This window comes from Protomyctophum bolini (genome assembly GCF_963924005.1).
Source record: "Protomyctophum bolini genome assembly, chromosome: 23".
NCBI lineage: Eukaryota > Metazoa > Chordata > Actinopteri > Myctophiformes > Myctophidae > Protomyctophum > Protomyctophum bolini.
In genome coordinates, this window is record NC_137884.1 from 29,520,445 (window position 1) to 29,663,703 (window position 143,259).

At 43.8% G+C, this 143,259-nt stretch overlaps 11 protein-coding genes across 17 annotated transcripts in view; 5 read left to right on the top strand and 6 right to left on the bottom strand.

Moving 5' to 3' along the window:
• upf2 (UPF2 regulator of nonsense mediated mRNA decay) overlaps positions 1-17,381 on the bottom strand; it is a 65,816-nt gene extending 48,435 nt beyond the window's left edge. The window contains 7 exon segments of the mRNA XM_080757856.1: positions 2,484-2,642; positions 4,573-4,613; positions 4,615-4,813; positions 7,510-7,670; positions 8,877-9,656; positions 13,425-13,892; positions 17,323-17,381. Of these exon segments, the coding sequence (XP_080613982.1) occupies positions 2,484-2,642; positions 4,573-4,613; positions 4,615-4,813; positions 7,510-7,670; positions 8,877-9,656; positions 13,425-13,891 (1,807 nt within the window). The 5' untranslated portion in view covers position 13,892; positions 17,323-17,381.
• A 3,682-nt stretch (positions 17,382-21,063) lies between these two features.
• On the top strand, positions 21,064-28,674 carry LOC308310811 (calumenin-A-like). The gene is made up of 7 exons (XM_080757248.1): positions 21,064-21,214; positions 22,679-22,900; positions 23,512-23,705; positions 25,873-26,039; positions 26,557-26,617; positions 27,075-27,277; positions 28,380-28,674. Exons 2-7 carry the CDS (start codon positions 22,680-22,682, stop codon positions 28,482-28,484), a joined length of 951 nt encoding a protein of 316 aa, XP_080613374.1. The 5' UTR covers positions 21,064-21,214; position 22,679; the 3' UTR covers positions 28,485-28,674.
• Positions 28,675-32,406: 3,732 nt separating this feature from the next.
• Positions 32,407-56,803, bottom strand: LOC308311167 (leukotriene A-4 hydrolase-like; the record flags this gene model as incomplete). 3 transcript variants are annotated; one of them, XM_080757741.1, is made up of 19 exons in its annotated part: positions 32,407-32,628; positions 33,291-33,395; positions 34,368-34,450; positions 35,240-35,335; positions 35,814-35,868; positions 38,959-39,029; positions 39,199-39,302; positions 40,821-40,965; positions 42,684-42,795; positions 44,503-44,573; positions 46,127-46,150; positions 47,624-47,764; positions 48,503-48,575; positions 49,417-49,469; positions 49,858-49,962; positions 50,692-50,760; positions 52,567-52,687; positions 54,583-54,713; positions 56,569-56,803. In XM_080757741.1, 19 exons carry the CDS (start codon positions 56,722-56,724, stop codon positions 32,490-32,492), a joined length of 1,854 nt encoding a protein of 617 aa, XP_080613867.1. In that variant the 3' UTR covers positions 32,407-32,489. The 3 variants fall into 3 exon arrangements, with proteins under 3 accessions (XP_080613867.1, XP_080613868.1, XP_080613869.1); XM_080757742.1 differs by lacking the exons at positions 54,583-54,713; positions 56,569-56,803 and adding an exon at positions 54,523-54,542; XM_080757743.1 differs by lacking the exons at positions 52,567-52,687; positions 54,583-54,713; positions 56,569-56,803 and adding an exon at positions 52,462-52,488.
• Positions 56,804-57,635: 832 nt separating this feature from the next.
• Positions 57,636-69,123, top strand: dennd6b (DENN/MADD domain containing 6B). Of its 2 annotated transcripts, XM_080757230.1 has the most exons (20): positions 57,636-57,890; positions 58,635-58,673; positions 58,783-58,825; positions 59,286-59,395; positions 59,536-59,616; positions 59,935-60,040; positions 60,138-60,217; positions 60,451-60,513; positions 61,021-61,076; positions 61,543-61,665; positions 61,790-61,885; positions 62,708-62,802; positions 62,919-62,984; positions 63,082-63,146; positions 63,332-63,421; positions 64,294-64,347; positions 64,863-64,972; positions 65,196-65,298; positions 67,158-67,232; positions 67,885-69,123. In XM_080757230.1, exons 1-20 carry the CDS (start codon positions 57,744-57,746, stop codon positions 68,005-68,007), a joined length of 1,725 nt encoding a protein of 574 aa, XP_080613356.1. In that variant the 5' UTR covers positions 57,636-57,743; the 3' UTR covers positions 68,008-69,123. The 2 variants fall into 2 exon arrangements, with proteins under 2 accessions (XP_080613356.1, XP_080613357.1); XM_080757231.1 differs by lacking the exon at positions 61,543-61,665.
• A 105-nt stretch (positions 69,124-69,228) lies between these two features.
• On the bottom strand, positions 69,229-75,970 carry gcc1 (GRIP and coiled-coil domain containing 1). Of its 2 annotated transcripts, XR_013963621.1 has the most exons (4): positions 75,815-75,970; positions 74,082-75,233; positions 69,520-72,637; positions 69,229-69,467 (listed from the first exon to the last, which is right to left on the bottom strand). XR_013963621.1 is itself a non-coding variant. In XM_080757940.1 (3 exons), the coding sequence occupies exons 2-3, from the start codon at positions 75,219-75,221 to the stop codon at positions 71,285-71,287; spliced, it is 2,493 nt and encodes an 830-aa protein (XP_080614066.1). In that variant the 5' UTR covers positions 75,222-75,233; positions 75,815-75,970; the 3' UTR covers positions 69,508-71,284. The 2 variants fall into 2 exon arrangements, 1 of the variants encoding a protein (XP_080614066.1); XM_080757940.1 differs by lacking the exon at positions 69,229-69,467 and having other exon boundaries at positions 69,508-72,637.
• A 695-nt stretch (positions 75,971-76,665) lies between these two features.
• LOC308311169 (ADP-ribosylation factor 4-like) lies at positions 76,666-82,360 on the top strand. Its single transcript, XM_080757746.1, has 6 exons — positions 76,666-76,903; positions 77,975-78,055; positions 79,500-79,609; positions 80,584-80,655; positions 80,981-81,106; positions 81,463-82,360. The coding sequence occupies exons 1-6, from the start codon at positions 76,837-76,839 to the stop codon at positions 81,547-81,549; spliced, it is 543 nt and encodes a 180-aa protein (XP_080613872.1). The 5' UTR covers positions 76,666-76,836; the 3' UTR covers positions 81,550-82,360.
• Positions 82,361-83,266: 906 nt separating this feature from the next.
• On the bottom strand, positions 83,267-90,366 carry lamtor4 (late endosomal/lysosomal adaptor, MAPK and MTOR activator 4). Of its 3 annotated transcripts, none has more exons than XR_013963595.1 (5): positions 90,272-90,366; positions 88,363-88,446; positions 86,013-86,130; positions 83,789-84,377; positions 83,267-83,729 (listed from the first exon to the last, which is right to left on the bottom strand). XR_013963595.1 is itself a non-coding variant. In XM_080757748.1 (5 exons), exons 1-4 carry the CDS (start codon positions 90,272-90,274, stop codon positions 84,277-84,279), a joined length of 306 nt encoding a protein of 101 aa, XP_080613874.1. In that variant the 5' UTR covers positions 90,275-90,366; the 3' UTR covers positions 83,267-84,190; positions 84,249-84,276. The 3 variants fall into 3 exon arrangements, 2 of the variants coding, with proteins under 2 accessions (XP_080613874.1, XP_080613873.1); XM_080757748.1 differs by having other exon boundaries at positions 83,267-84,190; positions 84,249-84,377; XM_080757747.1 differs by having other exon boundaries at positions 83,267-84,377.
• A 294-nt stretch (positions 90,367-90,660) lies between these two features.
• Positions 90,661-94,430, top strand: atp6v1f (ATPase H+ transporting V1 subunit F). The gene is made up of 2 exons (XM_080757390.1): positions 90,661-90,960; positions 93,491-94,430. Exons 1-2 carry the CDS (start codon positions 90,803-90,805, stop codon positions 93,690-93,692), a joined length of 360 nt encoding a protein of 119 aa, XP_080613516.1. The 5' UTR covers positions 90,661-90,802; the 3' UTR covers positions 93,693-94,430.
• Positions 94,431-107,220: 12,790 nt separating this feature from the next.
• On the bottom strand, positions 107,221-109,056 carry LOC308311034 (microsomal glutathione S-transferase 1-like; the record flags this gene model as incomplete). Its single annotated transcript, XM_080757531.1, has 4 exons — positions 107,221-107,334; positions 107,653-107,785; positions 108,390-108,481; positions 108,931-109,056. 4 exons carry the CDS (start codon positions 109,054-109,056, stop codon positions 107,221-107,223), a joined length of 465 nt encoding a protein of 154 aa, XP_080613657.1.
• A 2,759-nt stretch (positions 109,057-111,815) lies between these two features.
• Positions 111,816-122,682, bottom strand: LOC308310932 (uncharacterized protein). Its single transcript, XM_080757393.1, has 11 exons — positions 122,441-122,682; positions 121,224-121,345; positions 121,033-121,125; positions 116,561-118,590; positions 116,337-116,428; positions 115,864-115,927; positions 115,465-115,690; positions 114,690-115,070; positions 114,411-114,507; positions 113,886-113,972; positions 111,816-112,715 (listed from the first exon to the last, which is right to left on the bottom strand). Exons 8-11 carry the CDS (start codon positions 114,943-114,945, stop codon positions 112,649-112,651), a joined length of 507 nt encoding a protein of 168 aa, XP_080613519.1. The 5' UTR covers positions 114,946-115,070; positions 115,465-115,690; positions 115,864-115,927; positions 116,337-116,428; positions 116,561-118,590; positions 121,033-121,125; positions 121,224-121,345; positions 122,441-122,682; the 3' UTR covers positions 111,816-112,648.
• A 259-nt stretch (positions 122,683-122,941) lies between these two features.
• The window catches only part of gnptab (N-acetylglucosamine-1-phosphate transferase subunits alpha and beta), a 41,158-nt gene continuing 20,840 nt past the window's right edge, over positions 122,942-143,259 (top strand). Inside the window, exons 1-8 of the mRNA XM_080757344.1 lie at positions 122,942-123,225; positions 127,347-127,432; positions 128,193-128,312; positions 129,885-129,935; positions 133,282-133,484; positions 135,938-136,002; positions 136,340-136,474; positions 142,319-142,480. Coding sequence (XP_080613470.1) covers positions 123,049-123,225; positions 127,347-127,432; positions 128,193-128,312; positions 129,885-129,935; positions 133,282-133,484; positions 135,938-136,002; positions 136,340-136,474; positions 142,319-142,480 — 999 coding nt within the window. The 5' untranslated portion in view covers positions 122,942-123,048. The remainder of the gene's footprint in view (positions 123,226-127,346; positions 127,433-128,192; positions 128,313-129,884; positions 129,936-133,281; positions 133,485-135,937; positions 136,003-136,339; positions 136,475-142,318; positions 142,481-143,259) is intronic.

Genomic DNA, 143,259 nt, shown 5'->3' on the forward strand with positions numbered 1-143,259 from the left:
TGCAGGCCATAGACTGTATGCAGGCCAGGCTACATACATGATCACCTCTGAGTAGTGCTGTGTGCAGGCCATAGACTGTATGCAGGCCAGGCTACATATACATGATCGCCTCTGAGTAGCGCTGTGTGCAGGCCATAGACTGTATGCAGGCCAGGCTACATACATGATCGCCTCTGAGTAGCGCTGTGTGCAGGCCATAGACTGTATGCAGGCCAGGCTACATACATGATCGCCTCGAACAAAATACATCTCCCACGTGAAACCTGGTATATTCTTCGTCGTACGACGTGGTGTTGCATGCTGAAAATAGCAGATTTACAAGCTCACAACGCGTCGCGTCCACCACACGTTGTGAGCTTGTAGATCAGCACATGGAAATATGCAGGCGGAGACGTTTAGAAACTTTCCCCTTCACAATAAAAGCTTTCACATGTTCATTCCATATAAAGAAAAGACAGGAGGAAAGTGGGCAAAGATTATGAATTCGGTGGATTAAATATCCTTATTGGCCATTAGGTTGAACATGCCCATGCAGAAGGTAAGGGGTGTGTCTCATTTCTGTTTCATATACAGTAGCCAAATGATAATAACGATATGGAAAAATGCACTATAGGTTTATTCATTATAATATTGTCCTATAGAATGTGTGAGTGAGAAATATAACATGTTATCTGCTTAATTTAAGGCATTTATGCTTCAGCCAAGAAAGCCTTTGCTAGCCTTGGTGATAAGGTCATGTGTTAATACAGCGCTGAGGCGCTATACAAAAAAAGTTGGTGCTACCTAATTTGTGGTGGCGCTACCAACTGAAAAGGTAGGTGGCGCCAGAGTTAGTCTGGAGCCCTGACTCTACTATATGCAGTTTATTTTCCAACCTTCACATTATCAACATGGGAGGTTACTGGGTGAGTGCAGTCTGCAGTCAAACCACCAGAGGGAGCTCTACAACCTTCACATTATCAACATGGAATGGAAGGTTGATAATGAGTCTACAAGCTCACAACGCATCGCTCTATTTCCAGCGTGCAACCAAGTGTAAAATGACTTACACTGGATATCTTGTCCACTAGTCCCTTCCTAACATTATAGTCTAGTTTTCATTTGTTGATGAGATTGTCAGTATATTTAGTCTTTGTTTTAGTCATCGTAGCTTAGTTTTCATTTAGTTTCCATGTAGTTTTCGTCTGTGAGAAAAAAGGTAGTCGACCAACATGTGGGGTTTAGCAACTCCATACCTGAGAGGAGATGTCTGTGATCCTCCATTATCTTTAACTGTATGGTTCATCTCTACCTTTCTCATCCAGTAGTTCATCTACCTAGCTCATCCAACAGTTCATCTACCTTGCTCATCCAACAGTTCATCTACCTAGCTCATCCAACAGTTCATCTACCTTGCTCATCCAACAGTTCATCTCTACCTTGCTCATCCAACAGTTCATCTACCTTCCTCATCCAACAGTTCATCTACCTAGCTCATCCAGTAGTTCATCTACCTAGCTCATCCAACAGTTCATCTACCTAGCTCATCCAGTTGTAACAATCGCCCCCTTATATCTTAAGGCAAATTGTCACTAAGGAAAAATTAAACGGGATCGTATAGGATTATGTTCAGAATCATTTATATAGACAGCCAGACCTTAATGACAGCATCTATAGCAGACGGTACAATTCAAAGATCCCTGTCTCTTTCCCTATATTAAACAAAATACACAGGCTTAAAAACTTACACACTCAAACAATAATTCTTCTCAAACCCCCCCAAAGTCAGCAAATAATACTGTCCGCGTTCCCCTCAAGATGAGGCGCGCGCACGCGAGCGTCTATATAACATTGTCCCAAAACCGACGCAACACAAAGTTCCTCTTCTCCAACAAAACGATCCAAAGTAAATAAGAACGTGTTCGGGGTACCCCTATATTTGTAATCCAATAATCCAACTAGAACCACCTTGGAACGACCTCACCGGTATAGCTGTTGTAGCTCTGGAATAGCCTCCAAACACCGGCTGGTTATTCTCCTTTCCGATCTCCGATCCCCGTCGGCAGCGGCACAACGATGCCCAGCCCGCCGGGCTCGACTGTTCTATATATTCCCTAAGGCTGCAGATCAGTTAATTTACACGCTAAATTGCGGTCATAGCGTAAAATCCGTCTGGCGCCTGAAGCTCCTCCGTGCAGGCCTGCACTCTGTGTGTTTGTCGATCCCTGGCCCCGTGTGTCACTCCCTCTATTTGCACCCTTGGGTGGTGACAATCAACGAATCACTGAACGCTGTCACTCACCCCTGTACAAGGCCCATTACCATAATTGTGAACAGAAGCTAATACTTAAATAATCAGCGTCACATGTATCATTTCATAAATAATAACATGCATAAAGAAAACAAAGTAGAAAAACATTAGAAATGTGCTACGTCACACAGTAGTTCATCTACCTTGCTCATCCAACAGTTCATCTACCTTGCTCATCCAACAGTTCATCTACCTTGCTCATCCAGTAGTTTCTTGGCCATCTCCTCCGTCTCGGCCTCGTCGGCTCCGTCCAGACCCTCCAGAGGGTCGTCAGCGATGTCCAGAGCCTCCAGCTCCAGCTCCAGTTCCTCCGTGGTCGCCAGACTGACCGCGTCCTTCGCCTCTTTGGTGTCTGAGGTCAGAGCAAACAGGATTATTACAGCCTCTTTGGTGTCAGAGGTCAGAGCAAACAGAGCCCATTTGGTCCGCGAGACGGCCCATTTGGTCCGCGAGCAGCACCAGCGTGCCTCGCAGCACCTCCTCTTTCCCCCGTGTTAACAACAAGGAAGTCAACTTAACAAGTGCAGCTGCAGTCCTGCAGCTGCAGTATGCGCTCCTCTCTATCTTCTGCAGCTATATCGCTGTTTTATTTTAAGCCTAATTCATTGTGCGTCAGGCCGTCAGCGTCACTGTTCGTCGCGCACCCCCCCACCCAGTTTATAAGATGCCCCACTACTTTTGTAAAAAGCCTTACAAACCCCCCCCCCCCCCCCCCCCCGTCGAAGCGTCGACGATCGAAACAAATTTATTTAGAAGCGTCGATCATCAAAAGCGTGATCGAAGGTCAGCCCTAGTGCATTAGCCACTTTTCAACTTATCTTCATATAATAGGTCCAGTTTTTTTTTTCTACTCGGTCTGTGTCTCATAGGACGGCTGTGGGCAGTTCAGAAACCGTCTTCCAAGCTAATAGAAACTGCAGGCTTTCTAGTCCTGATAAGTTGCAATGCGAAAATGGAAGCCATCGTTCTCACGATAATGAAAATCTAAACATTATTGTAAAAAAGATCTATGAGACACAGACTGACTAGAAAAAAATCATGCAATTTTTTTTCATGATTATTAGTGAGGAACTATTATATGAAGATAGGTTGAAAAGTGGTGAAGAAGTCCTTTAAACATTTAGACCTGAGGACGATTCTACAAATGTCTTCTAAATCAGTTTTCTGAAAAACCCCATGTTTCAACGACAGTGGTTCTAAAACATTTTCATGTCAAGGACCCCCAAGATTATTATGTATTTGGCCACCGACCCCCCCCCCCCCCCCCCCCCCCCCCCCATCTGAAAATATGTTGTTCCAGGGACCCCCCCCTACCCCCCCCTGAACATATGTAGTTCCAGGGACCCCCAACAGAAGCAAAGATTTGAGTTAAAATCGTTCGCTCTGAAAGAATATATATTCAAAGATTTGCGCCACATTTTCAGGATAAAAGAAAATATGGACAATATATTTTGTCCATTGCTAAAGTGTTTTGGTGCTTTAAAACAGCAAACAGGATTACGGCTGTGTGCATTAGATACATGTATGCAGATGCATGTCAATCTGGCACAAAGAACGTTAGGGTAACAGGTACGGTCGCCCCTTTTCCACCTCGCCCCACTACTCCACCTAGCTGTAAATAACAGGTACGGTCGCCCCTTTTCCACCTCGCCCCACTACTCTACCTAGCTGTAAATAACAGGTACGGTCACCCCTTTTCCACCTCGCCCCACTACTCTACCTAGCTGTAAATAACAGGTACGGTCGCCCCTTTTCCACCTCGCCCCACTACTCTACCTAGCTGTAAATAACAGGTACGGTCGCCCCTTTTCCACCTCGCCCCACTACTCCACCTAGCTGTAAATAACAGGTACGGTCGCCCCTTTTCCACCTCGCCCCACTACTCCACCTAGCTGTAAATAACAGGTACGGTCGCCCCTTTTCCACCTCGCCCCACTACTCTACCTAGCTGTAAATAACAGGTACGGTCGCCCCTTTTCCACCTCGCCCCACTACTCCACCTAGCTGTAAATAACAGGTACGGTCGCCCCTTTTCCACCTCGCCCCACTACTCTACCTAGCTGTAAATAACAGGTACGGTCGCCCCTTTTCCACCTCGCCCCACTACTCTACCTAGCTGTAAATAACAGGTACGGTCGCCCCTTTTCCACCTCGCCCCACTACTCCACCTAGCTGTAAATAACAGGTACGGTCGCCCCTTTTCCATCTCGCCTCACTACTCTACCCGGGCCTCCTCTCTACCTTTGGCCTCGTCCTAGTCCGGTCCTCCCCCTGGTCAGTACCTTTGGCCTCGTCCTTGTCTTTCCCCGGTCCTCCCCTGGTCAGTACCTTTGGCCTCGTCCTTGTCTTTCCCCGGTCCTCCTCCCTTGTCGTTGTCCTTGAAGAGGATGGCGGGGACGAAGGCCTTCAGGTCCACCATGTTCTCGTAGAAGTTACGAGCGTCCTCGTCCTCCCAGATGCCTCCGTCCAGGTCGTACTCTCCAGGCTTCCCAGGGGTGAAGATGTCAATCCCAGGACCGTGCTCTGTAGAAGGCGCCATAAACACATTAGAGAGGGTCCCAGGACCGTGCTCTGTGAGACATAAATACATTAGAGCAGGGGTGCCCATTACGTCGATCGCGGTCGACCAGTCGATCGCAAGCGCTGCGCAGGTAGACCGCTTGGCCCTGACATGAAAAAAAAAAAACAATCCTCGAGTCGCCTCGGGCAGGCGGCGGCGGCTTTAAAACCCCCCACAATGCAGTGCCTGGTTTTCAAGTGTGGGGAACGTCGGGTCTGTTCTGTTGTTAAACAAACACATTAAAAGGATATCTATCCATCATTGTTCATATAGCAAGATGCGTGCGGCAAAGAAGCCTAAAACATATCACTTCCATGCAGAGTGGGAAGAAGATTATTTTTTCACGATGTCACATTCCAAGTCCAACTGCGTTTGCCTTACTCGAGCCCATCGCTACATTCATGTGCTTCCCATTCAGAAGCTGATGTTGATTCCATTGCCTCGAAAATAGCAACACTTTTTAACATGTACTCTTCTGCGTTGGAGAATGAGATCATGGCGCTGCAGGCTGACATAGTTAAAGTTGCGCGCCCGCGATGGAGAGTTTTGGAACTTACTCGTGAAGGAAGAGTATCCAAACATCAGGACTTGTGCAGCCTCGCTCACAGCGTTATTTGGCTCCACATATTTATGTGAATCAGCGTTTTCCCACATGAAGATAATTAAGTCCAAATATCGTTCCACGTTGACGGACGATTATTTGGAGGCCTGTTTAAGACTAGCTGTCAGCAGTGACTGTCCGGATTACGCAGCGCTGACGGACTCCATTCAGTGCAAGGCTGAAAGCAGTCATCTGATTAAAGGGATGGTTCAGATTTTTTTAATTTAAATTGTATGAAATACTTTCCATTAATATAGTGGTTGCAACTGTAGGCCTATTCATTGATTGCCAGAGACCTGTGGTAGGAGTTCTGCTCTGGTTGAGTTGAGTGCATTATTCCTTCATGTGATTGTGATACTTTTAATATTTGTAACATTTTATGAGCAATATGTTATTACAAATTGAAATTGATTGACGTTATTACAAAGAGTAACTTTAACAAAATAAAGGTGGTAAATAAATAGAATTGATTGATTGAAACAGTCCTAATGCCTTAATGTTATTTATTTTGAGTATTTTAAGCTTGAGCTGGCAATTTTAAAAGTAGACCTCAAGTCAAAAAAGTGTGGGCACCCCTGCATTAGAGGGTCCTAGGACCGTGCTCTGAGAGACATAAAGACATTAGAGGGTCCTAGGACCGTGCTCTGAGAGACATAAAGACATTAGAGGGTCCTAGGACCGTGCTCTGAGAGACATAAAGACATTAGAGGGTCCTAGGACCGTGCTCTGAGAGACATAAAGACATTAGAGGGTCCTAGGACCGTGCTCTGAGAGACATAAAGACATTAGAGGGTCCTATGACCGTGCTCTGAGAGACATAAAGACATTAGAGGGTCCTAGGACCGTGCTCTGAGAGACATAGACATTAGAGGGTCCTAGGACCGTGCTCTGAGAGACATAAAGACATTAGAGGGTCCTAGGACCGTGCTCTGAGAGACATAAAGACATTAGAGGGTCCTAGGACCGTGCTCTGAGAGACATAAAGACATTAGAGGGTCCTAGGACCGTGCTCTGAGAGACATAAAGACATTAGAGGGTCCTAGGACCGTGCTCTGAGACACATAAAGACATTAGAGGGTCCTAGGACCGTGCTCTGAGAGACATAGACATTAGAGGGTCCTAGGACCGTGCTCTGAGAGACATAAAGACATTAGAGGGTCCTAGGACCGTGCTCTGAGAGACATAAAGACATTAGAGGGTCCTAGGACCGTGCTCTGAGAGACATAAAGACATTAGAGGGTCCTAGGACCGTGCTCTGAGACACATAAAGACATTAGAGGGTCCTAGGACCGTGCTCTGAGAGACATAAAGACATTAGAGGGTCCTAGGACCGTGCTCTGAGAGACTCCATAGAGACATTAGAGGGTCCTAGGGCCGTGCTCTGTGAGACTCCATAAAGACATTAGAGGGTCCTAGGACCGTGCTCTGAGAGACATAAAGACATTAGAGGGTCCTAGGACCGTGCTCTGAGGGACTCCATAAAGAGAGTCTGCTTAATCAATGACCTCTTCCATACAGGAAAATAAGCTGCCTTCTTCCTTTCCCTGCAGTGTTTTAGCTTTTGTCTATTTTTGAGGAACAGCAATGTCCGTGTTAACTTATGAGCAGTCCAGCATGACTATGAGTACCAGTAGGGGCGCTGTTGTGCCAGAAACAGAAAGAGAGAGAGAGATAGTGCTGCACTGAGAGAGAGAGAGAGAGAGAGAGAGAGAGAGAATGAGAGAGAGAGGGGGGGGGGGGGGGAGTTGCACCACTCAGTTCACACGGGTGTGATTTTGTTTAACCCATTCTGACCCGAGATCAGATTCTAAAAATGTCTGTTTGAAAATACACAGTTTTCTGTTTCTAAGTCAGTCGTTCTTCGATTTTTCAAAAAAATAGCAGACCTACAAGCTCGTAGCGCGCCACTCGGTGGCGCGCTACGAGCTTGTAGATCTGCTATTTTTCAATAGCTAAAGCACAACGTAATGCAATAACACCAAAAAGGGGTTCCCGTCCCCCAACAAAATGGGTCAACGATAATGTGCTATAATGAATAAAGCGATAAAGCAAAGCCACCTTCCTGCACCGTCTTGTCCTGAGGTAGCTCTGGCATGTTCTCGTCCAGCAGGTCGGCCAGAGACTGGGTGTTGGCCAGCAGCTTCTGGTAGGACGTGGCGAACTCCTCGTACTGTTTGTGGCGGTCCTCGCTGAGCTCCCCTTTGGAGTGGAGGATACGTCTGATGGAGGGAGACGTTAGTGGGAAAGAACCCAACATATTAGTCAATAATTGGGCATGCACTCACTGAGATATTAGACAGACTGACTGACTGACTAAAGGCTCATACACATAGTCTGGATCTCCGGTGGTTACAGTAGGTGACCACCGAACTACAACTATGACGTCACTGAGTTGACCACCGAACTACAACTATGACGTCACTGAGCCGCGTTGAAGAGCAAACCGCCGCCACCGCTCAAGCCCTTCTCTCTGTTTTTACTCACCACCGCTCAACGTTCACCTCACGGAGCGGTGGTCAGCTCACCACCGGAGCGGTGGTCACCTCACCACCGGAGCGGTGGTCACCTCACCACCGGAGCGGTGGTCACCTCACCACCGGAGCGGTGGTCAGCTCACCACCGGAGCGGTGGTCAGCTCACCACCGGAGCGGTGGTCACCTCACCACCGGAGCGGTGGTCACCTCACCACCGGAGCGGTGGTCAGCTCACCACCGGAGCGGTGGTCAGCTCACCACCGGAGCGGTGGTCAGCTCACCACCGGAGCGGTGGTCACCTCACCACCGGAGCGGTGGTCACCTCACCACCGGAGCGGTGGTCAGCTCACCACCGGAGCGGTGGTCAGCTCACCACCGGAGCGGTGGTCACCTCACCACCGGAGCGGTGGTGAGGTGACCACCGGAGCGGTGGTCAGCTCACCACCGGAGCGGTGGTCATTTCGACGGCATCAGTGACCACCAAAACACATTTTAGTCGACTAAATCAACTGTAGATTTAGTCGACTAAAACTAGACTAACACTAAAACATTCCGGGTGACTAAAATTAAAACTATTAAGACTAAAACTAAAATAAAAATCTGCTGCCAAAAACAAGTGTGCTCAGTGTTTGAAAACATTGTACTAACTGTTACATTATTTAGCCGTATATCACAGCTAACCACGGACTGAATGAAATCTAAATTATTATTAACCCATTCTGACCTGAGATCAGATTCTAAAAATCTCTTCTACATCCCGACAGTTTTCTGAAAAAGCCATGTTTCTGTGTCAGTCGTTCTTCGGATTTTTCAAAAATAGCAGACCTACAAAGCTCGTAGCGCGCCACTCGCTGGCGCGCTACGAGCTTTGTAGATCTGCTATTTTTAAATAGCTAAAAGCATAACATAATGCTAGAACACCAAAAAAGGGGGAGATCCAAACAACCAAACCTGTTCTGCCGCTCGATGTTCTGCAGCTCGCGGTGGTCCTTCTTCAGGTGCTTGGTGAGCGAGGTGAAGTATTCCCTCAGGAGGTTCTGGAAGGGCGTCTGCTTCTCGGCGGTGATGATCTCGCTGGGCGGGAAGGCCAGGCCCAGGCGCTCCGAGGCGTGCTTCACGCGGCGCGGCACCAGGCCGGCCACGTCGTCTCCACAGTGCCGGCAGAAGCTGATGACCACGGAGACGTGCGTGTGCGTGTCGCGGTCCGCCAGGATGATGCTCTTCAGCTGCTCGTAGATGAGCGACAGGCCCTCCTTGTCGGTGAACAGGCCCACCACGGTCAGCTCGGCGATGAAGCGCAGGTCGGTGCGCAGCTTGCTCACGTTGGGCGTCTTCTCCTCGCGGCGCGCCTCGAAGTGCCTCTTCCAGGCCTGCAGCAGCAGCGGGGCGAACTCCACGTAGCGCCGGTGGAACAGCGAGCAGAGGTGCACGGCGCAGCCCACGTCGGAGATCTTCAGCTTGGCCTCCACCACCGCGCCCACCGCCTCGCCGATGTACTTGCTGAGGTTGAGCGAGCCGAAGTCGTGCGAGAGCGCGTCGCGCTGCTGCTCGGTGAGCGTGCGCAGCTTCTTGACGAAGGCCGTGTTCTTCTTGAGGCTGGAGTCCAGGCGGCTGAAGAAGGCCTCCTCGGGACGGCCCTCGTGGGCGCTCTGGTTCTTCACGCGGAGCTCCTTCCGGCACTGGTGGCGTTCCCAGGCCTCCTGGTGCAGCTGGTGCCCCTCCTCCTTCTCCCTGTGGGGGGGGGGGGGGGGGGGGGTGAGACCAGATGGGTGGGAGGGTGAGACCAGATGGGAGGGTGAGACCAGATGGGTGGGAGGGTGAGACCAGATGGGTGGGAGGGTGAGACCAGATGGGAGGGTGAGGGACAACAGAGACAAGGACAGACCAGATGGGGGGGGTGAGACCAGATGGAGGGTGAGACCAGATGGGAGGGTGAGACCAGATGGGAGGGTGAGACCAGATGGGAGGGTGAGACCAGATGGGAGGGTGAGACCAGATGGGAGGGTGAGACCAGATGGGAGGGTGAGGGACAACAGAGACAAGGACAGACCAGATGGGGGGGTGAGGGACAACAGAGACAAGGACAGACCAGATGGGGGGGTGAGGGACAACAGAGACAAGGACAGACCAGATGGGAGGGTGAGGGACAACAGAGACAAGGACAGACCAGATGGGGGGGTGAGGGACAACAGAGACAAGGACAGACCAGATGGGAGGGTGAGGGACAACAGAGACAAGGACAGACCAGATGGGGGGGTGAGGGACAACAGAGACAAGGACAGACCAGATGGGAGGGTGAGGGACAACAGAGACAAGGACAGACCAGATGGGGGGGTGAGGGACAACAGAGACAAGGACAGACCAGATGGGAGGGTGAGACCAGATGGGAGGGTGAGGGACAACAGAGACAAGGACAGACCAGATGGGGGGGGTGAGACCAGATGGAGGGTGAGACCAGATGGGAGGGTGAGACCAGATGGAGGGTGAGACCAGATGGGAGGGTGAGACCAGATGGGAGGGTGAGACCAGATGGGGGGGTGAGGGACAACAGAGACAAGGCCAGACCAGATGGGGGGGTGAGGGACAAACAGGCAGCAAAAGAACCACAGAATGAGAACGGCTCAAAGAGCCAAATTCCAATATTCAAAGAATCTCAGCCACTCGGCTCACTTGTGACCACCGTGCTCTGACTGTAGGTGGGTTACCCGTTACCAGGGCTCGACAGTGCGACTAGGTACTCGCATTTGCGACTAAAATTATCACCGTGCGAGTTGTAAAATCCAATTTGTAGCACAGGTGCGACTACAGGATTTGACCATTCAATCGTGATAAAGACAAGTCTCTGTCTACAGCAAGTGCACATTCTATAGTCGTGGTTCTATACCTACATTTATATTTCTGAACGGCGGTGTCGTTTGCCAAAAAGAGCAGAGCTACAAGCTAACAACGTGTCGAGGCTCAATGCGGTGTTCATTTGAAGATCTGTCCCCTTTGCTCCCACCGCCCCTCCCCTCCCTGTGTTGCTGCTCCGTGCTCTTCCCCGTCATATCACTGCTTGCTGACTGTCAGCAGCGGCAGACAGAAAAGAAGATAGCATTAGCATGATAGCACAGATTCAGAAGGAGTTGCTTGGACGTTATTTGCAAAGTTTGTTTGTAATGTTTAGTTCAAACGTAACTTACTTTTAACCAAACGCGGGTGAAACAGCGTGCAGCCGTGCACGCACGCGCGCGCACACACACACACATGGAGTGGACGGATTGATGTTTATCAAAAACAACCCTTGCTTAGCGTTTGCTTACAAAAGCGTGTGCCCAGCATAAATGATAATGCGAATGACCGAACTGGCTGGATTACCATTAATATCAGGTCAGTCAGTCAGTCAAAGCCAAGGAGAATGTTACAATACTAATTCACCATCGAGCAGCCTCTGCACTGTCTGAATGTCACACTAACATGATGGAACAGCAGGATAAAAACGGATAGCCTGTCTATCCATCCATGAGCAACATATTATCTATCTAGCTCTGGTCCATATAGCTCTAATGTGTTGCACGTATTAGAGGTATGGAACAGAGCTACTATCGATCTATCTACAAAGTATTATCATAAAACAAATTGATTATATATAGATTATATGAAAACAAACATAACAATGATATCATGATGAATATCACTATTTTGTGATAATTTATTTTGCTGAAAAGATAGTGATATAATATTTTGACATTATTTCCCGCCCCTATACCTCATATCACTTAATTAAAGAAAAATCACACCCATGTGAAGTGAGGGGCGCTCTTGTCATCATACATCATCAGATATCATCTCATACTGGCCAATCAGAATGCCTGTGATTGGTTAGCTGATTTGCTCGTTTACATGACATACATTTTCCCTTCAATGTCAATGGCGTTTAATTTATGTCATATTTAGCAGAATTTTGACGTAATTTCTCTGTTGATTGTCAATGGCTCATTTTGAGATGTGTGGGGACAAAGGCTGTATATTGGAGGGGCTAGCGCCCCTTAAAAATACATCATTTTCATCGTGCTCCTAAAATAATTTGTGTGCTACTAGATTTTTCAACTTAGGCGCACACGTGCTACTTGGAAAAATGCTAAGCGTCGATCGGCTCTAGACTGTTTTGACTACATCTAGTTTCTAGCTTCTTCCTCTGCTGCCCTCCCCCCCCTCCTCCCAAACATGACCTGCATTAATTACTTCAGTCTATATTAGTAGCTGAATGACTAGTATTAGAATTTCATTGTATTTTTTATGTCCAATGTATTTGCATTTAAATTCATAAAGTTAACTGCATTTGAAATAAAATACAATTTTTACTTTTCCGGATTCCAATTCAAAAATAGCAAAAAGATTATTCAGGATTTCAATTCAAATATAGCAAAAATAGCCAAATAGTTCTATAGTTCAAAACGCGTCGCACTTTTGAACTTGTAGATCGGCTATTTTTGCTACCACAGTATGCAAAGTGGCCCTCTGAAGTGAGTGTGGAAATAATAGTTGCCCTCTCCATCGTCAAAGTTGCCCACCCCTGACATAGACAATAAAGAAACAGTGCCAACAGAAGGCCACCAGTCATAGTTCCAAGAGGCGTCACATCACACTTTATGCACGGAACTGAGATGGTGGATAAGGGTGGAGAAGGTTCTTGGTCACAAGAGCGGGAAAGTGCTGACCAGCTGGTATAGTCCGAAGTTAGGTCTTGGCGATATCTTTAGTTTTAGGTGCCAAGTTAAGAATGCTTAAAATTGCAAGGCTTAGTTTTAGATTCTCATACAGACTAGATTGAAGATTTATGATCCGACAGAGAACGTTCTGGCAAGATGCCTTATGTAAGGAGGGGATGACGTCACAACTAGGTAGTTTGTTCCCATAAGTCCTATACTTATGGGAACAAACGATCTTGAGGCCCTCTAGCCTGCAGGGAAGGTACCATGTACCGTCGCCCTGATGTTAACAGATGGTATTGGCTGTGTAACGGGTGTGTGTTGTCCCTAGTAATGGCTTTCCCCTTCCTGAGTACCCGGGTCTCATACATTGAGGTCATACTCTCAAATCGTACCCCAGCTATTTTGCTGGACACGCTGATGATTTTATGGAGTTTGTTCTTATTGACCAATGATAATAATACCAACTAAATGTCAATGCACTCTCCACAAAGGATCGATGGAAAAGTGCCATGATATTTTTTTCAACGTTATACTGTCTCAGTCTGCGCATAAAATGCAGCCTCTGCTGACCTTTCTTCTAGAATGGAATGAGTGTTGGAATTCCATGTCAGCTTGGAATCAATCGTTGTACCCAAGTACTTATATTCCTCCACAATCACTACCCGCTCAGTCAGGAATGACTCCACCCACCTGATGATATTGGTGTTAACACCCACATCCTCCTCCTCCTCCTCCTCCCCCCTCCTCCTCCTCCTCCTCCTCCCCTCCCCCTCCCCCCCCCCCCCCTCCTCCTCCTCCTCCTTACTTCAGCTGTGCTGCCTCCTCCTCTCTCAGCCTCTTGGCCTCCTCCTCCTGCAGCCTCCTCTCCGTCTCCTCCTGCTGAACCCTCTCCTCCTCCTCCTTCCTCCTCTGCTCCTCCTCCGCCTTCTGCTTCTCCTCGTCCTTCTTCTTCCTGTCCTTCTCCTCCCTCTTCCTCTTGTCCTCCTCCAGGCGCTTCCTCTTCTCCTCCGAAGCCTTCCCGTCCTTCTTCCCGCTCACTTTGGCCTCGTCTTTGGACGACTTGGCTCTGCTCCTCTCCCGAGTCTCCCCGCCGTCTCTGCTCCTCTCCCGAGTCTCCCCGCCGTCACGCGCTCCGTCCTTCTCCTTGTCTTTGCTGCTGGTGAAGGAGGAGGACGAGGCGTCCTTCTCCTTGTCTTTGCTGCTGCTGAAGGAGGACGACGAGGCCTCCTTCGCCTCGTCCATGTTCACTGATCGCTTGCGTTCAGCAGGCATGCTGTGGAGACGAGAGAAATAAGAATGAATTGACCCATTCTGACCTGAGATCAGATTCTAAAACTGTCTTCTAAATGTCTGACTGTTTTCTTGAAAAAAAGCAGTTTTTCCTATGTCAGTCGTTCTCAAACACTTTCATGTCACTTTTCACGATTCTTAAAAAATAGCAGATCTACAAGCTCGTAGCGCGCCACTCGGTGGCGCGCTACGAGCTTTGTAGATCTGCTATTTTTCAATATAAAGCACAACATGATGCTAACACCAAAAGGGGTTCCCACCCCAAAATGGGTTAATAAGTGTACAGATCTGGATCTAGAACACATGCAGTACATTATTATTATTATTAATTATTATTTCAGACCGGCGGCCACGTTACTCTCCCCTTAACAGTCTTTGCATTGACTTGTGCTTGAAATGTACTGTAATTCTGCAAACTGTTAATACATACTTCAATCAATCAATCAATCAATCAATCTTTACCCCTAGAGCCAACTGTAGTGGCTAATCAACACAATGAACAATAAAAACTTAAAAGCCACTAAAAGCTCCGGGCAGCGCATCTTACGCAGGAATAAGACCATTGTCCAGTCAAGGCAGCTTGGTATAAGGAATAAGACCATTGTCCAGTCAAGGCAGCTTGGTATAAGGAATAAGACCATTGTCCAGTCAGGGCAGCTTGGTATAAGGAATAAGACCATTGTCCAGTCAAGGCAGCTTGGTATAAGAATAAGACCATTGTCCAGTCAAGGCAGCTTGGTATAAGGAATAAGACCATTGTCCAGTCAAGGCAGCTTGGTATAAGGAATAAGACCATTGTCCAGTCAAGGCAGCTTGGTATAAGGAACAGGAATAAGACCATTGTCCAGTCAAGGCAGCTTGGTATAAGGAATAAGACCATTGTCCAGTCAAGGCAGCTTGGTATAAGGAACAGGAATAAGACCATTGTCCAGTCAAGGCAGCTTGGTATAAGGAATAAGACCATTGTCCAGTCAAGGCAGCTTGGTATAAGGAACAGGAATAAGACCATTGTCCAGTCAAGGCAGCTTGGTATAAGGAATAAGACCATTGTCCAGTCAAGGCAGCTTGGTATAAGGAACAGGAATAAGACCATTGTCCAGTCAAGGCAGCTTGGTATAAGGAATAAGACCATTGTCCAGTCAAGGCAGCTTGGTATAAGGAATAAGACCATTGTCCAGTCAAGGCAGCTTGGTATAAGGAAGCATCTTACGCAGGAATAAGACCATTGTCCAGTCAAGGCAGCTTGGTATAAGGAAGCATCTTACGCAGGAATAAGACCATTGTCCAGTCAAGGCAGCTTGGTATAAGGAAGCATCTTACGCAGGAATAAGACCATTGTCCAGTCAAGGCAGCTTGGTATAAGGAAGCATCTTACGCAGGAATAAGACCATTGTCCAGTCAAGGCAGCTTGGTATAAGGAAGCATCTTACGCAGGAATAAGACCATTGTCCAGTCAAGGCAGCTTGGTATAAGGAAGCATCTTACGCAGGAATAAGACCATTGTCCAGTCAAGGCAGCTTGGTATAAGGAATAAGACCATTGTCCAGTCAAGGCAGCTTGGTATAAGGAATAAGACCATTGTCCAGTCAAGGCAGCTTGGTATAAGGAAGCTCGGTGCTCTCTGACTACCCGTGTGCTCACTTCATTAAATAGCCTCAGCTGTGCCCATCACCTTCACAATAAAAGCATTAGCTGTAACAGAAATAATGGCTGTAAACAAACTAACTAAGCAAAACAAACTAAATAATACATGCATTACATTATATAGAAATGCTGAAATAGCAAATTACTGAATATAGCTCCCACACCAACTATGCTAACTGCTCCCACGGCCCTAAGTTTGGACTGGTAAAAATGCAGAGGTCATTAAATTCCAGGTACCCCAGATAACAACACGACAACGGGCTGTTTAAATGGTAGCCACCAAATTATTACTACGTTCAAAGTCACATAAGTGTGATTACATCTTTGTACCTTAAGGTGTTTCTGTAAACGTGTCTGTGAAAGACATTTATATCGTGATGCAATCATGCACAGGTAAATGGTAAATGGTAAATGGTGCATTTATATAGCGCCTTTATCCAAGGCGCTTTACATAGATTGTGCATTACATTCACCCATTCATACACCGATGGCAGCGGAAACCATGCAAGGCACCAACTAGCACTCCGGGAGCAATTAGGGGTTCAGTGTCTTGCTCAAGGACACTTCCACAGTAACTCTGGGGGAGCCCGGGTTCGAACTGGCAACCTTGCGGTTCCCATCCAGGCACTCTACCCCTGAGCCACCGCCGCCCCACAGGGATTGATTGATTCATCGATTGATTCATTGAAGTATTTATTACCAGTTTGCAGAATTACAGTAACATTTCAAGCACAAACTCAATGCAAAGACTGTTGACTGTGAGTGGACGACGCCATAAACTAGCATTACACTTGTTTACAAGAGGGTCGGTCCACCATGTTCAATTCATCAAAACATTTAGAGATGTACAAATAACACACTTCTATATAGCCAAAAACAGGGCTAATAAGTTACACCAGTGGTCCGGGGACCCCCTGGGGTCCTTGAGGGAGTTCCAGGGGGTCCCCAGCTAAATGATAGTTTGGAAGCAAATGGACCATTATGGGTCTGTAACTCTGAGAGTGTACAAATGGTTCCATTTTCTACACTCTCAGAGTTAAATTAACATTGCTTTTACAATATAAATTGGGGGTCCCAGAGATAGAAATGCCATTAAATGGGGGTCCGTCCGTAGCTTAAATGCATGCAAAACTGGGAGGTCCTTGAAATTAAACGGGTTGAGAATCACTGCTATAGAAACGTAAAGATCTTCTCTTATGGGGGTCCCTGGCATGTCTTTTCAAATGGGGGGGTCCGTCCGTGGTGGGATAATTAGTGTAAATGTTGGGGGTCCTTGACATGAAAAAGTTTGGGAACCACTGCTTCCACGCCCACAGATTGGGCGGCACGGCCTGTTCCAACGGTATCAGCTAAGAGAAGCTAACAGGCTCCACACACACACACACACACTTATAATTCATTGTTGCTGTGCCAAAGTTGGCACAGCAACAGCATTAAGATTATTAATATTATATAGTAATATTATAACTAGCATCCACGTGTTGTCACGTTATTATTCACATAAACGTGTCCTAGCAAACGTAGTTCTGTTTTTAATCAGTATTATTATAAAATAATGTGCAATAACACAAGTAGCCGTTATGCTAGCTAACGTTAGCAGTGAAGCTAACTAGCTTGAATGGATGTAAACAAACTCCTTGACAGCAGCTCTGTGTTACTACGTTGTCCGTTTAATGTGTGCCCCGTGCTCTGGTGAACCTACACACTGTAATGTGGAGGTTTATTAAATACCACTTCACTATAGAATGTTAAAAATGTGAACAATTTACCTTGAATTTGTTGGAAAATAAACATTGAACGCTGTTTCCGTGTGAAGAGCAGTAGGACCCCTGGCTGTTTGGCTGTGGCTCAGAGACTGCCTGACTAAAAAACAACTGTTTAGGTTTAGTGACTTGAAATGAATGCCATTATAGTCCTGGCTGTGATACTTTTAATTTCTGCTATCCAATGTAAAAATATAATTAATAGTGGTAATTGCATTTATTATTTTAATTAATTTCAATGATTTCACCGTGCAGATAATAATGAAAGCATGACAGCAGACTTTTTTCTTCTTAGAAATAGGCCTACATTTACATTTTATTTCAGTGATATGATATTTAAAACAATGTGTAGTGTGTAGTCTCTCTGGAGCCAGTTCATCAGAGAGGACATCCAATCATTTGGATGTTCTGGATTTGGATTTTTTTTCCCCTGATTTGTTTTAATCAAATATATTTACATGTTAATACAATAGGCCTAGGCTATAGGCTATAGAACCCATTGTTGGTTGGAAGTCTTAAGGCTATGGACCAGAGCTAGTCTTAGGGCTATGGACCAGAGCTAGTCATATTACATTATGATGCGTCACTGAAGGTCACATTTATTTACTATGATATCCTGCGTCTCTCGCCTCCGTCACACCACCATATGGTTGCCAATCCATCGTGCCCGTTGCGTTCACACAGGGCAGATTAAACCATACAGTCTACCATTCATTGTCAATGGAAGCCATAGACAGACAGACAGACGCATCAACTCACAATACATTATAATCATTATTCATTATCATGACTATTAAAACAAAACCCAGAACAGTTCTGACTGAATGAATTAAACATATTTATTTTTTCAAGTCCGGTCTGCCAAGATCAGACAACACTTAGAAGGGATTGTGGTTAATAGTGACTGCAATTTGGTCACATTATCACTCTCTCTTATACGCCTTAAAAATGGACTTGTTCAAGTTAATCAGTTTACCCCCCCCCCACCACCACCACCACCCTTCCCACACACACATACACACGCGCCGCACACACACACACACACACACACACACACACACACACACACACACACACACACACACACACACACTATTTGAAAAAGACAAAAACATCTTGAAACCGGTAGAAATAGCTTGAAGATATTTAACATAACAAACAGTCCAAATATTGCAAATATTTACCTTAGTGTCTCTGGAAAGCCACTGAACCTGGAACACGTGTAATATGTAAAGTGGTTCATTCAATTGGTTTTGATGTTACTTTAGTTTATACTGATACTACAGCAGTAAAACTATATGAGACTTTATACTGATACTACAGCAGTAAAACTATATATGCTGGTCTAATATGAGTCTTTATACTGATGTACTGCAGCATGTCCTGTCCTACACGTGCACGGAATGAAGGAGTATGACTTGATGCATTTCTCTGACACAGAAATGCAACAAATACGAATAAAAGAGAGAGAAATGGATGTAGGCCAACTAACTGCCAGCGTGACGATGCTGAAGCAGGTTGTGGTGGAGGAGGTGATTACAGACTCTATGATGTTGTAAATGGTATTTCAATATCTCCACAGTCACCATGTGGGCAGTTTGATTTAGCTGATTGTTCGTCTATCTGTAACACACACACACACACACACACACACACACACACACACACACACACACACACACACACACACACACACGCACACGCACACGCACACGCACACATACACACACACACACACACACACACACACACACACACACACACACACACACACACACACACACACACACACACACACACAATTACATGACATGACATCAGCTTGTGACTGCAACTTGTTCCTGTTCGCAGATGACTCAGCACTGCTAGTCTCAGACAGGAACAAACTGCAGGTTGAAAAGGCCCTCAGCTCTGAACTCGGTAGAATCTGCACCTGGCTCGCTGATAACAAACTATCTTTACACCTGGGGAAAAACTAAATCCATTCTCTTTGGATCTAATAGTAATCTCAGCAAGGCAGATGGCTTCTTGGTTAGAGTGGGTGACAATATTATCACACGAAAAGATGAAACCTATAGGTTCCATCCTGGAGGCCAATCTTTCCGGTGATAAAATGGCCACCAACATAATCAAAAAAGTCAATCAAAGTACAAGATTCCTTTACAGGATCTCCTCACTGGTCAACAAAAACACCTTGAAGACCTTAACAGGAGCTCTCGTACAAGGTTTCTTTGACTATGCATGCACCTCCTGGTACCACAGCACCTCAAAGGCCCTTAAAACTAGGCTCCAGACTTCCCAAAACAAACTGGTCAGGCTCCTGCTTGGCCTCACTCCCCGAATCCAACTCACCCCTGCCCATTTTGACAGACTGGAATGGCTTAGGTTGTCTGGTCCACAAGATTCAATACACCACCAAGATACCATGTACCCGTTAAAATACTTGCTTAATGTCAACGAAGTCCACACCCACAACACCAGAGGGAGCTCAACTAACCATGTACAACCCAGATTCGGCACAAACAAGGGACTAAATTAATTTCGCTCCTATGCCACCAAAATGTGGAACGCCCTACCAACAGCCATTAAGACATGCAAATCCCTTGACTCCTTCAAAACTGCTCTCAAAGGGCACCTATACGGACGGCTGCAATGTTCTGTTCTTTGGCTATAGAAGTGTCTTATATTTGTATGTCTCGTTTTGATGAATTGAACAAGGTGGACCCTCTTGTAAACAAGTGTAATGCTTTATGGTGTCGTCCACAGTTAAGTTAAGTTTTGTTTTGAGTTGTGCTTAAAATGTACTGTAATTCTTCAATCTGTTAATAATTCAACAATCAAACACACACACACACACACACACACACACACACACACACACACACACACACACACACACACACACACACACACACACACAAAATCATACAGTTCAAATTGACTGAATTATTGTAATAAACTCCCATAATTTAACAGTCCTGAAAATAAAAGGCCGACTCGTCCCTAATCCCTATAGTACCCATTTCAGTAACACAGTGATTTTTAAGAACATTAATTGTTCTTAACCTGATAGGAATTTGAGTACAGTTACAGTAGGCATGCCTACAGTGTTGCATAGAGTTGTGTAGATGGAACTGAGGGGGAACCCCTGTTTCTTTTCCCCTTTTACCTCCTATGATGATTTCCTTTTGACTAATTATAGTTGTGTATATTCGTACGTCTCTAAATGTTTTGATGAATTGAAAATGGTGGGCCCTATTGTAAACAAAGTGTAATGCTTTATGCTTTATGGTGTCGTCCACTCACAGTTAACAGTTTTTGTATTGAGTTGTAGCCTACTTGAAATGTGCTGTAATTCTGCAAACTGTTAATAAATCAATCAATCAAATCAAAAGGAGAGATGAATTATTCATTGTGTCCGTCAGGTAGCCTAGTGTATAGAGGCCTATATATCATATTTCTTATGATGAAATAGATTCCACCAAATGGAGTTTACCTTAATTTAAATAATTTAAAGTGCTAATTTGTGGACGTGGCAAAGAACGCAGTGGAACTTTTACTTTTCTCTGCGCGGATTGGCTCTCTCAGTCGCGAGAGCCAATGGGAAGGCAGTGCGGTGAGTGAGCGCTACATCGGATGCAAGACGTCATCATCCCTCTGCTGAAGTGGTCCAATGGGGCGCGGAGTAGTGTTTTCTGGTGTCATTTCATTGGTTCTCTGTGTGTGTGTGAGGAAATGGACCGGGGGTGTGATCTAACATAAAAGAAAAAGAAGAAGCTGTGTGTTTATTTATCATCATCATCATATTGTGCATCGTTCTGTGGGTGTGTGCGTGCGTCACAGTGCGTGTGTTTTATTATTCTTCTTTCTCTTCCAATTGCAGCATCACATCAAACAGGTTGGTTAATTAATTCACTCGTGATAAGGAACGTCTATAGCTATAGCTTCTGACATTAAGTAGTTGAATTATTAATAGATCATGATTCCTATATATTGATCAGTCTCAGACAGTAGCCTGGATAATGTGACCATAAATGGTTGTTTAAGATGTCGCTGTTGTTTTGTTTTTGATGAATTGAACATGGTGGACCCTCTTGTAAACAAGTGTAATGCTTTATAATTGGGTCGCCCACTCACAGTTGACAGTCTTTGTATTGAGTTGTGCTTGAAATGTTACTGTAATTCTGCAAACTGTTAATACATATTTCAATCAATCAATCAATCAATGAGAATGAAGTGTTTAACTGACAAATCACTGCAGAGACCCATTATATTATTAGTTCAGTATTTTAAAAAAAAGTCAATCACTGGACAATGTTTTATAATAGCCATAATTAACCAGATCATCAGTATCAATTAGGCTATAGTTAGTTAATTATTCAGCAGCACCACTGTCTCTCAGTAGCATTACAGTAGTCTAGGCTACAATTTGATATATAACGATGCACTTAATTGCTGCACGATGTATGCAAAGAAGAAGTTTACATTCACAACATTTCTCTGGCACATACAATAAATCAGAATGTTAAAGCAAAATGGAGTAGGAGCAACTTTAATATCGATTTCTTAATGCTTTTGCACGAGTTCAAGTTAATTAGTTGTGGAGACATAACCATATGCATAAACAGATTGTATTATGTTGTAGACAACTCACACATGCAGGCAAACCCATTTAGGCCTGACGTCGACATTTAAACAATGTTAAACATTATAGACCATGAACAGTTCATTCAGTGCAGCCACAGATCAGTCAGTACTTTCTGACATGAAACAATAAACTAGAGTAAAGTGCCTCCTGGTGGCCAATGTGAAAAGGGTGCCATTTCTTCTTATTCATTGGATGGCAATTGGATGATTCGAGGCATTTGGTTCCAAAAATGTGTTTTGCAAAAATCCACCTATAACAGGCCAGTGTGAAAAGGGTGGGATATATTCCTCAGCCTAGTAAAACAAACCATACTCTCTCTCCCCATGCCTTCGGCCTGGCGGAGACAATAAAACATACTCTCTCCCCATGCCTTCGGCCTGGTGGAGACAATAAAACATACTCTCTCTCCCCGTGCCTTCGACCTGGTGGAGACAATAAAACATACTCTCTCCCCATGCCTTCAGCCTGGTGGAGACAATAAAACATACTCTCTCTCCCCGTGCCTTCGACCTGGTGGAGACAATAAAACATACTCTCTCTCCCCGTGCCTTCGGCCTGGTGGAGACAATAAATACATCAATATCAGGGGGAAAAATTGATTCTGAACATGGCGATTCGATATTGACAATGATCGATATATCACTGAATCAATAAGTATTAAGTATTACAGGAAGTTGTGAACGTATCGTTTTCCTCTGGCCTTTCCTCCTCCAGAATGAAGCTGTCCAGACCGGTGCTGATGTGCTGCTACGCCCTCTGTGTGGTTTACGCCACCAGTAAACCCACCAAGGGCAGTCGCATTCACCACGAGAAGGCTCTGAGCAGCCACGAGCACAACGACGAAGACCACGAATACGACCACGATGCCTTCCTGGGCGAAGAGGAGGCCAAGACCTTCGACCAGCTCCCGCCAGATGAGAGCCAGCGCAGGCTGGGGTGAGTTGAGCTCATTAGTCCTTCTCTTTTGTAATTCAAGGATAAATCCACTTTCTGTAATGAAGGCAGACAGACACGAGAGAGAGAGAGAGAGAGAGAGAGAGAGAGAAAGGAACTCTTTATACCTTCCGGGGTTCCCTTATCATCACAACGATCAAAAACAGGTCATGTGATATTTTAGGCTATGCAACGTTAGCTTTGGTTTAGCCGTAATTTGCAACTCTAGATTGTTTTAAATAATGGGATGAATCTAGAGTTGCAATACCCTCCATTGCTCTAGGCCAAGCTTGAATTATCCTCTTTCAATCTGCCCTGCGTCATCATCGTAGACAATAGAAACATATCTTCATCTATGTTCCTTCTCTTCACAGCATCATCGTAGACAATAGAAACACGCTCATATCTTCATCTATGTTCCTTCTCTTCACAGCATCATCGTAGACAATAGAAACACGCTCATATCTTCATCTATGTTCCTTCTCTTCACAGCATCATCGTAGACAGAATAGAAACATGCTCATATCTTCATCTATGTTCCTTCTCTTCACAGCATCATCGTAGACAGAATAGAAACATGCTCATATCTTCATCCATGTTCCTTCTCTTCACAGCATCATCGTAGACAGAATCGATGAAGACAAGGACGGCTTGGTGACGGAGGCCGAGCTCAACGAGTGGATCAAGAAAGCCCAGAAGAAATACATCTACGACAACGTGGACCGCCAGTGGAAGGACTACGACGCCAACGGAGACGACATCATCTCCTGGGACGAGTACAAGAACGTCACCTACGGCACCTATTTAGGTAAGAGTAAAGAACGGCACCTACGGCACCTATTTAGGTAAGAGTAAAGAACGTCACCTACGGCACCTATTTAGGTAAGAAGAAGGCTACGAGGGGCACGGTGGCACAGTTGGTAGTGCTGTCGCCTCACAGCTAGAAGGTCCTGGGTTCGATTCCCGCTCGGGACGCTGTGGGCGCTGGCGGCGTGTTTCCTCCTCCGCGTCATCAGGGCCCATACCCGAAGGCGGGGTTGGCGAAAGGGCCTTTCTGTGTGGAGTTTGCATGTTCTCCCCGTGTCCCCTAGGGTAGGTACCCTCACATGTTCTCCCCGTGTCCCCTAGGTACCCTCACATGTTCTCCCCGTGTCCCCTAGGGTAGGTACCCTCACAAAAACATGCAGTAATCCTGGTCTCTAAACTGCCTCCCCCTGGCCAGCTGGGGCGCCTGATGGAGGGGAAAGGAACTGGTTGGAATAACGTGTTCCTTCCACGCGCTACGCTACGTCCAACCAGGGAAACTCCCCCCTGTCAGGTGTAAAGGAGCAACTTGGACACTCAGGCATGAAGGAAGCATGAGTTCAAGTCCGTTGCTCTCCCCAGGTTGGCGGAGGGTGTGTAGAGCCCAGGATCACAGTAGATGATTGGCATAGGGGTGAAAAATGGGTTACAAAATCGTGGGATAAAAAATATATTAAAAAAAAAAGAAGAAGGCTACGAGTATAAGAAGCAGATCTAAACTAATATCCCTTCCCTTCCCTTCCCAGAGAACCCAACAGAAGAGGAAGGCTACGACTATAAGAAGCAGATCTAAACTAATATCCCTTCCCTTCCCAGAGAACCCAACAGAAGAGGAAGGCTACGACTATAAGAAGCAGATCTAAACTAATATCCCTTCCCTTCCCAGAGAACCCAACAGAAGAGGAAGGCTACGACTATAAGAAGCAGATCTAAACTAATATCCCTTCCCTTCCCAGAGAACCCAACAGAAGAGGAAGGCTACGACTATAAGAAGCAGATCTAAACTAATATCCCTTCCCTTCCCAGAGAACCCAACAGAAGAGGAAGGCTACGACTATAAGAAGCAGATCTAAACTAATATCCCTTCCCTTCCCAGAGAACCCAACAGAAGAGGAAGGCTACGACTATAAGAAGCAGATCTAAACTAATATCCCTTCCCTTCCCAGAGAACCCAACAGAAGAGGAAGGCTACGACTATAAGAAGCAGATCTAAACTAATATCCCTTCCCTTCCCAGAGAACCCAACAGAAGAGGAAGGCTACGACTATAAGAAGCAGATCTAAACTAATATCCCTTCCCTTCCCTTCCCAGAGAACCCAACAGAAGAGGAAGGCTACGACTATAAGAAGCAGATCTAAACTAATATCCCTTCCCTTCCCTTCCCAGAGAACCCAACAGAAGAGGAAGGCTACGACTATAAGAAGCAGATCTAAACTAATATCCCTTCCCTTCCCAGAGAACCCAACAGAAGAGGAAGGCTACGACTATAAGAAGCAGATCTAAACTAATATCCCTTCCCTTCCCAGAGAACCCAACAGAAGAGGAAGGCTACGACTATAAGAAGCAGATCTAAACTAATATCCCTTCCCTTCCCAGAGAACCCAACAGAAGAGGAAGGCTACGACTATAAGAAGCAGATCTAAACTAATATCCCTTCCCTTCCCTTCCCAGAGAACCCAACAGAAGAGGAAGGCTACGACTATAAGAAGCAGATCTAAACTAATATCCCTTCCCTTCCCTTCCCAGAGAACCCAACAGAAGAGGAAGGCTACGACTATAAGAAGCAGATCTAAACTAATATCCCTTCCCTTCCCAGAGAACCCAACAGAAGAGGAAGGCTACGACTATAAGAAGCAGATCTAAACTAATATCCCTTCCCTTCCCAGAGAACCCAACAGAAGAGGAAGGCTACGACTATAAGAAGCAGATCTAAACTAATATCCCTTCCCTTCCCAGAGAACCCAACAGAAGAGGAAGGCTACGACTATAAGAAGCAGATCTAAACTAATATCCCTTCCCTTCCCAGAGAACCCAACAGAAGAGGAAGGCTACGACTATAAGAAGCAGATCTAAACTAATATCCCTTCCCTTCCCTTCCCAGAGAACCCAACAGAAGAGGAAGGCTACGACTATAAGAAGCAGATCTAAACTAATATCCCTTCCCTTCCCAGAGAACCCAACAGAAGAGGAAGGCTACGACTATAAGAAGCAGATGGCGCGCGACGAGAACCGCTTCAAAGCAGCCGACAAGAACGCCGACAACGACGCCGACCGCGAGGAATTCACCGCCTTCCTCCACCCCGAAGACTTCGACCACATGAAGCACACCGTGGTGCAGGTATTGTGTCCTTAGTCTTTAGTCTTCAGTCTTTAGTCTTCAGTCTTTTTAATAGTTTTCATTTAATTTTAGTCACCCGGAATGTTAGTCTAGTTTTAGTCGACTAAATATCATAAGAATTTAGTCGACTAAATCTAGTTGATTTAGTTTTGGCGGGCCTTGATGCCATCGTAATGACTGTTTTTTTTTTTTCACTTGCTGAAAATAGCCGATCTACAAGCTCACGAAAAATGTTCGTTGACTACCTTTTTTCACTGACAAACTAAATGGAAAAACTAAATAGAAACAACGCGTTGCAGTGCGACGCGTTGTTTCTATTTAGTTTTTCCATTTAGTTTGTCAGTGAAAAAAGGTAGTCAACGAACATTTTTCGTCTTAGTTTTAGTCGACCAAAACAACACTGTCACAATGAAGTACACCTCAAAGACTTAAATAAACTTTAGACGAGGATCACAAAGTTATTTTTTAACTTCATTTGTTATACTTCTTATTCTTAATGCTGTTTTTATTCAAATAGGAAACCATGGAAGAACTTGACAAGAACCTGGACGGTTTCATTGACCTGGAAGAGTACATCGGTGAGTCAATTATTTAATGAAGAGTACATCGGTGAGTAAATTATTCAATGAAGAGTACATCAGTGAGTAAATTTATGTAGTGATATTTCTGTCCTGTAGGAGACATGTAATAATATTTATTTAACATGTAGTGATATTTCTGTCCTTTAGGAGACATGTAATAATATTTATTTAACCCATTCTAAACGTCAACCCATGTTGGTGTTAGCATCATGTTATGCTTTAGCTGTTGAAAAAATAGCAGATCTACAAGCTCGTCGCACGCCACCGAGTGGCACGCTACGAGCTTGCAGGTCTGCTATTTTTGAAAAATCGAAGAACGACTGACATTTTTAGAATCTGATCTCAGGTCAGAATGGGTCAATCAGACCAGTGTGTGTCCAGTGGAAACCTCGTATGAATCTGATCTGGGGTCAGAATGGGTTAACATGTAGTAATATTTCTTTCTGTCCTGTAGGAGACATGTACAAGGGTGAGGAGGAGGACGGCGGTGAGCCAGCGTGGGTGACGGCGGAGCGCGATCAGTTCAACGAGTTCCGGGACAAAGATAAGGACGGGAAGATGGACCTGGACGAGACCAAGGACTGGATCCTGCCCAACAACTACGACCACGCCCTGTCGGAGGCCAAGCACCTGGTCAGCGAGTCAGACGCCGACAAGGTAGGACCGTCGTCCTTACGGAGGAAAGGGAGCGTCGCACCTCCACTCTAGCCCAGTTGCTGGACAAGGGGAAAACATAAGGGGCACGGTGGCACAGTTGGTATAGTGCTGTCGCCTCACAGCTAGAAGGTCCTGGGTTCGATGTCCGCTAGGGACGCTGGCGGCGTGTTTCCTCCTCCGCGTCATCAGTGCCCATACCCGTAGGCGGGGGTTGGCGAAAGGGCCTTTCTGTGTGGAGTTTGCATGTTCTCCCCGTGTCCCCTAGGGTAGGTACCCTCACAAAAAACATGCACTAAACTGCCTCCCCCTGGCCAGCCGGGGCGCCTGATGGAGGGGAAAGGAACTGGTCGGAATAACGTGTTCCTTCCACGCGCTATACGTCCAACCAGGGAAACTCCCCCCCTGTCAGGTGTAAAGGAGCAACTTGGACACTCAGGCATGAAGGGAGCATGAGTTCAAGTCCGTTGCTCTCCCCTTGTCCCCCATATATGGGGACTAGGTTGGTCTCCCTTTGTCCCCCATATATGGGGACTAGGTTGGCGGATCACATTAGATGATTGACACAGGGGTGAAAAATGGGTTACAAAATCGTGGGATAAAAAAATATTAGGGCAAGAGGAAAAAATAGTTATTCCTGAAGAAGATCCTAAACTAAGGGATGGAAACGTTGAGTCAAATAAACCAGTGGAGCTGAGTTTTTCATACCAGTGTTTCCTCATGAATGTCATCCTTTACATCCAGTGTTGTAATGTATTTCGGCGGGCCTTGATGCCGTCGCAATGACTGTCTTTTTCACTTGGCTGAAATTAGCAACTATAAATGACTTATACTGGATCTGTTGTCCACTAGTCCCTTCCTAACATTTTAGTCTAGTTTTTATTTGTTGACGAAATCGTCAGTATATTTAGTCTTAGTTTTAGTCGTCATAGCTTTAGTTTCCATGTAGTTTTCCTCAGTGAAAAAAAGGTAGTCGACGGACATTTTTCGTCTTAGTTTTAGTCGACTAAATCAACGCTGCTTACGTCTCGCTGTCATGTCACCTTGAGGGCACTTTGTGAGCAAACTGTGACTTCTTGTAAAACAACCCAATTGCTTTTCTCAGGATGGGAAGCTCAGCAAAGAGGAAATCCTGAACAAGTTCGACCTGTTCGTCGGGAGCCAGGCCACAGACTACGGCGAAGCGCTGAACAAGCACGACGAGTTCTGAACAGGAAAACCATTCCATACGTGAAGTAATTTATTTTGTACGATAAGACGACGCAGCGTGTTGGGATCAGGTTGTCCATCTTTTGGATTTGGAATTTGATCGTCTGCTGTGTTTACATTCGAGTCCATTACTGTACCTTACATTACTGTACCTCCATTACTGTATTTACTCCATTACTCCATTTACCTGCCTTCGAGCTTCTGCTACGTCCGTTAAGGCCGTTCTCTTGTGGAGTTGCTCTCACTCACAAGCACTGAAAATTACACACACTGTTGTCACTCTTTTTATAAACCATCCTAATTAAATTAACCCATTCCTGATGGACGGGAACTCCTGGTGTTATTGTTGCCATGTACAGTATGTAGCAACATCACATTTTTGTAATTTCTGAATAAATATTTGAAGTTTTTCCAGAAAACGTATGTCAGGATTTAGAAGCCTTTTTTTTGGGTTGTAGAATCTGCCTCAGTTCTAGCGGTGAATGGGTTAAGGTATTTAGTGGTTACTGAGCCTGGTATTTCATACTTTGTCTATTTTGCTTCTCCTTTATCCTTGTGTGTGCCTTCGTAATTGGGGTGGTTTCACTTAAAGGAGAATTCCACGCTAGAAGGCTTTCTTACCTTATTTGTAGTTGTTACGTCCCCACCAAAGAGGTCCAGGTGTTATTTGTAGTCGTTACGTCCCCACCAAAGAGGTCCAGGTGTTATTTGTAGTTGTTACGTCCCCACCAAAGAGGTCCAGGTGTTATTTGTAGTCGTTACGTCCCCACCAATCAATGATCTATATTCTTTTACCAGGTTAGTAGCATTGAGATCAATGATCTCTTTTACAAAGGGTCCAAAAGCCACAAAAGAGACGACATTAAAAGCATACAAATCATTTAAATCTTTACTTTAAAATGGTTTGAAGGCTATTTCCAAGTGATTCTTGATATTCCTGATAATCTGGCCATGAGGTCAATGTGTACTACTGTACTGTTTATTTGAGAAAATAAACTAAGGAGAGAATAATGTGTCTTAATAAATGTTGAGATCATTCAAAACGTCTGGATAATCAGGTGGAACAACTGTCGGCTTATATTATTTTGAGAATTTATTTTCTGAACAATGTTTTATTTAAAAAAAAAAAAAAAAGCAATGAAAAGTTTTACATTTACATATTAAAGTATTTATCTGCAGAATGTACCATTTAAAGGTTTCAAATAAAAGAAAGTATTTTGAAAATAGCCAATCTACAAGCTCAGAATGCGTCGCAAACTAACTAGTAAGGTTTTCAAAGTAACTAGTAAGGTTTTCAAACTAACTAGTAAGGTTTTAAAATAATTGTAGTGGAGTAAAAGTACAATATTCGGATCTGAGATGTAGTAGAATAGACTTAAGTAAAGAAATACTCCACTGAGTACATGTAAATGTACGTAGTTACTTTACACGGGGACCCCCAGGGGTACCTGAGGGAGTTCCAGGGGGTCCCCAGCTGAATGATAATTAGGAAGCAAATGGACCCTTATGGGTCTGTAACTCAGTGTACCAATTTGTACACTCAAGTTTAATTATAACATTGATTTTACAATATAAATTGGGGGTCCCAGATATAAATTACATTAAATGGGGGTCCGTAGACTAATGCATGTCAATCTGGGGGTCCGTAGACTAATGCATGTCAATCTGGGGGTCGCCGAGGTTGAAAAAGATTGGGATCCACTGCTGTCAAAGATCATTGTAGCTCTCTTCCAGGCTGACTGAAGTGATTTCAGTAATATATTTGGTCACTAGATGGCAGTGTAAGACCAGACATGACCTGATGAAGATCAAAACAGATCGAAACGTTGTCAGCATTTAAATAAAGAACGTCTTACCTTTACCTGTGGTGAAGTGTAAGACCAGTCAACATAGTTCAACACCAAGTTCTCAGTCTGACAACGATTTCAGTGATTTTGATCAAACTCGTGTTTCTAATAGAAATAAACGTTCAGAAACACCTCCTATAAAAGGTCTGGGATATGTCATCTGGTTGGCAGTACAGTATGTAGAACAGTTTATTATAACGATCCTAAGACCTGAACATCATAGGTTTGTGTTCATTGATTAGTAGAGCTCTCTTCTCTCCGTTTCACTGCTCATTATATTAAGACTTTATGGATGAATAAAAGAGATCTGATCCAGTCATGTCTGAGATCCAGTCGTGATATTTGTTTTAGATTTTGAATGAGTCGTTTTTCTTTTTTTAGGTCCTTTGTCATCCATGATTACGTGATGATACTAACCTCAACGTCCTTGAGCAAGGCACTAGCATCTGGATGACAACCTCTCCTGCAACATGCATCACAAACATAATTAACCCATTCTGACCTGAGATCAGATTCATACGAGGTTTCCACTGGACACACACTGGTCTGATTAATCCATTCTGACCTGAGATCAGATTCTAGAAAAATGTCAGTCGTTCTTCGATTTTTCAAAAATAGCAGACCTACAAGCTCGTATCGCGCCACTCGGTGGCGCGATATGAGCTTGTAGATCTGCTATTTTTCAATAGCTAAAGCATAACATGATGCCAACACCAAAATGGGTGCCCGGTCAGAATGGGTTAAGCAGACAGATATACTATTACTATTAATATATTACAATCAGGAGTGAGACTTCTGCTTCTAGTGACTTCTTTCTTTGTCGACTGAAACTCTGGTGAAAAACGTTCATCCACCATTTTTTCCACGGACGAAAATTAAAAACTAAACTATGATGATTAAAACTATGACGAAATATATTGACAATTTCCTCAACAAATGAGTAATATTTGACAAAAATAAAGAATCTAAATAAAGTATGTAAAAACGAAATAAAAACTAAGCTATGATGAACAAAACTATGACTAAATATATTGACAATTTCCTCAAAGAAAATATAAATGAAAAAATAAATAACACTTTTTCCACACTTTTTTCTAGTTGGAAGTGTTTTTATTAATAGATTTGGGTCAAAGGTTATCAGCACCATAGTAATAAAAAAGTGTCTTCTATGCCCTGAAATGCATTCTTGCATACACCATGTGTCATTTCACCAGGGACCTGCAGCTAGGGGGCGCCATCACCAGGGACGTGCAGTGTTAGAGAGAGGCAGGGGCTGAAATCCCCTAAGAGGAGTACTTTTGGACGAAAATAGCAGATCTATAAACTCACAACGTGTTGCACTGTGATGCGTTGAGAGCTTGTAGATCAGCTATTTTCAGGTGCGCAACACAGCACTCTTTAGCTAGTGGAGATGCAGGTTTGTAACGACATGGATTTATAAACATATTTGTTAAACGCAAAATACTGTGTTCAAGTTCAGGAGACTTTGGAAGTGAACGCCTTCCTTCTGGCATGGAAAGGAGAGGAGAGGAGAGGAGGGCATTTTGCATCTCTTCCACCATGTAGTAAATGGTGTATTCGTGTTCTGGAGAGGGCAGTTGTTTTACAGACGGGTAAAAGGGCAGTTGTTTTACAGACGGGTAAAAGGGCAGTTGTTTTACAGACGGGTAAAAGGGCAGTTGTTTTACAGACGGGTAAAAGGGCAGGGGCTTGCAAAGCCAAGAAGGGTTAGTTAGACTGTAGAGAGGGTTGGTTAGGTTAGGTAGGAAGGGTTAGTTAGACTGTAGAGAGGGTTGGTTAGGTTAGGTAGGAAGGGTTAGTTAGACTGTAGAGAGTGAGAAACGACTGCCGTTAATTAAGTGCCTTTTTGCCGAGACAGAGGTGTAATCAATCAGCATTAATACTGGTCAGAGTACAGAGGTGTAATCAATCAGCATTAATACTGGTCAGAGTACAGAGGTGTAATCAATCAGCATTAATACTGGTCAGAGTACAGAGGTGTAATCAATCAGCATTAATACTGGTCAGAGTACAGAGGTGTAATCAATCAGCAGTAATACTGGTCAGAGTACAGAGGTGTAATCAATCAGCAGTAATACTGGTCAGAGTACAGAGGTGTAATCAATCAGCATTAATACTGGTCAGAGTACGACGCTGGTCTACGAAGCGGCGCTGGCGTTGGAATCCACCTTCAGGTCTTTGGCCACCAGACCGGCGGTCACGTAGTGCATGGCCGCGCGATGGGCGAGGAACACGCGCACGGCCTCCGCGCGGTACTTGTCAAAGTTATACACCTCCCTGTGGAAGAACCAACAATGAAAGAGTCAAAGTTATACACCTCCCTGTGGAAGAACAAACAAACAATGAAAGAGTCAGAGGATAGAATGCACCATTTAACATCTGCAGGTTGTTTACGATATAGAGCGCCGAAGTCCTGACGTCACTCGCTCATCCCCTCCATTCCCCTGGTTCTAAAGTCCTGACGTCACTCGCTCATCCCCTCCATTCCCCTGGTTCTAAAGTCCTGACGTCACTCGCTCATCCCTTCCATTCCCCTGGTTCTAAAGTCCTGACGTCACTCGCTCATCCCCTCCATTCCCCTGGTTCTAAAGTCCTGATGTAACTCGCTCATCCCTTCCATTCCCCTGGTTCTAAAGTCCTGACGTCACTCGCTCATCCCCTCCATTCCCCTGGTTCACGAAGTCATTTCTCTAACATGGCGTGATCTTGTATCGTTACATTGTCGGGGAGGTGTCTCTGTATCGTTTAAAGACAGTCAGTCACTCATATATGATACAGTCTGCTTCTAGTGAAAATGTAACTAATTCAGCAGCAGTTAACAATAGCGTTTTCTCTCAGTCAGTTGATTCTTCATTCTTCATACATATGAGTGAAACGGCTATATGGACTATTACGTCTATGGACTAGACCACGGCAGATGTAGAATAATGGTAGTAAACCTGAAGAGAGGTCGTGTGAACTTCATCCGGCCCTGATCCGTCGCCATCTGCAGGGCCGTCGGAACCATATCCTCCCATTTGGACTTCACACACAGTCTGAGCCACCTAGTGGAGGGAGGCAGGAGTTACATCAGAACACACCGACAACAGAAGTGAGTTTGAACTCGCCAGTCGCCACAAACTGCCCCCAAAACAAGAATAGCCCGATTGAAATGCATTAACACCATTTTACCAATGTTGTTTTTCCTTATTTTACTGTATTTAGCTCTAATGTGTGTCAGTTATGGAGAACAGTATTTAGCTCTAATGTGTGTCAGTTATGGAGAACAGTATTTAGCTCTAATGTGTGTCAGTTATGGAGAACAGTATTTAGCTCTAATGTGTGTCAGTTATGGACAACAGTATTTAGCTCTAATGTGTGTCAGTTATGGACAACAGTATTTAGCTCTAATGTGTGTCAGTTATAGACAACAGTATTTAGCTCTAATGTGTGTCAGTTATGGACAACAGTATTTAGCTCTAATGTGTGTCAGTTATAGACAACAGTATTTAGCTCTAATGTGTGTCAGTTATAGACAACAGTATTTAGCTCTAATGTGTGTCAGTTATAGACAACAGTATTTAGCTCTAATGTGTGTCAGTTATAGACAACAGTATTTAGCTCTAATGTGTGTCAGTTATAGAGAACAGTATTTAGCTCTAATGTGTGTCAGTTATAGACAACAGTATTTAGCTCTAATGTGTGTCAGTTATAGAGAACAGTATTTAGCTCTAATGTGTGTCAGTTATAGACAACAGTATTTAGCTCTAATGTGTGTCAGTTATAGACAACAGTATTTAGCTCTAATGTGTGTCAGTTATAGAGAACAGTATTTAGCTCTAATGTGTGTCAGTTATAGAGAACAGTATTTAGCTCTGTGTGTCAGTTATAGAGAACAGTATTTAGCTCTAATGTGTGTCAGTTATAGACAACAGTATTTAGCTCTAATGTGTGTCAGTTATAGAGAACAGTATTTAGCTCTAATGTGTGTCAGTTATGCAGAGACAATAACACAGATGTTGAGGTTCTGTTCTCACCTGAAACGAATCTCTGCGTTCATGTAGGTGTTGAGGTTGTAAACCTCCTGCATCTTCTGCACGTGGCCGAGTGGGAGAGGCTCCTGGAGAAACAGCCAGAATCAGGAGAATCAGCCAGAATCGGGAGAAACAGGCAGAATCAGGAGAAACAGCCAGAATCGGGAGAAACAGGCAGAATCAGGAGAAACAGCCAGAATCAGATTTCCCCAACAACTTATTTCACCCATTCTGGGCGGGAACCCCTTTTGGTGTTGAAAAATAGCAGATCTACACGCTCATAGCGCGGCACTCGGTGCCACGCTATGAGCTTGTAGATCCCTGGTCCCTGGAACAACGTATTTTCAGATGGGCGTTGCTGGCCACATACATATAATTCTGACTTCCTGTCAAGAAATTCCTTGCAGATGATGTTTTTTGTTAGAGTTTGGAAGCGCTCGTTGAGTATCACTCAACGGCCCAGGCGTACCACCTGTTTAGAATGCACATAATGCAGGAGGCAGCAGGAGGTTCCTTTACTGATAACGAGCGCTTCCAAACTCCGATACTTAAGAAGTTCCTTGCAGATGATTATTTTCTGACAGGAAGTAGCTCATAAAATGTCTACGGTGGATTTTTATGAAACTAAAACTTTACAGATTGAAAGAGGATAATTCAAGCTTTCCCTACAGCTGCAATGTTGGTGATTTTGACGTTGTTTAATATAATTAGAGAGGACTTTTCTGTTTGGATGAATGGGCTGTCTGTGGGAAGTAGAACCTAGGTATCACCTTGCTGGCAAGATGGCTGCGGTCTGAATATGGAGAATTGAGTTGTGCTTGAAATGTACTGTAATTCTGCTAACTGTTAATAAATACTTAAATCAATCAACTTACCTCTTGGAGGAGGAGGGACAGGAATTCAATGAGCTGGTGTGAAGAGAAGGTCTTCAGGTCTGCTTCTTTGAAACCCCCAAGGTTTCCCTCTGTGGCCTGAAGGGAGAGGAGAGGAATGCATTTAGAAGGGAGAGGAGAGGAGAGGAGAGGAGAGGAGAGGAGATACTATTTAGGAGGACAACGTTTGATACCATTTACATTTTAATAGCCCACAGACCCCCATTTGAAAATATATGCCAGAGACCCCTATAAGAGAAGATTTTAGCAGTGATTCTCACCCCGTTTACGGTCATTTCAAGGACCCCCAGTTTGACATGCATATTAGTCTACAGTACAGACCCCCATTTAATGGCATTTCTACCTCTGGGACCCCCGATTTATATTGTAAAATCAATGTTAATTTAACTCCGAGAGTGAGAGTAAATTTAACTCCGAGAGTGTACAAATGGAACCAAATGGACCCGTTACGGTCTCAGAGTTAAAACAGACCCATAAGGGTCCATTTGGTTCCTAACTAGGACCCCTGGGGGTCCCCGGCCGGACCCCACACAGCAGGCGATGTAACAATCCTTACCTGAACCCATCTCCGACACAGTGCAATGCACGCATCAGCCAGCGTTGTGTCATATCTGGAACAGGAAATACAACATGCACATTAGAATAAAATAACTTGGGTGGACTCCATGTTGCTCCTGGAAGGGAAAAGAAACAGAACCAAGGAAGCTGAAAGCGGAAGTGTTGCCCACTGAAGGCTGCATATAGCCCACTGCGCACGTTTGCTTGATTGATTCATGAAGTATTTATTAACAGTTTGAAGAAATTACAGTACATTTCAAGCACAACTCGACACAAAGACTGTTAACAGAAAGGAACTGGTTGGAATAACGTGTTCCTCCCACGCGCTACGTCCAACCAGGGAAACTCCCCCCTGTCAGGTGTAAAAGGAGCAACTTGGACACTCAGGCATGAAGGGAGCATGAGTTAAGTCCGTTGCTCTCCCCTTGTCCCCCATATATGGGGACTAGGTTGGCGGAGGGTGTGTAGAGCCCAGGATCACATTAGATGATTGACACAGGGGTGAAAAATGAATTATAAAATCGTGGGATAAAAAATATATATATAAAAAAAAAGACTGTTAACTGTGAGTGGACGACCCAATAAAGCATTACACTTGTTTACAAGAGGGTCCACCTTGTTCAATTCATCAAAAGTTCCTCCTTCCAGGGAGCAACATGGAGTCCGTGTCTTCGCTTCCTAACCTTATTGAATTACATCCAAGAGGAGAATTAGCAAGAGAGGCCAACTTTGCTTTACTTCGCGTATCTGCGTGATTATTAGGAGACGGGAATAATGAATGGTAAATGGTGCATTTATATAGCGCCTTTAGATAGATTGTGCATTACATTCACACACCTTTACATTGTGCATTACATTCACCCATTCATACACCGATTGCGGCGGAAGCCATGCAAGGCACCAACCAGCACAACGGGAGCAATTTGGGGTTCAGTGTCTTTGCCCAAGGACACAGGAGGAGGAGCCGGGATTCGAACCACCGACCCATGGATCATTGGACGACCCGCTCTACCTCCTGAGCCACAGTCGCCCCCATGAATGTTGGAGTCTATTCATTTCCAACGGGAGAGTGAACGTGAACACAGCTTCTGAACCATTCCTTATTATTATCGTTATTATTATTATTATTAATTAATTTCCAACGGGAGAGTGAACGTGAACACAGCTTATGAACCATTCCTTAACTCCATTGGTCACTGAACTAAATACTGGACCCAATCATCACAAGGCACACAATATTTACCAGATATTGAGACAAATCAGGAGAAACTCTACTCTGTTTTAATGACATTTCTTTATCCCAGCAACAAAATCTACTGTTTTAATGACATTTATTTATCCCAGCAACAAACTCTACTCTCTAAACTCTACTCTGTTTTAATGACATTTCTTTATCCCAGCAACAAAATCTACTGTTTTAATGACATTTATTTATCCCGGCAACAAAATCCACTCTGTTTTAATGACATTTATTTATCCCAGCAACAAACTATAAAATCTATTCTGTTTTAATGACATTTCTTTATCCCAGCAAAAAAACTCTAACGAGATTTGAGACGAGTCCGGAAGCCTCTCTCTGTCCATCTGCAATTTGACGGACGACACATAGGGGGCGCCGGCCCCATATTTAAGATGAGAATAATATGTGAATATGATAACGTGAAATGAATGGACATATTTAAAACGATCCTTATGAGCCCAAATTAGAGCTGGCATACTTGGTCTGCATATTGAGAGGCAGATATGTAGGCACGGTTGGTCTGCATATTGAGACAGGCAGATATACTTGGTCTGCACATTGAGACAGGCAGATATACTTGGTCTGCATATTGAGACAGGCAGATATACTTGGTCTGCACATTGAGACAGGCAGATATACTTGGTCTGCACATTGAGACAGGCAGATATACTTGGTCTGCACATTGAGACAGGCAGATATACTTGGTCTGCATATTGAGACAGGCAGATATACTTGGTCTGCATATTGAGACAGGCAGATATACTTGGTCTGCATATTGAGACAGGCAGATATACTTGGTCTGCATATTGAGACAGGCAGATATACTTGGTCTGCACATTGAGACAGGCAGATATACTTGGTCTGCATATTGAGACAGGCAGATATACTTGGTCTGCATATTGAGACAGGCAGATATACTTGGTCTGCATATTGAGACAGGCAGATATACTTGGTCTGCACATTGAGACAGGCAGATATGTAGGCACGGTTGGTCTGCACATTGAGACAGGCAGATATGTAGGCACGGTTGAGGATAGATTATGTAGTCTGTGTGATCTAAAGGAAATTGAAAATGAGGGGCCATTTACATGTAAAATGGCCTTGTGTATTCGTTTTCATTTTTTGTTCAAATACTGTACAAATATGCATTACCGCCACCTACTAGAAGCTCACTGGTGTTGGACCGGGGGCATTAGGGTACTCACTGGGGTTGGACCGGGGGCATTAGGGTACTCACTGGGGTTGGACCGGGGGCATTAGGGTACTCACTGGGGTTGGACCGGGGGCATTAGGGTACTCACTGGGGTTGGACCGGGGGCATTAGGGTACTCACTGGGGCTGGACCGGGGGCATTAGGGTACTCACTAGGGCTGGACCGGGGGCATTAGGGTACTCACTAGGGCTGGACCGGGGGCATTAGGGTACTCACTAGGGCTGGACTGGGGGCATTAGGGTACTCACTAGGGCTGGACCGGGGGCATTAGGGTACTCACTGGGGTTGGACCGGGGGAATTAAGGTACTCACTAGGGCTGGACCGGGGGCATTAGGGTACTCACTGGGGTTGGACCAGGGGCATTAGGGTACTCACTGGGGTTGGACCAGGGGCATTAGGGTACTCACTGGGGTTGGACCGGGGGAATTAAGGTACTCACTAGGGCTGGACCGGGGGCATTAGGGTACTCACTGGGGTTGGACCAGGGGCATTAGGGTACTCACTGGGGTTGGACCGGGGGAATTAAGGTACTCACTAGGGCTGGACCGGGGGCATTAAGAGGGGGCATTAAGGTACTCACTGGGGTTGGACCGGGGGCATTAAGAGGGGGCATTAGGGTACTCACTGGGGTTGGACCGGGGGCATTAGGGTACTCACTGGGGTTGGATCGGGGGCATTAGGGTACTCACTGGGGTTGGACCGGGGGCATCCCTGGAGTGTTCATCCAAGCATTCCAGTCTACCTTGTTGAGAATGTCAACCTGCAGCGAACAGAACAACAGGATGCAGGTTAGAAACCAAGTGGAACCGTTTTCTACTTCATGCATAAATGACCACAGAGGACTTCATTCAGTCATGTTAACCTTAGGGTAGTTCACGTTACCTTGTCTTTGATCACCAGTCATGTTACCTTAAGGTAGTTCACGTTACCTTGTCTTTGAAGTAGGTGAACAGGTAGTTCTTCCATTCCTCCGTGGTGACACTGCTGTAGGAAAACATCTGGATGTAGGACTTGACGAAACCCATGAACACATCTGGAACGGTCAATGAGTTTATAACATTAACCCATGAAATTATGGCATTTTGTATAATTATACAATATTCAGAGCATTGCCTTTTCTCAGATGCAGAGCTCTGTGCTCTACGAACACTGTCTCAGACCACACACATTATTACACAAGCCTCTGTGTTGTGAAAGCAGGAAGTCAACATGCAAACGGTTTGAGGCTTGTTTGGTAATCTCAGCTATTATTTAACCCATTCTGACCCGAGATCAGATTCATACGAGGTTTCCACTGGACACACACTGGTCTGATTAACCCATATCTGACCTGAGATCAGATTCTAAAAAATGTCAGTCGTTCTTCGATTTTTCAAAAAATAGCAGACCTACGAGCTCGTAGCGCGCCACTCGGTGGCGCGCTACGAGCTCGTAGGTCTGCTATTTTTCAATAGCTAAAGCACGACATGATGCCAACACCAACATGGGTTCCCGTTCAGAATGGGTTAACAAGCATCTACGTGTCACAAAACAGTGAAGTATGTTCACACATCAGATGAATTAACGCTCATCTAGTCTCTGCATGGCCAGAAAACTATTCATATAAAATATGTAACTACACCTCCTGAACCCATTCATATAAAATATGTAACTACACCTCCTGAAACCATTCATATAAAATATGTAACTACACCTCCTGAAACTATTCATATAAAATATGTAACTACACCTCCTGAAACCATTCATATAAAATATGTAACTACACCTCCTGAAACCATTCATATAAAATATGTAACTACACCTCCTGAAACTATTCATATAAAATATGTAACTACACCTCCTGAAACCATTCATATAAAATATGTAACTACACCTCCTGAAACCATTCATATAAAATATGTAACTACACCTCCTGAAACCATTCATATAAAATATGTAACTACACCTCCTGAAACCATTCATATAAAATATGTAACTACACCTCCTGAAACCATTCATATAAAATATGTAACTACACCTCCTGAAACCATTCATATAAAATATGTAACTACACCTCCTGAAACCATTCATATAAAATATGTAACTACACCTCCTGAAACCATTCATATAAAATATGTAACTACACCTCCTGAAACCATTCATATAAAATATGTAACTACACCTCCTGAAAGCCGAGAAAGGAAGCAGTCATGTAATGTATTTATCATGTTTTGTTCTTGCTTACTGTAAATCGCTCTGGATTAAGAGCGTCTGATAAATGCCTAAATTGTAAATTGAATGAATATTGTTACATGGGCCACCCATGAGCTCTTTGTTACATGGGCCACCCATAAGCTCCTCTAGATAGTATATATATATATATATAATATTGTTACCTGGGCCACCCATGAGCTCCTCTAGATGGTAGATATATATATAATATCGTTACCTGGGCCACCCATGAGCTCCTCTAGATGGTATAATATTGTTACCTGGGCCACCCATGAGCTCCTCTAGATGGTATATTGTTACCTGGGCCACCCATCAGCTCCTCTAGATGGTATATCGTTACCTGGGCCACCCATGAGCTCCTCTAGATGGTAGAGCAGAGCGAAGCCCTTCTCGTACGGGACAGAGGAAAAGGCATCGTCGGGGTCCACTTCATGGAGGCTGGGGACCAGACTGGTCAGAGGGTTGTCTGCCCCGAATGTGTTGACCTGGAGACACAGATGGGTAGTTAAAGACCTGGGAGACACAGGTGGGTAGTTAAAGACCTGGGAGAGACAGATGGGTAGTTAAAGACCTGGGAGACACAGATGGGTAGTTAAAGACCTGGGAGACACAGGTGGGTAGTTAAAGGCCTGGGAGAGACAGATGGGTAGTTAAAGACCTGGGAGACACAGATGGGTAGTTAAAGACCTGGGAGAGACAGATGGGTAGTTAAAGACCTGGGAGACACAGATGGGTAGTTAAAGACCTGGGAGACACAGATGGGTAGTTAAAGACCTGGGAGACACAGGTGGGTAGTTAAAGGAGACACAGATGGGTAGTTAAAGACCTGGGAGAGACAGATGGGTAGTTAAAGACCTGGGAGACACAGATGGGTAGTTAAAGGAGAAACAGCAGGTTGGAAACAGACAGAACATTATAGGAACAACTTAAAAGGAGAATTCCATTCTAGAAGGCTTTCTTACCTTTCCTTCTAGTTGTTACGTCCCCACCAAAGAGGTCCAGGTGTATTTTTGTGCTCCTTATTGGCTATTTCCCCTACCATAAGCCCTCAATGAATTGCATTGACTTGAATGGGAATTTAATGGGGCTATGGGGTGTTTCGCTAATTCGCTTATTTCCATCGAAATAAGTAGTAAAGTGTGCCGCTTGGGTTATTATTTACATTATGAAGAGAGGATATATACAAAAAATATATAATTTTGAGCGATGGAAATAAGCAAATTAGCATAACACCCCATAGCCCCCATTCAATTCAATGCAATTCATTTAGGGCTTATGGTAGGGGAAATAGCCAATAAGGAGCTTTTGCACAAAATAACACCTGGACCTCTTTGGTGGGGACGTAACAACTACAAAGAAAGGTAAGAAAGCCTTTTAGTATGGAATTCTCCTTTAATTCAAGAAAAACAGTGGGTTGTTAATTATCATTTCAAAACATTTTCAAAAAACATTCCCCCAAAAAAGCTAAACGTTTCATGAATTATGATTCAATGGGTTTTTTTTTCTCTCAGCAACTTCATAAAAGAAAAACGTAAGAAATTCCATAAATTAGAAGAAAGGACATAGTGAAATCAGCCGATCTACAAGCTCACAACGTGGTGCCAACAGACGCGTTGTGAGCGTGTAGATCTGCTATTTTCACTATAGGTCCCGGGAGAATGTCTAATTTCTGTTTTGGGCTAAAATGTTTGGGAACCACTGCTGTAGGTAGGCGTCTGTGTGGTGTGTGTGCGTGCCGTGCGTGTGTGTCGTGCGTGTCGTGCGTGTGTGTCGTGTGTGTGTGCGTGTGTGCCGTGCGTGTGTATCGTGCGTGTCGTGTGTGTGTGTGTGTGCGTGCGTGTGTGCCGTGCCTGTGTGTCGTGCGTGCCGTGTGTGTGTGTGTGTGTGTGTGTGCCGTGCGTGTGTGCCGTGCCGTGTGTGTGTGTGTGTGTGTGTGTGTGCGTGCCGTGCGTGCGTGTCGTGCGTGTGTGTGTGCGTGCGTGTGTGTGTGTGTGTGTGTGTGCGTGCGTGTGCGTGCCGTGCGTGCGTGTCGTGCGTGTGTGTGTGCGTGCGTGTGTGTGTGTGTGTGTGTGTGCGTGCGTGTGCGTGCCGTGCGTGCGTGTCGTGCGTGTGTGTGTGCGTGCGTGTGTGTGTGTGTGTGTGCGTGCCGTGCGTGTGTGTGTGTGGTGTGTGTGTGTGTGCGTGCGTGTGTGCGTGCGTGTACCGAGTCCTGCAGGTCCTTCCAGCCTCCCATGGCTTTGAACTGCCTGAACTGTTCGCTCTCCATCGACCGGCCAATCATCCTCTCCAGATACACCGTGTGACCCTCGTTCAACCTATCAGCATGGAGACAGTGATAAATACAACCTGTCACCATGGAGACAGTGATAAATAAATAGACTGTGTGTGCTAGTACGAGGTGTTGGACTGAACATCTAAGATGATCCTTTTGAAACTTCTCACGGGAACTTTCAAACATTCAGACATTTTTTACCCCCCTCCCCTCGGATTTGAATGCTGGTACTACACACTATACACTCCACGCTGCCACACACACTACACACTGTGACACTATACACTACACACTGTGACACCACACACTACACACTGTGACACCACACACTACACACTGTGACACCACACACTACACACTGTGACACCACACACTACACACTGTGACACCACACACTACACACTGTGACACCACACACTACACACTGTGACACCACACACTACACACTGTGACACCACACACTACACACTGTGACACCACACACTACACACTGTGACACCACACACTACACACTGTGACACCACACACTACACACTGTGACACCACACACTATATACACTACACACTACACACTGTGACACCACACACTACACACTGTGACACTACACACTACACACTGTGACACCACACACACTACACACTGTGACACTACACACTACACACTGTGACACCACACACTACACACTGTGACACCACACACACTACACACTGTGACACCACACACTATATACACTACACACTACACACTGTGACACCACACACTATATACACTACTACACTACACACTGTGACACCACACACTACACACTGTGACACCACACACTATATACACTACACACTACACACTGTGACACCACACACTATATACACTACACACTACACACTGTGACACCACACACTATATACACTACACACTACACACTGTGACACCACACACTATATACACTACTACACTACACACTGTGACACCACACACTACACACTGTGACACCACACACTATATACACTACACACTACACACTGTGACACCACACACTATATACACTACACACTACACACTGTGACACCACACACTATATACACTACACACTACACACTGTGACACCACACACTATATACACTACTACACTACACACTGTGACACCACACACTACACACTGTGACACCACACACTATATACACTACACACTACACACTGTGACACCACACACTACACACTGTGACACCACACACTACACACTGTGACACCACACACTATATACACTACTACACTACACACTGTGACACCACACACTATATACACTACTACACTACACACTGTGACACCACACACTATATACACTACTACACTACACACTGTGACACCACACACTACACACTGTGACACCACACACTATATACACTACTACACTACACACTGTGACACCACACACTACACACTGTGACACCACACACTATATACACTACTACACTACACACTGTGACACCACACACTACACACTGTGACACCACACACTATATACACTACTACACTACACACTGTGACACCACACACTACACACTGTGACACCACACACTATATACACTACTACACTACACACTGTGACACCACACACTACACACTGTGACACCACACACTATATACACTACTACACATCGCAGCCAAGCATTTTGACCTTTGACCCGAGAGATTGAGGCCGTTTTGGACCAAGTCCAATTTGGAGGACGGGTTTGAAAACCACTGTCTTACCAGAAGTGTTCCCAGGTCTTGTTGGTTACCAGGTTCCCAGTCCAGCTGTGGGAGATCTCGTGGGCAATGACCTGACACACACACACACACACACACACACACACACACACACACACACACACACACACACACACACACACACACACACACACACACACACACACACACACACACACACACACACACACACACACACACACACACACACACACACACACACACACACACACACACACACACACACACACACACACACACACACACACACACACACAGCTCAGCATGACTACTGTACAGCAACTAGGGTTGGGATTTGGAACCGGGTCCATTTCAGACCCGCTTCCGACATTGCGGATGCGGAGCCGGTTCCATCGTTTTTTTATTAACGGTTCCCCAAACGGATCTCATCAGTGGTCATTTAGCTCCGCTGTGTCTGTCTGTGCATGCAAGCAGAGCCTGTGGTGACGTCACCCCACCTACATGAGTGAGTGGGGTCGGGGGGAGGATACGCCCACTGTTCTGTGCATTCAGCGACCGCCGCGGAGCGAGTGGGACAGTATGTCGAAGAGATCTCCAAAGTGTGGTTAACAGAGAGGGAAACGACTGAGGCTGAGGCTGAGCACGCAAAGTGCAATAAATGCGATAGTTGCCAGCAAAGGTTGTTGCAACTTGTACCACGTCCACATTGAGGAAACATCTCAAAATCAATATGCCTACACATCGCGTTTGTGAGCCATGCGGAAAGCCGTGCCCGCTCTCCCCGCAGCTCCACCACAGCCGGCGGGGGACGATCTGATGCAAGGCTGGTTTACTTTCCCCATGCTAGTAACGTAATGGAAAATAAAAACTACTAACGTCTACAGAGCTTTTCATTAGGCGTATTGTACAACTGTATTTTATGAATCACGTTAACTATAGAGCCAAATCAATTTGTCTGCACTTACTTTTACAACTTATAAGCGACTCGATCAATTGCTTTTGATTTGGCTCTAAATTAATCGCGTGGCTGTTGAGAGCCCAGCGTTTAGGAGGTGCATATACCTCCATAGATTGATTACTTTATAAACAATTTGCAGAAAAAAGCACAGGAACGTAGCATACAGTGCTTGAGGATTTTATAATCCAAGAAAGCACTATGGCTTGTTTCCATTAGGGTAAGGGCCCTTCATATTAAATTAATTTGAACATTAAAGACAACATTTGTCACTACAACAATATCATTAATGTGTACTGTATATTTAATATACAGTAAAAATTGCAATATACAGTACAAATTGCAACAATGACATTGTTGTGGTGGCTAGCTGGTGGTGGTGGTGGTGGTGAAGTTTAAATAATAGTGCCACCTCATAATTGTAAAGTGCATTTTCAATAATTTGAATGAATTAATTTGTGTTTATTATGTACTTGGTTAGGTTAGTTATAATATAAGCATAATCTATGTCAGAAAAAAAGGGGAAATAAATAATATTAGGATCCGTTAAGGGAACCGTTAGGAACCGGAACCGTTAAGAGGGATCCGGGAAGGATCCGGAACCGTTCAAATCCTAACGAATCCCAACCCTAACAGCAACAGACATGTACAGTATCAGATTACACTACCATTGGAAGGTGGTTTACTCACATTTGACAAGGACCTGTCTCCTGCCTGCAAGATATGGAGACAACAATGTATGATAATGAAATATTAATTATGAATAATGACCAGCAGATGACCATCAGAATGGATGGTTGTATTAAAATATAAATGCTTCCGTCGTACAGTCTGGAGCAACGGAAGCTCTGATCACGAGTAAAATATAAATGCTTCCGTCGTACAGTCTGGAGCAACGGAAGCTCTGATCACGAGTAAAATATAAATGCTTCCGTCATACAGTCTGGAGCAACGGAAGCTCTGATCATGAGTAAAATATAAATGCTTCCGTCGTACAGTCTGGAGCGACGGAAGCTCTGATCACGATTAAAATATAAATGCTTCCGTCGTACAGTCTGGAGCAACGGAAGCTCTGATCATGAGTAAAATATAAATGCTTCCGTCGTACAGTCTGGAGCAACGGAAGCTCTGATCACGAGTAAAATATAAATGCTTCCGTCATACAGTCTGGAGCAACGGAAGCTCTGATCATGAGTAAAATATAAATGCTTCCGTCATACAGTCTGGAGCAACGGAAGCTCTGATCATGAGTAAAATATAAATGCTTCCGTCGTACAGTCTGGAGCAACGGAAGCTCTGATCATGAGTAAAATATAAATGCTTCCGTCGTACAGTCTGGAGTGACGGAAGCTCTGATCATGAGTAAAATATAAATGCTTCCGTCGTACAGTCTGGAGCAACGGAAGCTCTGATCACGAGTAAAATATAAATGCTTCCGTCATACAGTCTGGAGCAACGGAAGCTCTGATCACGAGTAAAATATAAATGCTTCCGTCGTACAGTCTGGAGCAACGGAAGCTCTGATCATGAGTAAAATATAAATGCTTCCGTTGTACAGTCTGGAGCAACGGAAGCTCTGATCACGAGTAAAATATAAATGCTTCCGTCATACAGTCTGGAGCAACGGAAGCTCTGATCACGAGTAAAATATAAATGCTTCCGTCATACAGTCTGGAGCAACGGAAGCTCTGATCATGAGTAAAATATAAATGCTTCCGTCGTACAGTCTGGAGCAACGGAAGCTCTGATCATGAGTAAAATATAAAGCGGAAGTGGAGCCTCCTCCCCACTTCCGTTTCGTCTTTACAGTCACGCAGATGTATCCTAATATAAATAGAAATCATCTAAGCATACAGTATATAGCGTGCTGCTTAGCAGAAATGGAAATAATAATAAGTTAAAAAAAATATATATATTTTTGTGAACGGAAATGATGAATAGATTTGGGGAGGTGTAGTTCCAGACTCTATATAACATTCAGGAGGTGTAGGTCCAGACTCTATATAACATTCAGGAGGTGTAGTTCCAGACTCTATATAACATTCAGGAGGTGTAGTTCCAGACTCTATATAACATTCAGGAGGTGTAGTTCCAGACTCTATATAACATTCAGGAGGTGTAGTTCCAGACTCTATATAACATTCAGAGACCCTAACCCCAGCAGGGTGGGGGTTCTAACGTACGTACCAGCAGGGTGGGGGTGGCGAAGGTGAGGCAGGGGTTCTCCATCCCTCCATAAGGGAAGGAGGGAGGCAGCACCAGGATGTCGTACTGGCCCCAGACGTACGGTCCTGCCAGGTCCTCTGCCGTCTTCAGCATGGTCTCCGTCTGAGAGAGAGAGACACACAAAGACGTAACAGCAGTGGTTCAGCATGGTCTCCGTCTGAGAGAGAGACACAAAGACGTAACAGCAGAGACATGCCAGGGTCCTCCATGAGAGGAGATTTTTACGGCGCTAGCAGTGATTCTCAACCCGTTTAATTTCAAGGACCCCCAGTTTGACATGCATTAGTCTACGGACCCCCAGTTTGACATGCATTAGTCTACGGACCCCCAGTTTGACATGCATTAGTCTATGGACCCCCAGTTTGACATGCATTAGTCTATGGACCCCCAGTTTGACATGCATTAGTCTATGGACCCCCAGTTTGACATGCATTAGTCTATACAGACCCCCATTTAATGGAATTTCTATCTCTGGACTGGGACCCCCAATTTAAAGTTGATTTAACTCTTGAGTGTACAAACCCATAAGTTACAGACCCATAAGGGTCCATTTGGTTCCTAATTATCATTTAGCTGGGGTCCCCCTGGAACTCCCTCAAGGACCCCTGGGGGTCCCCGGACCCCCTGGAACTCCCTCGAGGACCCCAGACTCACCTCAGAGACCTCCTTCTGACACCAGACTCACCTCAGAGAACTCCTCCTGACACCAGACTCACCTCAGAGAACTCCTCCTGACACCAGACTCACCTCAGAGAACTCCTCCTGACACCAGACTCACCTCAGAGAACTCCTCCTGACACCAGACTCACCTCAGAGAACTCCTCCTGAGACCGGACTCACCTCAGAGAACTCGAAGGCTGCCTTGTCCACGTACTCCTTCTCGGACCAGACGCGAGACCTCGGCCCGATCTCTCTGCGAACGGAACGGATGAAAAAAGCACTCTTTGGGTTATTTAGTGGCAGCCGATTAAGCAGTGACTTTATTACCGTTATTTTCATGTGTAATTCTGATCAAATTAGTTCTCGCCCGTTCTCTTTCGCTCTTTGTTCGCTTTTTTTGTTGTTCGTTTTCCCCCATTTATCGACTACCCCCCCCCCCCCAAAATAAGCCACTGGTTTCAGCCTCTACTTTTTTGGTCTTAGTGCAAAAGTTATGATCAAATTAAAGTAATGCATTCAATGTAGGGATGCACCGAAAGGGAAATTCTTGGCCGAAACCGAATACCGAATATAAGAAACAGTTGGCCGAAAACCGAATACCGAATATCCGAATATATTTAATATTATATATATTTTTGCCTACCATTGCTGTCATTAAAGCTACCTGATTTATGGTTATGGCAAAACTTAACTTCAATAATAATCACTATTATGGGTCCATAAAACATTTATTCAGCTCATTTGAATGCATTAATTGCATACACTATTCGGTGATATAATTTCTGCCTATTCGGGCCGAAACCGAACAGGCCGAAAATGCTTTTTTAGCCATTTTCGGCCGAATATTTTCTGCGGCCGAATATTCGGTGCATCACTAATTCAATGTTCATTCTATGACCAAAATAAACTGAAACTAACTTTACATCATACAATTTACGATTTAGGCATTTATCAGACGCTCTTAATCCAGAGCGACTTACATTAAGCAAGAACAGAAAAGCATGGGAATACATCACATAAAAACCTTTATCATGAAACATGCGTAAATTTATTACCGAGATCAATACAAAAGGAGACGTCTTGTGTGTCATTACCTGCTCTCCAGGGCTCCCACCACGATGGCAATGAGATAAGAGGGCATGGGCACCTGGGACAGAATCAATAATCAATTAAAGAGGGCATGGGCACCTGGGACAGAATCAATAATCAATTAAAGAGGGCATGGGCACCTGGGACAGAATCAATAATCAATTAAAGAGGGCATGGGCACCTGGGACAGAATCAATAATCAATTAAAGAGGGCATGGGCACCTGGGACAGAATTAATTATTGATTGTTTAAAAGGGCAGTTGTTTTACAGACGGTGTAAAAGGGCAGTTGTTTTACAGACGGGTAAAAGGGCAGTTGTTTTACAGACGGGTAAAAGGGCAGTTGTTTTACAGACGGGTAAAAGGGCAGGGGCTGAAGCCCCCTTTGATGTCTATGTGTGAGAGAGAGAGAGAGAGAGAGAGAGAGAGAGAGAGAGAGACACTGACCGGCTGTCTGAAACGGTAGACGGTGCGGGTGTTGTCCTGAGGGTCAGCCTCCTGTCCGTCCCTCATGGCACTCATCACCGCCACCAACTCCTTGGGGACAGACACCTACACACACACACACACACACACACACACACACACACACACACACACAGGGTAATTATTTAATTACAGAGCGGTGGGAGTATATATAGGTTTTTAAATTCTTCCCACTCCTTTTCGGATATGCGTAGAGATTTGTCTTTTCCTTGTATCGTTTTCTTATATTTTAAAGTGTGATTAGGAAATGCAAATAATTGTTTCAGTTTTTTTATTGGCATATTCAAAATAAACATGACAAACAATGACGGTGGATCTTTCACCAAACAGGCATCTGATCCAACGAACGACACTGTAAACTGTAAGGGTTAATACATACTCCAGTGTTAGGTGACAGCTTATCACCTAAAACGGTGATAAGAGTTGAGGCCATCATACTCGCGGTGATGTCCTTAAGGATTGACCCCTGTGGTTTACCCAACTTCTAGACCAATCAGTGAACGGGGTGATAAAGACTTGTCCGATAGTAAAAACAGAGAGATGGGTGATACAGTAGCTGATCATCACCGCGACTGACGTAACGTAATAGTGTAGTTTTCCAATTTCCAACCCTTTAAAAACGACACAGCGGTGATAACCGAATCACCAAAAACTGTAGTATGTATGAGCCTTTAGAAAAGTCTTGTTTTTCTGTGAGAAGAGTTGACAGTGCGTGCGCGTGCGTGCGTCTCTCACCTGGGCGTAGTATGTGTGTTTGACAGTGTGTGTGTGTGTGTGTGTGCGTGCGTGTCTCACCTGGGCGTAGTATGTGTGTTTGACAGAGGGACTGTCCTGGCATGGAACCATACTCCGGCAGTGGTGAGCCTGGAGGAGAATCACCAACAAATAATGTGTAATATAATCAATGGACATCACCAACACATATACAGGGAATACATTTACTGAACGGACTCAATTAACCCATTTAGGCCTGATTTAAAAAATGTCTTCTAAATCCTGACAGTTTTCTGAAATACCTTGTTTCTATATCAGTGGTGCTCAATATTTCATATCAAAGACCCCAAAGATTATATGTAATTGGCCACCGACAGAAAATGTTGTTCCAGGAACCCCTCAGAATATATATATATATATATATATTCAAAGATTTGCGACACGTTTTCACAATTTTTCAAAAAATAGCAGACCTACAGTACAAGCTTGTAGAGCTGCTATTTTTCAATAGCTAAAGTACAACACAATGAACGGGTTAACAACAGAGGTATGTGATGTTCAGACCAGGAGGAACAAAGAGGCTCTGTCTGGATGAGGAAGACGTTGAAAGAAGACCGATTGCATCGTGTAGGAATTTGGTACAAGTTACGACACGCAAGTGGCAGATTAAAAGCAGAACTGAAGAGGTGTTGAAGGAAGTGGTTAGCAACGCAAAGGCAAGAGGTTCTTTTTTTTTCTAAATATATTTTTTATCCCACTATTTTGTAACCCATTTTTCACCCCTGTGCCAATCATCTACTGTGATCCTGGGCTCTACTACACACCCTCCGCCAACCTGGGGAGAGCAACGGACTTAACTCATGCTTCCTTCATGCCTGAGTGTCCAAGTTGCTCCTTTACACCTGACAGGGGGGAGTTTCCCTGGTTGGACGTAGCGCGTGGAAGGAACACGTTATTCCAACCAGTTCCTTTCCCCTCCATCAGGCGCCCCGGCTGGACAGGGGGAGGCAGTTTAGAGACCAGGATTACTGCATGTTTTTTGTGAGGGTACCTACCCTAGGGGACACGGGGAGAACATGCAAACTCCACACAGAAAGGCCCTTTCGCCAACACCCGCCTTCGGGTATGGGCACTGATGACGCGGAGGAGGAAACACGCCGCCAGCACCCACAGCGCCCCGAGCGGGAATCGAACCCAGGACCTTCTAGCTGTGAGGCGACAGCACTACCAACTGTGCCACCGTGCCCACGAGGTTCTAACCACTCGTCAGCCGTTAGTGACATGGACAATTAATGTCCCGTGAAAATACGGCAGAAAACGCGGGATCGTGTCGCTGCCGCAGCTCGCTTGGTCACTCTTCAACCAGCCAAAACTGTGGAATGGACTTCCCATCGCAGTCAGAACTGCAGCCTCACTCCCAATCTAAACTATGGAATGAACTTCCCATCGCAGTCAGAACTGCAGCCTCACTCCCAATCTAAACTATGGAATGAACTTCCCATCGCAGTCAGAACTGCAGCCTCACTCCCAATCTTCCGCCGTAGTCTGAAAACCCACCTGTTCAGACTCCATCATGGCCCGTAGCACTTACCCCACCCCCTTATTTGATACAGACTTATAGCAGGTTATGTAGACAGCACTATAATTGCATTGTATGTAGTCATAGCACTTCATAGCTCATAGCTTTCCCATGCTTTTTGTTCATTCTTAATGTAAATCGCTCTGGATTGAGAGCGTCTGCTAAATGCCTAAATTGTAAATTGCGTGACTGAATTAATGAAATGAATAGAAAAGAGGGAAAAAGGTAATTGTCCTAGTAATGCACACGGAGACAAATTCCTCCAAAACTACCTGGCATTGGCTGAAGAGGTAGGGCTGCTCCTTGCCTCTCATTGGCTGAAGAGGTAGGGCTGCTCCTTACCTGGCATTGGCTGAAGAGGTAGGGGTGGTCCTTACCTGGCATTGGCTGAAGAGGTAGGGCTGCTCCTTGCCGGCGGTCTGTTCGGGGGTGAGCCACTGCAGGGCAGTCGCATTCGGAGAGGTTTCATAGCTCACCTCCACGATCACATGCTGTCCCCTAAGAACACACACAGAAAACACACCACGATCACATGCTGTCCCCTAAGAACACACAGAAAACACACCACGATCACATGCTGTCCCCTAAGAACACACACAGAAAACACACCACGATCACATGTTGTCCCCTAAGAACACACACAGAAAACACATCACGATCACATGCTGTCCCCTAAGAACACACACAGAAAACACACCACGATCACATGCTGTCCCCTAAGAACACACACAGAAAACACACCACGATCACATGTTGTCCCCTAAGAACACACACAGAAAACACATCACGATCACATGTTGTCCCCTAAGAACACACACAGAAAACACACCACGATCACATGTTTTCCCCTAAGAACGCAATTATTGGACGAGTTGACAGATTCATTCCAGCTGTGTAACAGATATTCAATTGCGTTTTTATTATTACATAATCGCAATTCTGTTTGGAATAATCATTTCCATTTCCGTCTAAATATAAATATATTTTTTTAAATAGAAATAGCAAATCTACAAGCTCAGAATGCATCGCTGTGCGACACGTTTTGAGCTTGGGCCCAAAACGTGTCACACGTATTTATTACATATTTATATTTAGACGGAAATCGGCGGACGATGGGCTATTTTCCAACATTTCCAAAGTATTTATTCATAAACGACAGAAACACAATTGATACATCGTTTATCGCAATTGTATTTGAGTGACAATCAAATGGTCAAGTAAGACAGACAGCCCTACTCTCAGTAGATATGAAGAAATCTCTGCATTCATTGGAGGGCTCACATGGAAGGACAGAAACATGCGCAGTGGGCTTTATGCTAAGTCAGAGATCTTTTTGTGCACAGCTGCATTCTGGGACCTTACCATTAGCTTTAGAAACGGGTAGATTCATTGGTACTCCTGAGGAGGACAGAGTCTGTCTAGTGTGTGATTTAAAAGAAATTGAAAATGAAATTCATCTTTTGTTTTACTGCCCATTATATGAAGAATTAAGACATGTATTATTTTGTAGGGATGCACCGAAAGGCCGAAACTGAATACCAAATATAGGAAACAGTTGGCCGAAAACCGAATACCGAATATCCGAATATGATTAATATTATATATCGTTTTTCCTACCATTGCTGTCATGGCCGTACCTTAAAGCTACCTGATTTATGGCAAAATAAATGGTTATGGCAAAACTTTACTTAAATAATAATCACTATTATGGGTCCATAAAACATTTAATCAGCTCTTTTGAATGCATTCATTGCATACACTATTCGGCGATATATTTTCTGCCTATTCGGGCCGAAACCGAATAGGCCGAAATTGCATTTTTAGCCATTTTCTGCCGAATATTTTCTGCAGCCGAATATTCGGTGCATCACTATTATTTTGTAAAATGACAACCATCTGTGCTGACTTTTTCTGGTTGGAGGACTATGAAAAACTGGAATTTTGTTTTAGGAAAGGTAATTTTGCTTTGGCAGCCTTTTTATGCAGGGCGTGGGAAATGAGGCAGAATGTTTTGTTTGTGTAAAAAAAAAAAAAAGAATATCAACAAAACATATCTGTGTATTGTACACAATGCAATATTGAATGCAATGATATGGTGTGTCCTGTAAGCCCATGTGGGCTGGGCGCCTTTGGTGCATGACACAAAAATAAAGAAATCTATCTATCTATCTATCTATGCAGCCAAGTTGAGCCAACACTTCCTCGTTCAGCTTCCTTGGTCTGCAACTGCGCATGTTTCTTTCCTTCCATGGAGCACCATGTGATCAACATGGCGTCGCCCGTACGGTCTTCGCTTCTTGTCCTCTTTAGACAGTCCTTGGTAGCGGGATAACCTGCAGAGGTCAAAGGGCATGGTGATCTACCTGCAGAGGTCAAAGGGCATGGTGATCTACCTGCAGAGGTCAAAGGGCATGGTGATGTGCAGAGGGCAGCCCAGGAAGCGGTGCTTGGCTCCCATGCTGAACTTGGCTTCCTGTCCGTTGGCCGTCACGCTTAAGATAAGAAGATCTCTGGTGTCTAGAGTCTGGTGAGGAGAGAGAGAGAGGAAAACACCTTAATATCTCTGGTAAAAAGGTCCTGGGTTCGATTCCCGCTCGGGACGCTGTGGGTGCTGGCGGTGTGTTTCCTCCTCCGCGTCATCAGTGCCCATACCCGAAGGCGGGGTTGGCGAAAGGGCCTTTCTGTGTGGAGTTTGCATGTTCTCCCCGTGTCCCCTAGGGTAGGTACCCTCACAAAAAACATGCAGTAATCCTGGTCACTAAACTGCCTCCCCCTGGCCAGCCGGGGCACCTGATGGAGGGGAAAGGAACTGGTTGGAATAACGTGTTCCTTCCACGCGCTACGTCCAACCAGGGAAACTCCCCCCTGTCAGGTGTAAAGGAGCAACTTGGACACTCAGGCATGAAGGAAGCATGAGTTCAAGTCCGTTGCTCTCCCCTTGTCTCCCATATATGGGGGACTAGGTTGGCGGAGGGTGTGTAGAGCCCAGGATCACATTAGATGATTGACACAGGGGTGAAAAATGGGTTACAAAATCGTGGGATAAAAAATATTAAAAAATGTAATATCTCTGGTGTCTGGAGAGGGGAAGAGTAGAGATGAAAACAAACGCACACCAGCTACCTACAAACGACAGCTGCAACAGTGATTTACTGTGTGTGATTCACAGTATTCACAGTAGTAGATACAACATTCTCATAGGTTCAACATTGTGGCAGCGAAAACAGCAAGAAATGATTACCGTTCGTAGAGGGAAAAGACAAGAAGAATAGCAAAGTATGTACATTAGATTAGACAGTGACGGGTTGAAGGGGCCATACTGTACTGTACTGTATGTATAGGTGAGCGTGGGGGACGATGCTTTTTAATACTTTTTTTGTTCTATTTTTAGCCTATTCCCAGATAAAACTCCCCAGGTAGGGATTGCTTTGGCTAGGCAACAATGGCACAGTCACCATTCACACTTCATAGCTTGCAGATCGGCTATTTTCAGCAAGTGTAAAATCAGTCATTAATCAGGCATCAAGGCCCGCCAAAATACATTTACAATCTTATGACATTTAGTCGACTGAAACTAGACCAACAATAAAACATTCCAGGTGACTAAAACTAAATGAAAACTATTGAAGAGACTGACTAAAAATAAAATAAAAACATTCTGCCAAAAACAACACTGGATATATGCTTATAAAACACATTCTAGACATAATGTGTTTTACACTGTACTGTACTGTACTGTACTGTACTGTACTGTACTGTACTGTACTGTACTGTACTGTACTGTACTGTACTGTACTGTACTGTGATGAGCCTGAGGTACAAACTGTCTAGCAAAACAGTGGCTGGTCAAACCCAGATCTAAAGTCCATCCACCTGTCCGCACAATCATCTTCTAGTCAAAGTCCATCAATGCTTCATTCTTGTGTTATTAAAACGCAAACATGAAAGAAAACTCTGAGCGTTGATTATACTGTAGCTGCCTGGCATTATTATTATTATTTATTATGTATACGTTTTATAAATGAATAGGGAATGAATGGGAAACTTTTATAGTGTCTATGTTCTCTCACACACACACACACACACACACACACACACACACACACACACTTTCCAGAATTACAGTACATTTCAAGCACAACTCAATACAAAGACTGTATAACTGTGAGTGGACGACACCATAAAGCATTACACTTGTTTACAAGAGGGTCCACCTTGTTCAATTCATCAAAACATTTAGAGACGTACAAAATAGACACTTCTATATAAAGCCAAAGAAGTCAGAACAGGAATTCATCATGAAGGAGGTAAAAAGGGAACAGAGAGAGAGAATGAATGAACGGTCTTTAGCTCGAAGGCTACAGCCAGGGAACTGTTACCAGAGTCGAGAAGCGTTCTTCCAGGACCTCCACGGTGAGCGCAACCTTCCCTCGGAGGACATGGCTGGTGAAATCCACCTGGAAGGAGATGTTCAGGTGTTTGGTGGAGCAGGAGGTGAAGGAGGAGAAGGAACAGGGGTCCGAGGAGGAGGCCATGATGGAGTCAGGAGAACTGGCCTGACCGGTGGTTCAGAAAGTACTGTCTGCTCTGTGCTCTACACGCTTAAAGTCTACACGCCGCACACTCTGACTCTACTCACGTCACTGCGTGTGATGATGACAGCGGCGCGTTGGCGCAAAGCATTGTGGGACTTGAAGTTTTCTCGCGGACCTATAGCTGCATCCTGCTAGACATTTTTTTTTGCCAACGGGCTGATTCGCGTCTGGCTTTTATCTAGCCAGGCTAGCATAATGGCTTATTATTATTATTATTATTATTATTATTATTATTATTATTATTATTATTATTATTATTATTATTATTATCATTATTATTAATGTATGTATTAATTTATTTTAGTTATTGTATTGTTGTATATTGGGTATTGTATTTTTAGTTATTGTATTGTAACTTTAGTTGTTACTGTACAACACTTTAAAACAGTTGTCATGTTGCACACATTGCCTAAAATAGCTCTTATTTGCACCGCCCCTCGTTGAAAACAATGTAATTCCAACTCCATCTTGTCCCAGTTCAGGCTGCATGAACAGTAGTCTCGCGTCTGGTCACGCGAGACTACATGATCAGCGCTCGGTTTCTGACCCTTCAATGTCGCAACCTAGAGTATATGAGGTCGCAACGTTTAGCAATGTTGCTCATTCCACGGACGCGTGGTCATGACAAGCTGTACCTCGTTGTAAAGGTGACTAATCAACGATTAAAATGATGTAAAACACAATACCAATTGGTATTATTAAAGTGGAGAAATAATGGACCAAAGTTAAGTTTCCGGTCCCTCACGGATCACCGCCCTCACGGAGCACGGTCCCCTCACGGAGCACGGCCCGCTCACTAGAGGGCGCTAGAGCACCAGAGGAGGATTCTTACCCACAGCCGGAGCTACAAGCAAAGAAAACAAACCTTATTTTGCTGGTGAAAAGAAGAAGCAGCAGCAGCTGATATGGGATAATAATAATAATATTATTATGATGGATCCACCTCTGATTGATTGATCATGGACCCCCTGGACAGCCCCGGCCCCGCGGCGGCGGAGCGGCAGAGCCCCACGCCGGCGTCCCGCTCGCCCTGGGCTCGGTTCTCTTCGTGGTTAGAATGCGTGTGCGTCGTTACCTTCGACCTGGAGCTGGGACAGGCCATAGAGGTAGTGTACGGACCCCCTACGGACCCCCATTTAATGACATTTATAATATCTATCTCTGGGACAGGCCATTGGGGTAGCCTACAGCCATTAGCCTAGTACGGACCCCCCAGTTGTACTGCATGCATTTAGGCTACGGACCCCCCAAGTAATGGCATCTATATCTCTGGGACGGACCCCCAATTTATATTGTAAAATCAAAGTCAATTTAACTCTGAGAGTGTACAAATGGAACAGAGTTACAGACCCATAAGGGTCCATTTGGTTCCTATTATCATTTAGCATGGGATCCGGGCCGGGGACCCCCTGGAACTCTCTCAAGGAGGTACAGTCAGTCAGTCAGGACTGATATTGTAAAATCAAAGTTAATTTAACTAGTGTACAAATGGAACCAAATGGACCCGTTGCTTCCATCTGTACACTCTCAGAGTTACAGACGCATAAGGGTCTATCAGTTAGCTGGGGACCCCCTGGAACTCCCTCAAGAAACCCTCGGGGGTCCCCGGACCCCACCTTGGGAACCCCTGATGTAGCTTGTAGCATCTCTACCGTCAGAGTGGTGGTGCTGATGCAAGTCAAAGAGCCATGGAAGGAAAGGGTCCATTTGGTCACATTTGTACCGTCTCACTGAGTTACAAAAAACCACTGAGGGTTTTTTGACCGTGTAAATGTACCGTCTGCATTAATCATTGAGGATTTTAATTCACTGTACTTGGTCATGAACATGAATATATTTCTGTGTTTCAGCTTGTGTATCCCCATGATGTCAAACTGACTGAGAAGGAGGTACTTGTGAATCTGTTTTAAATAATTCACCGTCCTGTCTGGCAAGATTAATAAATGCGTGCTGCACATCATGAAATCATATCAATCACTCGCTTTTATGTTCTTACAGAAAAGCAACATATGCTACCTGTCCTTTCCTGACTCCTACTCAGGTAAACCTCTCCTAGCAAGACCTCAACACACACATCACATGATGCAGTGGCACTCACAGCCACTCGTGACCTAGAGTATGTGTGTGTGTGTGTGTGTGTGTGTGTGTGTGTGTGTGTGTGTGTGTGTGTGTCCATTATAGGCAGTCGGTCTATTTGGAGGAGAAGGTGCTTTTTGTACCCATGATTTACTTTCGGTGTTGGTAATATTATGACAGACTGAAGTGACCAATGTTGGCTGTGAATAAGTTCATGTGTTGCCTACTGTATATTCTGTACATTTAGGGCTTGTTTGGACTCAAGCACTGAGACACGTGATGTTTGGAGTGCGTAGTATATCAGAAGCAACTGAAAATATTTGTGTCCTTGATGATGTATTTTATAAATGTGGACTCAAATAAAGAAATCGAAATGTGTGTGTGTGTGTGTGTGTGTGTGTGTGTGTGTGTGTGTTCCTACCCAGGGTGTCTGGGGGACACTCAGTTCAGCTTCAGGCTGCGTCAGTCTGTCGGTCGCAGCGGTTACTGGTTTGGAGAAGATGCTTACAACCGGGACGCCCCGATCACTCTGCAGGTGAAGCCCTACCCCTCTACCCTCTACCCTAACCCTCTACCCTCTACCCCTCTACCCTACCCCCCCTACCTCTACCCCTAAGCCACGCCCCTTCCCACCCCTGCAGAGATGCTAACTTGCCCGTCTCTTATTCTCTGCAGAGAGAGCTGGCCCATTTCTACGGCTACGTTTACTTCAGACAGGTCAAGGACGTCTCCGTGAAACGAGGCTATTTTCAGAAGGTGAGGTTCACTGAAAAGCATACTCGGGTCTCTGTAAGATAAAAATAAAGAAACACTGGAATGTCTGCAGTGAATGTGTTGAACAGTTGTTCCTTATTCTATAGGGGAACGTTCACCATAAATAGCTGATCTACAAGATCAGCTATCTTTGGCAAAGAGATTTTGGTGTAGTGAAAAAAGAGCGAGCACAGTTGCAACTCAGCTCCGTTTTGCATTTTTACCAGATTGGTGTCGATATCGTCTATGTATTCAGTCACCATTTTATATTCCCTTCTCTCTCTCTCTCTCTCTCTCTCTCTCTCCACTGTACTGCTGCAGTCTCTCGTTCTAATATCCAGGCTACCGTACATCCACCTCTTCCATAGCGTGCTGCAAATTATAGCCCCGGAATATTTTGAGAAGTTGGAGCCTTGTCTGGAAGCAGGTGAGTTGTGAATGGTAGTGGTTGAGGTGAGAGAGAGAGAGAGAGAGAGAGAGAGAGAGAGATGGAGATCCACCCTGACAACCTGCTCTCCCTGCAGTGTGTAATGAGATCGACCAGTGGCCTTCGCCGGTGCCAGGGCTGATCCTCAATCTGCCCATTATGGGGGTGATTCTACAGGTAAGAAAATACATTTCACCCAGTGTAATAATTAACCCATTTTGGTGTTTTAAACATGTTATAATTTAGCTATTGGAAAAAATAGCAGATCTACAAGCTCGGTCTTGGTCTGCTATTTTTTTAATCTGATCTCAGGTCAAAATGGGTTAAGATTAAGGTACAGTAAAATTGGATTATTTTTCACGCTCGCATTTAAAAATATCTGGGTGAAAAGATCAACATTTCCTTTTCAGGTCAGGATCCCGTCTAAGAAGGACAAGGCAGGCGGGAGTCCAGTGAAACACGCCCCGAGTGAGGTACAAATATGAGATTAGAAGATTCCTAAAGTGAAACATTCTCATGTATATAATAATGTAACAGTAAGAGTGTACACTTGTAACCAAAAGGACCTGTTTAACCCATTCTGAACGGGAACCCATTTCGGTGTTCGCATCATGTTACGCTTTAGCTATTGAAAAATAGCAGATCTACATGCTCATAGCGCGTCACCGAGTGGCGCGCTACGAGCTTGTAGGTCTGCTAATTTTGAAAAATCGAAGAACGACTGACATTTTTAGAATCTGATCTCAGGTCAGAATGGGTTGATCAGACCAGTGTGTGTCCAGTGGAAACCTCGTATGAATCTGATCTCAGGTCAGAATGGGTTAAGGGTCCATTTGGTGAGACACACATACTACATTTGTTCACTCTCTTGAGTTAAAAAGGTATACATTTACGCTGAGGATCTTGCTGTGTACATGCGTCCGGGTATTTGGTTGTACTTCAATATTAAACACTCAATGTAAATGTCATGTTTTCTCCAGAATCTTCTACCAGCCCCAACGATGCTGCCTTCCATCCACGAACTGGACCTATTCAAGTAAATCTATCTTTGTTTTGACCTATTCAAGTAAATCTATCTTTGTTTTGACCTATTCAAGTAAATCTATCTTTGTTTTGACCTATTCAATGCATGTCCATATTTCATTATTTTCGGAAATTAATGCCATACTTTGTTTGGACAACAGTGTCGCGCAAAAATAGCCGATCTGTAATCTTACAACAACGCTTCGCATCACGACAACAGCACATTGTGAGCTTTGTACCAAGCTGCGAGCTTGTACACCTGCTATTTTTTTTAAACATTTTTTTAAACATCTTTAAAGTGTGAGAACGGTCTGATTGTAGAATCGGCGGAAGATTGTGACAAAAATAACAACTACAGCAGTGATATGTAATCCATTGACCTCTGACCTGTCCAGGTGTTTTCCAGTCAGTAATCCATTGACCTCTGACCTGTCCAGGTGTTTTCCAGTCAGTAATCCTTTGACCTCTGACCTGTCCAGGTGTTTCCAGTCGGTCCTGGTCCACCTCCAGATGTTGTGGGAGTTGATGCTTCTGGGAGAACCCGTGGTGGTCATGGCACCGTCGCCCACCACCTCCTCGGAGACCGTGCTGGCTCTAGTCAGGTAGTTCTGTCTACAGGGGCCCCTTAGCGGGGGAGGGGGTTCTGTGGCCTAATGCAGATCAAATTGGGGGTCCTTGGAATGAAAGGTGTAGAATGAGAATGAGTGTTTTGTTCCTGTTCTGCAGCTCCATCTCTCCTCTGAAGTACTGCTGTGACTACAGACCCTACTTCACCATCCATGACAGCGAGTTCAGAGAATATACCACCCGCACGCAGGCTCCGTGAGTCTCACACACACACACACACACACACGACAGCAGGCTCCGTGAGTCACATCATCAGCACTTACACTGGCACGGTCTAACAGAGACGCTATTTGTAACTCTAGATGTGTTTATATTGGGATGAATCTAGAGTTGACTCCCCACTCATCCAATGTGCGTTTGCGATCTGCTTGTCTTAAACAACGTTAAACTCACCAACATTGCAGCTGTAGGGCAAGCTTGAATTATCCTCTTTCAATCTGCCGAGCTTGTTTTTCATAAAAGTCCACCGTAGACATGTTGTTATGAGATACTTTCTGTCAAGACATTCTGTGCAGGTGATTCTTTTTCCAAGTGTTGGAGTTTGGAAGCGCTCTTCGAAGTCACTGAACGGCCCTGTTCAGAATGTCCACATAATGCAGGAGGCAGCGGCGCGACCCGTTAACGAAAACGAGTGCTTCCAAACTCCAACACTTGGAAAAAGAATCACCTGCAGAGAATGTCTTGACAGAAAGTATCTCATAACATTTCTATGGTGGATTTTTATGAAAAACAAGCTCGGCAGATTGAAAGAGGATAATTCAAGCTTGCCCTACAGATGCAATGTTGGTGAGTTTAACGTCGTTTAAAGACAAGCAGATCGCAAACGCACATTGGATGAGATGGGGAGTCAATGGAGGGTACCGTACTGCAACTCTAGATTCATCCCATTATAAACAACTAACGTACATGTCTCGGTGGAGGTCTCTGACCTCACCCTGTGGTGTGTTCCTCTCTCTCTCTCTCTCTCCCTCTCTCTCTCTCTCTCCCTCTCTCTCTCTCCCTCTCTCTCCCTCTCAGACCCAACGTCATCCTGGGCGTCACCAATCCTTTCTTCATCAAGACCTTCCAATGTTGGCCGCATATTGTGCGTCTGGGAGAACTCAAGATGGCGGGTGAGTAAAACATAGGCGTTTGAAAGTTTGCGTTATACTTTTAACATCTCGCAAAGTAAAGTAACGCTACATTAAGTGTGGACCGGATATGGTTATATTTATGTATTCTGTTCCAGGAGATCTGCCCAAACAGGTGAAGGTGAAGAAATTGGCTAAACTGAAGACCTTGGACACTAAACCAGGTGAGACACCACGCTGGTTTTTTATTAATTGATTTGTTTGTTGCGTTTTGCGTGTAATGAAGTATTCGATGTATTGCTTTTTATTCTCTCTCCTTAGGAATCTACACGGCATATAAACCATTTCTACACAAGGACAAGACTCTAATCAAGAGACTCTTGAAGGTGAGTTGTTGCCAAAACTACTAAAACTAAAAGTTATTATATGACCCAAAAGAATGTACTCACTTTGTTTCATCATGAATGCACAGAACATGGAAACAAACACACACAGACACAGCTCCACATACCATGTCAGGCCACTAGGTGTCGCTGTAGGCTTCCTGACGGTCTCCTTGTGATTTCTTCAGGGCATCCAGAGGAAGAGGCCTTCGGAGGTGCAGAGCGCCATCTTGAGGAGACATCTGTTGGAGCTCACTCAGAGCTTCATCATCCCTCTGGTGAGACTTCATCCACCAATATACTGTATATATACTGTAGTCTCTCTCTCTCTCTCTCTCTCTCAGGATCATCCACCAATATACTGTAGTCTGTAGCCCATCTGCAGCTACAACTGTACTATACTGTACTATACTGTAGTCTGTAGTCCATCTGCAGCTACAGCTGCTACCACAATGTCCTCTATTCTCCATATTCAGAGCGCAGCCATCTTGCCAGCAAGGTGACACTTCCCATAGAGAGCCCAGTCATCCAAACAGAAAAGTCCTCTCTAATTATATTACACAACGTCAAAATCACCAACATTGCAGCTGTAGGGAAAGCTTGAATTATCCTCTTTCAATCTGTAAAGTTTTTGTTTCATAAAAAATCCACCGTAGACATTTTATGAGCTCCTTCCTGTCAAGAAATTCCTTGCAGATGATGTTTTTGTGTGTTGGAGTTTGGAAGCGCTCGTTGACTATCACTCAACGGCCCAGGCGTACCACCTGTTTAGAATGTGCACAACTGCACATAATGCAGGAGGCAGCAGGAGGTCGCTTTACTGATAACGAGCGCTTCCAAACTCTGATAATCATCTGCAAGGAATGTATTGAAGTACATGAAGTAGCTCATAAAATGTCTACGGTGGACTTTTAGTAAACAAACACTTCACAGATTGAAAGAGGATAATTCAAGCTTTCCCTACAGCTGCAATGTTGGTGATTTTGACGTTGTTTAATATAATTAGAGAGGACTTTTCTGTTTGGATGAATGGGCTGTCTGTGGGAAGTGTCACCTTGCTGGCAAGATGGCTGCGCTCTGAATATCATCACATTGTCTCACATGTTGTCTTCATTCTCTCTCTCTCTCTCTCTCTCTCTCTCTCTCTCAGGAGCGGTACCTGGCCAGCCTGATGCCTCTGCAGAGATCTGTGACGCCTTGGAAGGTGAGGCCACTGAGGAACCGGGGTCTCCATCCAGGGGTCCTTGAGGCGTCTCCAGGGGTCCGGGGGTCTCCTGGGATTCCCGAGGGGTCCGGGGAACCAGGGGTTCTTGAGGGGTCCCCCAGACAAATGAATAACCGTAAACACGTGACTCAAGACAAAGGCGCAACGCGGCGCACGTAAAGCTTGCAGATCTGCTATTTTTGACTAATCTTGACAAATCTCTTGCAATGGACTTCTGCATCCGAATACTTTTTGTGTGTTTTGTTATACAGTAGAGTACAGTAGAGTAGGCAACAGGAGGCTGAATGGCTCTTAAGATGTTTCAGAGAGGAGATCCTATAATCAGAGAGGAACCCAGAGTTGTGTCTGTGTTCCATTCAGAGAGGAGATCCTATAATCAGAGAGGAACCCAGAGTTGTGTCTGTGTTCCATTCAGAGAGGAGATCTTATAATCAGAGAGGAACCCAGAGTCGTGTCTGTGATCCATGTGTCTGTGACTCTGTGATCCATTCCAGACTCCTCCGTTGATCCGTCCCTTCAGCCAGGACGAGTTCGTGGGGACTCTGGAGCACGCTGGACCTCAGCTCACCTCCGTCAGCAAAGGAGACTGGATGGGCCTGTACAGGTTGGTTTGCACCCCTACCCCTAACCCCTTACCCTGGCTTAACCCCTACCCCCTACGCTAACCCCTACCCCCTTCCTTACCCCCTACCCTAACCCCTTACACCTACTCAACCCCCTACCCCTAACCCCTTACCTGACCACTACCCCCTTCCTACCCTACCCCCTACCCACTAACACTAATGTGACGGTATTATTACCGTGATGCTCATCTCTTCTATTTCCAGGAGGTTCTTCCGGTCGCCCAACTTCGACGGCTGGTACCGCCTGAGGCACCGAGACATGACCCAGAAACTGGAGGGTCTGCATCTGGAGGCGGTCTGTGACGCTGTGAGTTACTCAACCAATCACAGCGTGGCTCTACAGCGGTGGGATGTCGCAAGTGGGATAATTGGCGAAACACTAGCCTGAGCTAACGCTAGACATTTCTGGAGCGACGCCTACGCGGAAGGGTTGACTCCCACTTTTAGGCCAGTGCAGCCCAGCATGCGTAAATCCAGGCTTTCATTTTTCGCGCAGACGAAATGAAAGCCTGGGTATCGAGGCTAGCGAAACACTAACATTTTAAGATTAATATAACATTAACAAATAGTCAACTTAAAGAATACTACATTACATTAGTTCCATATTGATCCAAGCCGGATTGATCAAAACATGCTCTGAAAATGCACAAGGCCCGACCACTGTTGGTTAAAACAATATATAAATAAACTGTAAATTAGATTTACTTCTGAAGAAGACGCTGTGCTTCAAATATTTAGTCGTATGTTCGTTGGTTTGCACCTCATTAAATGCAGTGTTTGTCGACTAATACTGAAAATAGCAGATCTACAAGCTCACAACCATGCGACACGTTGCGAGCTTGTAGATCAGCAATTTTTCGGCTGATCTGCGCCAAAATACAGACTAAAATCTTATGATATTTAGTCGACTAAAACTAGACAATGATGCTGGTTGGTTATGTTCAGTGAACTCAGCAGGACCTGTTGGGTTGGACCAAAGACAAGTCTGAGGTGGAAATTAACCTTAATGAATTAACCACAAAGTTAACAACTCTCCTTTCTACTCACCAGGACCTGTTGGGTTGGACCAAAGACAAGTCTGAGGTGGAAATTAACCTTAATGAATTAACCACAAAGTTAACAACTCTCCTTTCTACTCACCAGGACCTGTTGGGTTGGACCAAAGACAAGTCTGAGGTGGAAATTAACCTTAATGAATTAACCACAAAGTTAACAACTCTCCTTTCTACTCACCAGGACCTGTTGGGTTGGACCAAAGACAAGTCTGAGGTGGAAATTAACCTTAATGAATTAACCACAAAGTTAACAACTCTCCTTTCTACTCACCAGGACCTGTTGGGTTGGACCAAAGACAAGTCTGAGGTGGAAATTAACCTTAATGAATTAACCACAAAGTTAACAACTCTCCTTTCTACTCACCAGGACCTGTTGGGTTGGACCAAAGACAAGTCTGAGGTGGAAATTAACCTTAATGAATTAACCACAAAGTTAACAACTCTCCTTTCTACTCACCAGGACCTGTTGGGTTGGACCAAAGACAAGTCTGAGGTGGAAATTAACCTTAATGAATTAACCACAAAGTTAACAACTCTCCTTTCTACTCACCAGGACCTGTTGGGTTGGACCAAAGACAAGTCTGAGGTGGAAATTAACCTTAATGAATTAACCACAAAGTTAACAACTCTCCTTTCTACTCACCAGGACCTGTTGGGTTGGACCAAAGACAAGTCTGAGGTGGAAATTAACCTTAATGAATTAACCACAAAGTTAACAACTCTCCTTTCTACTCACCAGGACCTGTTGGGTTGGACCAAAGACAAGTCTGAGGTGGAAATTAACCTTAATGAATTAACCACAAAGTTAACAACTCTCCTTTCTACTCACCAGGACCTGTTGGGTTGGACCAAAGACAAGTCTGAGGTGGAAATTAACCTTAATGAATTAACCACAAAGTTAACAACTCTCCTTTCTACTCACCAGGACCTGTTGGGTTGGACCAAAGACAAGTCTGAGGTGGAAATTAACCTTAATGAATTAACCACAAAGTTAACAACTCTCCTTTCTACTCACCAGGACCTGTTGGGTTGGACCAAAGACAAGTCTGAGGTGGAAATTAACCTTAATGAATTAACCACAAAGTTAACAACTCTCCTTTCTACTCACCAGGACCTGTTGGGTTGGACCAAAGACAAGTCTGAGGTGGAAATTGTTGACCTGGTTTTGAAACTGAGAGAAAAGCTAGTAAGTAAACCAATTATACCAGTTATTAGTTTAACTGGTGCAATGTAACCAAACCTATTGGGAGGTCTGAGTGAAACACACACGGCTCCGATAAAGTTAACTAAGAAACCCATAGTTAATGTTATTCTCCATACCTAGGTGTAACTTCCAATGGCAGCTCATTCATCCAAACAGAAAAGTCCTCTCTGATTGTATTAAACAACATCAAACTCACCAACATTGCAGCTGTAGGGAAAGCTTGAATTATTCTCTTTCTATCCTCAAAGTGTTTGTTTCATGTTATGATCTACTTTGGGTCCTTGCAGGTGATTATTTTTCCTGGAGTTTGGAAGCGCTCGTTAGATATCACTCAACTTCCCCTGCGTACCACCCGTTTTGAATTAGCACATACGAGCTTAAATAGTTGTATATACTGTATGTAATCTCGTCAGCATTGGAAATGAGGGAGAACCTCAATTGCTCCTTTGAGAATAAATAAAGGTTTCAATCAAATAACGCCAAGAGGCAGCAGGACGTTGCTTTACTGAAAACGAGTGCTTCTAAACTCTGATGGAAACATGGCCGCGGTCTGCATTTGGGCAATTGGGCACAGTAAAATCAGCTGCATTTGACCAGTACAGATGATGTGTCTTTGTACCTGGTCCTGGTGCAGGTGAAAGCACGCAGGCAGCAGCTCCCAGTGAAGGACGGAGTTCTGGACAAGCTGGAAGGATACATCCACACCATGATCTCTTCACTACCGGAGGACCTGCAGACTGTGATCCACAGACACTAGATCCCTCCTGAGGATACATCCATCCACACCATGATCCCTTCACTACCGGAGGACCTGCAGACTGTGCTCCACAGACACTAGATCCCTGCAGTCCAACCTGGGTCTCCATCCAAAAAGCCACAGCTCTCCTGGACGAGGGAGACATTGACCTACTCTGGGCTGTCGTTTTTGTATTCCCTTGAAAGATGTTGTCATCACTATTACCTCTTCAGTACCTGCCACTAGTAGGATAGTGACATTACTATAATTATTATTATAATACCTCTACAGTACCTGCCACTAGTAGGATAGTGACATTACTAAAGTCTATAAAGTCTAGAAATAAATCTTATCGTAGAACACCGAGTTATGACCGATTTATGACACTTTCATCATGTTTCAAAAATACTTTGTTCACGTTGGAAACAATAGGAGGCTGTTATTGATTGATTTCTCTGATCATCTTGTGGCATGGATCATAATTAATGTATTACCGGTCCTGTACTCTTTAGTATTTATTTAAATCTCCTGCCTCTCCACAGTGGGGAAAATATTACTCTTTCTTCAGTATGGTTGTTGTTTGCATTTACTACTGTACGTTTTGTGTTATAATTGTTTGTTTGCTGGGAAGCCATTCTTTACTCTTACACTAGGGGAGGGGAGGGGGGGAGACTTTGAGAGAAGACTTGTTTCATGGCTAATGGTTTGGAAAGAACAAAAGTGTTTTAGTAACAGTTGTATGTATTCTGCATTTCTACTTAACATCAGCATTTACTGACTGCACAATTGACCATTTATTTTCCCTCTCCAGAAGATTAGTTTAACTGATTAGTTTAACTGCTGATTAGTTAGATTATAGTTTAACTGCTGTAACACGGTCTACAACTCTGCCCACTTGGTTACTCATCATGTCTCACACTTAAGAGTGCGTTCGGAAATGCACACTCGCCTATTAGTTTGTAGATCTGCTACTGTCTGTACAGTACACAGTATTATTATTATTATTTTTTTTTTTTATTAGATGCAATTGTGAGCAATAGCCAAGTAATACATAGTAAATACATATCCATTGGCCAATCAAATGGTTCACTGCAGCTCAACAGTCAGTGTGAGGGGTGGTCAGGAGATGTCTGTGAGCTCTGCGTTTAAAGGCCGTCGTCTGTGATGGAGTCCACTACATGTTCTGGTAGGCTGTTCCACACCTGGACAGCAGTGTGGAGAAAAGTTCTGTCCAATGTATGAGCTTGTAGATCTGCTACTGTATGTTTGGTGAAAGATACCAGCGTTGGAGCCTAGTATAAATTACATACTAGCATTAACTCTTACACTTCCAGGTTCCATTGAATGTAAAATGCACACACTTGACCTTACTTACATATTTACACTCCCTTTGAGTGTCTCCTATTAAATAGTCTAAATATTGTCCTTTTTCTTAAACGCTCTAATTTGTTTAAATGTATATATTTTCTTGAAGTTAATACCTTGGCAGTAAAGATGAAGTTAATACCTTGGCAGTAAAGATGAAGTTAATACCTTGGCAGTAAAGATGTGCATAATTTGCTCCTTGTCTTTGACTAATCTAAACTTTAACACAGACATTAAGTAAATTCTACAAATGTCTTCTAAATCCTGACAGTTTTCTGAAAAACCTCATGTTTCTATGTCAGTCGTTCTCAAACATTTTCATGTCAAGGACCCCCAAGATTATCTGTAATTGGCCGCCGAACCCCATCTGAAAATATGTAGATCCAACTTCCAGGGACCCCCACCAGAAGCAAAGATGTGAGTTAAAAACGTTCGCTGTGAAAAAATAATGTATATTAAAAGATTTGCGCCACATTTTCACGATTTTTCAAGCTTGTTTCAATAGCTAAAGTATAACATAATGCTTAAAACACCAAAAGGGGTTCTATTTTAGCACACCAAGTAAAACGTAACATTAAGACCTGTAGCTAAGTCTAGTCTAAGTATAAAGCAAGCCCACTGAGTGAATTAACAGGGAAACATTTATTTCAACAAGGGAATCAAAAATATAAATATATCCACGATATGGAAGTACTGCATTATTAATAAAAGTTATCTTTGAAAAGACTCATTGAGAAATTACCCACAGTGTTAAGTCCTTGATACTGTATATTATATACTGTACACAATACAAGAGAGCAGGCATTAATAAAGATATTATAATGCACACGATATAGAGCGTCGCAGTCCCGTCCCCTACCACCAGGGCCCAGGAAATGATTCTCCATTCATTTTCTCCATTCAAGCCAACTCTTGTCGTGACAAATCATGACAACAAACACAATTTTTTTTGGGCCGAAGAAATAATTTGAAGAAAAAATACTTTTTTTCTGACTGCGACGCTCTATAGCCTAATCACTCAAACTAAATTAGTTTGACAAAGCTGGTTTAAATACACAAATGATTGCAAGATAGAAATGTCTCATTTTTTGGAATGAAAGTTCTGGTATTAACGGCAAAGGAATGTTTATAGCACTGTCATTCCCTTCATTTAAGAACCAGCATGTTATAAAACGTGTTAAGCTATTCCATGTGTTCACTGACTGATGCCATGTAACCAAACTATAATATTATCTATTCCAGGTGTTCACTGACTGATGCCATGTAACCAAACTATAATATTGATTCTCACAGTAAACTACTAGGCCTTGTGTCAATACTTGCGTTTGACTGTGAAGTGAAGTGGTCTCTGCCCAAACGCCACACCAAGATAAATAATACCGTAGAGGGAAAAACCACATGTGAACAGTTTGGAATCGTTAGTTCTCCTTCCTTCGTAAAGCCCAAACCACTCCAGTTGCAACTCCTCGCAAACAAAGCTGTTTTAACTAACCGTTTACCGTAACCCATTCAGACCTGAGGACGATTCTACAAATAATATATTCTAAATCCTGACAGTTTTCTGGAAAACCCCATGTTTCTATGGCAGTGGTTCTCACAGGGTTAAACCCATGTTTCTATGGCAGTGGTTCTCTAACATTTTGATGTCAAGAACCCCCAAAATGATATGTGTATTTGGCCACCAAAAGATGTTGTTCCAGGAACACCTCACCAGAAGCAAGCACATTTTCGTGATTTTTGAAAAATAGCAGACCTACAAGCGCGGCACTCGGTGCCGCGCTATGAGCTTGTAGATCTGCAATTTTTCAACAGCTAAAGCATAACATGCTCAGAATGGGGTTGTTGCATTGGTGTGGTTGACCCTTAACAACGGTTCTGTTGCAAAGGACGGAGTTGCAACCGGTGTGGCTTCCATCCCTCCTCCAGATATCCCCTACCGCGCCCCTCCCCCCCCCGCCGCCTGCCACCACGACTGAGCCTGCAGCTTCAACACGGCCCGTTTCTCCGCCGGGCTGAAGTGCAGGATGGTCAGTATGGCGCCGAGGGTCTGCTGCCGCCCGCTGGGCTCGGGCAGCGTGAGGAACCTGTAGATGACGTTCTTCAGGTACTCCAGGTTGGAGCCCTCCCTGCCGCGGTCCCTCAGCAGCTTGTCCAGCTGCTCCCTCAGCTCGGCCGCCTCCGCCTCGCGGCTCTCGCCCTGCGCAAGGAGCTCCGCCTGCAGCCGGTGCAGCTCGTCCTCCAGGCGGTGTTTGAGGCGCCGCAGCGCGGCCACCTCCACCTCCTTTCGGGCCAGCTGCTCGGCGTACAGGAGCAGGGTGGACTCGTTGGGGCCCCCGGCCAGCCTCAGGGCCTGGGCCATGAGGTCGCCCTCCTCGTCCCCCCCGCCCCCCCGGGCGGCGAGGAGGTCGTGGTCGTCCGCCAGGGCCTGGTGGTCGCCGTCGTCTCCCTCCTCGCCCCCCCGGTAGCTCTGCAGACGCTGCAGCTCCCGCTCCTTCAGACGCTGCAGCTCGGGGAGCGTGGAGCGCAGGGCCTGCAGCTCGCGGTCCTTGTCGGCCAGCAGAGCCATGGTGCGGTCCCTCTGCTTGTGCAGCTCCTCCTCCATCTGACGCAGGCTGTCCCCGTGCCGGGCCTCGCAGCGCTGCAGGTCCCGCCCGTGGCTCTGCTGCAGAGCGGCCCGTTCTGCAGTCCTCTCCTCCAGGGCCCGGCGCTGCTCGCTCTCCGCCTGGTCGCTGTGGATCCGGAGGTCGATGTACTTCTCCTTGAGCTGGGCCAGCTGGTCGCGGGTCTCCTCCAGCTCCTTGGCCTGGCAGCCGTCCTTGGTGTTCTTGTTCTTCAGCACCACCTGGGCCCGCGACTTGTAGCGCTCGAACTCCTCCTTCAGCTGCCGCAGCTCCTGCTGGTAGTAGAGGGCCGAGGCCTTCTCGCCGTCCGAAGCCTTCAGCGTCTCCGTCTCCGTCTCCAGCGTCTTCTCGGGGTTGGGGTTCCTCTGAGAGGCCATCAGCAGCAGCCGTTTCACCTTCTCCATCTTCTCCTTCAGGGCGTTGACGTCCAGGTTGGCCTCGTCTATGTTCAGGTCGGAGGAGCTCCGGTTGGCCAGGGTCTTGTTCTCCGTGTCCAGCTGAAGGATGCGCTCCCTCAGCCGGTGGGCCGTCTGCTGGTCTCTCTGCCGGGTCTTCTCGCCCGCGCCCAGCAGCTCAGAGAGCTCCGACACGCGCTCCTCCAGACTGGAGACCCTACCTTCCTCTGCCTGGGTTTGGTCCCGCGCCCGCTCATCCGCCTGCGTCGCCTGCCAGAGGAGAAAGAACACACAAACAGTTAGCCAATTAGCAAGAGCAACTAGTCTAGTTTTGCAAGCTGTTAATTTTTTCACCTAAACGTCATCAGTGATGTTCATTGCAATGCCATTTCAATGCCATTGGTCATGATATTTGCATATAAATACCCCCCACAGAGGCTGAAATTCACACAAATTAATTTTTTCTGGACCTTTTGACCTTTAACCCTAATAAAAGTAAGTAAAATTATTGTAATATATGTTTTTTGTGATCATTAGAATGTCTAGAACATGTTTTATTCATTATTGTGAAAGATATCCCCCAAATGTAAATTATATATTATTATATAATTATTATAAATTTTTCATCAAACTTTATATTTTTTTAACATATTTTCTAGTCCTAGTCCTAGTAGTACAAAGTAGTAGTAAGGTTGAAATCTATTTTTTGCAAGTAGAAATTAATGCGGGTCTTAGAGGGTTAAGTGGGAGATTCATTTTTTTAGACCGTTTTGACCTGGGAAGGATTCTAAAAAATGTCTTCTAAATCCTGACAGTTTTCTGAAAATCATGTCAAAGACTGGTACTTGGCCAACCCCCATCTGAAAATATGTTGTTCCAGGAACCCCTCAGAAGCAAAGATTTCGTGAGAGAATCGTGAAAATGTGGCACAAATCTTTATTTATATATATATATATATATATATATATATAAAGATTTGTGCCACATTTTCACGATTCTTTTAAAAATAGCAGACCTACAAGTAGCGCGGCACTATGAACTAGATTTTCTATTTGTCAATAGCTAAAGTTTAACATAATGCTTAAAACACCAAAAGGGGTTCCCGCCCAGAATGGGTTAATCGTGTATATTATGATATTTTACAAACCTTTCTGATCTCCAGCTGTTAAGTGGGAGATTTTAGCTGTTGAAAAATAGCAGATCTACAAGCTTGTAGGTCTGCTATTTTTGAAAAATGGCACAAATCTTTGAATACGGTATATATATTCTTTCTGAGCCAAAGTTTTTAACTCCAATCTTTGCTACTGGGAGGTCCCTGGAACAACAAATCTTCAGATGGGGGTCGGCGGGCAATTACATAATAATCTTGGGGCTCCTTCACATGAAAATGTTTGAGAACCACTGACATATTTTTATTATTTGAATCATTAATAAGGTGGGCATAATAATAAGCTTCGGCTTCAGCCCAAACCTTTTCAGTCAAACTGTAATTCTGTAAACCCTCATTCTGAAATGTACTGTAACTGTACTGTAAATGACTGAGATAAATAAACTTAACTAAACTAACATAAAAACATGGGTTTTTCAGAAAACTGTCATGATTTCAAATTTTGTAGAATCGTCCTCCGGTCTAAAACACCATAAGGGGTTCCTGCCCAGAACGTGTAAATCGTGTAAATATTGTGTATAATTATATTCATGATATTTTCCAAACCTTTCTGATCTCCAGCTGCAGCTGCTGCTGATAGTGGTCTTTGAGCTCCAACAGCTCCCGCTGCAGCTCCTCCACCCGGGGGTCCGGCCTGCAGGCCTCCTCCTCCGCGGCCCGCAGGCTGCTCCTCATCTCCTCCCGCTCCCGCAGCGTCTCCCTGAGGCGCGCCTCGTACTCCGCCCCCTGCTCCGCCGCCTGGGTGAACTCCAGCAGCGTCTCCTTGGCGTCCTCCAGCCTCAGCTCCGCGTCCTGCCTCAGGTCCCTCTCCTCCTGCAGCAGCTTCTGCAGCTCCCGGAGCATGAGGACGTGGTCGCCCTGCTCCTGGGCCCTCTCGTGCTGCTGGGTGATGACGCGCGCCTTGCTCTCCGCCAGCTGCCCGTCCCGGGCCAGCAGCTCGGCCTCGTGCTGCCGCCGGGCCTCGTCCAGCCGGGCCTGGAGCTCCTCGCGCTCCTGTTTCACCACCCGCTTGTCGGCCTGGAAGCTGGCCTCCATCCGGGACTTCTCCTGGGAGACGGTGGCCAGCGAGCTGGTGAGGGTGTTGAGCTGAGTCCTCAGCTGGAGGACTCTCCTGTCCTCCGTGGGGGCGCCACAGAGGGGGGGCGTGGGCGGGGGCCCGCCGCCGCCGCTGCTGCTGCTGGAGCTGATGCCGCTCTCCGAGCCGCTGGCCTCCGTCTGTCCGCCGCCACCACCACCAGGGGGCGCCGCCACGCCGCCGGCCTCGCCCGGCCCCTGCTCCTCGTCCGCCCGCTCGCCTCCTCGGGCGCTCACGCTGGCGACGCTGGGGGGCGTGGCCGAGGAGGAGGAGGCGGCCGTGTCCACGCTGTCCTCGCTGTGCACGGAGCAGCGGTCATCCGGGAGGTCGGAGGTCACGGAGGCGGAGCCGACTCCGCTGACGTCGTCCTCGTCGTCGTCCCCGCCGCCCCCCCGCTGGCCGCCGAGGTCCACCTCCTGGGAGACGGTCAGAACCTTCAGGCTGGCCTCCAGCGCCTCCTTCTCCTTCAGGAGGCTCTTGTAGGCCCGGACCACGTCCTTCAGACGGTTCTGGTACTGACCCAGCTGCTTCTTCTGGGTGTCGATGGTGTCCAGCAGCTCCTTCTTGCCGGGCCCTCCGCCGCCCCCGAAACTCATCCCAAACTTCTCCATGGCTTTGTTCAGCTGCAGAGGCATGACAGGAACACAGATTAACTATGGTAACAATCTAGACTCAGCAGAGACAGCTCCTGATATCAACTGAAGGTCAGAGCACCGATTAAAGCCAGATCTGGCTGTCTTCAGTGTCTTTCTGCACTGTTCTTCATTGTGTACGCCAAGTCGCCAGCGATGTGACGTCACGCTTCCACGCGTTTCCATGGTTACAGTGACGCTATGTTGACAGCGACGTTGCAATGGACACGTCACTCAGAAACGACCGCAGCGTCACGGTGGCTACGTGTATACTGACGTGACGTGTGTATTTATAACTACGTTAGCATTTTGTTTATCTAAACAGCATTAGCTTGACTGAGTTTCACAACAACAATTACAGAACACTCACTTTATAATAAAATAACACACAGTGAGACCATGTTGTTGTTGTCGCTGCACGGAGAACATAATGGCTTCATAAATACATCACACACAGTTAGCTAGCATTAGCGTTAGCTGAGCAGTACATTACATTACCAACAATAACACACAGTTAGCTAGCATTAACGTTAGCTTTATAGTTTCCATACCGAGGCTCATATCATTCCTACCTCTGAATCATGGCAGAATCATCAGGACTTCTTTGAAGTGGAACCATGCAACAGATGGATTATTGATGAAGAGCAAAGAAAACCGTTCGAAATGTAACTGTAATTTCAGTTCACTGTAGTTTAGTTGTCTACAGTGGACGTCAGAGAGCCGCCATGTTGGATGGGTGGGGGGAGGGGGGGCGGGCAGACAGTGGGCAGTCACATGGCACATTATATTATATATAAATAGAATATAATACTACTACTATAGGCCTGCACATATTTATAACCTGCAACACACCCTGCTCCTGCTTGATTTCAATCCACTTCTCGAATAATGTTACTTATTATTGTGTCATTAATGTTACCGGTCGCTGCAGCTCGTTTAACTAGTAAAACTAAAAACAGACGCGGACTGTGAAGGCGGCCATTTTTGGAAGGTCTAAAATTCTTCCCATGTTCGGCTTTTAGATATATTGTGTAAATAACAAAAGTGATTTAGAACATGTTTTGACTTCATTTGTATTATTATGTACATACAAACATACAAATATTATTAAGTTCATCATCATGTATCATTGTCTTTAACCCTATATGCTTTAACCTTGATTTGAACAAAAATAAATAAAAATAGTACAATAGTACCACATTGATAAAGGTTTTCACGAGGTAAAAATAATATACTGTCGACATGTTTTGTTATTTTTTGTAATTATTTTTAAATAAAGTTAAATGGGGAAAAAACGAGTGACGTCAATAATTCCGCGTTGGCCTGGACTGGACGTGGCATCAAGGAGGAGACTCTGCTGCGCACGCACGCACGCACGCACACACACACACACACACACACACACACACACACACACACACGGTGACACACACACTCACACAGGGACGGATCTGCTGGCTGCGCCCACTATACTGTCTGTACTGTACTGTCACTGTTTCTGTGTCCTGTTTGTGTTTCACAACATTAAGGAGCAGCAGAACATTTTTATTAATTAAGTTATTTTCGTCTCGTCGGACCTGGCTGTCTCACCACCATGGGCCTCACCATTTCGTCGCTGTTCTCCAAGCTGTTCGGAAAGAAACAGATGAGGATACTTATGGGTGAGAAGCATTGATCACTAGAGGAGCTAATGTGGCGCTAGCTGTGGTTATTAGCATCAGATCAGTCACTTTGATGTCATCATCATCATCATCATCACCAGTACTGGGTGTGAGAGATCATTATTCATTCGTGTCATTTATAAATACGACACGACTTTGTTTACTATTAGTCTATGTAATAGTTTAAGACAGCTGTATGTTATGTATGGCTAATAACAATCCACCCTTTTCCCCCTCACTCACTGTATATGTTTCTTTTCCCTTTTCCCCCCCTCCTTTATGACGAATTCCTGTCCTGTTCTTTGGCTATAATAGAATGGCTATTATTTGTATGTCTCTAAATGTTTTGTTGAATTGAACAAGGTGGACCCTCTTGTAAACAATGTGTAAATAATGCTTTTTTTTTTGGGGTCGTCCACTCACAGTTAACAGTCTTTTGTATTGAGTAGTTGTGCTCGAAATGTGTACTGTAATTCTGCAAACTGTTATACATTACATACTTCAATCAATCAATCAATCAATTAATCAATCAATAGTATAGTTTGAGACAGCTGTATGTTTTGTAATGTATGGCTAATAACAAACAAACCACAGCCATATTATGTTATTTGATGTCAGGCTTATATCTGCAGCATAGCCTGTACTGTACTGTACTGTACTGTACTGTACTGTACTGACTGTAACAGGATCTATTTTATGATGCTGTACACAGTAAATAAATCCTTTGTTCAATGAACTCAGAGATGTACACATTGATTTGACCTGTAATGGTTTCTCAGAGTTTAGGATCTTCTAGCCTTGGATCATAGCTGTATTTTATCATTCTTTTGTTTTTTTCACATTTGCATATTATCTATGTCATCGATATGAAAGTAAAAGTCAGCCTGTATAAAATGCATCTATGATGGTCTTGATCCAAGGCTAAGGATCTTCTAACTTCTAAAGTTTAGGCTATGGTCTAAATTAAATGTCATGTGATGTGGTGATGGGATTTTTGACATGTTGGGTAGTTTAACGGTCTATTCTATCTAAGGTAGAGTTTGTCTGATTCATGTTCTTGTTGTTTTGCAGTTGGTTTGGATGCTGCTGGAAAGACGACAATCCTCTACAAACTGAAACTTGGAGAAATCGTTACCACTATTCCAACCATTGGTAAATTAACAGTAACATTATGGTAGTCTGAACAGTTACCACTATTCCAACCATTGGTAAATTAACAGTAACTCTCAACATACGGTAGTCCAACCATTGGTAAATTAACAGTAACTCTCAACATACGGTAGTCCAACCATTGGTAAATTAACAGTAACACTCAACATACGGTAGTCCAACCATTGGTAAATTAACAGTAACTCTCAACATACGGTAGTCCAACCATTGGTAAATTAACAGTAACTCTCAACATATGGTAGTCCAACCATTGGTAAATTAACAGTAACATTATGGTAGTCTGAACAGTTACCACTATTCCAACCATTGGTAAATTAACAGTAACTCTCAACATACGGTAGTCCAACCATTGGTAAATTAACAGTAACTCTCAACATACGGTAGTCCAACCATTGGTAAATTAACAGTAACTCTCAACATACGGTAGTCCAACCATTGGTAAATTAACAGTAACTCTCAACATACGGTAGTCCAAACATGTCATGTAAAGCAGCGTTGATTTCGTCGACTAAAACTAAGACGGAAAATGTTCGTCGACTTCCTTTTTCCACTGACGAAAACTAAATGGAAACTAAATGAAAACTAAGCTATGATGACTAAAACTAAGACTAAATATACTGACGATTTCGTCAACAAATAAAAACTAGAGTAAAATGTTAGGAAGGGACTAGTGGACAAGAGATCCAGTATAAGTCATTTTACACTTGGTTGCATGCTGAAAATAGCAGATGTACAAGCTCAAGAGGCTATGATTCTTAATGAGCCGATTAGCCAATTGTTAAGTATCTACATAAGGATATGGCAACATGCATGCATACAGAAAGGTTCACCATATTACCATCCAGTAATCTGAAACATTCCTTAGATAAGTTAGATTGTATTCAACTAATACAGCCTGTGAACACTGATAGAATCTCTTCTGCCTTACAGGCCATATTGAATTGGATTCATGAGATGAAATGTTTAATCTTAGGCATCAAACCCTACATAAGTTGGCGATATACTTTTATAAATGTTTTCCCCCTCTACACCAAATCTGTCAAATAGCCAATGTTTTGCCCTCAGAATAGAGACGCTAAGATTTATGTGGTTAAGCTACTATTTTGATTATTCTGCTGCCTCCAGATGGAGACAGTAGAGTTCTGCTGCCTCCAGATGGAGACAGTAGAATTCTGTTTGGGCTTGTCTCTGAAGGCAGATCGGTTGATAAGGCATAACTCGGCAGTAGCCAAAATAAGACGCAGTAATAAATGGTCCAATCAACATCAGATAAAAGACACATCTCATGTCAAATCTTTTTTTCCCTCCGGTTATTTAGTACATTAACTTAATGTCCTTCTTATACTGGTGTTTACTGTGGGTTCCAGTCTCACAGATCATGCTTCTTATTTGTGATAATGTCAACCCCCCCCCTTCTCCCCGTCAGGTTTTAACGTGGAGACGGTAGAATACAAGAACATCTGCTTCACGGTGTGGGATGTGGGCGGTCAGGACAAGATCCGACCTCTCTGGAGGCACTACTTCCAGAACACACAGGTACCAACAACAGTTCACTACTGTTCATATCACCACACAGGTACCAACAACAGTTCACTACTGTTCATATCAACACACAGGTACCAACAACAGTTCACTACTGTTCATATCACCACACAGGTACCAACAAACAGTTCACTACTGTTCATATCACATCACCACACAGGTACCAACAAACAGTTCACTACTGTTCATATCATATCACCACACAGGTACCAACAAACAGTCCAATACTGTTCATATCACATCACCACACAGGTACCAACAAATAGTTCACTACTGTTCATATCATATCACCACACAGGTACCAACAAACAGTTCACTACTGTTCATATCATATCACCACACAGGTAACAACAACAGTTCACTACTGTTCATATCATATCACCACACAGGTACCGACAACAGTTCACTACTGTTCGAACACACAGGTACCAACTAGCAGGGCTAGCTAATTATCTTCAGCTTTTTTGGTCAAAGCAATGTATCTTTATTTATACTGTATACTGTTTCATTCTGTACATGAACTGAAGACCAAAATAAAACGTTGAAAGCTAAAGTAAAGTACTATTCATATCATATCCTCAGCATAATGTACTGTTAGGTACTGTAGGCTGAGCCCCCAGTACACACTGGAGACTTCATGACCATTTAATCATTATTATTAATATTATCATTACTGTAGGCTGAGCCCCCAGTACACAGACTTCATGACCATTTAATCAAACAAGTTGTCATTCTGTAACTTCCAATTTGGTCTTTAGTTATATTGTCGTGTAATCAAACTGATTTAAGTTGGATTACACAGTATGGTGATTTTGATTGATCTGATAAACTCGTGATACAATTCACTAACGTACAGATAGTACAGTAGAATCCCTCAAATAGATAATTGCAGCATACAGTATCTGAGGTACGGTATCTCACTGATAAGTTCACGGTATGCGTTGACCTTTGAACCTGTGTTTTTCTAGGGTCTTATCTTTGTTGTGGACAGCAACGACAGAGAGAGAGTAGCCGAGTCGGCAGAGGAACTGGTCAAAATGGTAAGAAGAGTACAACACACACACATTAAGTGCCTTAGCATAGCAATTCCTTCGTACAAAGAAAGTGTAGACAGTCCCTTTTATCTTACTAAAGTAAAGTACTAATTTAGCAGAAAAATAATACATTTGACAGGGATATTCCTGCACTGCTGTCATGTCACATTGGCCCTCTGGGAGGTACTAACTAGTAGTAACTACTGTATATGGTTTTACCGTCCTACTGGTCTCAGGTCTAATTCACTATATTGTATGGTTTTTACCGTCCCCCTGGTGGTCTCAAGTCATATTCACTTTAATTAAAAACCTGTCTTTTTTCCACCCGTAGTTGCAAGAGGACGAGTTAAGAGAGGCGGTGCTGTTGGTGTTCGCCAACAAACAGGACCTTCCCAACGCCATGCCAGTGAGCGAGCTGTCGGACAAACTGGGCCTGCAGAGCCTGCGCAGCCGAACCGTAAGTAGACAAACTGGGCCTGCAGAGCCCAACTGTAAGTAGACAAACTGGGCCTGCAGAGTCTGCGCAGCCGGACCGTAAGTAGACAAACTGTGCCTGCAGAGTCTGCGCAGCAGAACTGTAAGTCTCTCCTCCTCTCATAGCGCTGGTGGGGCGACCAAATCAAATAGACGCAATATGTTTGACCAAATGCCTCTATCGAACATTCTCTTTTGTCTCTTCAACAAATTGCTTTATTTAGCATTATGCCATGTCTTACACACACACACACACACACACACACACACACCTCGTCTCGTCTCTCTTCTATAGATACAGTAGTCCCTGGCTAAGGGGTTTCTCATCTCTCTCCTCAGTGGCACATCCAGGCGACCTGCGCTACCCAGGGAACAGGTCTCTACGAGGGACTGGACTGGCTGTCCAACGAGCTCTCCAAGCACTAGAGACGGACGGAGGACGGAAGGAGCAGGACCGAACCGGAGCCAACGAGTGACGTGAACATGTGTCTGTGACGGAGAGAAGAGGCATGGAAGGAAGGAAGGAGGGAAATGCAAACCTTTTTCCTTTATTTTTGTTTAATTTTTAAATTATAAGTGTGTCTGTTTGGACTTTGCGCTCAGTTCCTGTCCTGAAGTCTTTTTCTTCCCTGTGTCGTTCTTCACATGTTTCTTAGACTGTTTATATATATATTTTCTCTTTTCTTCATGCTTCCCAAAACTCCCTCACCAGTACAAAAATGTTTTAATTTGCATGTTTTACCAAAAAAAACTGACAAAAACAAAAACATGTGAAGGTTGTGCTGTTATGGAATAACTGGGCAGTACTGGCCTCTGGGTTCTGGGGCACTGGGCAGTACTGGTCTCTGGGGCTGTGGGCAGTACTAAGACCTGGGTTTTGGGGCAGTGGGCAGTACTAATGCCTGGGTTTTGGGGCAGTGGGCAGTACTAAGGCCTGGGTTTTGGGGCAGTGGGCAGTACTAAGACCTGGGTTTTGGGGCAGTACTAAGGCCTGGGTTCTGGGGGTTGATGGTGAGGACAGCACAGCGTCAGGGAGAGGTTGGGCCTTCTAGCCTCAAAGGGGAAGTGAAGTTATTGTCTAGCGTGTTCTTTCCTCCCTGCCCGACCGACTCATTCCAGAGAGAGCCGATTGATTCCGAGGGCCAGTTCCATTCCTTAACAATGTGAAGAATGCAGGACCTGAAGTATTTCCAAGGGCCATTATTATGATGCAATAAAAGTGTCTTTTTTTCTTCAACTGTTTTTATTGTCTGCCAATGTTCCAATGTTCCTCATGGGAAAGATTGTTACCGTAGTTATCATAAGTACCGTCTGTTCACTCAGAGTTGAGTTGCCGGAGTAAATTAAAGTTAAACATACTTTTATACCTTTTTTAAAAAATGGGTATAAAAGGAAAATTAAAATCTTTGTTTTACAAAGATTTAAACTTTCCACGAGAACACCCGCAAACTGGGGTGAAGAACGACAATTACAGCTACATTGATTCACACTTCAATTAAATGTCAGAGGAGCGAATAGAATATTAATCTATTCAGTAACTGTAGAAATACTGTTTGGCAATTAGGTATGATTTAAAAAAGATAGCTCTAGTCTAGGTAGTCTGGCTGGGTTTAATCCATTCTGGGCGGGAACCCCTTTTGGTGTTTTAAGTATTACTATATGTTACACTTTAGATCTACAAGCTCGTGCGCTACGAGCTTGTAGAGCCGCGCTTTTCTTTTTATCGTGAAAATATGGCACAAATCTTTGAATATACTTAAATTCAGAGCAAACGTTTTTAACTCAAATCTTTGCTTCTGTGAGGGTCCCTGGAACAACATATTTTCAGATGTGGGTCGGCGGGCAATTACATATAATTTTTGGGGTCCTTGTCATGAAATATTGAGCACCACTGATCTAGAAACATAGGTATTCCAGAAATAAATGTAAAGGTAAATGTCTTTAATGCTGACGTCAGGCCTAAATGGGTTAAGCTCAAATGAGCTTCTGTATTGTTTAGGGTTTAGGGTTAACCCTAACCCAGTATTGTCTAACAACACAAGAATGGGCTTGAATTTTGAATCAAAAGTTGCAGAGAATCAGATTATTCGTGTACCCTTTGAAAAAGCATGTATAGATATCTGTAATAATTAATACGCTTAGATTATGATTTTAAAACCAGATTTATTTCACCCTTAAATACCCATCATAATCAAATTGTCATTTAAATCAGTGGTTCCCAAAGGGGGGTCCGGGGACCCCCAGGGGTCCTTGAGGGAGTTCCAGGGGGTCCCCAGGGGGACCCGTTATAGGTTCCATTTGTACACTCTCATAGTTAAATTAACACTGTTTTTACAATATAAATTGGGGGTCCCAGAGATAGAAATAGAAATGAAGCTAGAGCCATAAAAGTCTCTCATGGGGGTCCCTGGCATGTCTCATCAAATGGGGGGTCCGCGGGGCTAAATGACATGAAACATTTGGGGAACCAGTGATTTAAAGCAAAATACAACATAAAGAACTTATAAACAGATGGAAGGGGAGCAATAATATAGTACTAGTCGATGCTTCTGTACAAAACAGTAACGGGTTAAACACTTCTGTTTGGGCGGTTAACGGGTTAAACACTTCTGTTTGGGCGGTTAACGGGTTAAACACTTCTGTTTGGGCGGTTAACGGGTAAAACAGAAGCACATCTCAACAAACAAAAACCATCCCATTCAGATGGAGTTATTCTGCAGGACTGTAGGAGAGCACACTGTACATGTACAGTACAGCCGTAAGCCTCTGTACTGTACGTCACAGACACCCAACAATCAACGACTTGCTGCAGACAGCGGTCACAGTGCAGTACATGTACATGTACACACGATGGCATCTACATCCTCACAATCACTGCCGGTTATGATCTTACCCTCCTACTGTAAATGACTGTCCTGAACAAAACAAAAAACACCGGTGGCCAAACATAGTCCTGTAGGTCACACACACGCAGGTTCCTTTCAGCATCTCCGTATCGTCGGTGGTGAAGCAGCTAGACCCTCACAGCTGGCTCTAGACCGTCACAGCTGGGTCTAGACCCTCACAGCTGGGTCTAGACCGTCACAGCTGGCTCTAGACCCTCACTGCTGGGTCTAGACCGTCACTGCTGGGTCTAGACCCTCACAGCTGGCTCTAGACCGTCACTGCTGGCTCCTGGTGGTTGTTCAGACGCTTCACCACAAACACCTTCTGTCCAGAGATGGTCACTACGTAGGTGTAGTCAGCCAGGATGACTGATGGGGAGAACAAGACAGAGGAAAAGAAAGTTCAAATGACCATGTTTCCATGGTAATGATATCCATGTTAATAGAGCGTCGCTGTCCCGCCCCCTACCAGGGCCCGTTCATTTTCCTCATAGACGTTTCAAAAAGTATTTATTCAAAGACCTTTTAAGCCTCGTACGAAGCCAACTCAAGTTGTGACAAATCATGGCGACAAACACAAATTTTTCGGGCCGAACAAATAATTAGAAAGAAGAAGAAAACGGCAGGTTTACAACACTTGTTTTGTAGTTTTTCTTCTTTGTTCGGTCAGGAATGGAGGAATGTTGTGTCTGTTTTGTCACAACTCGAGTTGTCTTTGTCCACGGCATGAACGTCTTTAAATAAATACTTTTTGAAAAGCCTATGGAGGGAATTCACTTCTGGGTCTCACGTCGTCATGACAGGGGGCGGGACTGTGGCTTTAAAGGGACACTTCACCCTTTTTGCAAAAAAATATATGTTAATGACGTTTAGAAGCTTTAGATCACTTTCCTGGGGGTATTTATGTGTGTAATATGTGGTTTTAGATATTTTAGATTGTAGCAGTGAGCCTGTTGTCTCTGATGTCATGGACAATGGGCTCACTTCCTTCCTGGACTACATGTTGTCTCAGTAAGACAGCTCTCCCCCCTATCCACAAGGAGGAGCAGTGCACCAAAGAATTATGGGAATTGTAGTCCAGGAAGGTAGTGAGACCAGTGTCCATGACATCAGAGACAACAGGCTCACTGCTACAATCTAAAATATCTAAAACCACATATTACACACATAAATACCCCCAGGAAAGTGATCTAAAGCTTCTAAACGTCATTAACATATATTTTTTTGCAAAAAGGGTGAAGTGTCCCTTTAATAGACATTTATAAGGTCTAACCTATGACTAGACATGTGTTTGAAGTGAGGTTCATCTAACTAGACGTGTGTTTGAAGTGAGGTTCCTCTAACTAGACATGTGTTTGAAGTGAGGTTCATCTAACTAGACATGTGTTTGAAGTGAGGTTCATCTAACTAGACATGTGTTTGAAGTGAGGTTCATCTAACTAGACATGCGTTTGAAGTGAGGTTCATCTAACTAGACATGTGTTTGAAGTGAGGTTCATCTAACTAGACATGCGTTTGAAGTGAGGTTCATCTAACTAGACATGCGTTTGAAGTGAGGTTCATCTAACTAGACATGTGTTTGAAGTGAGGTTCATCTAACTAGACATGTGTTTGAAGTGAGGTTCATCTTACTAGACATGTGTTTGAAGTGAGGTTCATCTTACTAGACGTGTGTTTGAAGTGAGGTTCATCTAACTAGACGTGTGTTTGAAGTGAGGTTCATCTAACTAGACATGCGTTTGAAGTGATGTTCATCTTACTTGACATGTGTTTGAAGTGAGGTTCATCTAACTAGACTTGACATGTGTTTGAAGTGAGGTTCATCTAACTAGACTAGACATGCGTTTGAAGTGAGGTTCATCTTACTTGACATGCGTTTGAAGTGAGGTTCATCTAACTAGACTTGACATGTGTTTGAAGTGAGGTTCATCTAACTAGACTTGACATGTGTTTGAAGTGAGGTTCATCTAACTAGACATGTGTTTGAAGTGAGGTTCATCTTACTTGACATGCGTTTGAAGAAAGGTTCTGTAGAACCGTCCAGTCGGAAGCGACAGGCCGTTCGGACCATGCTCATTATGACGCCCGCTGCATGCTCGTCATTCTCCAGCTCCCCGGCAGACTGAAGATCAAAAGGAAAATGTAATAATATGAGATCATGGCTTGAATTTATTAAATATGCATAACCACAGAATGCAACGGAAAGGAAAGGTACTATGTTTACCCAGGGTAACCGGACTAAGGAAAGGAAAGGTACCATGTTTACCCAGGGTAACCGGACTAAGGAAAGGAAAGGTACTATGTTTACCCAGGGTAACCGGACTAAGGAAAGGAAAGGTACTATGTTTACCCAGGGTAACCGGACTAAGGAAAGGAAAGGTACCATGTTTACCCAGGGTAACTGGACTAAGGAAAGGAAAGGTACTATGTTTACCCAGGGTAACTGGACTAAGGAAAGGAAAGGTACTATGTTTACCCAGGGTAACTGGACTAAGGAAAGGAAAGGTACTATGTTTACCCAGGGTAACCGGACTAAGGAAAGGAAAGGTACTATGTTTACCCAGGGTAACTGGACTAAAGCTCAAGAACTTGTTTACAGCCAGGCCCTGCTCATAGAACATTTCATGGTAGGGGTTCAATGCCATGTCCAAGGGCACTTCAGCGGTGGTAATTTTAACGTGCCGGTCCGGGGATACGAACTAGCGACCTTCCGATATCAAGACTCAGATTTTACGGGGGCCAGTTTCGAATTGCAGCCGTCCGTAGGTGCCCTTTGAGAGCGGTTTTGAAGGAGTTCCACATTTTGGTGGCATAGGAGCGAAAATAATTTAGTCCCTTGTTTGTGCCGAATCTGGGTTGTACATGGTTTGTTGCACTCCCTCTGGTGTTGTGGGTGTGGACTTCGTTTACATTAAGGAAGTATTTAGACAGGTACATGGGTATCTTGGTGGTGTATCGAATCTTGTGGATCAGACCCATTGCAAGATGCTGTACTCTGTCGTCGACCCTAAGCCATCCCAGCCTGTCAAAGTGGGCAGGGGTGAGGTGGGTTCGGGGGGTGAGGCCAAGTAGGAGCCTGACCAGTTTGTTTTGGGAAGTCTGGAGCCTTGTTTTTTTTATTTATATATATATGTTTTTATCCCACGATTTTGTAACCCATTTTTCACCCCTGTGTCAATCATCTAATGTGATCCTGGGCTCTACACACCCTCCGCCAGCCTAGTCCCCATATATGGGGGACAAGGAGAGACCAACCTAGTCCCCATATATGGGGGACAAGGGGAGACCAACCTAGTCCCCATATATGGGGGACAAGGGGAGACCAACCTAGTCCCCATATATGGGGGACAAGGGGAGAGCAACGGACTTGAACTCATGCTTCTACTGGAGCCTTGTTTTAAGGGCCTTTGAGGTGCTCTGGTACCAAGAGGTACATGCATAGTCAAAGAAACCTTGTACGAGGTTTCTTGAGTGAGGAGATCCTGTAAAGGAATCTTGTTCTTTGACTGACTTTTTTGATTACGTTGGTGGCCATTTTATCACCGGAAAGATTGGCCTCCAGGATGGAACATATAGGTTTCATCTTTCCGTGTGATAATGTTGTCACCCACTCTAACCAAGAAGCCACCAGCCTCGCTGAGATTACTATTTGACCTTTTGGACACCCCTGCCTTAAACCTTCTATACTTTTAGTATGTCTCATTCTCTTCACTCCACACACAAACTGATTCGCCACATATAGCAGATCTACAAGCAAACACAACACGCTGTGATCTTGTAGAGTAGACGTTCCTGATGATTACGTTCTAAATCAGTGGTTCCCAAATGGTGGTGCTATGGTTTTATTTAAAATATATTAACATATTATGCCAATACATTATGCAAGTATATGCAGAATATAGCCTATGCTGCATATATATATATATGCCATATCCAGGTTCATAATTATATATGTGGATAAATAGGAATTACAGTATGTGTCTATATATAGTTTATGCAATTTATATTTCCATGTGTGTCAGCTAGGTCAGGACTGGACGCAATTTGCTTTATAATGTTGAATCTAGAGTTGCAATAACCCTCCATTGACCAGACGGCGTTAAACTCACCAACATTGCAGCTCTAGGCCAAGCTTGAATTATCCTCTTTCAATATACATTAATATTAAAAGGTTTGAGAGTCATGGTCTATATTAATGGATTAAAGGATAAGACAGTCTTTACCACAATTACAAACAACAACACAGCACAGTAAACCCCGTTATCATTAATCACATTGTGCTGAAAACATTTCAGGATCTAGAAATGGTCAGAAAAAAATCAATCAATCAATACAAAAGTCCTATAACGCTCACCGCCAACACGCCGTCCTCACTGATCACCAGGTACCCCACCTGGTCAGGGATTCTCTCCAGACCCTGGGTCAGTGCAGCGGTGGTCTGAAACACACAAAGAACACATTGTAAACAGACCCTGGGTCAGTGCAGCGGTGGTCTGAAACACACAGAGAACACATCGTAAACAGACCCTGGGTCAGTGCAGCGGTGGTCTGAAACACACAGAGAACACATTGTAAACAGACCCTGGGTCAGTGCAGCGGTGGTCTGAAACACACAGAGAACACATTGTAAACAGACCCTGGGTCAGTGCAGCGGTGGTCTGAAACACACAAAGAACACATTGTAAACAGACCCTGGGTCAGTGCAGCGGTGGTCTGAAACACACAGAGAACACATTGTAAACAGACCCTGGGTCAGTGCAGCGGTGGTCTGAAACACACAGAGAACACATTGTAAACAGACCCTGGGTCAGTGCAGCGGTGGTCTGAAACACACAAAGAACACATTGTAAACAGACCCTGGGTCAGTGCAGCGGTGGTCTGAAACACACAGAGAACACATTGTAAACAGACCCTGGGTCAGTGCAGCGGTGGTCTGAAACACACAGAGAACACATTGTAAACAGACCCTGGGTCAGTGCAGCGGTGGTCTGAAACACACAGAGAACACATTGTAAACAGACCCTGGGTCAGTGCAGCGGTGGTCTGAAACACACAGAGAACACATCGTAAACAGACCCTGGGTCAGTGCAGCGGTGGTCTGAAACACACAGAGAACACATCGTAAACAGACCCTGGGTCAGTGCAGCGGTGGTCTGAAACACACAGAGAACACATTGTAAACAGACCCTGGGTCAGTGCGTGATCATAGCAAATGTTACATTCAATCACAATTGTTTTGAGACAAATTTGTGTGGTAAACTGTACAGTATTGCAACTGTCCAGGGAAATGACAGGACATGTACAGCAGCTGAAATGAACTGGGAGACTCAAGACAGTCCAGCGAGGTTTAAGCATCATTTATTGTAAAAGTGAATACTGTAACGTTTAATAGCACTCTGAGCTGGTGATGGAGTCGAACCCCGATCTCCAACTCAGTAGACAAGGTCAAAGAAAGAGTTGAGGTAAAAACAATGGGGAAAGAGTAGGTGGGTAAGGAAAGGAAAGGTACTATGTTTACCCAGGGTAACTGGACTAAGGAAAGGAAAGGTACTATGTTTACCCAGGATAACTGGACTAAGGAAAGGAAAGGTACTATGTTTACCCAGGATAACTGGACTAAGGAAAGGAAAGGTACTATGTTTACCCAGGGTAACTGGACTAAGGAAAGGAAAGGTACTATGTTTACCCAGGGTAACTGGACTGGGTATTCTATTCTACAGAAGATGTTAAACAATGGATTCAGGATGATAAATATAATAGCAGGCCAGCTGTAATGATATAAAGGGCGACCAATACCATCTCTAAAGCTAGCCCCGCTCTGAACCCTACGTACATAAAGTTTACGTAAGTAGGGTTCCGAGCGGGGCTACTCTGAAGCTAGCCCTGAAACATGACTGTCCATGGCTACTCTAACCCTAACCCTGAAACATGACTGTCCATGGCTACCCTAACCCTGAAACATGACTGTCCATGGCTACCCTAACCCTGAAACATGACTGTCCATGGCTACCCTAAAGCTAGCCCCTCTCGAAACCCTACATAAAGCTTTTATGAAATTTGATGTCGCGTAAAGTAAACAAAGTATCAGAAACTTTACTACATTCGGGTTCTGCTTGCGGGGCTACCCTAAAGCTAGCCCTGAAACATGACTGGCTACCCTAAAGCCAAGAAGTGTAAACTGCTTTGTTTTGTACAAAGTATAGGATCAAAGACTGCAATGCATTCTAATTAAGACCATATAATCAGTGTGAAATATGACGCACCATTTCTCAAGTGAATTCTTCTTCTCAGAATAGTAGTATTTGTTGTTATTCTTCGTCCAGTTGGTTATTTCCTCCTTGCGTATTGTCACGTGACTGACTGTCACCTGACTCACTTCCCGTGACGTCACACGGCCATCACACCATTGCGTCATCACACACTTTATAGTGAGATGAATGATTCATATTACCGAGGAAAATATTTGAATCGATTAAAAAAAAATCTAAAAACGATAGAGTGTATAGAATATTAATAATAGGGAGCAATAATTTAATAATTTCTGCTGATCGACAGAAAAGTATTATCTTTTATTTCTATCACATTTCCATAAAGCTCCAGCAGAGGGCGCTACAGGAGGCCCGTTCATGTGATCAGAAGAACGGATGTTTCAGATCAGCTGACTCCCTCACATGATCCATCCGGAGGAGACATTCTGGCAAAGAGCTGTCATTTTCACATCCTACCACTCAACAACAACAACAACAACAACCTACTGCAGGTCATCTTCTGCACCGATCGATCGATAATCAATAATGGCAGGCCGGGGCAAGCTGATCGCGGTGATCGGAGACGAGGACACCTGCACCGGCTTCCTGCTGGGCGGTGTGGGCGAACTCAACAAGAACCGAAAGCCCAATTTCTTGGTGGTCGAGAAAGACACGAGCATCACCGAGATAGAGGAGACCTTCAAGTGAGTTCATATCATAATAATAATAATAATAATCTGTCTGTCTGTCTGTCTGTCTGTCTGTCTGTCTGTCTGTCTGACTGACTGTCTGTCTGTCTGTCTGTCTGTCTGTCTGTCTGTCTGTCTGTCTGACTGTCTGTCTGTCTGTCTGACTGTCTGTCTGTCTGTCTGTCTGTCGGTCTGGTTGCATAAATGACCTTCAGAATCCTTCTGTAATTTGATTTAACTCTCGTAGATGTATGTTTATCGATTCTGAGGGACGTCAGAATCGATAAATACATCTACGAGAGTCTACATCTTAGGCTATAGGACTATAATATACACATAAATGTAACCAAGTGGACCTAATATAAGGGCGCAGAGAGCAACTGTGAACTGACAGATATATATAATATATATATATATATATATTATATATATATATGTTATGATATTCTAACATCAATTTAGCCCCATATATACACCTGTAGCTCCGAGCTACCATATGGCAGGGTCACCAGCTAAATGATAGTTTGGAACCAAATGGACCCTTATGGATGGGTCTCTAACTCTGATCAAATGGACCCTTATGTCTGTAACTCTGAGAGTGTACAAATGGAACCAAATGGACCCTTATGGGTCTGTAACTCTGATCAAATGGACCCTTATGGGTCTGTAACACTGAGAGTGTACAAATGGAACCAAATGGACCCTTATGGGTCTCTAACTCTGATCAAATGGACCCTTATGTCTGTAACTCTGTGTACAAATGGAACCAGATGCACCAAATTACACTCTTAAGAGTTAAATTAACATTGATTTTACGATGTAAATTGGGGGTCCCAGAGATAGAAATGCCAGCCTGTTGCATGTCAAACTGGGGGTTGAAAATCACTGCTGTAAAAAATCTCCTCTTATGGGTCCTTAGACTCCTTAAGGCATATATCTTCAAATGGGGGGGGGGGGGGGGGGGGGGGGGGGTCTGTGGGCTAATTATTGTCATTTTGGGGGTCCTTGGCATGAAAAAGTTTGGGAACCACTGTGGCGTCATGCGCCTGGACCACTAGGCCAGCGGGCTGATTGATTACTGATTACCTATTGGAATCAGCTGCATGCGGCCATGCGCAAATGGAACCTGTCTGTCTGTCTGCACTGGAGGGAATGGAATTATTTCTATTGTAGCTCAAAGTTATCTTTTATCATTATCATGATTATTTGTCTGTAACTATCGATCTTTTCCGTCAGTGTTTTAATGCCGTGCACAGTAAACGACACAACACGCTTTCCTTTACGCACAGCCGGTGCAGTAATTTCTACAGTACCTCGGAACGGAGCGCAACGCTACTGTACATAATCATATTTATTTATTATTTCTATATATTCATGTCGTGCACATCCATCCAGTAGTTACTAACTTACTGCTAACAAGGGACAAGGAAGAGAAACGGGCCGAAACATCAGTCATGTGTGCGTGGCGTGCGCCTGGGTGTTCTCCACGCGAGTGCGCACACCAAACCAAACCACATTAAACATTAAATCCAGTAATAATGACTCACCTCCTGGTCCGCATCCGACGCAGAACTGCTGCTGGATCCAAGTCCACGTAAAAAGTTCCAAAATGCGGCCATTATTTCGTTTAAGTTTAGTTTTTAGTCAACTTGGAGAAGTTGGGAGAGTTGGAGACGGTTTGGGTTTCACTAACTTGTAACTTTACGCACAGGTTCCTGACGTGCACTGGGTTGGGATTTCAAAATAAGAGCAAAACGTCTACTTACACAGGAAGTTAGTTGATGCATTGAATACTTAAGTTAAAAGCATAGTTACATGATATTCATACAAAAGGATAACCCAAGAAAGCCAATTTATATGGCTTGTGTCCATTTCCATTGGGGTCCTGAGTGTGTATTCAATTAATCTAAATATATTTAAAGACAAATAAAATGCACGAATTGCATATTATAAGGTAGTAATGAAAAGGAAAATATGTACAGTAAACAGGTGGAGGGTGGGGTAATTTTTACTGATAAGCTTAATACTTTTTACACTAGGGGCCAGTTACAATTACAATTTAGGCATTTATCAGACGCTCTTAATCCAGAGCGACTTACATTAAGCAAGAACAAAAAGCATGGCAATACATCACATACATAAAAAAGTAGTTAACATGAAACATGCGTAAGCTAAGAACGTAACAGTGTAATATCTATATAATGATTAATGAAACTATACATCTGCTGTCGGGAGGAAGCCTCTTAACTCCAAAATCTTCACCTCAGAAGCAAAGTTTTGAGTTAAAAACGTTCACTCTGTAATAATATTACACTCAAAGATTCGAGGCACATTTTCACGATTTTTCGAAAATAGCAGACCTACAAGCTCATAGCGCGGCACTCGGTGCCGCGCTATGAGCTTGTAGATCTGCTATTTTTCAATAGCTAAAACATAACATGATGCTTTAAAACACCAACAGGGGTTGGTTCAATTAGAATTTAGACAGAGTTACACATGGATATGAGGATCTTTACTGTGCATGACCGTTGACCTCTCATTCCAGGAGTTTCTTGGTGCGTAACGACATCGGCATCATCCTGATCAACCAGTTCATCGCCGAGATGATTCGCCACGCCATCGACGGCCACATGGAGTCCATCCCGGCGGTCCTGGAGATCCCGTCCAAAGAGCACCCCTACGACGCCTCCAAGGACAGCATTCTGCGCCGCGCCAAGGGCATGTTCTCCGCTGAGGACTTCCGATAAATCACACGCACACACACACACACACACGCACGCACACACACACACACACACACACACACACACACAGGGGCAGAGGCGCAGATCGTCAGTCAGTGTAACATTATGAGTGTTGAAAGTTGAAACTACCTTGTTGTTTTTTGTCATGCTGTGAGTAGGCTACCGTCTGTGCTTCGGTGATGATCGGGTTCTTGTGAGTACCGTCTGTGTTTTTGGTGACGATCGGGTTCTGTGAGTACCGTCTGTGTTTGATCGGGTTCTTGTGAGTACCGTCTGTGCTTTGGTGATGATCGGGTTCTTGTGAGCTATACGGATATGAAATTGAGGTTCAGTATGATCATGATGACATCACCATTGTTCTGTCTGTGTACATCTGGGGGAAAAGTATGGTACTTAATGTCAGACCCGGCTTGATAACTTACTGTATGTTTTATTCCTTTAATGTTTCCACAACTTTCAACAAATACATCATATATATATATATATATATATATATATATAATGGTCTTGACAAGCTTTCTTTGAGGAAGTGCGACACATCCACATGGTTATGCCTCACTCTAGTCATTTATAGACGCACACATTTGGAAACTAATTTAACTGTAACTTATCAAAGAAATATTAAATTTATATATATATCCATGTCATGTTATCTCTTTGTTGAGCGGAGTAATATCACAGCTTGTAAATTAATTTTGTGACTTGTGCGTAAAAATAATAAAAAATATGTGATAAAGTTAATTAAGCTTAAGCTGCTTTTTTGTCCAACTCAGAATTTCACAGATTTCAGAAAACTTTAATCAGATTGAGATGTGGCCAATTTAAAACAAATGGATTGAATACTTTAACAGTTTACAGGAAAGTACAGTTGAATACAATGTCTGCTAAGGATTTAAAACCTCAATTCATCAGAACATTTAATGGAATACAAATATATACAGTACTCTGCAAGGCCGTTACACACCCAGTGCTGCCACCAAGTGTTCAAAAAGAACATTGCCAACAAAAGAAATAATACACTATCATAATGGCTCCTACTATTATGTGTAATTAATAAAGTAAGTTCCAGATTACAGCTTTAATTAAAACAAGAGGCACGTGTGTCTTTAGTGACAACAGATGTACCTCTCGTTGCATCGTTATCTGATATTATTATCATTATCTCATCAGCTTATATTTATCTCTGAGGCAACTTCTGTTGAAGGCTGCTTCACAGCATATCTCTGGAAACAGTGTTGTTTTTGTCGACTAAAACTACTTTTTTAACTGACAAACTAAATGAAAACTAAGCTACGATGACAAAAACTAAGACTAAATATATATTGACAATTTTGTCAACAAATTAAAACTAGACTAAAATGTTAGGAAGGGACTAGTGGACAAGTATGAGTCATTTTACACTTGGCTGCATGCTGAAAATAGCAGATCTTTGATTGATTTATTAACAGTTTGCAGAATTACAGTACATTTCAAGTACAACTCGCAGATTTGGTCGACTAAAACTAGACTAACACCAAAACATTCCTAGGTGACTAAAAAAAGCAGCATATCTCTGGAACTAGAGAGACGAGGACATAAAGAAACCTTTAACCCGTTATGACCATGAGGACCGTTCTGCAAATGTCTTCTGTTTCTATGACTCAGTGATTCTCAACCTTTTTCATGTCAAGGACCCCCAAAAATATCTGGATTTGTCTGCGGACCGCCATCTGAAAATATGTTGTTCCAGGGACCCCCCCCCAGAAGCAAAGATTTGAGTTAAAAACATTATCTCTAAAAGAATATATATATTCAAAGATTTGCGCCACAGTGTCACGATTTTCCCCAAAAAATAGCAGATCTACAAGCTCGTAGCGAGCTTGTAGATCTGCTATTTTTCAATAGCTAAACACCAACACCGAATGGGTTAACAACTAACTGGCCTTCATTCAACCCACTCTGATCACGTTGACTACAGATGACCTGATGATGTCACCAACTGGTAAATATTTGAACAACTCTGAAGGACTAAAATGAATGGTTTTGGAACGTCGGGAACGTCGCTTCTTTTCCCACGTCCTTCAGTCACAGCGTGAGGACAATTAACATCGACCTGACAGCCGGGCTCGTGTGCTGATCTGGGGTCTGTCGGTTACGTTTCCCAAGCAGCTGATTCATCATCGTCTGGCTGACTCCAGGTCTGCGTGCACTTCCACAGTGCTCAGTGTAAATGCAGTGATTAATTTGACAAGGTTGTTGGCGAGGCCAGACAAAGTCAATGTTTGTGTGGGTATAAAGGTTTAGGCAGAAGTCTCTCAGCGGTTCTCCAGGATCCAAAGCGTACAGTATAGGGTACAGTAGGTGTACAGTATGTGTCCTCGTGCTGTGTGGGTCTTTACTGTCCTCCTGGGATGCACCAGTGGAGTTCCACTTCATCCAAAACATCATGTCAGGTAAGAAATACAGAGCCTAAAGAGAGAAGAATAATTTGCCAATCAGAAAGAAAACACATTCACTCAAGTTTTATTTATTCTCTAAATTACACTGAGTAATTAAACTCATTTCCAGTGTCGTCGAGTAAGACAATCACATAGAAATACATCAGAAGATCAGGAAAAGAAAAACAAATGGTATACATGTGAATTGCATTAGGTTTACAAATAGAAGCTAAGACAAATTTCAAAAGGATAGATAAACAGTTACATAATTGAGAGTGGGAGTCTGTGTGCTCACCAAGGTTTTAAAATGACTCAGGGGTACCAATGTGGTCAGTTTTAATGTAGTTTGCAGGTCGTTCTATGTATTCTTTTGGACCACAGAAGCTAAAAGTAGATCTATACCAAGTTCAGAGTTAACTTTTGGTACCTTGAATTTGGGGAAATTACTTACAAGAACGTAATCTCTTATATAGGCCTAACCCTAAAGGGACGTAACAATAAACTCAGTGTTAAATTGTGTTTTAAGGAAACGTCCATTTATAGATGAGTCTTGTTGTTCATTAATTCTTTCTTTTGCCTTTAGAGATGATGGTGAACTCAAACCCGGTGTTCCTTCAGAGAACAACACCCTGGGTAACTCCACTTGGATCAAACCCGCTGTCCCTTCAGAGAACAACACCCTGGGTAACTCCACTTGGATCAAACCCGCTGTCCCTTCAGAGAACAACACCCTGGGTAACTCCACATGGATCAAACCCGCTGTTCCTTCAGAGAACAACACCCTGGGTAACTCCACATGGATCAAACCCGGTGTTTCTTCAGAGAACAACAACTCTACATCATGGTGAGTCTGGACAAATCCTTCACATTTTGTCGAAAGTAAAATAAAGTAATTTAAATCTAAATACATGCAATGTTTCACCTTCTCTCTATTATCGGCCGATAGCGATTGGCCGATTAATCTCCCATCACTAGTTGCTGAAATGTGTTATGAAAGAACAACTACAACCCGATTAAAACAACAATGTTGTTTGTATAAGTCATTGAGCTGTCTTTCTATAGATTAAAAACATAACGTTGTTTGTATAAGTCATTGAGCTGTCTTTCTTTAGGAACTTCCAATCCAATACTTCCAATGAAGGAAACCACTCTCATTTCATGTAAGTATAGATTTGTACGTGCGTGTGCGTGTGATTTGTGCCTGCATGTGGTCATGCAAAAAAACTACAGAAATCTAATATGTGCTTATTGTTGCAGGTTAATTCTCCCTATGCCACACATGTAAGAAGATGTTTTTGTATCTACTGTACCATTGACAGTGTTCAAATGCATGCATATACCGCATACAATAGATTATGGGCTCCATTTTCGTCACTGCTAAACTTACAAAACATTTTTGAATCGTTAAAATGGCCGGTCTACAAGCTCACAACGTGTCAATGTAGATTGGCTAGTTGAACTATTCAAAAATGTTATTCAAAATGGTAAAAAATAAAAAGGCAAAGACGTTTAGGGATAAGAGGTTTAGGGATAAGAGGTTTAGGGGTAAGAGGTTTAGGGATAAGGGGTTTAGCGGTGACGAAAATGGAGCCCTGTGTCTACCTTAATATAATTAAGATTTGTTGTATTCAATTGAAATATGCATTGATTAAATGTCTCTTTCTATCTCTTATAGGGACTCTGCACCGTAAGTGTCTCTGTGTAATTATAATGCAACATGATGTACAGATGACACTATTTTAGTTTTAGTCATAGTCTTTGGACTGAAACTTAATTTAGTTTTAGTCATATCTTTAGTCACCTGGAATGTTTTAGTGTTAGTCTAGTTTTAGTCAACTATAAGTGTCATGCAATTTCAGTCGACTAAATCTACAGGTGATTTAGTCGACTAAAAGGTATTTTGGCGGGCCTTGATGCCGTTGTAATGACAGATTTTACACTTGCTGAAAATAGCAGATCTACAAGCTCACAACGCGTTGCAGCGTGACACGTTGTGAGCTTGTAGATCTGCTATTCTCAGCATGCAAACCATATTAATGTATTGATTCTCTCAGAGCATTTGGTCCTGTATAATATATTAATGTATTGATTAGGTACTGTATAATATATTAATGTATTGATTAGGTATATTAATGTATTGATTAGGTATATTAATGTATATTGATCCTCTCTCAGAGCATTAGGTCCTGTATAATATATTAATGTATTGATTAGGTATATTAATGTATATTGATCCTCTCTCAGAGCATTAGGTCCTGTATAATATATTAATGTATTGATTAGGTATATTAATGTATATTGATCCTCTCTCAGAGCATTAGGTCCTGTTGTATCAAACGGATGCGTTCTTCCAACGTGTCTGACGGCTAATTTGGGCTCTTCCCTCCAACGAGGGGACGAGGTGGCAGGTGGAAAGACTACAGATCCCAACGGCATAGGCAAAAAATGAAAGACTACAGATCCCAACGGCATAGGCCAAAAATGAAAGACTACAGATCCCAACGGCATAGGCCAAAAATGAAAGACTACAGATCCCAACGGCATAGGCAAAAAGATTAAAGACTACAGATCCCAACCCATAGGCAAAAAATGAAAGACTACAGATCCCAACGGCATAGGCCAAAAATGAAAGACTACAGATCCCAACGGCATAGGCAAAAAGATTAAAGACTACAGATCCCAAACCATAGGCAAAAAAATGAAAGACTACAGATCCCAACGGCATAGGCAAAAAATGAACTGGTTCCACATGGAACACATTCATTTTGTACCTTTACACTGAAATCACGAGTGTCCATTTAACCCATTTAGACCTGAGGACGATTCTACAAATAATGTCTTCTAAATCATGACGGTTTTCTGAAAAACCTATGTTTCTATGTCAGTGGTTCTCACAGGGTTTAAAACCCATGTTTCTATGTCAGTGGTTCTCACAGGGTTTAAAACCCATGTTTCTATGTCAGTGGTTCTCACAGGGTTTAAAACCCACGTTTCTATGTCAGTGATTCTCACAGGGTCAAACCCCATGTTTCTATGTCAGTGATTCTCACAGGGTTTAAAACCCATGTTTCTATGTCAGTGGTGACACAGTTTCATGTCAAGGACCCTACAAAATATATGTAATTGCTCCCTCCCTCCCCCGAAGCAAAGATTTGAGTTCAAAACGTTCGCTCTGAAAGAATATATTCAAAGATGTGCACCACATTTTCATGATTTTTCAAAAATAGCAGATCTACAAGCTTCAATAGCTGAAGCATAACATAATGTAATGCTTAAAACACCAACAGGAGTTACCGCCCCCAGAATGGGTTAACTCTGAGAGTGTACACATGTAACCAAATGGACCTGTAAGGGGATCGTAAGTTATAACACATCATGTCGCTACCTGAGAAGACATTATATTATGTAATAGTAGTTTCTTATAAGATCTTTTTGCAGTCTGAGCAAAGGAGTGTGTGCTAAAGACTGCCTGTTACTCCCTCGTGTGTGTCTGAGGAGATCTGTTGGACGTTGATACTTCGTTGTGGTGTGTGTGTGTATCTTTTGAAAAGGATTTGTGTCAATTATAATTTATATTTCACCAATAATATAATGTGAATGAATAAACAATGTGCAAAACTGTCTTGTGGGATTGATATATTCTCAAGAATCATGAAACAATAAATAACATTGATTGAATATAAATCATGAATGTAATTTTAATGACATTAAATAATATCATTGGCCAATTAAATATATAGCTATATTTGCTCTGCTGTTGAAAAATACAACACACTACAGTGACTGGAATATTAGCATTTGTTTAATTAATATAATTTGCATCTACCGAAGCAACGGAATCAAGTCCCTTACCAATTGGAAACATTTATTATATGTCTATTTTAAGAACCACTGAGTAACCACCACCGCATCAATCAACTGGACCATGAACAGGTGAATTACCCCTTTTGGTGTTTTAAGGATTATGTTATGCTTTAGCTATTGAACAATAGCAGATCTACAATCTCATATCTCATAGCACCGAGTGCCGCGCTACGAGCTATTCTAGGAAAAATCGTGAAAATGTGGCACACATTTTATATATTCTTTCAGAGCGGGGGGGGTGTCCCTGGAACAACATATTTTCAGATGGGGGTCGGCAGGCATTTATATATAGTTTTTTCCTTGACATGAAAAACTTGAGATTGACATAGAAACATGGGCTTTTTCAGAAAACTGACATGATTTAGAAGACATTTGTATAATCGTTCAATCCTTTCTCTCCTATCCTGATCCTATGACGGGGTCATTTAGTCACTCCCATTTATCATACAATGATTACATACAAGTTCAGCCTTCCTGTTTTTAGATTTCTTGCAATTCTATTGCCAGATATTATCGTAGAAACCAATACTCGCTTATAACGGCCGTGACAATACAGAGGATCTTGAATCTGTGTGTTCATTTGTTTTGTGCCCAAACGATCTTGGGATTGAATTATTCATGTCGATGCGGAGAGACCTTAGAGTGTATACATATATATACTCTATATACTCTAAGGGAGAGACATGCTTTCATCTTTTCTTTTCTTTTTCCTGTAGAAATGATCGATTCAAAACCAGTGTTCCTTCAGTCAACGACACACTGGGAAATTCTACCATGCAAGTCTGGAGAAATACTGAATGAATGAATAACCCCAAACCCACACTGAATAAAAGATGTTCTTATTCTTTATTCTTATCCATTCTTATTGTTATTATCCGTCTTACAGGCCAGAGGAAGCACCACAGGGCATGAACCATACAGCTGGCAATCCCACCACAAGCAGGTGAATGCATTAAGTTGGTGACGACACACAAGCTAGATTTCTTCTTCTTCTATTAACTGTTCCTACATCATGTTCTCTCTAGGATGCAACTTAACTGGATGGATACAAGGTGTGTGTTATTCACTCCAGTTATCATACAATGACTACCTATGAATTGGACTATTTATTATTATTATTATTATTATTAACTGATTTCATGCCATTGTATTCCCAGAGGTCTGGTGATGCCGGGACGTTGCATGGTTGTAACCTGCGCCTTGGCCAACCTGGGCCACACCTTACAGTCAGGAGGGGATGAGAAAGCAGGCCATGCTACTAAAGACCCTCACGGGCCTGGGAAATGATGACAGATCTAAAGACCCTCACAGGCCTGGGAAATGATGACAGATCTAAAGACCCTCACAGGCCTGGGAAATGATGACAAGACTGGAAAATCTGAACCTGGTATGGATGTTTGTCTGCAGCCTTAAAGTCACAACTGAACTGAACTGCTGCAACAACTAAACATCTGTTCAAAGACCACTTCAGAGGCTCTAATAATAACGTTATACATCCACGTACAGTATGATAACAGCATCAGCTCTAATACTAGCCATGTGTTGTATGGAGAGTACAGAGATATGGTGTTCCAGCGTACAATAAGGTCAGACTGAAGAGGTCTTTTGTCCATCAGTCGACTCTCTGAGGCTTAATCATGTTTTTGTCATGCAGGACTAGACTGAGCTCTGTGCCCTTATACGTTTCCATGTATGTAACTGTATTTTATTTCTGTTTTTGTGTTGTGTCAAATGTGTGTATATGTGTTGCATACAAGGCCGCTGGTTCGCAAAACAAATTTCAGTGCAAACTGACAATAAAGTACTACCGGTATATCATATCATATCAGAGATCTCACATGGAGACCAGAACACGGGCATGTTTTATATCATATCATATCATATCATATCATATCATAGATCTCACATGGAGACCAGAACACTGGCATGTATTATATCATATCATATCATATCATATCATATCAGAGATCTCACATGGAGACCAGAACACTGGCATGTATTATATCATATCATATCATATCAGAGATCTCACATGGAGACCAGAACACTGGCATGTATTATATCATATCATATCATATCAGAGATCTCACATGGAGACCAGAACACTGGCATGTTTTCAGAGATCTCACATGGAGACCAGAACACGGGCATGTTTTCAGAGATCTCACATGGAGACCAGAACACGGGCATGTTTTCAGAGATCTCACATGGAGACCAGAACACGGGCATGTTTTCAGAGATCTCACATGGAGACCAGAACACGGGCATGTTTTGCACATCCAGCAGAATAATGTTCACCGACCAATGACGACAAGGAGTTCTCGCTCTCATTATTTTGTAACCAATAAAGAATGCATTTTGAAACGAGGTCTGACTTAAATCATTCTGCTTTTAGTCAAAATGTCATGTTTGGGAGAACACATCCTCCAGACCCATTTTAAATTTAGTACCCTTCATGGCTTAGGGCCGATTCATACTCCTATTTTAGAGCCGAATAAAAGTCGGTTCGGCGCTGTAGAGCCTACAATGTGACGTCATTTGAGGTTCGGGGGGGGGGGGGGGGGGGGGGGGGGGCGGGTACCGTCCTAAAGTCAGCTCTTCGGTGCTACTGAAAATTTCTGACGAGCCGAAATCATTTCGGCACTACAGCGCCGAAAAAGCGTAAATAGGAGTATGAATCGGCCCTTAGGCTTCACTCACACGGTCACAACAGATTGTTGAGACTTGTTTACTGATGCAAGACCACTGGTGGTCCCCGGGCCACTGGCGGTCCCAAGACCACTGGTGGTCCCAAGACCACTGGTGGTCCGGGGACCACTGGCGGTCCCCGGGCCACTGGTGTGGTCCCCGGGCCACTGGTGGTCCCAAGACCACTGGTGGTCCCAAGACCACTGGTGGTCCCCGGGCCACTGGTGTGGTCCCCGGGCCACTGGTGGTCCCAAGACCACTGGTGGTCCCAAGACCACTGGTGGTCCCCGGGCCACTGGTGGTCCCAAGACCACTGGTGGTCCCCGGGCCACTGGTGGTCCCCGGACCACTGGTGGTCCCAAGACCACTGGTGGTCCCCGGGCCACTGGTGGTCCCAAGACCACTGGTGGTCCCCGGGCCACTGGTGGTCCCAAGACCACTGGTGGTCCCAAGACCACTGGTGGTCCCAAGACCACTGGTGGTCCCCGGGCCACTGGTGGTCCCAAGACCACTGGTGGTCCCAAGACCACTGGTGGTCCCAAGACCACTGGTGGTCCCCGGGCCACTGGTGGTCCCCGGACCACTGGTGGTCCCAAGACCACTGGTGGTCCCCGGGCCACTGGTGGTCCCCGGACCACTGGTGGTCCCAAGACCACTGGTGGTCCCCGGACCACTGGCGGTCCCCGGGCCACTGGTTGAAAACCACAGAGCATATACAGTAGCCACATATACTGTACCCAAAAATGGATTCTATTTGATCAACTCACTTCCTTGTTTTCCGACTGTGCTCCAGCCCTGCAGCTGGGCAGACGCAGCCAGCGCGAACTTATAATAATAATAATAATAATAATAATAATAATAATAAAGCTTTATTTATATAGCACCTTTCAAGAACAAGGTCACAGAGTGCTCAACAACAAAGGGAACACAATAAAGAACACAATAATAATAGCAAAACATTGGATAACAGAAAGTGAGAAATACGTAACGATGAAGGATTAAAAGCAGCTTTATAAAAATGGGTCTTCAGGAGTGATTTAAAACGAGTCGTCACTCCTGATTTCCAGGGGCAGGGCATTCCAGAGTAAAGGTGCACGGACTGCAAAGGCCCGGTCGCCTATAGTTCTTTTATTGTAAGTGGAGCCTTGGCCTGAGGATCTCAGCTCGCGGGCAGGGCAGGCTCTATAGGGGTTCGAGTAGGAGGATCTCAGCTCGCGGGCAGGGCAGGCTCTATAGGGGTTAGAGTAGGAGGATCTCAGCTCGCGGGCAGGGCAGGCTCTATAGGGGTTAGAGTAGGAGGATCTCAGCTCGCGGGCAGGCTCTATAGGGGTTAGAGTAGGAGGATCTCAGCTCGCGGGCAGGGCAGGCTCTATAGGGGTCGAGTAGGAGGATCTCAGCTCGCGGGCAGGGCAGGCTCTATAGGGGTTAGAGTAGGAGGATCTCAGCTCGCGGGCAGGGCAGGCTCTATAGGGGTCGAGTAGGAGGATCTCAGCTCGCGGGCAGGCTCTATAGGGGTCGAGTAGGAGGATCTCAGCTCGTGGGCAGGCTCTATAGGGGTTCGAGTAGGTCCGAGTTGCAGGACGGAGCAAGGCCGGTCGTGGCCTTGAATGTATAAAGAGCAGAATTTTAAAGTGGATTCTAAATGAGATCGGTAACCAGTGGAGGCTGGCCAGGATAGGAGTGATGTGGTCAATCCTTCTTATTGCCCCTGTTAAGGTAACCAGTGGAGGCTGGCCAGGATAGGAGTGATGTGGTCAATCCTTCTTATTGCCCCTGTTAAGGTAACCAGTGGAGGCTGGCCAGGATAGGAGTGATGTGGTCAATCCTTCTTATTGCCCCTGTTAAGGTAACCAGTGGAGGGTGGCCAGGATAGGAGTGATGTGGTCAATCCTTCTTATTGCCCCTGTTAAGGTAACCAGTGGAGGCTGGCCAGGATAGGAGTGATGTGGTCAATCCTTCTTATTGCCCCTGTTAAAGGGTAAGACCACTTTTTTTGAGGTTTGGGTTGTGTAGTTACTTTGCCATGATGCAACTCCAAATGTGGACAAGAAATAAGAAATAACTGCTCCAGTGATTAGAAATTGATAATTCAAAATATGCTCCTCATTGACTTACATTGTAGCTAAAACAGCTCTCAAAGTCACTCTTTTAGTATGTAAACAAACAGAAACAATGTTGATTCAGACAATATAGAGCATCACCAAAACTCATGTAGTTTTATTTTTTCATAAAAATGTTATCTTCCTGTTGATTTGTCCATTTTATTGGGAAGAAAAACCCGGACTGGATCCGTGGATCCGGATCCAGATCTTCAAATAGTAAAATCAACAGGAATCTAACATTTTTATGAAAAAATAAAACTGCATGAGTTTTGGTGATGCTCTATATTGTCTGAATCAACTTTGTTTGTGTTTGTATACGTACTAAAAGAGTGCCTTTGAGAGCTGTTTGAGCTACAATGCAAGTCAATGAGGAGCATATTTTGAATTGTCAATTTCTAATCACTGGAGCAGTATTTTTTTATTTCTTGTCCACATTTGGAGTAGCATCATGGCAAAGTAACTACACAACCCAAACCTAAAAAAAAGTGGTCTTACCCTTTAAGGTAACCAGTGGAGGGTGGCCAGGATAGGAGTGATGTGGTCAATCCTTCTTATTGCCCCTGTTAAGGTAACCAGTGGAGGCTGGCCAGGATAGGAGTGATGTGGTCAATCCTTCTTATTGCCCCTGTTAAGGTAACCAGTGGAGGGTGGCCAGGATAGGAGTGATGTGGTCAATCCTTCTTATTGCCCCTGTTAAGGTAACCAGTGGAGGCTGGCCAGGATAGGAGTGATGTGGTCAATCCTTCTTATTGCCCCTGTTAAGGTAACCAGTGGAGGGTGGCCAGGATAGGAGTGATGTGGTCAATCCTTCTTATTGCCCCTGTTAAGGTAACCAGTGGAGGGTGGCCAGGATAGGAGTGATGTGGTCAATCCTTCTTATTGCCCCTGTTAAGGTAACCAGTGGAGGGTGGCCAGGATAGGAGTGATGTGGTCAATCCTTCTTATTGCCCCTGTTAAGGTAACCAGTGGAGGCTGGCCAGGATAGGAGTGATGTGGTCAATCCTTCTTATTGCCCCTGTTAAGGTAACCAGTGGAGGGTGGCCAGGATAGGAGTGATGTGGTCAATCCTTCTTATTGCCCCTGTTAAGGTAACCAGTGGAGGGTGGCCAGGAGAGGAGTGATGTGGTCAATCCTTCTTATTGCCCCTGTTAAGGTAACCAGTGGAGGCTGGCCAGGATAGGAGTGATGTGGTCAATCCTTCTTATTGCCCCTGTTAAGGTAACCAGTGGAGGCTGGCCAGGATAGGAGTGATGTGGTCAATCCTTCTTATTGCCCCTGTTAAGGTAACCAGTGGAGGGTGGCCAGGATAGGAGTGATGTGGTCAATCCTTCTTATTGCCCCTGTTAAGGTAACCAGTGGAGGGTGGCCAGGATAGGAGTGATGTGGTCAATCCTTCTTATTGCCCCTGTTAAGGTAACCAGTGGAGGGTGGCCAGGATAGGAGTGATGTGGTCAATCCTTCTTATTGCCCCTGTTAAAGTAACCAGTGGAGGGTGGCCAGGATAGGAGTGATGTGGTCAATCCTTCTTATTGCCCCTGTTAAGGTAACCAGTGGAGGCTGGCCAGGATAGGAGTGATGTGGTCAATCCTTCTTATTGCCCCTGTTAAGGTAACCAGTGGAGGGTGGCCAGGATAGGAGTGATGTGGTCAATCCTTCTTATTGCCCCTGTTAAGGTAACCAGTGGAGGGTGGCCAGGAGAGGAGTGATGTGGTCAATCCTTCTTATTGCCCCTGTTAAGGTAACCAGTGGAGGCTGGCCAGGATAGGAGTGATGTGGTCAATCCTTCTTATTGCCCCTGTTAAGGTAACCAGTGGAGGCTGGCCAGGATAGGAGTGATGTGGTCAATCCTTCTTATTGCCCCTGTTAAGGTAACCAGTGGAGGGTGGCCAGGATAGGAGTGATGTGGTCAATCCTTCTTATTGCCCCTGTTAAGGTAACCAGTGGAGGGTGGCCAGGATAGGAGTGATGTGGTCAATCCTTCTTATTGCCCCTGTTAAGGTAACCAGTGGAGGGTGGCCAGGATAGGAGTGATGTGGTCAATCCTTCTTATTGCCCCTGTTAAGGTAACCAGTGGAGGGTGGCCAGGATAGGAGTGATGTGGTCAATCCTTCTTATTGCCCCTGTTAAGAGGCGGCCTGCTGCGTTCTGCACCGACTGTAACCGGTGAATGGATTCTTTTGAAAGAGAGTAAAGGGAGTTGCAGTTTAGTCGAGGTGTGAGTAGATGAAAGCGTGGATGACTTTAGTTAAGTCGGGGCCAAGGTTACAGGTGAAAGGTCATCCTCAGGACCCTGTAGGCCATGGAGAAGGTCACCAGAGGTGAAAGGTTACAGGTGAAAGGTCATCTTCAGGACCCTGTAGGCCATGGAGAAGGTCACCAGAGGTGAAAGGTTACAGGTGAAAGGTCATCCTCAGGACCCTGTAGGGCCAGGCCATGGAGAAGGTCACCAGAGGTGAAAGGTTACAGGTGAAAGGTCATCTTCAGGACCCTGTAGGCCATGCTGAAGGTCACCAGGACTCCCACCAACCAGGTCAACACTCTGCTGGGCTGGGGCAGAGGGCACACGTACGCCACCTGGTGGACAGAACACACAATGCACAACATTCATGTACAATGTAGGTATTTATCAGACGCTCTTAATCCAGAGAGACTTACAGTAAGATTTACAGTAACAACACATTATAGAAATAGAACAACACATGTACACAATAGTCATCTAGGATCATACATAAGATGGAGTTTCTAGATCTGGTTCCGTATGTTATAACTCACCGTGTGACAGATCCAGATCCAGACCTGGTCTTTATAACTCACTGTGTGACAGATCCAGATCCAGATCCGGTCTTTATAACTCATCGTGTGACAGATCCAGATCCGGTCTTTATAACTCACCGTGTGACAGATCCGGGCCACCATGAAGATGCGGAAGTGGATCTCTGCGCTCTGCAGGTCCGGTGAGGTCAGACAATACATCAGGCCAATCAGAACGAAGGGAATGATGTTCTCCAGGTCGTTCTGGTGACACCTGGACCAATCAGAACACAGAATACGGCACAAACAACCAATCACAACACAGATGGTGTGTTTCTTCTTTACGCATTTGGATGTGAAAAGGGCGGGATATATTCCTCAACCTAGTAGGAAAGTCTGTGAAAGATTTCACGTAAATTACACGCTGCGTTCACGCGCCAATCCTAAGCCAATAGCCAATTAGGATGGAATCTGAAATATCGGACAGATCCATCTCTAACACGTGACTACAGAGATACTGTGTGTAACGATTTGCGAGATTTTTGGACAGAATCTGGAGGAGTAATATCCAAAGATGTGTTTTACAAAAGTCGGCCCCCTGGTGGCGCTATAACAGGCCGTCCTGGAACATTTGGGGCAGAGGTTCATCGTTGGCATCCAGGGAGTGTGCGTTCAAAATGGAATCGACCGGGTTGACGTGCCAGTGTGACGCATCGCGTCCACGTTACGCTTTCACTGCACGTCTGCATAGTAAGTGTGCAACCTTCGTCGCAACTAGTAGTAGTAGTATTATATTACCTTCTCATTCGTTCTACATCAGGATGAGTTCTATAGTAGTAGTAGTAGTAGTAGCAGTAGTAGTAGTAGTATTATATTACCTTCTCATTCGTTCTACATCAGGATGAGTTTTCATCTGTCTGAATTTCTCCTCCCGTCTCGTGTCGGCGACGTCTTCTGGATTCTCAAAGGCCTGAATGAATTATTATGATTAGTATTATTATTATTATTAGTGTGGTGGCAACAGTCAGCTGAGGTGGTTCGGGCATCTGGTTAGGATGCCTCTCGGGCGCCTCCCTAGGGAGGTCCTCAATGCACGTCCCATTGGGAGGAGACCCCGGGGCAGACCAAGGACCACGTCCCACTGGGAGGAGACCCCGGGGCAGACCAAGGACCACCAATCTATGTCAGAATATTAGTGGGAGGGGCCTATGTAAGCGACTGCGGCAACCACACTGCAATTCAAAAATGTCAAAATTGCGACTTTTCTAGTTATTATTATTATGATTATTATTATTATCATCACATACAACATCATAACAATCCAAGCTAATTTAAACTGCATGCTATTTGTTTTCTTTTTTTTATCCCAAATTTTCTTTTCTTCACTCTTTACATTCATATTACGGAGTGTGCCGTTACCCCACGCAGTCCGCGGAAGAAGGCGGTGATGAATGACATCATCATCATCTTGAGGATGATGAGGGTCGTGTACGTTGCGAAGACGAGGAAGACGTCCGACACTTGCATGGTGTGGTCGAACGACATGCTGCTGCGACCACTGGCACCCCCTAGTGGTCTGGATGGGCCTTGGGACCGCTGCTGTACTGTAGCACCCTCTGGTGGATGGGACCTGGAACTGCACCGATCACATTTTAGAGTTTACAACGTAGACATTTATCAGATGCTCTAAATGGGACACCTTCACCCTTTTTGCACAAAATATAATGTTAACGACGTTTAGAAGATTTAGAACACTTTCCTGGGGGTCTTTTTTAACAGGTTTGGCCGTTCGGGTTAGGTTTAGGGGGGTGCATACTCGGATCGTGACAAATCATCACAATGAACACAATATTTTGGGCCGATCAAATCATTAGAAAGAAGAAAATAAAGGCAGGAGACAACACTATTTGTTTTGTTTTTCTTCTTATAAATTATTTGATCGGCCCAAAACATTGTGTTCATTGTCATGATTTGGTCACGATCCGAGTTGGCTTTGTCCGCGGCGTAACCGTCTTTAAATAAATACTTTAAGAAAAGCCTATGGGACAAATGCATTGGGATTCATTTCCTGGGCCACTCGTCGTTCTGAAAGGGGGTGGGACTGCGACGCTCTATAGCAGAGCGACTTACAGCAAGCAAGAACAACACATGATGATACATCAGATACATGAAAGAGGAGTCTGCAAACGCGACGCGTTGTGAGCTTGTAGATCTGCTGCTTTCAGCATGCAACCAAGTGTAAAATGACTTATATATGGATATCTTGTCCACTAGTCCCTTCCTAGTGGATCTCTTGTCCACTAGTCCCTTCCTAGTGGATCTCTTGTCCACTAGTCCCTTCCTAACATTTTAGTCTAGTTTTTATTTGTTCAACTCAACTGAACTCAACTTTATATAGATGTTTAGTCTTAGTTTTAGTCATCATAGCTTAGTTTTAATTTAGTTTCCATTTAGTTTCCGTCAGTGAAAAAAGGTAGTCGACGGACCCTTTGTGTCATAGTTTCAGTCGACAGTGATAAATGGCAACACTTCAACAGTCAGCTGATTTCAACACTTCAGTGACGCACACGAGTGTCAGCCAGCTATGTACGATGTTTGTGTTGGTTCCTCTCCTCTCCATTCTAAATGCATTCCTCTCCTCTCCTCTCCAACCTGCACTATTAACATGTTTCACACAGATGTAATCTCTTTGCTAAATAGTTACTGTATCGGTTTCAAATCATTGTATCGTATCGCCATAACCACGTGTCGTGATATACGTATCGTATCGCTGTTAGAATGGATCGTTAAACCCCTAATTAACATATATGTTTTTATTGTTTTATTATTATTATTTATTATCTCAGAGGCAAATGTTGTTACTTTTACTCCACTAACAATGATTTGAAAACTTGAGTTACATAATTTAGTCACTTCGTAGATTTGTATCATTATTATTTAAAAAACACACTCTATAGCAACTTGAGCCCTAATACCATTTGAAAATAGCCGATCTACAAGCTCACAACACGTCGCATGATTATGAAGCATAATTAATTGATGTTAATTAATTACCTGATGCTGTCGTTGCGATGTGGACTCGATGGCAGCGACCACAGCACTGAGAGCACCATACGTACGCACGCACGCACGCACAGGGAACTATAGCCTGCATGTTAAATAAATACAACACACACACGTGCACGCACGCGCGCGCTCACACTGCAGCTTCCTTATTAAAACTGAAATGATTGATTGGTGTTTATTTGAAGAAGATGGTTTGCTCAACGGGTTCCAGTGAGGACAACGGGCGTTGGTTTTTAACGTGCGTCACATTTCTGTCACAATTATGAATCAATGGCATTCATTATATGACATTATAACCAACAACGTCGAGTCTGTGGGGGCTATGGGGCTGTAGCCCCCATGAAGAATTAAATAGCCCCTTTTAGCCCCCATGAAGATTTTCGTGGACATTTTATAATAACGTTACAGATTTTCTGGGAATTGACCCTCTGTGACTCTGTTCAGAGGTGTTAAAAGTACTCAAATGCTAATCAGGTTTCTTTTGTTTTCACCTAGCCACTAGCCAGGTATTATATGCCTACAGTACAGTGCCCATAGGCGGCGGGTGTGTAAGGCTAGGGAAGGCTTAGCCTTCCCAAAAATTATGCTGGGTATTTTTTTTAAATATATATAATATATGTGCGTAGCATTATATAGAAGGCTATTGTGTGTGTGTGTGTGTGTTGTTGCTGCTCCCTGGTGATCGGGTAGGTAGGCTATACAGCAACTGGCCTAATCAGCATATGATTGGCTACTATTGGTATGTCTGTAAACCTCGTCTGCTTCCAGTCGCTTCGTAGCAAACAGTAGCGCGTGCTGGTTTGTTTTGGGAAACAGCAAAACGCAAAATGTATTTTCCAAGGCAAAGATAAAGTAATTCAGAAGAAGAAGCTGTGACTCGGCTGTCAGAACTCCGCACCACCACCAGTGCCCGCACGGTTCACAGTTCACACCACTGCAGCAACACTGACACGTTCAGCGGAGTGACTGCTGTCTCTGTGCCGTCTGTGAAGAGCCATGAGCCGCGACTCCCGGGAGGGGCAGCAACACCGCCGGGTAATCTACAGACTATAGTGAGACTACACACTGACTCGAGAAAAGACCCATATCGTCCAAAATAGGCTAATCAGTCGTTGTCTGTGTATAGGCTAATTCATTGGTAAAAGTATGCTAAATAACTCATTTTTAGACCATTTGGGAAATAAATAAATCCGCGGCGGCGCGATCTAAGGGTAATGGACACATAACGGACACCCGGGTATAAATGCAATAATTTATTAACAAGAAAATAATGAATATTTACAGATATATGGCATCATGCATAAATTACAATCAACATGAAACATATTACTTTTATTACAAATTCTTTTGACTATGGCGTCTTCTCTCGTGTATCATCAGATGTCCGGCTCCATGCTCGCCTCTCCTTGGAGGCCAGTTGGGTCAAAACAAAGTATACCACATTGTGACAGCTGTAGTGAGTCTACAGTCCACCTGCCTGCTGGCAATATAGCCTGGTTGTGATATGTAGATGTGATTGATATTTTTTGTTTGTTTTTTTAAGTCATTCTATAACACAAAGTAATTGAATTTATTTTATGTATTAATTGTATTTTATATATTACTATGTTATTACTAATTTTATGTATAACTATATTACTAATTGTATTTATTTGATGTATTACTATGTTATTACTAATTTTACTTCATGCATTACAAATTGTATTTGTTTTATGTATTACTGTTATTACTAATTTTATTTTTTATGCATTTATTTATTTTATGTATTACTGTTATTACTAATTTTATGCATTACTATATTGATAATTTAATTTATTTTATGTATTATTGTCTATATTACTAATTATATTTATTTTATCCATTACTATGCCATTACTAATTTTATTTTATGTATTACTAATTTTAATTTACTTTTATTTTACTATTTTAATTTACTTTTATTTTACTATAATCTATTTTTTTATCGTTCGTTTTATCCATTTATTTATATTATTATCTAGTTATTTATATTGGTTTATTATTTTATTGTTTAGAGCCCTGATTGATCACATCTACATATCACCACTACCAGTCAGGATCTGAGTGACTCAGAACCCTGGTGACCTCCAGATGGAGCCACACAGGAGACCAGCAATGTCCTAAAGAAAAGAAAGAAATGCCCATTACTACTTTGTTCATAAAACAATATTGATTGAAATATTTATTAACAGTTTGCAGAATTACAGTACATGTCAAGCACAAACTCAATACAAAGACTGTTAACTGTAAGTGGACGACCCAATTAAGCATTACACTTGTTTACAAGAGGGTCCACCATGTTCAATTCATCAAAACATTTAGAGACGTACAAATAAGACACTTCTATATAGTCAAAGAACAGAACAGGAATTCATCATAAAGGAGGTAAAATAAACGTATACAGTGAGGGGAAAAAGGGAGTCAAGGGATTCACATGTCTTAATGACTGTTGGTAGGGCGTTCCACATTTTGGTGGCATAGGAGTGAAAATAATTTAGTCCCTCGTTTGTGCCGAATCTGGGTTGTACATGGTTCGTTGCACTTCCTCTGGTGTTGTGGGTGTGGACTTCGTTAACATAAAGGAAGTATCTAGACAGGTACATGGGTATCTTGGTGGTGTATCGAATCTTGTGGACCAGACCCATTGCAAGATGCTGTACTCTGTCGTCGACCCTAAGCCATTCCAGCCTGTCAAAGTGGGCAGGAGTGAGGTAGGTTCGGGGGGTGAGGCCAAGTAGGAGCCTGACCAGTTTGTTTTGGGAGGTCTGGAGCCTAGTTTTAAGGGCCTTTGAGGTGCTGTGGTACCAGGAGGTGCATGCATAGTCAAAGAAACCTTGTACGAGGGCTCCTGTTAAGGTCTTCAAGGTGTTTTTGTTGACCAGTGAGGAGATCCTGTAAAGGAATCTTGTTCTTTGGTTGACTTTTTTGATTACGTTGGTGGCCATTTTATCACCGGAAAGATTAGCCTCCAGGATGGAACCTAGGTAGGTAATTTCATCTTTACGTGTGATAACATTGTCACCAACTCTAACCAAGAAGCCATTTGCCTTGCTGAGATTACTATTAGATCCAAAGAGAATGGATTCAGTTTTTCCCAGGTGTAAAGATAGCTTGTTATCAGCGAGCCAGGTGCAGATTCTACCAAGTTCAGAGCTGAGGGCCTTTTCAACCTGCAGTTTGTTCCTGTCCGAGACTAGCAGTGCCGAGTCATCTGCGAACAGGAACAAGTTGCAGTCACAAGCTGATGTCATGTCATGATCATAGTGTGTGTGCGTGTGTTGTATAGTTACCTTGCTGTGATGTAACTCCAAAGGTGATCAGAAATAGTTGCTCCATCGGCTAAAAACGTGCTCTTCACCGGCATGATGATCTTGTTCCTAAAAAAAGTCTATAGTCAACCCTAACTGATTACAGAACATGATATAAAAAAAACACAACTAGAAGGATTTAGGCCTGTCACAATTACCTAATCGCCAAGTATTTGAGATACTTTTTTAGAGTCATAATCGTCTCCATGTTGAAAATGTTCATATATTGTCAAACATTTTAAAGAAATAATGCAAGTAACCGATCTACAAGCTCTAAATGTGTCACTTTGTAATTTACTTCTCTTTTTTTAGTGTATAAAGTTATTGAATTATGCCATGTGCAGCTTTTTGTTTACAAAGCCTACAAAAGCCAAAGTTTTATTTAGAATGTTAGTATGAAGCAATTAAATTGTTACTTGTAATTTATTTGAGCGACAATTAAAATCGGCCATTATAAAACCTTAAATTCTGACAGGCCTAAACAGGTTCCAGTGGCGTCTACCGAACCTTCTAGCTCCGTCCGAGCCTCCCAGCGACCCAGAAGTCCTCAGCGGAAACACCCAGGGAAAGCTTCGGATCTCGGGCATCGGCTGAGATCTCCATTCTAACAAAGAACGAAAGACACACAGCCCAAATTAGCTTTGCTGTGTGCGTGCGTGTCCTGTCACAACATACACATGCACTTACAGTAACGTTTAAGAATAGGGATCGACGAATTATCGGCAACGGACGATTATTGGCTTTTTACGAAGCCTAAAAAAGCCCTAACCCTAAAGCGGTTCGTACCGTTGAGTTCCTCACTGAGAAGGCCCAGGTCCGAAGTCCTCCAGCGTCTACCCAGATCTCCGTCCTCCCATCCATCCAGGCCCAGGTCCGAAGTCCTCCAGCGTCTACCCAGATCTCCGTCCTCCCATCCATCCAGGCCCAGGTCCGAAGTCCTCCAGCGTCTACCCAGATCTCCGTCCTCCGTCCTCCCATCCATCCAGGCCCAGGTCCGAAGTCCTCCAGCGTCTACCCAGATCTCCGTCCTCCGTCCTCCCATCCATCCAGGCCCAGGTCCGAAGTCCTCCAGCGTCTACCCAGATCTCCGTCCTCCGTCCTCCCATCCATGGACAGACCTGCAGATCTCCATCTCTAGAGGCTCCAGCTGTGTCTATGATCTCCATCCTGAGAGAGAAAGAAACCATTAGCTCTACAAGCTCACAACACGTTGCAGTGTGAGCTTGTAGATCTGCTATTTTTGCTGAACGGAATAGGGATGCTGGGGTTGAAGTGGTTAACAAAAGGGTCATTAAGACTTTGATTAGCTTGGAAAGCTGACAGACATTCAACCAGAGTGCCACTAGGAGGCATCAACACATGTACAGTCCTCAACATCTTTTGTAATTTGTATTCAAGTTGTTACAAAGACCAAGAGGCACGCTCATGATATGAGATATTGACTCTCAAACTATTGTGCAGATTTAGATTTATCCTAAAATATTTAAAACATTTGGATTACTGTAAATGATGCCATTCTTCGTACCATAACAGTACAAAAGCAGTTATCCATCCTACTCACAGCTCATCAGAGTCCTCTGAGGAAGCCCCCGGGGGGGGGGGGAGCTTTGGAACGGATCTCTGTCCAGGGAACATCAGATCGTCTATCGATATCTCCATTCTAAAAAGTAAAAATAAAACACACACACCAAATTAGCCTTTCTGTGTGTGTGTGTGTGTGTGTGTGTGTGTGTGTGCACTCCCTGTCCAGCAGCCGCGTTCCAGCGACGTCTACCGCGATCTTCATCCTAACAAAGAAAGATTGATTAGATTGACCAAGAGCCAGATATATATTCCATCCAGACAGTTGAGCTAACCATCCGGGCCACACTTAAATATTTAATTGCAATTTATTTGAGCGACAATAATCGTCCAGTAAAAAGAAACCTCATAATCGTGAAAGGCCTAGAGTGGTTCTTACTGTGCGGTTCCTCACCGGGCAGGCCCAGGTCCGAAGTCCTCCGGCATCTACACAGATCTCCGTCCTAAGAAAGAAAGAAATAAGGACTAAATTAGCTTTTGTTGAGCTGCATATTCAGAACCATTTAAACCCTCTATAGATTTGATAAAACAGACCGTTAAAGAGAGCATTTGGTATATGCTCCGATTTCACTCTACACAAATTGATTTGCCAAACATAGCAGATCTACAAGCTCACAACACGTTGCAATGCGGTGTGAGCTTGTAGATCTGCTAATTTGGCTGAACGCTCCCCCCCAGAATAGAGATGCTGGGGTTGAAGTGGTTTAAAAAAGTGTCATTAAGACTTTGATTAGCTTGGAGAGCTGACAGACATTCAACCAGTGACACTAGGAGGAATCATACTGCCATGCTATACTTCGTACCATAACAGTACAACAGATATCCATCCCAAAAAGAAATATTCCTACTCACAGCTCATCAGAAGTCCTCAGAGGATACCCCCGGGAGGGAAGCTTTGGAACGGATCTCTGTCCTTCCACGACGTCTACCACGACCCATCCACCCTAAGAAAGAAAGAAAGCCAGATATACATACATTGTGTCCTTTCACATCATACACAAAATGTATAGAGAACATTTAAAACAGAAGCCGACCATACCACTCGCAGTAATAGAAAAGTCTAAGTGGTTTCTTACTTTGAGCCGCCTTCAGAGCCCCCATGCAGATTCATCCATGGACAGCGAGAACTGCAGATGTCCACCTGTAGGGGCTCCGGTTGAGCCTCGCAGCATCTGGAAGGTAAACATGGTGGTTATAGTCTATGAATGGTTTGCACATCACTCACTTGTTGCTGCCAATAGGAATTTGTGATGTCTGTGTGGCGACAATTGCTGTGTGTCTGTTTTTTTATAATACATACAATTTATATAGCACTTTTCAAGGTACCCAAAGTTGCTTCACAAAACAGTAAAAACTAATTTATTTGAAAATAAACTAGATTAAAAAGGTTCAAAACTAGAATTTTTTGGCATGTTTGTGAAGCTTTTCGGTTCCACACCAGTAACTGCTGTTCAACACTAACAGCTACATCCACGACCTCCCTGCAACAACATCAATGAAGTATGGCTATGCAGACGACCCGAGTACTGTGTCCCAGTCTGGAGCCGTAGCTCTCATGTCAAGAAGCTGGATGCTGCCCTCAACACCGGATGGGCCACCCCAAACAAACTGCCTGCCTGTTCTCGCTGGAATCACTCCAACAGAGGTCAGACGAGAAGCAGCCCCGCTGGCCCTCACCGGGAAGGCACAGCTGAGTGAATCCCAGCCATCTCCTCCACAAGGTCGTCAGAGACACCACAGCACACGTGCCTCAAGTCACGGTGTCCTTTGCCACAACACACACACACACACACACACACACACACACTCCAAGTCACGGCAACCTTTGCCACAGCACACGTGCCTCAAGTCACTGTGCCCCTTTGCCACACAGGCCCAGGAACTGCTCCACACAACACCAGCTGACACCTCCAAGGCATCTTGGGTGAAGGCAAGACCAGTGGAATACATCGAGGACCCCAAATATGTTCTTTGCCAGCACCTCCCCTGCAAGGAGTGGACAACCCTCAAAGCAGAAGTGGGACATCTCGGACAGTGCCCACTGTGAATGCGAGGATCCACTACAGACTGTGGAACACGTAATGACCATTTGCCCCAAATACCGGCCACCGAATGGTGATCGTGGCTTAGGTGACCTAGACAATGACACATTGTACTGGCTTGCTGCAACAGAGCTGAAGTTCTATGGACATACGGCAGAAGATGTTTAAGAAACGCATTTTTTGTAATTTCTTCATTTTTTCGGCAAACCTTTGTGGCATTTAATTTATGGAACATGTGGATGTTTCTTTATTTATTGGTGAAGTTTTAGTGCCACTTGTGGCATTCTTTGAAATGTATTGACACGTTTGATATATGTTTTTGTTAGGGATGTCCGATATTATCGGCCGATAAAGGCATTCAAAATTAATAACCCTAACCCTTAATTTTACTTTATTTATTCTTTTACATTAAAAATATCTAGAAGCTCACAATACAATAAGACACATGTGAGCTTGTGAGAGATTAGATCATTTTAGATGAGACATTTTGCATAATGAGTAATTATTAATAATTACTTTTCGTATTTTAAGTACATTTTATACCAAAACCTTTGTACCTTTACTCGAGTACATGTTGAATTGTAACAGAGTATTTCTATATTGCAGTATTGCCTACTTTTATTTAAGTAAGAAGTTTGAGTTATGTTTCCACCACTGGAAAAAGCCTGCATATAATATATATCGGTATCTGTTGATATCGGCAATTAGGAGTTGGACAATATCCAACACGGACTGTCGGACATCCCTTGATTTGTGTGATTTTGTGCAGCTTGTTTGTTTGTTTTGTGAACGACCAAAGAGCACACCCAGTATGTATCACAAGGCTATTTCCACCAGTCAGGTGTACTTGTATCTACATCTCATAAGCGGCCATGAACTAGATATCACAATTTGACTTTGGCAGCAGCAAGAAACGACTGATATGCAAAGCTCTTCAGCCATGCTTCTCTCTATACAAACACTCATAATGTCCACATGGACATCTTAGCAGCCAAGATGGGGTGGTTCACACAGGAGACCAGGTTCAGTGTTCCAGCAGAATCTACGGTCATCTCCATCTACATCTAGAAAGAAAGAAAGACAGACATCAGAAGCTGACCATATCACTCACAGTAATAGAAACATTTTAAAGGGAACTCTGGCTAATAAGACAAATATTCCTTAACCGTTTCAGTGCTGTAAAGGGAGATTTACGTGGTTCGATTCCCAGTGCTTCAATGCGGGAACGGGAGATTTACGTTTACAGTATGTTTTTATTGATTACTTTCAATCGCCTTTCTACACACCCGAGCACTTTAGCTACTAGCACAGAACGGTAGCACAACACTCCGATCACCTGATCACAAAAAAAAAGAAAAAGATGCCTCTCCCCCCTCCCTTCCTGAAAACTCAGGACAGGAGGGGCTCAAATGCTCACTATCACACAATGGCGGCCCCCATTGCGAGCGTAGCTACTAGCTAGCCCTTAGCCAGATCACATTTCATGACATCCGATCGTATCTAGCTAGGCTTGCTGTTTCTCACCTACTGATACATGCAGGGGCATGTCCTGAGACATGCCCCTGGAGGGAGGAGGCGAGGGAGGAGGCGTCTTTGTGTAGACTCTGTTTCTCTCGGAACATGCTCGCTCGGACTTGTTGCCACTTGCCATAATGGATACCGCACGGATCTAAAGTCTGGTCTCCCTTCCTTCATCATCTCCGGGTGACGGCACGGTTATTTTGTTATGATGATCATGTCTTTACAACTAAGACGCACGCGCCGCTGTTCTGACTTTACAAGTCAGCAGCAACAACAACCTCGGCGAGCCAAGTTGGAACGATACACAGCGACAGATGGATAAATAATGACAATGCGTCTTCGCATCGTTCCATCTGACTGCCGGGGGTCTTGATCCGTCATCATCATAATCTTCATAAAAAAATAAACAAAACAGTGGTAACGTAGCCCCAAGATGTTCCAGTCCCAATGTCCCATATGCTCATTCTTTAGCTCATACAAACGCCATTTAGTCACAGACATTGACAGGCAGATATAAAAATGAACACAAATAATATCATATACATACTATACACTGAATGAAAGCCCTGAATGTCTACTTTTAGGAGGAAAACAATATACACATTGATCCCATGTACAGTTTGTCTAATTGTTTATTGAATGCAGCTTGCGGCCACCAGAGAGAACTTTAGAGAAAGCATGGACCTGAAGAACTATTATTCACAAAATAAGGCCTATAGCGACATGTACATACTATATACCGTATGAAACGGAAGAAGGGTGTGATTTTTATTATTATTACAGTATTAGTTTTTTTCTTATGAAAGCAGAGAGTCTTCCGTTTCATACGGTATATAGTATGTACATGTCGCTATAGGCCTTATTTTGTGAATAATAGTTCTTCAGGTCCATGCTTTCTCTAAAGTTCTCTCTGGTGGCCGCAAGCTGCATTCAATAAACAATTAGACAAACTGTACATGGGATCAATGTGTATTTGTTTTCCTCCTAAAAGTAGACATTCAGGGCTTTCATTCAGTGTATAGTATGTATATGATATTATTTGTGTTCATTTTTATATCTGTCTGTCAACTTCAAGCCTCCATATCTCTGTTGTTTTTTTTCACGAGCAGCGTGCAGGCAAAAGCAGGTGTTAGAAAAAGGTCAATATCTCCAGAATGGAAGATGGTAGAATCATAAATTGAAGTGGACAAGTTAGGCTTTCTTTTGATTTATGCGGTGTGATTCTCGCTATAAGAGGCCCCTCGCTGTGGGCCCCTAAAAAAGTTCAAAAGTCCATAGAATCGCTCAGCATTGATCGGGCCTGCAGCCCACAGCCCCCCAGCACTCAAAGTGTTAACATTATACTTGCCATCTATAACTAAAATTGTAAAATATAAACCAGTTAAATATTTTATTTCTTTCATATAATCTTTTACTACATAGAAACTGTTCCCGTCGCAGGTTATGATGTCCATGTGTGGTCCAGCGCTATGGAATGCACTTGCTAATAAAAAGTACTTAAAATATTGCTTTGATGCTTATATCAATTAAGCTGTTTTTGTATTAGCAAACACACGGACAGGCCTCTTTCATACTGGAGTAGCCTAATTCATCCGCTTCATTTACAGACATCAGTAAAACGTGACGTGACGTCCGTATTTAGAATACAACAGCAGCGCTTATTTTCCAGATCCAAACTTAGCGTTGCACAAAGCTTGCTTAATAACGACATCAATTAATTCCAATCCACATTAAATGTCGCGCTCTGCGCGTTCATTCATCCGTATATGGTATAGCTCATTTCATTAGCTTCAATAGCGTGACACATCCATTATGGTTAGATCCTTCCAATCGATCCAATTTCAATACTTGTGTCCGTATCAGAGTAAAGACTTCAACTTGAATGTAGAGCCAATATGCCTTTCTTTCTTTTATCACCAGAGATATACGGTTTAACAACGTGCTCACACTTTGGGACTAGGGCGTCTTAATTGTTGTTTACTCACTTGTAGTTTGTCACTCCCTCCATGAACGAGTCAGTCGTTTCTGTTTACTGATGATTTTATTGAGCTCTCACTCTCAATAGACCAACGTCAAAACTGATGAACACAATGAATAAACAACGATCAGTACATGAACAAACTTAAGCACATAAACATAACGAACATGACAATATAATGCATACACATGGATTTACCTCACTGGCTGCATAAGGGGAATGAAGGGTATAACTGCTCCCAAACCATCTTTATCCGTGGCAGAAATATGACACCGTTCCAACTGATCTCAAAATTTCTCCAAAGTGATGACCGTGATAAACTGTAACAAAAACATAATATACTTTTAAATACAATGAAATATGAATGTCTTTGTCAGTCCTGATGTCCGTATTATTATAAAGAAACACAATATGTACAAACACAATGAAATGTAAACAAATACAATAGCAATAAAACCTTTACAGAAACAAAACAATTGGGAACGTACCGTATGCGCCTTCTGTACAGATTAATTAGGAGTTCAGTTAAGTTCTTTCATATTATTTTCTTTCTCTTATATTATCTTATTCATGTCAGACTGACATGAGAGAGAGCTCCTCTCTGCAGCTCTGCTCTGTTCTGATCTGACATGCCCAAGACCCACAGGTGCTTTAAATAGGTAATCAGAGCAGGTGAGCCCAATTCCACCTGCCCAGGAACCAGACAGACCACAAAATAGAGCACAGTAGATGGCACTATCACCATGCATTTACCTATGTACCCAAATAACATACCTATAAAGTTCACATATACATTTTTGAAAGGTATAAGCAATAAAATAGAAATAGAAAGGTACAAAATCCCATTGCTGGGACAGTTACAAAGGGAATGGAATGACAGGAAACCCATATGAACAACAACAAACGTCAAACTGTAACAAAAACAAATCGCATCAATTAAACTCATATACAAATCAAACATACACCTTAAATGTTGACAAAGAACGTAAAACATTGGTTCAGAAACAAACAAACAAACCTTGGTTAATGACACGCTTCTCTCAAACAATTCATGTCCTTCCGTCTACACGGAGGCTTGACAAACAATGTTGTGAGCCATCGCTGGTTCAACACCAAATAAGGACATGGCACCGGACGTGACGCAATTCCAAATTACCTTTCCCAATATAATGTGAAATAAAACAAAATAATGACAGAAACATATTTCTGGCAGCCAAATAGTTGTTTGTCGATGGTGATTGCTGATGAGTGACTGCAAAAGGTTGATATTCTGGTAGGAGTTTGTGTCGTGTGAGTGTAATAATGGTTTCAAAATAAACGGGGCAAACAAAACAAGAACAGGCTCTCCAGACAAACTAAATAAAGGTCTCAAAAAACAGACGAGCGCAGGGTTCAATAAACAAATAATAAAGTACTTTTCTTTCTTTCTTTCCTTTCTTGTTTGTGCGTTGCGTGCGAGCTGTGTCTCTGCTCCGCTCGGCCGCGACAGTCCCCAATCAATCTTGTGGACCAGACCCATTGCAAGGTGCTGTTCTGTACTCTGTCGTCGACCCTAAGCCATTCCAGCCTGTCAAAGTGGGCAGGGGTGAGGTGGGTTCGGGGAGTGAGGGCCATGTAGCCTATAGTAGCCTGACCAGTTTGTTTTGGGAAGTCTGGAGCCTAGTTTTCCAGATACATTGACCAATAACTTTACTGTAACAAGGAATTCTCCTCGCCTGCAGAGAGCGGTGAAGAGCTGCTGTACAGACAAGAGGGGGCGGAGGAGAGGAGGAGGATTTGTCCTAGGGAGGAAGTAGGAAGAAGGAAGTGTGTGTGTGTGTGTGTGTGTGTGTGTGTGTGTGTGTGTGTGTGTGAGTCAGATAGCTAGTGTGTGACTGGCTGCTGTATCGTCAGCTGACATTAAACAACACAACGAGACAAAACATGGTGGTGACTACACCGAAGCAGCAGCATATGTTGTCCCCCCGTTGTTAAATTAACCGACTGCATTCGCTGTTGTTACTATTTCAAACTTCATGAATGAATGCGCTATTATGCCGCGGGGAGGAGGAGGTCCACACGAGCCATCATGGTGATCATCAACTCCGCGCTCAAGCTGTTGCAGAGGCAGACCTACACCTGCCTGTCTCACCGCTATGGACTGTACATCTGCTTCGGAGGACTGGTGCTCATGATAGTGTCCGCCTTCCAGTTTGGAGAGGTGAGAAATCCCATGTTATTGTCATGATAATTAAATGTACACGTATACGTTGTTCCATTTGTACAACCCACCCAGCGTTAAGAGGGGCTCTATAGTGGCGATTGGACCTCTAGTCAGTGTGTTATGGTAACAATGTCTGAGATGTGTACAACATATTGAACCAAATGGACCCACAAGCACAAGGGTCTCTTTCTGGGTCGTGAGATTCTATACAAATGTAAATGTCTTCTAAATAGTCTACTTGCCAGCCCATAGAGCCACATTGTGAACCCGGACATATTGAGTACACCAATGTTTTATGTTAGAAATGTTGAGTATTTTTATCCCCAGCATGTAGAAACTGCCGGATGCTAACTATGTGTGACCATACCATTAACAACCTATAGAAGGCAAAACAAATGCTAATTTTCATCATGCTTTATGTAGCATTTGACATGTCAAACTAGGAGGGTTTCTTGATGCTGGTTTTACAAAAAAAATAACTAATTGGGCTAAAAAGGGCCCAAAATAACTAAAACTGTTTTTAGCCCAAGGAGTGTTTTTGTGCAAAACTAATGCTTGGAATGGATTCAGCATCATGAGAACCCAATAGTTTGACACGTCACATGCTACATAAAGCATGATGAAATGTTGTTTGTTTGTTTCAGTTTGTTAAGGACCCCCAAACATTATGTATTGGACCGTGGACCCCCATCTCAAAATAATGTATTTTCCAGGGACCCCCCCCCCCCCCAGAAGCAAAGATTTAGCAGATCTACAAACTCATAGTGCGTCCCTAGCTCTGGTCCATAGCTCTAATGCCGTCAACGGCAGTAAGGCTATGGACCAGAGCTAGTGCGTTTCATTGATTGATTGAAGTATTTATTAACAGAATTAGAGTACATTAATTTCAAGCACAACTCAATATAAAACTGACACCATAAAGCAGTACACTTGTTTACAATAGGGTGCACCATGTTCATTTCATCATATATGAGCTTGTAGAACTGCTATCTTTGAATAGCTAAAGTATAAAATAATGGTTAATTGTGTGGGGGGGGGGGGGTCCTATCATCCTAGCTTGCTTAGCAGACGTCACAAGGGTCTAGGAGGGTCCATTTTTTTGGGCCCCCAGGGTGAGGGGTCAATTTGCTATGGTCCAATCACAGCTACGCATAACATGGGTTAGACCAGAGCCATCTAATAGAAGAGTTGCGATAGACTTCGATGCATTCTGTAACGAGACGAGAGGAGGACGAGAGGAGCAGGAAATGATTCCCCGTTCATTTCCCCCATAAGGCTTTTCAAAAACATATTTATTTAAAGACGTTTACATTTTCATGACAACAAACACAATGTTTTGGGGCCGATCGGACGAGAGGAGCAGGAAATGATTCCCCGTTCATTTTCCCCATAAGGCTTTTCAAAAACATATTTATTTAAAGACGTTTACATTTTCATGACAACAAACACAATGTTTTGGGGCCGGTCAGATAATTAGAAAGAAGGGGAAAAAAAGGCAGGGTACAAACACGTTTAGTTTTGTTTTACTAATCATTTGATCGTCCTCAAAACATTGTGTTTATTGTCATGATTTGTCACAAGCCGAGTTGGCTTTGTCCCGCGTGGCGTGAACGTCTTTAAATAAATACTTTTTGAAAAGTCTATGGGGAAAATGAATGGGGAATTCTTTTCCGGTTCTCTCCACGTCATGAAAGGGGGCGGGACTGCGACACTATAGTTTTCCTATATGATAAAACCATTGTTTTAAAAATCACCCGTGTGTGAAGTGAGGGGCACTCTTATCTATATGGACATCACCCGTGTGTGAAGTGAGGGGCACTCTTATCTATATGGACATCACCCATGTGTGTGAACTTTACCCTTTCATTGTAAATGGCAAATATTGAGATGTGTGGACTGGGGACGCGTCTCAACACACCCCTCCCCTCAAGGGCCAGATTCGGCACAAACGAAGGACTAAATTATTTTCGCTCCTATGCCACCAAAATGTGGAACGCCCTACCAACAGTCATTAAGACAATAAAGACATGTGAATCCCTTGACTCCTTCAAAACCTCCTCTCAAAGGGCACCTACGGCTACGACGGCTGCAATTAGAAACTGGGCCCCGTAAAATCTGAATCCCCCCCCACCCCCTTTTCTATTCCCTTTTTACCTCCTTTATGATGAATTCCTGTTCTGTTCTTTAACTACATAGAAGTGTCTATTTGTACGTCTCTAAATGTTTTGATGAATTGAACATGGTGTACCCTCTTGTAAACAAGTGTAATGCTTAATTGGGTCGTCCACTCACAGTTAACAGTCTTTGTATTGAGTTTGTGCTTTGTGAAATGTACTGTAATTCTGTGCAAACTGTTAATAAATATATCAATCAATCAATCAAAAAGGGGAACGCCCACAACAGGCCAAAAGCAGAATGGCTTCTTCACTGAGTTTTCAACACACCCCCCCCCCCCCCCCCCCCGAGCTGCAAATGATTATGGCAACAGTCAGTTGACATAAGAACTAGTTGTCCTGTGTACACACACACACACACACACACACACACACATAAACACAGTCACACACACATACACACAGGTATATATAATTTGCTGTCGGGCAGAAATATCTTATCTCGATTTCGTTTTGTGTTTTTTCATTCATTTGAAGCCTTGAATGGGGATATTTTTTTAGAAAATGCATTTTACAATGCTGTGATTCCTGCTGATATATTTGTCAATCAACATAGTTTGAATCAAAACTGTTCTTCTTGTACACATTTTGAAAATGGAAGCATTACATGTAGTCTATATCTGTTGCCAGAACCTTAATAAAAATAAATACCTAATTAACAATAACAGAAAATGCTTTTGAGCAGATTATGTTTTTTTTGTTTTACAAACATTATGATATGAAATACTTTTTTTATGAAACAAAATGAAAGAAAAAATAAACAAGACAAAAAAGAGAGAGAAACCCCTTAACCCTCCCACCCATACTGCTCAGTATACTGTATATAATAAGATACCCACACTGCATACTGTATATAATAAGATGATAGAAAGCTCATGGAAAACATCTGAAAAGAAAATGGCGTACAGTCCATACCATATCAATGGTATCCTGTCTATTAATCGTTTCAACTCAGGTAATAATGGACAGGGGGCAGCCGAACCTTATCAAACTGTCTCTCCCTGTTTCTCAGGAAATACCTTATTCTCTCAAGATGAAGTGTACTATAGTCATTTCATTAAACAAATAAAACCGTCTTAATGGGATTTATTTCATGTCATTGTTTGGTCTTTGTCTGGGCTGTGGTGTATTCAGTTATAACCTCTTTGTTTGGTCTTTGTCTGGGCTGTGGTGTATTCATTTATAACCTCTTTGTTTGGTCTTTGTCTGGGCTGTGGTGTATTCATTTATAACCTCTTTGTTTGGTCTTTGTCTGGGCTGTGGTGTATTCATTTATAACCTCTTTGTTTGGTCTTTGTCTGGGCTGTGGTGTATTCATTTATAACCTCATTGTTTGGTCTTTGTCTGGGCTGTGGTGTATTCATTTATAACCTCATTGTTTGGTCTTTGTCTGGGCTGTGGTGTATTCATTTATAACCTCTTTGTTTGGTCTTTGTCTGGGCTGTGGTGTATTCATTTATAACCTCTTTGTTTGGTCTTTGTCTGGGCTGTGGTGTATTCATTTATAACCTCTTTGTTGGTCTTTGTCTGGGCTGTGGTGTATTCATTTATAACCTCTTTGTTTGGTCTTTGTCTGGGCTGTGGTGTATTCATTTATAACCTCATTGTTTGGTCTTTGTCTGGGCTGTGGTGTATTCAGTTATAACCTCTTTGTTTGGTCTTTGTCTGGGCTGTGGTGTATTCATTTATAACCTCTTTGTTTGGTCTTTGTCTGGGCTGTGGTGTATTCATTTATAACCTCTTTGTTTGGTCTTTGTCTGGGCTGTGGTGTATTCATTTATAACCTCTTTGTTTGGTCTTTGTCTGGGCTGTGGTGTATTCATTTATAACCTCTTTGTTTGGTCTTTGTCTGGGCTGTGGTGTATTCATTTATAACCTCTTTGTTTGGTCTTTGTCTGGGCTGTGGTGTATTCATTTATAACCTCTTTGTTTGATGGAACACAGGTGTTGGTGGAATGGAGCCGCGATCAGTACCACGTGTTGTTTGACTCCTACAGAGACAATGTTGGTGGCAAATCATTCCAAAGCAGGTAAGAGTTCTCTTATTATTATTATTAACCACTTCATCCATTTAGGATTAAATCCTTACGGTTTTCTGAAATACCTCATGTTTCTGTATCAGTGGTGCTCAATATTTCATGTCAAGGACCCCAAAAAATGTATTGTTATTTGCCACCGACCCCCATCTGAAAATATGTTGTTCCAGGAAACCCCTCAGAAGCAAAGAGTTGAGTTAAAAACGTTGGCTCTGAAAAAAATATACATTAATATAATATAGTCAGAATATACATACCGTATACGTGCCTACAGACGTGGTGTGTTCTTGTTGTAGGCGGTGCCTACCCATGCCCATAGACGATGTGTTCATGTGTTCTCTGTGCCCATAGGCTGTCTCCCCATGCCCATAGACGATGTGTTCATGTGTTCTCTGTGCCCATAGGCTGTGTCTCCCCATGCCCATAGACTGTTCTCTGTGCCCATAGGCTGTGTCTCCCCATGCCCATAGACTGTTCTCTGTGCCCATAGGCTGTGTCTCCCCATGCCCCCATAGACGTGGTGTTCTCTGTGCCCGTAGGCTGTGTCTCCCCATGCCCATAGACTGTTCTCTGTGCCCATAGGCTGTGTCTCCCCATGCCCATAGACTGTTCTCTGTGCCCATAGGCTGTGTCTCCCCATGCCCATAGACTGTTCTCTGTGCCCATAGGCTGTGTCTCCCCATGCCCATAGACTGTTCTCTGTGCCTATAGACTGTGTCTCCCCATGCCCATAGACTGTTCTCTGTGCCCATAGGCTGTGTCTCCCCATGCCCATAGACGTGGTTTACACCTGGGTGAACGGAACAGACACGGCTCTGCTGAAGGAACTGAAGGACGTCCGCCAGAGGCTGGAGGACGAGCAGAGAGCCCTGAGGTACTCCATGATAATAATAATAATAATATTGTTGACTGTTCTGATCCCGTTTAGTTCTGGAGAGTCCTAGAGAGGATCATGTTTCTGACACAGATTGTGTTATTATTATCAAGTTGAAAAACATTGATTTGACTAAAAGTGTCTATTTAACAAGCAGCAAATAAACACATTTTGACTTTGATAGACACAATGCCAAATGCATTAAATCTATTTTATTTTATTTACCACTTTCAAACTGTAAAAAAAATACTACAAGCTCATAAAACGTAGGAATGTTGTGCAGATCGGCTATTTTACAGCTACAGTTTTTCGGTAAACCAACGGAAAAACGCTGCTAAAAAAATCTGAAAACGCACTTTTTTAAATCTTTTTTTAAATTATTATTATTCTATGAGGACAATATCTAGACACCCTGACATGCTGACATGCTTGTCAGGTTAGGGAACGTAGGGTATGATCACAAGAAGAAATATAATCTGCAACGGCATAGAATAGAATGTTGCTGTTTCAAGAATATTCTTCAGGTTAAACTGAATGAAGGCTCATAGCCTGGTGAAGGCTCATAGCCTGGTGAAGGATCATAGCCTGGTGAAGTCTCATATAGCCGAAACACGCTGGATTTGGATTTAGCACCCCACTGAAAACCATTGCTGATGCGCAACCTATTTTTCTCATTTACATACGTCTGTGTGTCTGTCATTGTGCTTCACTGTTTGGTCATGTAAATGGCCAGTAATGTTAAACATAACATAATAAGTAGTTATGGTAGTCCCTCTGTCTGTTGTCTCGCGTACAGCCAGAGAATGAATTTAGATGTGTGGTGGTGACGTCTACATTCAATGATAGAACTGGGTGGAGACAATACGAGGACATTTAAAAATAACAATAACGGCATTACAGAACCAAAACTTTAGGGAGGTCTTTCATTTTGGGATGGTATCAGAATTGGTTTTCAAAGCAGTGGGTGAAAGTTTGTTAGCAGCCGTTCCTCCTGCATGCTGCATGCTGTTGTTGTTGTACGTATATTGAATTGAGACGTCAGTATGTGGAGATATGTGCTTGTCTTAGAGTACACTGACCAATAGCAGATAAAGGACATCATCCACCCAGATCAAGTAATTCAATACTTTGTGTAGGTGGTCTCGGTTCAAAGGTTGTAAGACGACGTTTAGCTTTCATTTATGAACTCGTGGTCAGTGTTTTCACTGGCATGAATTACTTGACTTTAGATCTGTAATTATGCATTTTGATTATGCATTTATGACTTTAGATCTGTAATTATGCATTCATAACTTTAGATCTGTAATTATGCATTTTGCGTGTCACGAATTGTAACCACTTGGGCTTCCCTATATTTTCCACAAATGGAAAGTTAAATTAATTGGAATATATTTGACAAAAATGTCAAAACATGGGTAATGGGTAGTTTAGGATTCTCCAAAATCAGGATTAGCATTGGAATATATACATATATATTGTATGTACAGCGCAACACAGTTATTGGTGATTGGTTGTACATTATCTTGGTAAAATGAATTAATATTTGTATTATTTTTGCTTCATTACCAATAGGGGGCGCTTGGGGAAGAATGCAAGCGATACAACTGAAGAGCCAAAAGACAGGTGAGTGGGAAAACTACAACAGATTGCATTCTGGGTGTTCATGAAACTACACGGAACCAGTGGTGGAAAGTGACTTAAGTAGATTTACTCAAGTACCGTACTTAACCCATTGGTGTTTTAAGTGTTATGTTATGCTTTAGCTATTGAAAAATAGCAGATCTACAAGCTCATAGCGCGGCACTGAGTGCCGTGCTACGAGCTGGTAGGTCTGCTATTTTTGAAAAATCGTGAAAATGCGGCACAAATCTCAGAGGGACATATTGTACTTTTACAACATCATCAATCACTGATCAATCACCGATCAATCACCGATCATGGGACATTGAAGCTAATAGAAACCGCAGGCTTTCTATCCCTGGAAAGTTAGCAAGCTATAATATATAAGTTATATAAGCTATAATATTTAAGTTGCCTTTCCTGTAAAAGTCTAGAGTCTAGAGGCCACAATGACGTGTACTGCAGATAAGATAAGACTAGTCCATTTAGACCGGAAATGCCTTATAAATCATGACAGTTTTCTGAAAAACCCATGTTTCTATGTCAGTGGTTCTATGTCAGTGGTTCTCACAGGGTTAAACCCATGTTTCTATGTCAGTGGTTCTCACAGGGTTAAACCCTATGTTTCTATGTCAGTGGTTCTCACAGGGTTAAACCCCATGTTTCTATGTCAGTGGTTCTCACAGGGTTAAACCCTATGTTTCTATGTCAGTGATTCTCACAGGGTTAAACCCCATGTTTCTATATCAGTGGTTCTCACATTTTCATGTCAAGGACCCCCAAAAAATATATGTATTTGGCCGCCGACCCCCATCATAAAATATGTTGTTCCAGGGACCCCCCCCCCCCCCCAGCAAAAGCAAAGATTCGAGTTAAAAAACGTTACAAAAGCCCTGAATGGGCTCGATACGATGGTTGGTTTTCACCTATAAACCAGGCGTATGCTCAGGCGCTTTAGACCAGTGGACAATCCTGGTCTCTAAACTGCCTCCCCCCGGCCAGCCGGGGCGCCTGATGGAGGGGAAAGGAACTGGTTGGAATAACGTGTTCCTTCCACGCGCTACGCTACGTCCAACCAGGGAAACTCCCCCCTGTCAGGTTGTAAAGGAGCAACTTGGACACTCAGGCATGAAGGGAGCATGAGTTCAAGTCCGTTGCTCTCCCCGGGTTGGCGGAGGGTGTGTAGAGCCCAGGATCACAGTAGATGATTGGCACAGGGGTGAACAGGGGTTACAAAATCGTGGGATAAAAAATATATTTAATAAAAAAAGAGCAGTGCAGGACATCAATGAAAGCAGTAGAATACAGCCACAGCCACACTGTCTATTGTCTTATTTAACCCATTCTGAACGGGAACCCATGTTGGTGTTACCATCATGTTATACTTTAGCTATTGAAAAATAGCAGATCTACAAGCTCATAGCGCGCCACCGAGTGGCGCGCTACGAGCTTGTAGGTCTGCTATTTTTGAAAAAAATAGAAGAACGACTGACATTTTTAGAATCTGATCTCAGGTCAGAATGGGTTAATCAGACCAGTGTGTGTCCAGTGGAAACCTCGTATGAATCTAATCTCAGGTCAGAATGGGTTAATGAAGCACCGTTTCGGTCCAAAGGCACCGAAACGGTTTAGTATAACATAATGCGTAAAACACCACAATGGGTTCATGTCAACTAACTCCACACCAGCACCAACACCAGAGGGAGCTCAACAAACCATGTGCAGCCCAGATTCGGCACAAACAAGGGACTAAATTCATTTCGCTCCTATATGCCACCAAAAATGTGGAACGCCCTACCAACTGTCATTAAGACATGCAGGGCTTAAAGGATTTCATAGGGGTCATTTAATGGCATCAGTGTAGATTTGCAAAAAAGCATTTTCAGTCATGGGATTCTTTTTGGCTTTAAGCCCTGCACATGGGAATCCCTTGACTCCTTCAAAACCCGCTCTCAAAGGGCACCTATACGGACGGCTGTGATTAGAAACTGGCCTGCGTAAAATCTGAATCCCCCCCCACCCTTTCCCCCCCTCACTGTATATGTTTTCATTTCCCTTTTTTACCTCCTTTATGATGAATTACAGTTTTTTCCCGCTATGTAGAAGTGTCTATTTGTACGTCTCTAAATGTTTTGATGAATTGAACAAGGTGGACCCTCTTGTAAACAAGTCTAGTGCTTTATTGGGTCGTCCACTCACAGTTAACAGTCTTTGTATTGAGTTTGTGCTTGAAATGTACTGTAATTCAGCAAACTGTCAATAAATACTTCAATCAATCAAACCCCCCCACCAGATCTTTCATTCTGCCAGAGGGGAGAATGAAAGATCTGGTGGGGGGGGGGGGGGGGTTTACCCAGGCTAATTTGGTCTATCATTTCAGTTACATTTTAGTTTGTTTTGTAAAACACAGTTTCAGTTAGTTATCGGTTTTTTTCTTTTCCTTTTCTGTATCGTTTTAAGACAGTCAGTCACTCATATAATTATGATACAGTCTGTTTCTAGTGAAAATGTAACTAATTCAGCAGCAGTAACAACAATAGCGTTTTCTCTCAGTCAGTTGATTCTTCATATCCATATGAGTGAAGCGGCCGGGATGACACAGTTCTTTTCTTATATGAGACGATCTAAAATCCCCCATTGGGGAACCCGTGGACTTAGTGCCCTCTAGCGATATTGTGCTTCGGTGCTCTATAATAACACCGGTGCGTGCGTGTGGTCCCCTGCAGTGTGAAGCCAGAGTGCCTGCTGTCTCACTGCATCATAGTGTGTGTGTGTGTGTTCGGTCTCCTGCAGTGTGAAGCCAGAGTGCCTGCTGTCTCACTGCATCATAGTGTGTGTGTGTGTGTGTGGTCCCCTGCAGTGTGAAGCCAGAGTGCCTGCTGTCTCACTGCATCATAGTGTGTGTGTGGTCCCCTGCAGTGTGAAGCCAGAGTGCCTGCTGTCTCACTGCATCATAGTGTGTGTGTGTGCTCTGTCCCCTGCAGTGTGAAGCCAGAGTGCCTGCTGTCTCACTGCATCATAGTGTGTGTGTGTGTGTGTGCTCTGTCCCCTGCAGTGTGAAGCCAGAGTGCCTGCTGTCTCACTGCATCATAGTGTGTGTGTGTGTGTGTGTGTGTGTGTGTGTTCGGTCCCCTGCAGTGTGAAGCCAGAGTGCCTGCTGTCTCACTGCATCATAGTGTGTGTGTGTGTGTTCGGTCTCCTGCAGTGTGAAGCCAGAGTGCCTGCTGTCTCACTGCATCATAGTGTGTGTGTGTGTGTGTGTGCTCTGTCCCCTGCAGTGTGAAGCCAGAGTGCCTGCTGTCTCACTGCATCATAGTGTGTGTGTGTGTGTGTGCTCTGTCCCCTGCAGTGTGAAGCCAGAGTGCCTGCTGTCTCACTGCATCATAGCGCCCATGCTGGCCCTGGAGCCGGCGCTGCCGGCCAACGTCACGCTGAAGGACCTGCCGTCTCTCTCTCCGCTGTTCTCCAGCGCCACGGAGCTGATGCTGCTCGCCAAGCCCTTCCAGCACGCCTCCACCGTCTCCGTGGTCGTCTTCCACGCTCAGGCGGATGGTGAGCCAGCTGTCCGCACACGCACACACACACACACACACACGCACACGCACTCACACACACACACACACGCACACACACACACACACACACGCACACACACACACTCGCACACACACACACGCACACGCACACGCACTCAGTGTTGTTTTTGTCGACTAAAACTAAGACGAAAAATGTTCGTCGACTACCTTTTTCCACAGACAAAAACTAAATGAAAACTAAACTATGATGACTAAGACTAAATATATTGACAATTTCGTCAACGGATAAAAACTAGACTAAAATGCTAGGAAGGGACTAGTGGACAAGAGATCCAGTATGAGTCATTTTACACTTGGTTGCATGCTGAAAATACAAAATACACTTTTTTTTTTTTAATGTAATTTTTTTGTTGTGGCTTTTGCCTTTATTTTATATTTTTTATGGGGGGACAGACAGTAGGCTGACAGGAAATGGGGAGAGAGATGGGGGGGGGGGGGGGGGAAGACATGCAGTAAAGGCCGTGGGGATCGGGAGTCGAACCCGCGGCACACTGCCAGACCCGATCACCAGCCAAGGTGCCTGGACCGCTGAGCCACGGCCCAGCCCCAAAATACACTTCAGATCAGAAAAGAAAACATTTCACCGGAAAAAAAAGATATGTTGCAGTTACTCCACTGCACCCTCTACTGTTGTAGTTACTCCACTGCACCCTCTACGAATCTATATAATATGTTGTAGTTACTCCACTGCACCCTCTACTGTTGTAGTTACTCGACTGCACCCTCTATGAATCTTGTCAATAGGGTTCCTTCCCACACAGGAAAGTAGACATTCAGCTCCTGTAAACGGTTTTAAAGTCGGGGGGGTAGTACCACCCCCAGTCGGGGGGGTAGTACCACCCCCAGTCGGGGGGGTAGTACCATCCCAGTCGGGGGGGTAGTACCGACCAGTCGGGGGGGTAGTACCACCCCCAGTCGGGGGGGTAGTACCATCCCAGTCGGGGGGGTAGTACCGACCAGTCGGGGGGGTAGTACCACCCCCAGTCGGGGGGGTAGTACCGACCCCAGTCGGGGGGGTAGTACCGAATAAACGAATCCCAAATGTTTATAAACAAATCCCAAATGTTTGTAAACAAATCCCAAATGTTTGTAAACAAATCTCAAATGTTTGTAAACAAATCTCAAATGTTTGTAAACAAACACTGAAATGTTTGTAAACAAAACACTGAAATGTTTGTAAACAAACACCAAATGTTTGTAAACAAACACTGCAATGTTTTGTAAACACATCCTTGAACGTTGGTGGTGATAACGCGTCCAGGACATGCCTCAGACTTCTCCTCAGGAGACTTGGGTCAGATCTGAAGCCATTTTATTTGGCGTTAGGAACCCGTTGTGACAGCATGCCCTTGCTGACGTCCACGATACCCCATCTGAAGATATTTAAGGCCCTATTTTGAAAGAAAAACATTTTTGAATAGTTCAACCAGCCGATTTACAAGCTCACGTGTGGATGTAGATCAGCCCCCTGTTTTGGTGAGCAGCGATTCAGCGAACGTGTATTTTGTATTTTTATTACAGACGAGAGGCTGCTTTACCGGGTCTGAGAGGTGTGTGCAATGGCTCCAAAGTATCATATCGTTGTTAAGATTCAAGATTCAATCATTTATTTGCCATGTCAACAAGTTGATAGGAATTTGTCTTGGTTCATACTCAACATATACAGACAACCATAGATACACAAACAAGAAGGACAGTACAAACCAGCAGCATATGAAATTACATCCAGTTTTTTAAAGTGCTATATGCATATACTATAAGAGTTCAGATGTCTAATGGCTACGGGGTAAGTGCTATCCCTGAAGCGACATGTTGAGCTCTGGATACTTCTATATCTCCTGCCTGATGGGAGGAGATTGAAGAGGTGATGTGCAGGATGGGAGTTGTCTGCAATGATTTTATTTGCCTTCCCAGGAAGGGAGGGGTCCCTGTCTGGAACAGGCTTGGTTTTATAGTCAGTGATGTCCTGCAAACCCTGCCATACACCTTTGATGTCATTTGCTTGCAGTTTGTTTTCACTTTGTAGGAGGCCTTGGCCTTAGACACGGCACGCTGAAATTCATATTTCAGTCTCTTATAATTCCCCATATCTCCACGTTTATAAGCAGCATGTTTCTCCCTACAAAGCGATCTCACTTCATTGTTGAACCAAGGCTTGCTGTTGTTAAAACACTTTCACAGAAGTGAATATAGGATGTAACAGTGTCAGTGTACGTGTCAATATCCTGACCGTCAGCCCAGAGGTTAGTCCATTCTGTGGACTCCAAACAGTCCTGTAATGTATCTATGGCTTGTGTAGACCATTTAAGGAGTCTACGTTCGTTAAGGAGAACTCCTAGCGCTATGGACCAAAGTTAAATCCTCACTGAAGTTATAAGCAAATCCCTGACCTTTTCTTTTCTTTCTCAGCTGACAAGGCCTATAAAGACGTGTCCAGAGACGATCTGAAGCATTCTGTCTCCCAGTGTTACTTGGTGAGTTACTATAGTCACTGATTTCAGCTGACTACATGATTATCTATCTAATAATAATATATGACTATAGACAATTAGACACAGCCCTCATAGACATGGTAGAACGGAAGCTGCTGCTTATTGTAGTTCTATTATTATTATTATCTGCTATTGTAGTTCTATTATTATTATTATCTGCTATTGTAGTTCTATTATTATTATTATCTGCTATTGTAGTTCTATTATTATTATTATCTGCTATTGTAGTTCTATTATTATTATTATTATCTGCTATTGTAGTTCACACAGGGCTTGGACATGGTCATGTATGTGTGTTTGTTTTGGCGTGTTGGTTCAGACCACAGACAAAGACTCCCCAGGCCTGGTCCGCATGCAGACGCTGGCCTACCTCAGCGGCTTCCCGCCGTCCTTCAAGGACACCGAGCAGCTCCGCGCCAAGCTGCCCGCGGCCGTCACCAGCCGGATCAAACAGGTGAGAGGTCAAAGGTCACATGATCAAACGGGTGAGAGGTCCCAGGAAGTAACCACGTGCATTGACTTAATTAAGTGCCGTGCTTATTGCTTAACAGGTTGCGGGCCCCAAACAGAGATCTCTAGTAATTACTACACTCTGTACAGTAAGCATATTATTACCGTACGCGGTAAGCATACCAAGCAACACAGCGTTCAGTAGTCGCTGCTGCAAGTATCCCATCCCAACGCAACAATGCCTCCGCTACCTTCAAAGCAAACCTTTCGCTTCAGCTCAAGGCATTCTTCGAAAAGATTTAAAAAGGCTAAAACTAAGGGCCGATTCATACTCTTGTTTCGGCGCTGTAGTGCCGAAATGATTTCGGCTCGTCAGAAATTTTCAGTAGCACCGAAGAGCCGACTTTAGGACGGTACCCCCCCCCCCCGAACCTCAAATGACGTCAAATTGTAGGCTCTACAGCGCCGAACCGACTTTTATTCGGCTCTAAAATAGGAGTATGAATCGACCCTAACTGAACTAAGCTAAAAAACTAGTCTTTTCTTTTTCTTTCTATACATATATATATACGTTATATATATATATATGTTTCCTACTATGGAATCGCTGACAAAGGCCGGCATCTGTCTGACTGCCCCCCTGGTTAAGCCCAACTCAGTGTTGAAAGAAAATGTTCATGAACTTAAAGGCATTGGGCCTGATTCATTAAAAAGAAATACGCCACCGTTGCACTGTGGCAGAAACAGATATCGTATTTATCCGTCCGATCAAGCTACGTTGAGATGACGTGTTATTCAGAGAAGCTGGTGTAATCACTTCATTTATGCGGATCGCTGAGTGTATCCTTTCCGCATTTTCCCCAAGCGATTCGCCTGTTGTCGCCTGGTTAGTTGGAACATCCACGCCCATTCTACACCATATAAGGCAACAGGAAATCTCGAAATACGTCATCATAGCCGGCACAGAGGATTCCCAAACTTTAAATTCTATACAACAGCGCGATGAGCTTGTAGAGTAGTTAATTTTGACAGGAGGTTCTCTGCACGGACAGATCTTCAAGCAAACAGCGCGAGTTATATGTATAAAAATAATTATAAACGAAACTTGCCAACTTGGCACGCATTGCTTCACTCGATCCTTAAATGTCAGAGTTAACTGATATGTTACAGTTACTTTCACATAATGAGAAAGAAGTTAATTTGTACTGTTCACCACACGACCAAATGCTATATACAACTCGGCAATGATACTGATGAATGCACTGCAGGGTTATAAAAAAAGAAAGAACACTCGCCTGCAGAAGTAAAATAGATATCCGATGTATCAGTTGTAAATTCATTTCATGATGTCGTCATATTAAAATGATTCGCGGGACACGGCAAACTTGATTCATCTCATGATGAGATCAATGTAGTAGCCTACAGCATATAGCCTACACAGCTACAACGTTGCCCATATTATAATTAATTAAGGTGAGCTGGCTTAAAACTGAAAATTGCACGCGCTGATGCCATAATGTGGATTTATAGCCCTCGTCGTGACTGCTGTCTGTCTGTCAGACCGGCATGTCTGTGAACTATAGAATGCCATAGATAGACCATATAACAGTCGGGCCGGGCCGTGTTCTGTCCTTGCCGGGCTCACCGCGCCGTTATATTAATTTTCCAATGTAAATTTCACCCAGATTGGACTCTGTTCAGCGGCCGCATGCTGCTGTCCGCCCCACACACACACACACACACACACACACACACACCGACAGTCAGAGAACTGACTCACTAAATAACACTAACACACACTAAACAATGTTGGATTCGTACAGTGCAGAATGCAGATAAGTGTAGGCCTATGTTCTTATTATAATTGTGAGTTTGTTTTTTAACATGCAGCGTGAGTCCACGGGAGCCGATCTACAAGCTCACAACGCGTTGCACTGCGAGTAGCCTAGAGAAGGCTGTCAAGTGAGCAGCGCAATCGCGCATGCTATAGAAATATCCTAATAAATAAATAAAAATGTGTCGCTTGCAGGGGCAGTTTCCTTATGGGACTTGCCTCTAGAATGCATGCATAGGCATACAAGTGCAAGTTTTATATATCATTTTTTTATGTGCTGAACAATGTTATAGGGTCGGGACACATGCCTACATATTTTATCTGTGATTTGGGAACTATTTATTGATTCAGCATGAAGACTAAAGCCTTCTGAATATATCCGTAAATTCGTCCGCCACCTAAAGAGGTCCCGTGGGATTTTACGGAGTTTCCGACCAACCTACGTGAGCGTCAAGTTCACGGCCATTTCCATGAATTCCAAATTAATGTGGGAAATCCACGTAAATGCCTTTCCGCTAGCTTCACGTCATTATATCAGCGTAAACGCGTTGAAGAATCAGGCCCATTGTGTTGATGCTATTGCTGTATTTGCTTGACTCTCTAACAATGCCCAGTTTATGGAAAACGTCTTGTATTGTGCCTCTCCCCAAGAAGCCTGGAGCCACTGAACTCAAAGACTTCAGGCCCATTGCTCTTACTTCCATTTTGGGAAACTGTTTTGAAAGAGAGACGGTTTCTAACAGCTTAGATCATCTCCAATTTGCTTATAAAAGCCAGGGTCCTTTTTATTGATTTGACCTCCGCTTTCAACAGCATGCAGATACACACACCCTTCTGCAGAGACTCATTATCCCCCTTACTTTTCTCCCTTTTTTTTATATATATTTTTTATCCCACGATTTTGTAACCCATTTTTCATCCCTGTGTCAATCATCTATAATGTGATCCTGGGCTCTACACACCCTCCGCCAACCTGGGGAGAGCAACGGACTTGAACTCATGCTTCCTTCATGCCTGAGTGTCCAAGTTGCTCCTTTACACCTGACAGGGGGGAGTTTCCCTGGTTGGACGTAGCGCGTGGAAGGAACACGTTATTCCAACCAGTTCCTTTCCCCTCCATCAGGCGCCCCGGCTGGCCAGGGGGAGGCAGTTTAGAGACCAGGATTACTGCATGTTTTTTGTGAGGGTACCTACCCTAGGGGACACGGGGAGAACATTCTCCTTCTATACAAATTAATTCCAGTTAGTCCAGGATATGTTTCATGTGATGATCTGGCCCTGGTTGCCTTACTGAAGAAGGGGTTGGAAGCATACAGAGCACACGTGTCATCTCTTCAGAACTGGTGCGATAAAGGCTCCTTATAGGGATCAATGTGACAAAAACTAAAGAACTGGTCATTCATGAAAAGGAACCTGTGCAGTCCATTACAATTGGTGGACAAATAGTGGAGGTGAAGGACATCAAATAACCTATAAACCACTTAAATTAAAATCCACAACTTGACATCATTGTTTGCCACAAGATGGCGTCGTTGGAGTATCCTACCATGCAACTGTTATGGATACAGCATTATTGCATAAGGATGTCTCTTCATCATCAACTGTTATGGATACAGCATTATTGCATAAGGATGTCTCTTCATCATCAACTGTTATGGATACAGCATTATTGCATAAGGATGTCTCTTCATCATCAACTGTTATGGATACAGCATTATTGCATAGGGAGATGTCTCTTCATCATCAACTGTTATGGATACAGCATTATTGCATAGGGAGATGTCTCTTCATCATCAACTGTTATGGATACAGCATTATTGCATAGAGATGTCTCTTCATCAGAAAAGTGTCTTTTTATGCATCAAACAATAGATGGATAGATAGATATTTTAATTAGGTTATCGGTCTTTTGGGCGGGAACACCTTTTGGTGTTTTAAACATTATGTTATAATTTAGCTATTGAAAAATAGCAGATCTACAAGCTCATAGCAGATCTACAAGCTTGTAGGCCTGCTATTTTTTTTTTCAAATCGTAAAAATGTGGCGCAAATCTTTCAATATATATTCTTTCAAAGTGAATGTTTTTAACTCGGTTATCTGTTCTTAGTGTTCCCTGTAAAGCGCTTTGGGTATTCAGAAAAGCGCTATATAAATCTGAGCTATTATTATTATTATTATTATTATTATTATTTATTATTAACAACTGGAGATTAGGGCCACGTGTAACCTTAGAGCCACAAGCCATGGTTAACAGGAGAACAACTGGAGATTAGGGCCACGTGTAGCCTTAGAGCCACAAGCCATGGTTAACAGGAGAACAACTGTTTGGCATGGCGCCAGCCAGCGCAAACAAATGGTCACCAGGATTTTATTGACATTCCCTCCACATACTGTAACAGTCCTGCTACTGCGCCCTTTCACTGAACTTTTCAACACGGGGGTTTTTCAAAAACGGCAAAAATAAACGCATGACGACGTGTTGTGAGCCCTGCCTGCACACCAGCTGTTTGTGCTATCTTTAGACTGTGGCTCTGTCCAGCTGTCTGTCTGTCCGTGTGTCACTCTGTCTGTCTGTGTGTCTGTCTGTCCAGCTGTCTGTCTGTCTGTCTGTCTGTCTGTCCGTGTGTCACTCTGTCTGTCTGTGTGTCTGTCTGTCCAGCTGTCTGTCTGTCTGTCTGTGTGTCCGTGTGTCACTCTGTCTGTCTGTGTGTCCGGAGCTAATCTAAGCAAAAGAGGAGAAAATGGAATATTGGTAGCTCATTGTTAGAGCCTGTACTGTAATAACAAACCCGCTGCTCATTGTTGGAGTGCCGTGATGTTTGTCCACACTAAACATGATCATCAGGTCTTATTGTTATGTAAGGAGGTGTAATTTTTTCAAAAAAGTGTACAGTATTTGTTAAAATGTTGTTTTTATGTGGGCACGCCCACCAGTTCATTAAGTATGCCTGGTTTGCCTGGTGGTGGGTGGTGATGGGTGGTGATCCACCTGAACTGAAGCCACACCCACAGCTGTAGTTGTATGATAAAGGGGGAGGGGTTAGGGGAGGGGCTGATAATGTGATGTCACTATATTACTGTTTACTTCATTGGCCCGTTTGACTGTCACAGATTCAGCCTCCAGGAAGAAACCCTAAATACAAAGTTATTACACCATTGCACATAAAAACGACTCCAGGGTGTCTAATGAAGTACTGTCACCTCATAGACACATACAGTAGACTCCAGGGTGTCTAATGAAGTACTGTCACCTCATAGACACATACAGTAGACTCCAGGGTGTCTAATGAAGTACTGTCACCTCATAGACACATACAGTAGACTCCAGGGTGTCTAATGAAGTACTGTCACCTCATAGACACATACAGTAGACTCCAGGGTGTCTAATGAAGTACTGTCACCTCATAGACACATACAGTAGACTCCAGGGTGTCTAATGAAGTACTGTCACCTCATAGACACATACAGTAGACTCCAGGGTGTCTAATGAAGTACTGTCACCTCATAGACACATACAGTAGACTCCAGGGTGTCTAATGAAGTACTGTCACCTCATAGACACATACAGTAGACTCCAGGGTGTCTAATGAAGTACTGTCACCTCATAGACACATACAGTAGACTCCAGGGTGTCTAATGAAGTACTGTCACCTCATAGACACATACAGTAGACTCCAGGGTGTCTAATGAAGTACTGTCACCTCATAGCATTTTCAACATGAAAAACTGGAAAAAATACAAAAATTGTGGCACTCCATCTTTAAAAATGTTCGCTTTAAAAAATAGATATTGTAAAAATGCCAAAATCTACAAGCTCATAGCGCGGCGTGTTGTGAAAGCACTATGAGCTTGTATATTTGCTAATTTCTTTTTAATAGCCACAGAAATCTAAAACGACACTGCTGTTTCTTTGTCTTTGTCCATGATGCCATGATCCATACAGTAACAACATGTTTATAATGGTTTGGATGAGAGTCAGACCGATGCATCGTTTGTTTGTTTCTTTGTGTCAGTTTGAGCTGTACTCGGAGGCCAGCGTGGCCCTGCTCCACCTGAACTCCCCCCAGGACTTCAGCGAGCTCAGCCAACAGGCCCGGAAGAACCTGACTCTGGACGGGAAAGAGTTGACCATCAGCCCCGGATACCTGTTCTGGGACCTCACCGCCATCTCACAGGTAGTTCTCACTGATACTAACAGTCAGACACCTGTTCTGGGACCTCACCGCCATCTCACAGGTAGTTCTCACTTATACTAACAGTCAGACACCTGTTCTGGGACCTCACGGCCATCTCACAGGTAGTTCTCACTGATACTAACAGTCAGACACCTGTTCTGGGACCTCACCGCCATCTCACAGGTAGTTCTCACTAATACTAACAGTCAGACACCTGTTCTGGGACCTCACCGCCATCTCACAGGTAGTTCTCACTAATACTAACAGTCAGACACCTGTTCTGGGACCTCACCGCCATCTCACAGGTAGTTCTCACTAATACTAACAGTCAGACACCTGTTCTGGGACCTCACTGCCATCTCACAGGTAGTTCTCACTAATACTAACAGTCAGACACCTGTTCTGGGACCTCACCGCCATCTCACAGGTAGTTCTCACTAATACTAACAGTCAGACACCTGTTCTGGGACCTCACCGCCATCTCACAGGTAGTTCTCACTTATACTAACAGTCAGACACCTGTTCTGGGACCTCACGGCCATCTCACAGGTAGTTCTCACTTATACTAACAGTCAGACACCTGTTCTGGGACCTCACCGCCATCTCACAGGTAGTTCTCACTAATACTAACAGTCAGACATCTGTTCTGGGACCTCACCGCCATCTCACAGGTAGTTCTCACTAATACTAACAGTCAGACACCTGTTCTGGGACCTCACCGCCATCTCACAGGTAGTTCTCACGATGACTCGTCAGTCAGGTCAGTCAGACCTTATAAG

Bases quoted from the DNA above. Each gene is read 5' to 3' on its own strand.
- LOC308310811 (XM_080757248.1), top strand. From the start codon at position 22,680: ATGAAGCTGTCCAGACCGGTGCTGATGTGCTGCTACGCCCTCTGTGTG. The intron at 23,706-25,872 runs GTAAGAGTAAAG...TTCCCTTCCCAG, and splicing joins CACCTACGGCACCTATTTAG to AGAACCCAACAGAAGAGGAA. The intron at 26,618-27,074 runs GTGAGTCAATTA...TCTGTCCTGTAG, and splicing joins TGACCTGGAAGAGTACATCG to GAGACATGTACAAGGGTGAG.
- dennd6b (XM_080757230.1), top strand. From the start codon at position 57,744: ATGGACCCCCTGGACAGCCCCGGCCCCGCGGCGGCGGAGCGGCAGAGC. The intron at 60,514-61,020 runs GTACAAATATGA...TGTTTTCTCCAG, and splicing joins TGAAACACGCCCCGAGTGAG to AATCTTCTACCAGCCCCAAC. The intron at 63,422-64,293 runs GTGAGACTTCAT...TCTCTCTCTCAG, and splicing joins AGAGCTTCATCATCCCTCTG to GAGCGGTACCTGGCCAGCCT.
- gcc1 (XM_080757940.1), bottom strand. From the start codon at position 75,221: ATGGAGAAGTTTGGGATGAGTTTCGGGGGCGGCGGAGGGCCCGGCAAG. The intron at 72,638-74,081 runs GTTTGGAAAATA...CTCCTCTGGCAG, and splicing joins TGCAGCTGGAGATCAGAAAG to GCGACGCAGGCGGATGAGCG.
- LOC308311169 (XM_080757746.1), top strand. From the start codon at position 76,837: ATGGGCCTCACCATTTCGTCGCTGTTCTCCAAGCTGTTCGGAAAGAAA. The intron at 79,610-80,583 runs GTACCAACAACA...GTGTTTTTCTAG, and splicing joins ACTACTTCCAGAACACACAG to GGTCTTATCTTTGTTGTGGA. The intron at 81,107-81,462 runs GTAAGTAGACAA...CTCTCTCCTCAG, and splicing joins AGAGCCTGCGCAGCCGAACC to TGGCACATCCAGGCGACCTG.
- lamtor4 (XM_080757748.1), bottom strand. The intron at 86,131-88,362 runs GTGAGCGTTATA...TTTGATCTTCAG, and splicing joins GTGAGGACGGCGTGTTGGCG to TCTGCCGGGGAGCTGGAGAA. The intron at 84,378-86,012 runs GTAAGATGAACC...TCTCCCCATCAG, and splicing joins TTTCTTCAAACGCATGTCAA to TCATCCTGGCTGACTACACC.
- atp6v1f (XM_080757390.1), top strand. From the start codon at position 90,803: ATGGCAGGCCGGGGCAAGCTGATCGCGGTGATCGGAGACGAGGACACC. The intron at 90,961-93,490 runs GTGAGTTCATAT...CTCTCATTCCAG, and splicing joins GAGATAGAGGAGACCTTCAA to GAGTTTCTTGGTGCGTAACG.
- LOC308310932 (XM_080757393.1), bottom strand. From the start codon at position 114,945: ATGGGAGGACGGAGGACGGAGATCTGGGTAGACGCTGGAGGACTTCGG. The intron at 114,508-114,689 runs GTACGAACCGCT...GTTCTTTGTTAG, and splicing joins TCTCAGTGAGGAACTCAACG to AATGGAGATCTCAGCCGATG. The intron at 113,973-114,410 runs GTTCGGTAGACG...GACTTTTTTTAG, and splicing joins GGCTCGGACGGAGCTAGAAG to GAACAAGATCATCATGCCGG.